This window comes from Panicum hallii, chromosome 7 (genome assembly GCF_002211085.1).
Source record: "Panicum hallii strain FIL2 chromosome 7, PHallii_v3.1, whole genome shotgun sequence".
NCBI lineage: Eukaryota > Viridiplantae > Streptophyta > Magnoliopsida > Poales > Poaceae > Panicum > Panicum hallii.
The window spans coordinates 43,532,604-43,638,993 of record NC_038048.1 but is presented as its reverse complement, the minus strand read 5'-3'; the positions used below and the strand labels follow the sequence as shown (position 1 = coordinate 43,638,993).

Genomic DNA, 106,390 nt, shown 5'->3' with positions numbered 1-106,390 from the left:
GGGCCATGGGGGGAATAGGAGGAGTTGAAAATGAGGATCCTGTGTGCACTTGCTGACAGAACACGATGGTACGTTCGGATCGACAAGCAACAGAACACATGCGTACGCACGTCCTTGTGAAGAAAGCCATTGCTGCTTCGAAACGACAGGTGCAGTGAACTGCCGGCGGAATGTTTGTTCTTTTTTCCTTCATCTTTTTTTCAGGTAAACTGCAGGCAGTTTTCGCCGATGCTGATACGAGCAATCAATCGAGACGATCGGGTGCCCAACTTATCCCTGATTGACAGAAGGTACTGCGGCCGCTAGTACTACTGTATGTTCAGCCTTGGAAGTTCCCAAACAAGCGGCGGCTGACGTTATTATTTGGTTTGCTGAACTCTCAGAGGCTGAAAGCGACCAGAAGCGTCGCGCGCTGCAGTGGTTTGCCAAACTGCACAAACCGACATCAGAGGTCGCCGTCGCCGACATGCTTGAACACATTCCTGCGGTGATTAACATCGAGAAACAAGGCAGGCAAGCTGTACTCGTGATGGTATGTTCCAAAGTAACAGCTGACGCGACAGCTGTCCCTGTACCGAGCGTGAAACTCGTGATGGTATTGCACCCAACTATTGGCCAAAGACAACTCCTTCTCTGGCTACTGGCCGCATCACCTGCGAGTTCTCACGTTGAGCATAGGGCACGTTCACACAGCCTTCGAGGATGCAGCTTCCCGATGGAAGTTCGGAAGAGAACAATTAACAAGAACCAGAGATGAATAATGGCCCAGAAAACCCCAGCAATTTAGGAGGATAAGCCCATGTTCAGCCGCTGGAGACCAACAGTTTGCCCCCATCGTGATGTCCTGGGAAGTTGCAGCCTAACAAAACAGATTTTTGTAGCATTGGGCAACTACAGGCAGATTGCAAAGCATGAATGCAGTCACTCATGAAGTCAGAATAGCTCAACAAGCTTCATTTCGATAAAGAACCTAATTATGCGATGTATATAAGTTGGTACCACATAGAAGAACTCTGCAAATGATGACTACAAATCAAGCCAAGTTCACTGCTGCAGCAGGCCAGCCTTCCACCTAGATTGCTGAAACTTAATTCTGTGGAGAAGGTTTCAGCTGCCATTTTCTGAAGAGCTGGATGTCTTTTTGTCGCGTCACCAATTTCAGAACTTTGAATGGTTAAGCTGCATCAACAATCTCTGCTCTGCATGTACCTCAATTTTCACAGTTCTGCATTCTGCTGCCAAGGTACAACCTGCGCACGGGTTACGTACCCTGATATAGTTCTATTTTGCTTGGCTCTGATGATTCAGAACTTGAGAGCGTAATACAGGCCCGGTGATTCGATGCATGGATCCAAAAGCTCCTGCGCTTGCAGTCACTCCATTTTGTCACTGACAATTTGAGCTACAAACCGCGAGAACCTTGTGGAGCGAGCCCTCGCCATGCGCAATGCATGTCGGCCATGCCTACTACCAGTCACCAGGTCCCGGTCCTTTACTCCTTTTCCTCTGCCTCCACCATGACGAGCCAATGAAGCCATATGGGCCTTGCTTGATGAAAAGGAACTGCCGGTGCGCGCTGGTGCTCCGGTGAGCCTCGGCATGAAGCACAAGAGGCGTGAACACTGAACAACCATGACCCATGGGTGATCCTACCACGCATACTCGATGCAAGCTTGGCGGTGGCTGCGTGGCTGCCAGGAGAACGGGAGGGACGCAGAGGGGAGGACTCGACACAAGGCGGCGCCCCGGTGAGCGACGCTGTGAAGCGGAGGCAGCGCGCATCTCGGAGGCCAACCGGGTGGACGGCATTTCAAATAACGTCAGCTGGGCAGCTGGAGGCCATGGTGATCCGCGGTCGGCTGGCTCAGGAAGAAGCTGAGCGTCGATCACCTAGCCTGCAGATAGCGTCAGCCTCGGTGCGGGCGTGATGTTTGCGCAAATGCCGCACCTGCTCGAGCCCTCCGGCGGCTGCGACGCGGCGGCGCTCCTGCGAGCCAGGGCGTGAAGCGGACAGAGGTGGCCGACGGCGCGCTGCGGCGACCTTGGCATACTGGTTTACTGACCCCAAGGGAGAGTCATCGTTTCATATACCGGCCGGTCGCCCCCGGAGGAGCCGCTCCTCCTAATCAAGCTCAGCCGCCGGAGGCCATGGCGGGCCGCGGGGTGGCAGACATCGCTAGCTGTGGCGAGATACCGTGCTAATGAAACCCACGCGCTGGCCTCCTGGACAGGAGACCATCCGATGCTCACCAGCACACCGGTCCGGCGTGGTAGCTGCCGTGGCTGTCATTGCGGCTGTTCAGGTTCAGCATGACATCCTGAAGCCTGATTTTTCGCGCTGGCTAATTGAACCGATGCCATGTTGAGAGTATTCAGATTCACCTGAAGCTCCGCCAGCCGATGTTGAGAGTATTCAGATTTTCCTGGCTAATCTGGATCCTCAGGAAACTCAGATTAGACTGTTAAGTTGAGAGTATTCAGATTTGGACCGAATTGAACCGATGGGCTGGGTACATTTTCCTGATGTCTGAATTTGTTTGAAGGATATGCACCTTCAAGTTTGGTAGCCTTTGGAATGAAACCATTCAGCTTCGCGCGTCCTAAACAACAAAAGTTACAGCCTAAATCAAATGTAATCAACCACTGAAGAACTTTATGATCATCGTCCTCGATCGCAGCTTGATGGATATCTTGCTGAATCTTCAGAACAAGATGAAATCCCAAACAACCAAAGACCAGTTTCAGCGAAACCAAATGTACACCTCTGCAACGCTGAACCAAAGATTGTAGCAGCCACCTTTCTGCAGAATGGAATCTCAAGGGTCCGCGGTGTACAGTGTAATCCTTGATTATGGCACCACAGCTCGTCAGAAAGCAACTGATGATAGAGCCGTCTCGACTGATGATTGAGTTGTGATTTCAAGGCTCCTGATTCAGGTTGAGAATATAATACTGATTCATGCTCGGTGATTGAGTGATTCCATGGAGGTAAGCACTCTACAAACAACACCAATTTCCTCTTACAATTTGAGCTGCAGTCCGCAAGACTGCAGGAGCCGTACGTCTCAACTGAGCATCGGTGCGCGGCTGCGCGCCATGCATTTCTGCCAACTGCCAAAGCCACCACTCACCTGGTTCCGGTCATCCGTATCCTGCTTCATGATCCATGGGTGCGCTGTCCTTGCTCGACGAATTATAAAGAGCGGCTTTGAGGCCTCCGGAAGGAAGAAGACGGGATACAGGAAGGGACGGTGTGCACGCGGACCGGAGGTGCTCTGGCATGAAGCAGACAAGGCGTGGACGCCGACCACCCCTACTCGATGCAAGCTTGGGCGGCTGCGAGGCTTCCAGGAGGACGGCGAGAGACGCAAGGGAGCTCTCGACACACCGCGGCGCTCCGGTGAGCGGCGGCGTGAAGCGGAGGCCACAATTTGCGCGACCGCAAGGGTGGTCGTTATCTGAAATACCGACCGGGTGGATGGTTTGAAATACCGTCCACCCCTGGGTTCCTCGTGACCGTCCGATTGGACTTCTGCGGCTCAGATGAAGCGGCATCGTCTTCCTCGCCTGGCTCGGCAGCTCGAGGTCGTGGTTGTCCACCGGCCCAGGACACGAAGAGCGTCGATCACCTGGCCTGCGAAGAGCGCGGAAGCCGCGGCGCCAGCGTGCCTGAGCCGTGTTTGCGCAAATACCGCACCGTCTGGACCTTCCAGCGAGGCTTGCCCCGGTGCCGCGCGCGCGCGCGCGCTCTGGATGCGATCCGCGTGCTCTGGATTCGATCCGGCCAGTGGCGGTTGGCAACGCGGCAGCGGCATGCGATCAAGGACGCGCAGCAGAAGGGGAGCGACACCGCCATATTGGGCTGATGAATCGCAGGTACTGGCAGGCGTTTGCTTGCTGGTCGTCGTCAGGGCCGGAACTCTGAGGACGGATGGCGTGAACTGCGGCGCGCTGCAGCAGAAGAGGCAGAGCTGGGCACGGTTTGGTTTCAGTAAATCTAAAGAGCTGCGTAAAAGATTGTCTGGTAAACCGCTAGCCGTCTCCGTCGAGCTTGGGCGGGCGCCGCGGTTGTCTGCCTCTGCCATGCCCGTCTTCTTTGCAGCCGGTCGTTCGCGCTCCAGCTGAGCGGTGAGCGGAGCAGTCAGCAAGCCTCGCAGGCTGCAAGAGCAAGCGACTGGCAGGTCTCCAGGGGGAGGGGATGGACAGCCGGAACGCGGCGGCGCTGCGGCGAAGCAGGGCGTCAAGCGACGGAGGCGTTTCTCCCGATCCCAGAGGGTGGACGGTATTTGAGATACCGACCGGGTGGGCGGTATTTCAAATACCGTCCACCTCTGGGTACTGAGATCCGTCGGATCGGCCTTGTGCGGCCCAGATCAGGTGGGTTGGGGACGTGGTGGCTCTTCGTCGTCAGAGCTCGGGCGCCGGAGACTGGCGATCTGCCGGAGCACCAGCCGCGGCGCGACTTGAAACGCGCTTGTCGAGAGCTGCCGCGACAGTGTCATCCACGGCTCCACACGCCGCCTAGACTGGAGATGAGCAGAAGCTGAACGGCGCAACCTCCGCGCTGCCAAAATTCCAGAATTCTTTCAAAGCCTTGAGGGATTCCCTAGACGCCTGCATCTCCTCTTCCTGTAGACGAAGAGCCACCATCCTGTCCCTCCAGCTGTTCAAGCTCTCGTGCATCGTCCCCAGCTCGCGCTCCAGCATCTGTACCTCCGCGCTCCCTGCGCAGCTTTCCGGACACCTGGACGTCGCCTCTTTCCTTTGCAGCTCGTCGACCATGCCTACCAGACCCGCCGGCCCTGACGCCGCCGCTGCGGCGAGGCCGCGCTCCGCGTTCAGGGCGAGGAGGCGGGGAGGGAAGCGCCTCCTCGATCTCCGTGGAGTTGCTCGGGCCGAGAGTATGGCCGGGGACGACCACGCCGGCGTACCGCCTTGCCTCGTCCTCAGGCCGCGGCTCGCCTTGCAGGCGCTTGGAGGACGAGGGCTGGCCGAACGCCGAGCCAGCCGCCCTCCATCGGGGCTCGAGCTCTCCATCTCCGGCTTACAGCGTCTGCGGACGGGATGTCGACGGCGACGTGTTCCGGTGGCGGCGCAGGAGCACCTGTTGGAAATAATAAGAGTTTCAGTTTTAAATTAATCCGAAAATAAATCATGAACATAACGAAAATTGCGTACAGAAAACGTATAGATCTAAACATGCTCGTAACATAATTTAAGATAAAATATTGCAGCAGCAATATCAACCCTAACCAGATCATACTCTATATGAAAAGCAAAGTTAGGGACAAAAACCGTACGTGTTTTGTGTGACTGGAATAACCAGACAAAGATGACGACGGCGATGATCAGCACCTCCGCGCGCTTGACGACGCCGAGTCGCACCCCACTGACGAGGAGGTAGACGAGCCGTGGCGACGAGGATGCAGAGCCGATGTGGAAGCGTTCGAGCAGTCGCGCAGAGCGCTTCCCAAAAACCTTATTCGCCCTCTCCCGGTGCAGGATCGCTGAGGACGAGGTTCCGGAGACCTGCTCTCCCGATCGCCGGTGCACGCCGACGAATGGGATGAAGTAGCGTACGCGGCGGCGCAACAAGCAGGCTGAGGCGTGTTGTGTGTTGTAGGTTTTCTCTACGTTGTGCTCTCATCTGTGCCGGCACCCACGCGTATTTATATGGGGAACCCGTAGGGTTTTGGCGTCCCAAAACCTAGTCAGTTACGAGTCCCAAGAATCCGCGCGTGAAATCCGTAACAGATTCAAAGTGGCAAAAGGAAGGAAGCCGCCGGACTTTCTACAGCCTTTTACCCGATGCAGGAGAGCCGATTCATAGGAAACAATCGGCTCTTTCGCCCGTGTAGCAGTTCGCCCGAGACCGAAGAACAATCGGCTCTTTACCGGATTGGCAAAAAGAAGCCGCATGCCCGCAAGGGTTGGACCCGGATTTTGGCAGACCATTCACGCGCACGTCGCGTGTGCGCGCCCTTCGCCCGAGCCCGGCGAGGCGAGCGAGCACGCGCGTGTGTTCTTCCTTCTTCCTCTCACCCACACTTGCAAGAGCATGGAGAGCATCCAACTATTTAAGTTAGGTTCCCTCCACCTCCACTAGCAAGGTGGGACTAACTTGTTGCCATGCACCTATGCACTAATGGGCCTTTGAGATTTTACAGGAATTATTTGGATTTACATGGGCTAGGCCCAAATATTCCAACAGCACCTCCTTGGACGACAACGGGCGCACGCCGTCGGTGGTCGGGAGCAGAGCCGTCCGAGTTCAAGGGGGCTTTTGCAAATATTGGATCCGGAAGTTTTCAACAAGATCCCTCAACTGGATCGCTATAGATAATCACGATCCAAATTAGAGGATATTTTATAAATAATCCATCCATCATTTTACATACAACCCCCTAAATCGGATCGCGACTATTAATCGCGATCCAAACTGGGGTTTCTTCTCAAAAATGTTTCAGGGCGGCGCCGGCGCCGGAGAAGACGGTACGAGCTCGCGCCACCGCCGGCGACCTATGCTATTCCCCAACGGCGACCTGTAGACACCAGCGCCTACGCCTAGCCGTCACCCAGGTGGCCATGTAGCGCGCTGAAGCTCCTGATTTTGCGTTTGCAGGAGCTGCCGCGAAGGCGCCATCCACGCGCCGCCAGGACTGGTGGCGAGCAGAAGGCTAAACGGCACAGCCTCCGCGGCTGCCACGGCAGCTGTACGGTACAGGTTCAGGTTCTAGAAGAGCCTGGCATCCGCGAGCTCTGTCTTTCCACGTCGTGGCCGATCCGTGGCATCTTCTGGTTGAGCACGGCGATTTGGTGAACGAGCGCTCTGCGGCGAGCTGAAGAACCCAATTGAGAGCTGTCCTGTTTGCATCGCAGCTTGGTACGGAGCAATGAGCATTCAGAGGCGTCGCTCTCCATTAGTCCGACACTGACTCACTGCCGGCTGAATTGCCGAATCAAACCGTGAGTGTTTCAGTGGTCGCCGTCGCCGACGCCTTGGAATATGCATTCGCCGATGCCCTGCACAAACGGGAAGAAACCTGATCGTTTCGTCTAGTTGTAAGCCGGTATAGGCATCAAGAAACAAGGCAAACCAGATGTAAATTGACAACCCGTTGTGGAAGGCGACGCTGTCGACTAGACGACTCTGGTAGTGCTGTTCCTCCTGTCCGTGACCATCATGGCTCGTCTCCTGGACGCCAGACGAAGATCCTCTGCTCAACCCAAAGCTTGCACAGGCTCGCGAGCGCCATCCAATGCGGCGAGGCATGTGGCCATGAAGGTCCTCTGCCAGGACGACCTGGAGAATGGAAGGCAGAGCCGGGAGCGAGGACTCCGTGCCGGAGCTGGGCTGCTGGGCTCCAATGGACTAAGCCGCGTCGGCGACTTCTCGTGGTCCGACAGCGCGAGCCAGCCACGAGGCACCGGCCACCGGGGCTGGAAAACTCGACGCCCCGAACGCCGTCAGGAAGCCACAAGGATTTGGTGCCGGCCGGAGACATCTACCTCCAGGGCCAGGAGCGGCTGGCGACGATCCAGGGTCGGCGGCCGGCGGCCAGGGCCCAGGAGAGAGGTGTCATCGCGCCAGTGCGCGCATAACTAGTGGTGGATGTACAGGTGGTCGGCCTCGGTGGACAGGTGACCGGAGATCTCCTCGAGGAGGTCGGCCGGGACGAAGCCCAGGCTCTCCGCCATCGTGCGCGGACGGCGACCGAGTTGCATGTGTCGTGCGGGACCTAGAGTTGCGGAGCTGTGGGTTGTGCACGAAGGGCGTGGCCGTGCTGGGCCATGTTTTGCGTAAGGTAGTCGGCGTACATGGACACGTTCAACTAGCTGTTCTACTTGCAAACAAATTCAAACTTCAGAAACACTTTGACATTTCCCACATTGATGTCTTGATCCCAAGCTCGATTGCAAATACCCATACGCAGGATACGCAAAGCATGAAAGCAGTTCATTCTTCGGTTTCAACAAATCATGGCAAATTGCCAAGATAGATGAAATCTGGAAGTATACAGAGACAAGTTGGCTGCAACGCTAGCAGACCTGTACAGGCGTCAATTGTACACGCGTTGCATAAGAGGGCAGGGAAGGAACTGATAAGGAAATGAGAAAGCTTAAGCCTGTACTGTACAATACAATAATATTCGTGATGGATTTAAAATCACAACCAGCAGTGACTATACTGAATCGCGTAATATCTCCACTTGAAAAGATCAGAACAGAACATGCATTTCCACAGAAATAAGGCAGTTTGCAGATGATTTATCACACTGGTCACTTAAGCAACAAGAAAGGTGCACCGATATTCACACCTCAGGACGCGAAAGACATTAAAAATAATTCCGAACCTCCGGATAAAATGTCAGATTTCTTCCATACACATCTAGTTCCAAACATCAAAATTGCATGCATATTTCAACCACGATCCAACTTCCTAATGTAAAATAGGATAGCACGGAAAGTCTCCTTCCAAGGGCACACTACAATATGCTCTTGAACCTAGTTCATCCTTTTGATGAGCTCATTGATGTAGTTCTCACGGTTACCAGCGTCACCACCCTCAACGTAGTGGTTTCTCTTCTTCTTCAGGCCTCCCAGTGGTGCCTTCAACTTGAAGGGCCAAAGGAAGTTGTTGGCCTCCTTGAAGTGTGGGCCAACAGTCATGATCTCATGAACAAGATCCTCAATGCAGATGATGTTGTGCTTGCCCAAGCCCTGATATTACACAAAAATTGTGAGAATCATAGCTAGGTTGTAAGAAAAAATCAAATTACAGAAAACAAGAACCAGAGGCTGAGTGCTCAAGATAGCGTACCTCCTCGATGACTTGGTTGTTTGACAGAGGAATCCTCTGCTTGTTCAGTTTTCCGTAGCCCCGCTTGTAGATCAACTCCCTGACGCTCTTCAAGTTCGGGTACCTAAACAAATCAAGTGTTAACTGGTTAGGTCATCAAAAACTCTTGTCGGGTCACCAAGCTAATCTGCTCAAACTATTCAAGGCCCTGGATGCTTACAGGTTGCTAGCATGCTATGTTATTGTTCGAATGCAAAGCATCTCTATCACCAAACACTACCAACATACATTACAAGCAATTGTTCCAAGTGCCTATCTGGAATCACAATTCTAGCAAAAGAACCTAGTGAAGCAACATACACAAACTTGATGAAGCATGGGATCTGAAATACAATTTAGTATTGTAACATAGACTGCGTCATTGTAAATTCACCCAAGCAACAAATACAACAGTATGACATGTTTTCAACTGTGCACTTTCATAGAAAGAATATAGCAAAATAAGCAGCAAGTGCACCACGTGAATTAACTCAAAGAAACCTTACCCATATGCAACGTAAGGCTCAACCCTGCGCAGCATGTTAATGGTAGCCTTGTTGACCTTCAGGAACACACCATTGAAGATCTACAAAATTAAATGTTCAGTTTTATGAACCAAAAAAGAATCAAAAAGCGGATGCAATTGCAAAATCAGCTTGTTGGCAAACCCACCTGCCTCAAACGCAAAAGCTGCAAGATTTTCCTGGTCTTCGGGTGCATGGCATTGATACTGCAGTTTAACAAAATTACTATCAAACAAGAGCATAAAATTCATAACTAATCCATCATCAATATTGAAATTGTTATCGCATAGACACGAATAGGTGCCTTACCCACGGATGCGGATCACAAACAGCAGCTTTGCCTCAGGACTGACATAGAAACCACCCTTCAACCGGGCCTCACGCTTAAGCTGCACCAGCTCCTTCTCCTGCTCCCAAAACCCACATAAGTAAATATATAACACATTATCTATTTCATTGAGTAGAAAGCATCTTATTTGCATTGGTTGTATTTCTAGAAGAAAGAAGAGAGCTATCCACTTATAAAATCAAATTAGACCACAGCAATTAAATGATAAAACCAACTGTACTTATAGATAGCTTCAGTAGTGGATAATAATATATTCTAAATTGCTTGGGCTTGAGCATGTCTCACAAAATAAGCATGTCACCCTCGCATAGTAAACTAGTTCAACGCATGCATTTCTGACTAGAAATTTGCAAAGCAAGCGATTCCACCTACGTAAGAGTCACATTCGCATGGCTCTCACCCTAGATCAGTTTATACAGACCAAAACCATGATTCAACAATGCAACAGGATAACATGCCGCACGAACGAATGTCCGTTCAGATGTAATGTATAAGATCGAGCGGATCGGCGATCTGACCTGAGCGTCGTACTCCTCGGCGTACTGCTTGGCGCGGGTGAAGATGAGCTTGCGGGTCTCGATGGACTTCTTCTTCTCGGCCAGGGCCTTCTCCTTCTTGTCGGCCGCCCACTGCTCCTCGCGCTTCCGCTTGCGGAGCACCGACTCCGGCACCGCCACCTTCGCCGCCTCGGACGACATCTGCACGGCCACAGACCAACCGAACCGGGACACCTCAGCCAACAGATCGAAACGCGCGGCGAACGGCGAGAAGGGCGCGCGTCGCGGTCACTTACCTTACCTCGACGAGCTGCGCGCGAGAGGGAGGACGCGGGGAGAGTGGAGGTCGGAGGTGGGCGCAGGCGGCGGCGGGCGAGGGGAGCCGGAAGGGCGGATTATGTAGGTGGGGTTTGGTGGCTAGGGTTTGGGGAGGTGTGAATCCGACGGCTGAGGCTCTCGTGGGCCGGGAGAGCTTTGAGGGCCTTAGTTTCAATTAATTCCGAAGCGGCGGGCCGCACAGCTTCGGCTGTTGGACTTGCGCGCCCACTGGTGAACCGGGATAGACCCCCGCTTAGAAAGGCTTGGGCCGTGGTGATTCACATTCTTCTTCCCACAAAGACCCCCCTCAAAACCTATTTGCGTTGGTCTATGATAAGGTCCACGGAGGCCCGTTGTCAAACTGATTTTTCCATTTCTCGCGAAGTCCCGAATACAGTGATCCTCCCTCTGCAGGTGTTGAAGTTGGAATGGCAACTTCCGGGACGAATTGTCAGTCGCAAAACGGGGCATATGACACCAGTTTATTATGCGTTGTGCCCTCAGAGAGGAAGTTTGTTATGTCCTGTATGGCATGGTTGGTGCCAAATCGAGGCCAGCAATGCCATGTTTGGTTCTTGTGAAGTCGCATGTTCTTTACATGCCACGTTCTCTTCATTTTTTTTTACCACTTACTTACATGCTTGTCTTGTGTGAAAATAATTGGGTAACTTGATAGCGGTCGTATTCGTATAGTCCAGTTCTTACTTGCCGTGACTCGTGAGCTACTAGCAATGCATCTTCCGATCCAAACAAGTCGAAGCACCTTAACGATCGCTTCGCCTCGCTCTCGCACAACCTTATCCCTTCATCTCGTCTGTTGCGCCGCTTCCGGCCCCTTCCTCTCCTCCTCCGGCGGTCGCGCCAGCGATGAGAGGGAGGCGGGCCGGGCCCCTTTTTTCTTCGTGTGCATATTTAAGGCCTGTTTGGTATCCTGCCTAAGGCGCCACAACTTGCCTAACCTTAGTCGTCCAAATTGAAGAACTAACCTTAGGCAGAAAAGTTAGGCAAACTGTGGCACCTTAGGCAGGATACCAAACAGACCCTTACTTTAGATACTATGTGTGCCTGTTTGGGCGCCTCCTCCCCCCATCCTCGTTTTCGATTTCTTATCTTCGGCAGCGTCTGGCTGATGGGATGAGAATGAATGAGAGACTCGATCTATTCGCCCTCGCCGTAGACTCCGCCTCCCCTTCCGTAAGAGCAGTAGTTCGGGTGCGTGTAGGTGTGCGTTTCCCTCTTGAGGACTGCAATGTAATTGGCTCCTATGTCGAGTCTTGTTGTAAAACTTCTGGTTTTTATAGAAAAATCCAAACAAGTCACCAAAACTGATGTCTGCACCTCGGTGTCGCATCACGTCACGCACGGGGGACACGACTGGACGTCTGGACGTAGACTGCAGGGACCAGGCAGGGAGCAGGATGGAAGGACAGGGGAGCAATGCACACCGCCCAACATCTCCGTTCAAATCGGTGTCAAAAAGGGAGAGCGAGAGTGCGGTCTCCGTCCGCGGAAGTCCTCCGTCCAGTCTTGAGTGGTGACTAGCCACGCCGCTAGACGACTACTCAGGGTGGCAACGAGGCGGGGCGGGGCGGGGACACAGCTTCCGTCCACGCCCCGACCCCCGAATCCCGTTCCCCGCCTCGGCCCCGACGGATCCCCGATCCCCAGCGGGGCCCCGCGGGGGCGGCTGCCTCGACTCTCGAGGACACCGGCGGGGGTGGCGGGGGCGCGGGCATGGACGGCGAGGGGCCGAGGACGCCGGCGAGGGTGCGGGGACGGACGGCGAGGACGCGCGGAGGCCGGGCAGGCGGCGAGGGCGCGGGGACGGCCGGCGGGCGGCGGCGCAAGGATGGCCTCAAGCCTGCGCGTGTCGCGCGGACCTGGCCGCCGCACGCTCTGGATTGGATTGGGCCAGCTAGCTAGCTTTGTCTTTCCTACTTGAATGGGCTGTTGTTGGGCTGAAAATTTGGACCAAAACTACACATGGCAATGAATTTCGGGTTCCTAACGGAGCCCCGCGGAGAAATTTCAGTCCCCATCCCCGACCCGTTATGTGAGCCCCGTTATCCCCGCGGGGGGAATCTGCCCCGTCCCCGCTTCCGTTTGTAACGGGGCGGATCCCCGCGGCCCACGGGGAATTCTGCCACCCTGAATGGCCACTGGCCATCAGGGCATCAAGGCCCATCACCGACTTCACCAGAGGCATCTCCAATACTCCATCAGCGCCTCCGGTATCAGTATCACCGTTCCCTTCCAAAGCAACACAGGTTCCTCTTGTTAAATGGCAAAGCAGTGCTCCTGCTGTTTCTTAAAAAGCCACACAAGTTCACCAGATGCACTGCCCTAGTCTCCGAGACTCTTGTCAAGGGCTCTGTGTGGCTGGGTCCCTGTTAACTGGCTACTGGACATAACAGCAGGCGCAGTAAATAAAAGGTGCTTGTTTTGGTCAGTTAAATTTTAATCTAGAAAATTCAAAGACGGGACTAAAAATTAATCACAAGCCAACCCTTGGTTAACCGTACCTTAAAAAGATACCATGTCACGAGGTTTATCGCAGGTTTTGTGAGGGTGTAGCGTCCGGACTGGATTTTGGGTGGTACGCTGCTTGATTGACCGGAGATATGCATGTCCTGTGCTCAAATGTGCGGGATGCTGGTGGAGCTCACCTTTCACTGGTACCAATGTTGAAAGAAAAAGGCTTTCACATCGGATTTTTTCATGGATTTCTGGACGGAGGTGACACCGTTCATTGGATGTTTAACACCGGTTAGAGCAACTCCTACGGGAGTCTTAAAATGAGTTGTAAATTAAAATATAGGGCTCAACACTAAAATAACTAATCCAACGGAGACCCTATTTTATAAACAATCATCAAATTCTTTTGGGTCCGGACGTAACTAGACCCAAATCAGGGACTCGAAACCAGCGGTCCCATATGTGTTCGCACGCCCGCGCAACCTCCCGGACTTTTCCTCTCCTCAAGGCGCCGCCTCTCCCGCCTCGCCGCGCCTCCACCGAAGCACGACCGTGGAGATGGATGGAAGGCCACCCTCTCTTTCTCATTTACGCTCGGCAGCTAAACCCAGGCGGAATTCCATGGCGACGGCCCTAGATGCCATTGCAAGGTCGACGGTTGCCTCTGCTCGCCCAGATGCGCGAAGGTTTCCCTTGGTCCCGGGAGCTGCCGCAGATCCCCAAGCTTTGGAAGCAGGAGCTGTTCGACATGGAACGATGGCAGACAACATCGATTTTCGTTCCTCGGTGGCGCCGGCAATGTACCAAGAATCCCTGGCACCGATGGGTGGTTATAGGTATAATTCTTTCTGTTTATGTCAATAAATTCGATTGGTCTGTTGTTGTACACGAACGAATCCAGTGATTATTGGTTCTTATTTGTGATCTGGGATGTCCATTTGTGAATTGCATTAGTTGTTTGCGCCGCTACTAGTGTTACTGCTTGGGCTCCATTGCCGATTTTTTTTGTTCCGAATGTAATCTAATGTCGAGCTGGAGGCTGGCTGCACAAGGGAGGGGCCTGCCCTGACCAAAGCTTTCCGGGTAATTATTGTCAGATCAGCTAATGATCTGGATAACTAATAGCAGGGTAATAGTTGCTGCATATTGATGAAGCTAGGAAAGTTTTCGTGCATGTGCAATTGTCATTGTTCTATTCTGCCGCAGCAATAAGCTAGCAAACGCTCGTGGCTTCCGAAGCAATAAGCTGCATCAATAAGTGTTGCGCTGTGACCCACTATTAGTTGCTAGCACCATCACAACACAATGGCAGTACTGATGGCCTCCGAAGAGTTCAGAAATTCTTTAATTATTATATTTATTTCTAACTTGTTTTTAGTGGTTAAGGCTCCTCGCATTGAGTGAGTTAAAGCTTATTTTTGACCTACTGACACTGACGAGTTTTGTTTCAGTCCCTTGCCTCGGTATGTAAAATATTTCTGAAGAGGGCGAGCAGCAGCTAGATAGTATTTTTTTTAGTAGTTATGTGAATGTGAATGAAGCTTTCTGTACCAATGTGCTCCTATACTTTTGTCAAATTGGATAATTGCGATGCTTGCATTTGAGACCGACCTGTTAGCCTAGTGTTTGTGACTGGTTGACTGTAATTTATGAAACGCCCCGGCCTAAACAACCGGAGCTAAACATGTATTTAAACACCAGAAAACAGTCTCTGGTGAAAATACATTACACAAGTGGTGCCACAGTCATACCTAGCCTTATTTAACACGTTCGATTACAATAATAATATAAACTAGAAATACAATAGTTGCGATGATAAACGCAAGGGTAATCTCTTCATCGGACATGGGGGCTTCTATCACAACGGCACCACTCCAGACTTGGGTATAGGGCACGAACTACTCGCCTTCCTCAGGCACGAAATCAGGATCCTCTGCAACAAGTCATAAACGGGTGAGTACAAAAGTACTCAGCAAGTTCCACCTCACCCTACGGGAGGGGAATGATATGCACGATGCACATTAATCACAATGCATTAGTAATGCATCTTAAGTTAAACAACTCTTCCCGACACAACCCACAGTAGGTAGCTCACTAGTTGTCAGGACCACACCGTAGCCTGTCCATTCCGTGGACACGGACCATTCGAATGGATTCTACCCTCTGCAGAGGTCGTACACTGTACCCACAAGCTCGACTGCCCGAACGGACAACCGACATAGCCGACACCCAGCCGTGGTCACGCCCCAGCCCGGCCGCACAAACCCTCGGGTCCTGACCCCAATGGTCTATACCCGTAAACCATCCCTGCGACCGTCAGGCTAACCAGTGGGATTAGGCTAAGTCCGACCCATAACGGAACCTGTGGTCGTACTAAAGTAAGCTAGGTGAGATGTCAAAACAACTCGGTCCTTATGGTTCACCAGGGCAGCAACCATTCCTCAACATGTCAACTCGAGCCTACCTCCACGGTAGCACTCACCTGCCAGTCTACCACCACGGTAGCGCCGGCTCCAGCATACCCAGCTGCCCTAGCCTCAACCAAAACCCTTCATATCCTAGTCTCAACTCTGGATATGCATAACTACTCATATGCATGTATGAACACGCTCAATCACTCAAGCACTGATATATGTAATCGATCCTAAACCAGGACTACAACTAGACGTCCTCACATGGATGCAACCGCTCACGTAGGGGTCAATGAAACTTGCCTTCGCTTACGTACGCGTCGGCGACGGCGGCTTCCTGCTCGTGGTACGGGTCTTCTGGCTCCGGCCCGCTGTACTGACCTTCGTACTCCTTGGCCGGCTCCTCCTCGGTCACTCCGTGATCTACGGCGGAAACGGCGCAACCGGCAAACAACACAAGCAAGCTATAAAATATGCTCAAATGGAGATGAAAATAGGAGAAATAGATAGTACATGATTTGAGGAGAGGGTCAACTGTTGGAGCTCCGTCTCGTGAGTGAACTGGGCTCGGGAGAAGTGGTTCAGCTAGCAAAGTGAAGCGGCTCAGTGTGTTAGGGCTGATGGTGGAGTTCATCACGGCCTCGCTCCTTTTATAGGCAAGGAGAGCAGCAGCGGCGTCGCACAGGGACGAGCGGCGGCGTGGGCTGCGGCAGCTCGCCGTCAGCTCAAACAGTGGCAGCACTGAAGACGCGAGCGTCGAGGCGGCAAAGCCGGCGAGGACGCTGCAGCAGCGTGGGCAAGGTGGGGACGCGGAGGTGGGCGGCACGGCGCGGTGTCGGCGGCAGTGCGCGGTCCCGTCGTGGGGCCGGTGTGTCGCGCGTGCGCGAGCGAAAGCGAGCGTGGGTGGGGGGCGGCAGGGAGGTGCGTCGGCTTCCTTTTTAAATGAGGTGAGGCGGTTCGCGCGGCGGAGAAATATCTCGGCCGGCGCTGTGTGCGACGACCCTGATTTATGGCGAGGTGGAGCCTACCAACAGATGAATCATAACCTATATACTAAGTACTCAAGCTTAACCAGGAGACTAACACGTACCTTATTGGAGCGACAAAGTCACGAAGGAACGCACAACCTTAAGTGGCTAGTCCAACACTAAGCTTACCACAACTTATCTAACTTGCTCATGGGTGGATGGCAAAAGAAAAGGGGGTGGGGTCCTATTTATAGATCAAGGGGGATGGTGTTGCTAGTGAAGATAAAGAAAGCACCGGAGAAGGAAAACATAGGGGAAAGGGAAATCGAATTCCCCAAGGACTTATGCGCAATTTTAGAAAACTGCAGGGGCTCATCTGTAAGGCAAAATTTCCCATCAATCCAAAACTCAAATGAAGAAATGCCCAAAACGAAAGTTGAAGAGTTTTTCGAACTCTACAACATTGCTTTAGGGCTCAAATTCAAAAACTCAAAACTTATGTTTTTACACATGAATTTTTGGAACAAAAGTCAGATTTGAATTGCTTTTGTCCTAAAGAGTAAAGCTTTATAAAATTCAGGACCTAAATGCAAGCATTTATGACACATCATGATGACGGGATAGACTCGTCATAAATGTTGGATAGACATGTCATTATGACGGGATAGACTCGTCATAAATGTTGGATAGACATGTCATTATGACGGGATAGACTCGTCATAAATGTTGGATAGACATGTCATTATGAATCGTATTTTTACACTTTAGTCCTGAGTAAATTTAAAAGTTACTTTTTGTAAATCAATATTTGCCTAAAAGGACTTGTACTTTTATAAAATTACGCAAACACCCTTACTTTGCATTTCTTTCAGTAGTGATGAAAACTGGGATGTTACAAACCTACCCCACTTAGGTGGAATCTCGTCCCCGAGATTCAGCTTCACCACTAAAGAGACTGGGGAACTCGGCTCGGAGCGCATCTTCTCTCTCCCAAGTTGCTTCTGCTTCAGAATGCCCACTCCACTGGACTCGACAAATTTTGATTGCTGAGTTGCGGGTTCTTCGCGTCACAATATCTAGAATTTTTACTGGTACTTCTTGATATCTGAGATCATCCTGCAGGTCGATTGTTTCTGGGGCCACCTGTTCTTCTGGTACTCGCAGACACTTTCTGAGTTGGGACACGTGGAATACATCGTGTACATCTGACATCTCTGCTGGCAACTGAAGCTTATAGGCTACTGCTCCCACTTTCTTGATAATTGGGAAAGGTCCAATGTAACGTGGGGCCAACTTTCCTTGTACCTGGAATCTGCGTGTGCCGCGGATTGGGGAAACTTTTAGGTACACATAGTCCCCAACTTCAAAGCTGAGAGTACGCCTTCTTTTATCAGCATAACTTTTCTGGCGGGACTGAGCTGCCTTTATATTCTCTCTGATTTCCGCTATCTTTTCTTCTGCTTCCTTAATAAAATCTGGGCCCTCAATAATGCGGTCACCGACTTCAGTCCACATGAGAGGTGTGCGGCACTTCCTCCCGTAGAGGGCTTCAAATGGCGACATCTTTAAACTGGACTGGTAGCTGTTGTTGTAAGAGAACTCCGCATATGGCAAACTGTCTTCCCAATTTTTACCATAAGTAAGAACACAGGCTCTTAGCATGTCTTCAAGGATCTGATTAATTCTTTCGGTCTGGCCATCAGTCTGGGGATGATAGGCTGAACTGAAATCCAACTTTGTACCAAGTGCTTCATGTAACCTGCCCCAGAATCTCGAAGTGAACTGGGTGCCTCTATCTGACACAATCCTCTTAGGTACTCCATGCAACTTCACAATACGCTCAATATATAATTTGGCTAATTTATCCCCTCCATAACTGGTACGTACTGGGATGAAGTGTGCCACCTTAGTAAGTCGATCGACAATTACCCAAACCGAGTCATGGCCGCTCTGGGTTCTTGGTAGACCGGTGATAAAATCCATACTAACTTCATCCCACTTCCATACTGGAATTGGCAACGGTTGGAGTAATCCACTGGGCTTCTGGTGCTCTGCCTTAACCCTTTTGCACACATCACAATGAGCTACGAATCGAGCAATATCCCCCTTCATACCATTCCACCAATACTTCTCCTTAAGGTCCAGGTACATTTTCGTAGTGCCGGGGTGAATGGAATAAGTGGAGTTATGGGCTTCATCCAAGATGGTCCTGCGAAAATGACCTTGCTTAGGCACACATAATCTTTTCTTGAACCACAAGACTCCATCCTTATCTATCCTGAAATCTGGGGCTTTGCCTTCACTGTTGCGATCTTTAATCCATACCAATCTTTCATCCTCCATCTGAGCTTCCTTGATCTGGTCATCCAGGATGGGATGAACACTAAGATTGTGGTTGCAAGAGCGGCTTATAACCCTTAGGTTCAACTTCCTCATTTCTTCACTCAGCTCTGGGGCTTGCGTAACTAGGTGATGGCAATATGCTTTACGACTAAGCGCATCAGCCACCACATTAGCTTTTCCAGGGTGGTAATGAATCTCCAAATCATAGTCTTTGATCAACTCCAACCATCTTCTCTGTCTAAGGTTGAGATCTGACTGGGTGAAAATGTACTTCAGGCTCTTATGATCCGTGTAGATCTTACACTTGTTCCCGATTAGATAATGTCTCCAAATTTTGAGGGAATGCACCACCGCGGCTAACTCCAAGTCATGGGTGGGGTAGTTCTGCTCATGTGTTCTCAACTGTCTTGAGGCATAAGCTACAACTCTTCCTTCTTGCATAAGCACACAGCCCAATCCTTGTCGAGATGCGTCGCAATAAACGACAAAGCTCTTCTGATTATCTGGCAAAATTAGCACCGGGGCAGAAGTTAGTCGCCTCTTCAATTCTTGAAAGCTTCCCTCGCAAGCTTCAGACCAGACAAACTTTGTGTCCTTTCGGAGCAACTCGGTCATAGGCCGGGCTATCTTAGAGAAACCTTCTATAAATCTCCGGTAATAGCCGGCTAATCCCAAGAAACTCCTAATCTCCGAGGCTGAGGTTGGTTGCTTCCATTCTGATACTGCCTTGACCTTTTCTGGGTCTACTTCAACACCTTCAGCTGTTAAGACGTGACCCAGGAAACTGACTCTCTGCATCCAGAATTCACACTTACTAAACTTGGCATACAACTGGTGTTTTCTGAGTTTTCCCAGCACAACTCTAAGATGTTGTCCATGTTCCTCAGCACTCTTAGAGTAGACCAGTATGTCGTCTATGAATACCACGACAAACCGATCTAACTCCTCCATAAACACCTTATTCATGAGGGTCATGAAAAAGGCGGGGGCGTTAGTTAGACCAAAAGGCATCACTGTGAACTCATACTGGCCATAACGGGTCCTGAAGGCTGTCTTAGGGATGTCCTCTGGTCGTACTCTGAGCTGATGATAGCCTGATCTCAGATCTATTTTGGAGAAGAACTTAGCTCCCTTCAGTTGATCAAACAGGTCATCGATCCGAGGCAGGGGGTACTTGTTCTTGATGGTGACTGCATTCAGGTCACGGTAGTCTACACAAAGTCTCATGCTTCCATCTTTCTTCTTCACAAAGAGCACTGGGGCTCCCCATGGAGAAGCAGCAGGTCTAATAAATCCCTTTTGTTGGAGCTCCTCAAGCTGCTTCTTCAACTCGGCAAGCTCTGGGGCTGCTAACCGATAGGCATTCTTTGCTATAGGCTTGGTTCCAGGGACTAAGTCAATAGTGAACTCTACATCTCTTTCTGGAGGCATACCGGGTAGTTCATCCGGAAATACATCTGCAAATTCCTGAACTACTGGCACATCTTCTGGGGATTCTGCTTGAATGTGGTTCACCATGGAGTCTGGTAGGCTAGGCTGGATTAGGCATGTGACTGTTGACCCTTGGTGGTTGGTGACTGTCACTGCTCTCTCAGCACAGGCTATGTTTCCTCGGTGCTTGGTGAGCCAGTCCATACCGAGTATGACATCTATCCCTTTGGAAGCAAGGACTACTAGATTGGCAAGAAATACTACCCCACTTAGATTTATAGGGATATCTAAGACACCTAAGTGGCAAGGTATATGACCTCCAGGCGAACGTGTCATTAACGGCCTCTTAAGGGCTATAGTAGGTATATCATGCTTTTCCACAAAGTGGGAGGATATAAAGGAATGTGATGCTCCAGAATCAAAGAGTACTGAGGCTAGAGCTGATTGGACCAGAAACTCACCGAAAATCACTCCTGGTGCATCCTCTGCTTCTTCCACGTTCACATGGTTCACCTTTGCCTTGCCGAAGGACTGCTGCTGGCTCCTAGCTGGTGCAGTACGGTTGGTTCCCGCCGGCTGCTTTGGTCCTTGAACAGAGTTGGAGAAAATAGAAGGGGCCGGCTGATTGAGATACGGACAGTTGGCCCTGTAGTGTCCGACTTCACGGCAGTTGAAACAGGCCTTCGGATTGGTCACTTGACTTCCGCCAGTCGGTTGGGTGCGGGAGGTGTTCTGGGTCTGCAAAATCGGAGCTGACTGGGCTGGCTTCTGGAAAGAACCGGGGTGCGTTCTAAATGAGGTTGCACCCTGGCTCCTCTGGTCTGAGTGAGCCGGATACTGAGTCTTCTGGAACTTCTCCATCTGCTGGGGTTTCTTGCTTTCAAACCGTCGTTTGCGCTCACTGAGTTCTGACTTCCTATTTCTCTCAGTGGTGATAGCCCTGTTGATCATGGCATTAAAGTCACTGTGGGTGGTGACTTCAACCAAGGTCCTGATTTCAGGGTTAAGTCCACCAAGAAAAGCTTCTTGCTTCTTCTCGTCATCATTGATATCCTCTGGTGCATAACGAGATAACTCCGTGAACTTATGGAGATACTCCGTCACATTCATACCACCTTGACGAAGCTTTCTGAACTCATCCCTCTTGAGCTTCATGACACTGCTGGGGATGTGATGTTCTCTGAAGATCTTGACAAAGTCAGCCCATACCATCTCGTTAGCGTTTTCATTTATTTCCCGATAACTCTGCCACCAAGCAAGGGCTGGTCCCCTTAACTGTTGTACTGCGAGCAAAACTTTGTCTCTGTCATCTGCATGAACCACCTCGAGCTTCATTTCAATCTCTCGCAGCCAATCATCTGCCTCAATAGGGTTATCAGATCCTCCAAACTTAGGTGGCTGCAAGCGGTTGAAATCTGCAATTCTGCTGCCATTGCCATGATGCATTGCAGGTCTATTGTTGCCAGGATTGCCTTGAGCTTGAGCTGTGAGAGTGGTCACAAGAACTTGAAGGAGTTGGTTCTGCTGCTGCAGTATGGCTGCCAGATCAATGGGTGCTGGGGCACGGGGAGGTGGCGGTGGTGGGTGTCCATTTTCTGGTGCTCCTGGGGCTACGTTCAAAGGGGCCTGGTTTCTCGGGTTGACTTCGTCACCGTCTTCCTGAGCATGGAGTCCCTGGACTCGACTCGAACGACGGGACATCTTCGGTAAAGAAGGGATAAGGTACGATTAGGTGGCTCTCCTAATTTATTACTAGGGTAGATTTGCATATATATATATATATATAATAGCACACAACACAAACAAATCATTCAAGCACCAAGCATTCATTCAAACAAGTAGGGGTACATGACATGACGGATTACAATAACGCGGCTCGACTTTTAAGGGTCGGCCAGGACGACTCGACTACTGGACCCTACAACACGGTCTTCGGGGTCACTGTTTCCGGGATCTCGGGGAGAGGCGGGAGGCGTGGGCGGCACTGATTCGCAAATCCTCCTGCGCGGTTGGGACAAAGGGTACAGTGGGATCCCCTCCAGGATTGGTGGCTCCGCGGCGGTCCTGGGATGGCGTTCCTTGCGCTTGGCACGGTCCACTAGGTAAACACCCCTAAGGAGTTGACTGTGGCGATCTGCCTGTTCCCTAAGGTTATCTTCAGCCACAGCGAGGCGGCTTTCAGCTTCAGCCGCTCGGGCTTCTGCCTGAGCTAAGGCCAGCTTAGCCTTATGCCAACGGGACTCCGCTCCCTCAGCACGCTGGATTAAATCTCTCACACGCTGATGCAGTTGGTCGCACAAATCGTCGAGGCTAAGCAAATAGCCAGACATAGCGACAACTGTGGGGTTCTTCTCTGTCCCTGCGGGACTTTCCAGGTTGCGGATCCTCGCTGCCCAAGCAGGACGGCTACGATCCAACGGTGGGAAGTACTTCATGGGCGTGGAACCCAAGTGCCATTCGAACATCTGGCACAGGTACCGTAGTGCCTTGCGAGCTGCAAGTTGAATGGTGTCAGGCATACGGGCTCCAGTGGCGGTGATGCTCCAGGGTTGCATTTCCAAGTATTTATCACTGGCGCCAATATGGACGGTGACCTCACAGCTTTCGGTGCCATGCTCCATGAACTCGCGACCCGCATACTCCGGTCGTTCCGGAATACCCAGTCGCACCGTGGCAGCATAAAGCACCCTGGGAAATCCATCTTCGTTGATGCAGTAGGTGGTGGTCCAGTCATCCGCCATCTAACTTACAAAGGTAGGGTTAGCATAATAAGGATAAAGTTTTAAGGACTAATAGGGTCTCATGGATTGACCATCCTAGGGCTCCTACGGTCATCGTTACTACCGGTTCGTGTCCTACAGCCAAGCATGGCTCTGATACCACTTGAAACGCCCCGGCCTAAACAACCGGAGCTAAACATGTATTTAAACACCAGAAAACAGTCTCTGGTGAAAATACATTACACAAGTGGTGCCACAGTCATACCTAGCCTTATTTAACACGTTCGATTACAATAATAATATAAACTAGAAATACAATAGTTGCGATGATAAACGCAAGGGTAATCTCTTCATCGGACATGGGGGCTTCTATCACAACGGCACCACTCCAGACTTGGGTATAGGGCACGAACTACTCGCCTTCCTCAGGCACGAAATCAGGATCCTCTGCAACAAGTCATAAACGGGTGAGTACAAAAGTACTCAGCAAGTTCCACCTCACCCTACGGGAGGGGAATGATATGCACGATGCACATTAATCACAATGCATTAGTAATGCATCTTAAGTTAAACAACTCTTCCCGACACAACCCACAGTAGGTAGCTCACTAGTTGTCAGGACCACACCGTAGCCTGTCCATTCCGTGGACACGGACCATTCGAATGGATTCTACCCTCTGCAGAGGTCGTACACTGTACCCACAAGCTCGACTGCCCGAACGGACAACCGACATAGCCGACACCCAGCCGTGGTCACGCCCCAGCCCGGCCGCACAAACCCTCGGGTCCTGACCCCAATGGTCTATACCCGTAAACCATCCCTGCGACCGTCAGGCTAACCAGTGGGATTAGGCTAAGTCCGACCCATAACGGAACCTGTGGTCGTACTAAAGTAAGCTAGGTGAGATGTCAAAACAACTCGGTCCTTATGGTTCACCAGGGCAGCAACCATTCCTCAACATGTCAACTCGAGCCTACCTCCACGGTAGCACTCACCTGCCAGTCTACCACCACGGTAGCGCCGGCTCCAGCATACCCAGCTGCCCTAGCCTCAACCAAAACCCTTCATATCCTAGTCTCAACTCTGGATATGCATAACTACTCATATGCATGTATGAACACGCTCAATCACTCAAGCACTGATATATGTAATCGATCCTAAACCAGGACTACAACTAGACGTCCTCACATGGATGCAACCGCTCACGTAGGGGTCAATGAAACTTGCCTTCGCTTACGTACGCGTCGGCGACGGCGGCTTCCTGCTCGTGGTACGGGTCTTCTGGCTCCGGCCCGCTGTACTGACCTTCGTACTCCTTGGCCGGCTCCTCCTCGGTCACTCCGTGATCTACGGCGGAAACGGCGCAACCGGCAAACAACACAAGCAAGCTATAAAATATGCTCAAATGGAGATGAAAATAGGAGAAATAGATAGTACATGATTTGAGGAGAGGGTCAACTGTTGGAGCTCCGTCTCGTGAGTGAACTGGGCTCGGGAGAAGTGGTTCAGCTAGCAAAGTGAAGCGGCTCAGTGTGTTAGGGCTGATGGTGGAGTTCATCACGGCCTCGCTCCTTTTATAGGCAAGGAGAGCAGCAGCGGCGTCGCACAGGGACGAGCGGCGGCGTGGGCTGCGGCAGCTCGCCGTCAGCTCAAACAGTGGCAGCACTGAAGACGCGAGCGTCGAGGCGGCAAAGCCGGCGAGGACGCTGCAGCAGCGTGGGCAAGGTGGGGACGCGGAGGTGGGCGGCACGGCGCGGTGTCGGCGGCAGTGCGCGGTCCCGTCGTGGGGCCGGTGTGTCGCGCGTGCGCGAGCGAAAGCGAGCGTGGGTGGGGGACGGCAGGGAGGTGCGTCGGCTTCCTTTTTAAATGAGGTGAGGCGGTTCGCGCGGCGGAGAAATATCTCGGCCGGCGCTGTGTGCGACGACCCTGATTTATGGCGAGGTGGAGCCTACCAACAGATGAATCATAACCTATATACTAAGTACTCAAGCTTAACCAGGAGACTAACACGTACCTTATTGGAGCGACAAAGTCACGAAGGAACGCACAACCTTAAGTGGCTAGTCCAACACTAAGCTTACCACAACTTATCTAACTTGCTCATGGGTGGATGGCAAAAGAAAAGGGGGTGGGGTCCTATTTATAGATCAAGGGGGATGGTGTTGCTAGTGAAGATAAAGAAAGCACCGGAGAAGGAAAACATAGGGGAAAGGGAAATCGAATTCCCCAAGGACTTATGCGCAATTTTAGAAAACTGCAGGGGCTCATCTGTAAGGCAAAATTTCCCATCAATCCAAAACTCAAATGAAGAAATGCCCAAAACGAAAGTTGAAGAGTTTTTCGAACTCTACAACATTGCTTTAGGGCTCAAATTCAAAAACTCAAAACTTATGTTTTTACACATGAATTTTTGGAACAAAAGTCAGATTTGAATTGCTTTTGTCCTAAAGAGTAAAGCTTTATAAAATTCAGGACCTAAATGCAAGCATTTATGACACATCATGATGACGGGATAGACTCGTCATAAATGTTGGATAGACATGTCATTATGACGGGATAGACTCGTCATAAATGTTGGATAGACATGTCATTATGACGGGATAGACTCGTCATAAATGTTGGATAGACATGTCATTATGAATCGTATTTTTACACTTTAGTCCTGAGTAAATTTAAAAGTTACTTTTTGTAAATCAATATTTGCCTAAAAGGACTTGTACTTTTATAAAATTACGCAAACACCCTTACTTTGCATTTCTTTCAGTAGTGATGAAAACTGGGATGTTACATTTATAACCAGACTCATTTCTGTTATGCAGCACAACAATGTCACCTGGGTTCTACACTAATCTTCTCAACCAAAGCTCTAAAGATGTTTTCCTGTTCCAGGAAATTATGGAAAGTGAACATGAGGTCATAGAGTCACCACCATCGAATGATTCTGGTTCACAGTCAAAACCAAAGGGCCGTTCCAAGAATTTCAGTGAAGCTGAAGATATTTTGTTGGTTTCAGAGTATCTTAATATAAGTAAAGATGCTATTATTGGAAGGGATCAAAAGGATGGCCGATATTGGGAAAGAATTGATAAGTACTTTCATGTGAATAGGACATTCGAATCAGATCGTAATTGGTCATCGTTGAAGCATCGGTGGGGTATAATTCACAAAGATGTGAGTATTTTCCAAGGTTTCCATGAAAACATAGAAAGGAGAAATGAAAGTGGGAAGACAAGTGATGATAAGGTACAGTACACATGTATAACTATTTTTTATTTTAATTGTTCAAGTACTATGAAGTTGCTCAGATGTGCATTTTATCTTTGTGTATGCAGGTGGCTGAAGCAAATGCAGTGTTGCATGAACTCAGAAAAAAAGCTTTTCCTTTTTTCCATGCATGGAACATTCTTAGGCAGGAGCCAGAGTGGGCTGAAGATAAAGCTTCTCATGAACCGAACAATGCATATGTAGATGATCATCCCAATGCTCAAAGACCTGCAGGAAGAAAAGCTGAAAAGGAAAAATTGAAAGAGAAAAGGCGCAGCGATGATGAGCCTGATCCTTTCATTGAAGAGGTTAAAAAATGAGAGAATTAAAAGAAGAAATTGAGAGGGAACGAAGGGAGCGTGACGAAAGGTTCTTTGAGCTTGATAAGAAAAAAATAGAGTTGGAGCAAGACCAGCATGACAAGATGATAATGGAACTTGACATAAATACAATGGATGACCAAGCAAAACAATATTTTCAGTTGATGAAAGAAGAGATTCTAGATCGTCGTTTTGGGAATAGGCAGTCATAGGTGTTTTATTCTTATAATTTAGACTCTCTATTTTCTTCAATACAAATTAGAAATTCATATGATGTAAGAATATATTTTATCTACATTTGGAGCACTTTACAACATATACGATGTCTGTGAATCATATATAGTGTGCTTGAGAGTTGGTTTGTGCTATCTTTTAAAAAGGATATTCGTTTCATGGTTGCAGCTACCTATACTGATTTCTGATCATAAGTTGGTTTGTGAGTCATATATATTTTTATCTTCAGGTCAGTGCATTGCACGGTGTCAGAAGTATTACAGTTCCTCATCTAGCGAGGAAAGCAACGATAAATAGCACATTGCTGTTGAGTAAGACTGCAAAAAAGAACATGCTCTGCTTTCTTGGGAAGCTGTGCATTGACATCAGCTTTCATACGCCTAAGAAGATATGGCATGATCAGGTCACGTAGGACAACAACATATCTGTATGCTGTGGAGACTTGCAATGGTGCTGCATTAGCATACCCGCCAACAGTAATTGGAACTGAAACTCGGTCCCAAATACAGGCAACACCCCAAGTTTTCCAGGGAACACGAAATTGAAAAGAGTAATCTCACATCAGGCACTGAATTTCAAGTAACTTTAAATAACACTAGAACTCATGACAGAATGATAGTAATCAAAAGGTTCAATATAGTAAAATGCTTACAATAAGGATTAAAAGTATTTTGATAAAGTACAAAATTGACAACATTCTAAACTACTGTTTGACCATATTACATTTGGCTTGCCACTCCCATAGATGTTCAACTAGATCCTTCTGCAGCTGAACATGAATATGAGGATCTCGGATGTCTTTATGCTTGTCGACAAACGAAGTAAAATTTGAAGTCCCAGCACGTAAAACCCAATTCTTTATCTCTGCATCGCTCTTATCATAGGGTGCCTCAAGATGACTGTCTCGTTCATCTTCTATTATCATGTTATGCATTATGATACATGCTGTCATTATATTTCTAAGTGTTGCTTTATCCCAAAACCTTGCTGGCCCTCGAACAATGGCAAAGCGAGCCTACAACACTCCAAAGGCACATTCAACATCTTTTCTTTGTAACTCTTGTGCTTTAGCAAAATTTTTATCCTTCAAATTTGCCGGGGCTTTAATTGTTTTCACAAAGGTCGACCAAGTAGGATAGATCCCATTTGCTAGGTAGTAGCCTTTATCATAATTGTGCTCATTAATTTTATAGTTAACTGCTGGAGCTTCTCCTTGAGTTAGTCTATCAAAAAGATGAGATCTATGCAAAACATTGACATCATTGAGTGATCCTGGAAGATCAAAGAAAGCATGCCATATCCATAAATCAGTGGACGCAACTGCCTCTAGTATAATTGTTGGTTCTTTCACGTGACCATAAAACATGCCTTGTAAAGCTGCTGGATAATTTTTCCACTTCCAATGCATACAATCAATACTTCCAAGCATTCCAGAAAATCCACATTGTTCAGCAATATTAAGCAACCTAGCTGTATCATTTTCATTTGGAGGCCTTAAGTATTCTTTTCCAAAAACCTCACAAACAGCCTTGACAAATTTCCGAAGGCACAAAATAGCGGTGCTTTCACCCATCCGCAAGTACTCATCAACGTAATCTGCTGGAATACCATAAACTAGTTGTCTAAAAGCTGGAGTCACTTTCTGCAAACAAGAAAAACCAACCTTACCAACAACATTTTCTTTCTGAACAAAGTACTCATCATGCTTTGCAACAGCTTCAGCTATCCAATAGAAAAGACAGTAGCTCATCCGAAAACGCCTCCTGAAAAATTTCTCAGGATATGTTGGGTCTTCAGCGAAGTAGTCACGGTATAATTTTTTATCATGCTCTTCTCTATCACAATCATAAGTCTTATGTCCAAATACTGAACCTCCTCTCTTTCTTCATTGCTTATTCTTCCTATTCTGGTACTCACCAAGCATAAATACCGTGTGGTCAAGTTCATCATTCAACTCATCGTCTTCAAGGTGCCTCATAGTTCTTTTCATTGCAGACATCCTTGTGCAATCAAATGAGCAGGATATAATAATATATTAATTATCCATCGGTGAAAACAACATTGTCACCGTACTGTTGTGCAAACTAAATATAAATCAAACAAGCTAATTAAGAACAACAGAGTTACAGAATTCTAGATAGCAAGTTAATCAAACTGCAATATAAGAAGTTTAACAATTACTATATATACTTGCTTCATATTATCAACAAGGTACTTCGTATCGAAACCAAAATGGAATGAACAAGCAACTAAGTTCAATGTGAGCCTGAAACAACAGCACGTACTGCCTACCCGCATGGTATTGTTAATTAGCTTGCATAATCAAATTGGTGGCCGTGTTGAGAAGGGCTTACCGCACATGGTCTGACATTCTTGCGGCGGTAATAGTATAGGGACGGAGCGTGCCTGCCTGAAGAACAACGACAATTGGCTACGGGTGCTACGTGCCTGCTTGAAGAATCTGTGGCGACGTGCTGCGGAAGGATCTGTGGCGGCGCCGACCGGCTGGACGGAGGACAGGGATGAGCTGCTGCCGGAGGACCCACGACGTCAATCGATGGCGACGCCGGCCGACTGCACGGAGGATGCGGACGTGGTCCCGGCAGAATCAACGCGACGCCGGTCGGTTGCGCAGAGGACGGCGACGTGCTGCCGGAAGGGCCAACGGTGGTGGCGGCTACCCGGGACAGGTACCTGGTGCCGTATGCATGGATGGCATCGGTGTGGGAACAGAATTTTTGAGCAGACTTGAGCGGGAGAGGAAGGAAAAATAAGCGGGAGTGAAAATGTAGGCGGGAAACAACGCGGGAGGCAACAACAAAACTGAATTAGTTGGAAATGACGGGATTTGAGACCCGAGGGTTGGAGATCAATAAATTTTTTGGGTCCTAAACTAAACAAATCAGACTCTAATACAAATTTTAGGATCCAGATTTAGAACTTCTTGTTGGAGTTGCTCTTACGAATATTAAATATAAACCAATTATAAAACTAATTGTATAAATGATGGCTAATTCATGAGACGAATCCATCAAAACTAATTAGTTTATGATTTGCCCATGTTCTGCTATCGTAAATATATGGTAATGATGAATTAATTAGCTTTATTAGATTTGTCTCGTGAGTCAGTTCCGACTCATACAATTAGTTTAATAGTTAGCTCATATTTAATCTCTTTAATTGGCATCAACATCCGATGCAGGGTGGTTAGATAATTCTAATTACTCACTCTTTTTAATTTTGGTCAATTTACAGATAAATGCCATCAGCGGCAAACTTTTTTCACCGTACACAGACCATAAAATATATTAATTGACTATAAATGTTAGTGTTTCTTTTATAAGTTTGATCAAGTTTAGCTGAAAATAGGCGAGTGAGAGTAGTTTGTGAGGCTACAAAGACCAAATAATAAAAAGCTAGAATATAAGCTCTTTCATCAGTTTTATAATTTGAAACGGACCAAGCAGACTATATAAAATCATTTTATAATGGCTAGAGGTTTTCATCAGTTTTTTGTAATCGCTGCATCGGTACAAGTGCGCGATCCACGAAGTCAAGCCGGTAGCGTCAGGAATCTTGACCGTGGTCGAGACTCAAGGCTTTGGATGTCGGCAGAGGGCAGGGGAGAGAGACCGTGAGCGCTTGCAGGTCCTGGACAGGCGTGCATAGCACGGTGCCACAGTCTGTGGTCCCCCTGTTTCTGTGCTGCCGCGTCTCGGTTCGCGGCGGAGCTCGGCAGCGAGAACCCCGCCGGGAGCCGCCAGGCTTCACCGTCCTTCCTCACGCCGGGGCCACGTGCCTTCTGCTCCCCGTCGCTCGACACGCGTCCCGCTCCACCTCCAACTCCAAGCCAACGGAAACAAAAGGCTGGCCGGTGCTCCCATCTGCACGCCACGTGATCCCTGGTGCCGACCACGCTCACCGAGTCATCGTCACCATCGTTACGGTGACACAGTGGCTGCGGCATGGGTCCGTGCATCCGGTACGGCCGGACGGTTCGCTCCCCCCTTTCAAAAATATCAAAGGACCCCCCGCCGAATCCAAGTACCCAACTTCGGCTTGACGCCACGTAGCCGATCCCTTTCTTCGAACCCGTACTCGACCGGCTAGTCAACCTATCACCCACCCACTCGTGCACATCTTTCCGCACGTCCGTTCCGCGTGCCGTGCCTCTCGCCGCCGTCGCTGTCACCGGGAGCTGGTCGACCTTCTGGCCGTTTCCGTGGCATCGATTTTCGCGCTCTGTCCCACCAGCCGGGACGCCACGACGCCACGCAGGATACGGCGACCGGGCTTCGCCACCGCGATTCTCCCTGGCTGCCACGTGCTCTCTGCTGCCACGCGCGTGCAATTTTGGGTACGTTTGGAAGGCTTCACCGGCTTGGTTTGCCGGGACGAGTTGGAGCCCTTCTAAACGGAGCCTTACGCAAAGCACGTGTCCGGCTAACATCTCGCAACCTGTCATTAGCAAGCTACAGCAAACTAGTACTGATTATGGTACCACTTGTAGACCGGGTGCTTACCGGCGAGACATTCTTCGCGTACCGTGACCGGTCACCATTATTCGGTGGGGAAAGCTACAGCAGATCCAGCTTCTGGTACAGTCTACGCGGAACAATCGATCGGACACGACGACCGCATGAGGCCATGACGGTTGCGCGCGGGCGCGACGCGTGTGTCGGCAACCCGACTCCGTCGCCCACGTCAGAAGCAGAGGGACCCGATCAAAAGCTTCCGAGAGTTCGAGTCGCGTACTAGATCATGCTGGGATTATCAAAATGAAAGAATAAAGTGAGATGGTAGACAGGTCAATCTCCAGTGTCACCTCAGAATAAGTAAATAACTTTGCTACTGATTTTTTTTTCCGCTTTGGTTGATGACAAGCTTTCCCGCCTACGTGAGGAGGAGGAGGAGGAGTAGTAGTACTTCCGGCCCAAGCCCATCTCTACATCTTTTTACAAAGTCGGATTAACCAGGTGCTTTACTTTCAGAAGGAAAAAGTTTAACCTGGTGCTTTTCTGCCTTTTACACGTACCGTCACCCCTTCCGGGCATCCTCTCTGCTGCTCGCTGTAAGTTTGGCCGTGCTTTACCTCTCTCAGTCTGTCTCTTTTTATCTCGTTGAACAGTTGAACTGATGGAAAAAAAGAGCTCTCCGGAGTTCAGACTCTCCTCCGCTCCAGCTTTTCCCACACGCAGTCGGCACTTGGCGCCGGTTCTTTACCCCTGCTGGCACTTGGCAAGGTACAATTGAGGTAACGGACGCCGAAAGCAAAGGGGACACGTGACTTCCGTGACGGACAATGGCGGATCAAATCAGATCAAATGCAAAAGAGGCAGGATCGAGCGAATCCAGACCGTGGCATCCGTTGGACGAAGAATCAAAATCCGGGACACGCAACGCAACTCTACCTGCACTCTAGCTCGTTCCACCGTTCCAGTGGCGAAGCTTTTTGCATCAAAGGAGTGAGCAAGAGAATTGTTGCTACTACTAGCTCGGACGGAAAGGAGTTCTCGAGCTTTTCCCCGGCAAGTACGACGCGTCTCGCCACGGGAAAGAAGCCGCGGAAGAAAAAAAAATGGAAGCTCGGAACGAGTCCTTTCCGCAGCTTCGGTTTCACGTTACCTTCGGTCCAAGATGACCGTGCCCCGGACAATCGCAAAGCGAGCTTCCCGGCGTGTGAAGCGGAAGCCGTTCCACAATGTCAGTTCGCTGCCGGCCCGTGCGACCCCAATGCCTGCCGAATACACGCTGGAAAGGCTCCCGTCTCCGGTAATCCGTCGACGAAAACTCTACAATGCTTCCAAACCGATCGAAAGCTAGCCTCGCTGGATGCAATGATCCCAAAGTCCTCGCAAATGGCGACGCTCTTTAGAAGCACGGAGACAGTGAGGCACCGGCATGTTCTGATCGCCCCTTCCATATGCGCGGATGCGCTGTGCGCCGGCGAGGTACTGGGCCGGCGTGGCGAGCTGGCAAGCTCACGAGGGGCCACATGGACGGCTTTAACTCCGTTCACGAGCGATGCGCCCATGATTAATTCTTGGGCTCGAAGAATTCCATGATTGGTCGGTTGGATCCAGCGGCCGTGCATGGCTTGTGGAAACGGAAGCTGCTGGAATTGATTATTGGATTGACGCCAGAGGTTTATAAAAAAGGAAATCGCAGTGCTCTCTTAGCTGTAGCACGCGACTTCAAGAGGGGATTATATTGCCAACCGGCAATTACCGTACGATATTGCCGTTGCAGCCAGCGCACTGAAAGGGCGCGGCATCGCCTACAAACATTCCGCCAACAAACCCTGGTGCCAGCCCCACCTGCTCGTTCAGAGAGGAAACCCAACCGCATGCTTTTGCGTGGCGTTGGCGAGCAACGTTAGCTGCGGAACGGCAACACGGCCTGTACCCGGAGCAGCGAAAGGAGAGGACACGTCGAAAGCCATCAAAGGCTTGGTGTGCTGCTGGAGCACGGGCCAGGCTCAGGGCAGCAAAAGTTTGGCGAGATGCAATAAGAAACTTCCCAAAATGAGTACACATTGCAACAAAAGCAAACGATTGCTTTGCATGTAAACTTCCAATCCCAAAATTTCATCTTTTCAGCAACGCCTGAATCTCCGCCTCCCAATCCAAGCAAATAAAGCCGCGAACCCGGTTCGAGCCTCGAGACTAGAGGGTGAGAAATGCACTTAGCTCTGCCTCTGCCGCTAATCACACGTTAACACCTGAGCGTCTGTAGAACCTGTCTGCCGAGTCGGCCGCTCGACACGTAAACAACAAAACATACCTGGGGACAGAACAGTAACCAAAATCAGGCACCGGATGAGTCGTGGCGGTCGGCACGGCCACACGCCATTAATACGCGCGGCACCGCAGTTGGCAGCCGCTCCCCCCGCAGCAAACCGCTCGGGCTCTCCAAATTCCGAAACACTATCCTCGCCTGGGGGAAGCTTCTTCCGCTCCCGCAGCGCTCCTCTTCCCATCCGGCAGCCGTCCCTCCCTCCCATATATACCGGCTACGCGGCGCCTCGGGGGTTTAGGGTTTTCGTCGGCGAGCGCGGAGCGGGATGGACTCGTCGTCGTCGTCGGGCGGGGCGAGGGCGCGGCGTCGCAGCAGCGGCGGAGGCGGCGGCGGCAGCAGCAGCTGGGGCAGCTTCAGCGGCGACGGCGATCCGTTCGACATCCCAGCCAAGGGCGCTCCCGTCGAGAGGCTGAAGAAGTGGCGGGTGAGCAGGCTCCTCCTGTTCTCCAGCCCCCTGTCATTTGCTGCTGCGAGTGCGTTCCGGCGATGTGATGTCCGTAGCGGTGTATCCCCACTTGTTCTGGGTTCACCGTGGCTGGGTTGGAAGCAGCGCGTCGCTAGCCTGCGCTTTTGTCTGATTCAGCTGTGGGTTTGGGACTTTTGCCCTTTGGGGTGGGTTTTGTGCTTTTGGAACGTTCGTTCGTTGGTTTCTGCGACGAACTGCTCCGTGCGTTTCAGCGTTCGTGCGTCTTCAGTTTCAGTTTGAGATTTCCGAATTCGAATTATTATATATCCAGCTGCGCCCTTTCTAATTAGATTATTTTTCAAAAAAGTTGGTCAGTTAGATAGCACATGCACAAGTTCAGGGGACCCCAAGTTCAGGGTTCAGACTTCTGGTTTTATCTCCGCATTTTAGAGCGGCGCTTGAATCTGTAGACGGTTAAGTGGCTTCATCCCAGTGATGGCTGTTCCACGAGTTCACTGGCGTTTCTCTTCTAGATGTTTCCCTCGCTGAGGTTTCCTCTAGCATTTCCTGCTCGCTTCAGATTCGGGAGTTTCTAGCTTCAATTCTGCTTTTACGACTTTTATTTTTTTCTTCTTTTTGAGAAGTTCAGATGCATCTCCTCTTGCTCTTTTCACTTTGCATTTGAGTGGGCGTATCTGTTCGATGCTTTTTTTCGTTGTCGCGTCAGTGCGATTTGGCCTGCGACCAGTGGTGACCCAGTTTTTCAGATTTGATTCTGGGCAGATGCTTTTTCCGTGACGAACTCTGCCGATTGGATTTTTTCGCGCTTTCACTTAATACTCAATACTAGTACTTTCGACTTGTTCCGTCCATCTGATGCGGTCGGACTTGCGTTAGTTTTGGGGCACTGTGCTCTTTTCCTGATACCAACGCTTTTTACCATTTCCTAATGCGGATATTGCTTCGAAGTATGGATGTAGAATATTCTAGCTAGTGGCCACGCGGCGAATTATTAGCTGTGTACTGTGTTGACGTGTTAGTGCATTCCTGCCACATGTAATTTTATACGGTTATATGCTGTCATTTGAATTGGATAGAAGTATTCGAGTACTATCTGTTTGACTGTGCTGAATGGTCCCTACTGCCTAGGATCCGTGAGATGCAAAATTGGTGCCTGTTAGGCTGGTGGATTTACTACTTTTGGTCCATGTAAAATGCCCAACTAGATTAGGAATAAGTTACCCTAAAATAATTGTTGCAACTTGCTTGATTCATAGCAATGCCTTGTAAAGGGGAAATATATTTGAATACAATCCACTGAATTTACATTGTTCAGTTATTCTGAAACTATCAAATGCATAAGCCAAAAGGATGTGTAATGTTGTTGCCATCCGCAATTTCTTGAGGATTTTGATTTTCTGATGTGGACTTCCCATAGTGCCTGGGGCCGCATTGCATCTTATTCATGATTTTAATTAATAACTGGAGGAACTTGCTGGACATGTTTAAAATAGGCAGAGGTAGTTGGATTTAATTCTCAAAGAGACCCTACAGGCACTCTGCGCACTGCTGGCTACTTCCGTCAATAGTCCATTTATTTTTCCTTTAAAAACAAAATATTCTGATGTTCATATGGAGAAATTCCGGTCGTGGTTGTGCATGACAAACAACCTCAAGGTATTCAGAATGGCAAAGGCAGTAGTTGTCTCCTTCCTATCTTTAGAGTACCCGATGCCATGCATTATGCATCACTTTTTAATCGCGCAGCATACAGGTGGTATGGCATTGTTTTTTTTTTCTTTGGCATCGTGCTGTACCTTTTTGTCTGGAGGCCATTTATGAACACATATGATTATGGTTCAGTTGTACCTAGATATTTTGGTATCATCAGTAAAATTTCCAAGTGGCAGAACTGTAATACAAACTTTATCTATATGCCACTGCTACACTAGTCCGCACTCCACTGGATATCATGATGTCCATTAAATTATAAAGCTCAGCCTTTGTCCTGCCTAAGATGGTTGGGTATTGTAGTGTAGCTATATGAACTTTCCTTTCTAAAAAGGTACAGACATTATTTTATCTGCATTCTCTAGAGTCACTAGCTGGGTATCCTTCTTTTGATATGTTTGAATTTTGATCTCTAATTCCCTCATTGTGTCTATTCCAGCAAGCAGCCCTTGTGCTGAATGCATCAAGACGCTTTAGGTATACACTTGATTTGAAAAAGGAGCAACAAAAGGAGGAAATCCGAAGAAAAATTCGTGCCCAGGCTCACGTTATAACGGTATCTTGCTAGAAACAACTTTGTATTATTCTGTAAATTTAATTTTGGTATTAGCTTATGCCTACATTGTCATGTTCAGGCTGCTTATCGTTTCAAAGAGGCTGGTCGAGTCCATGTTCCGTCTAAAGAAACTACAGGTATCATTTCAATAGTTACTCTCTCTCTTACAATTTTTTTTAGGGATTACACTTTGTTCGTAATGGTTTTGCATAATATAGATTTCTGCAAGTATTTTTCATCTGCCACTTATCCTGGTCCTTGTGGTTTGATGCGATAACACACTCCAGGAGGGGCATTTATTAGGACATGATAGGAGCATACTTTGCTTCTTTGCAGTATACTATTTGTTGTGTATTAGCGATACTTATTCTGCGCTTAGTCTATTCAATTGAATGATCTCGTGTTGCAATTTTTTTTAATATGTTTTGCTTCAACCCTGACTTCTGCAGTGCCACATGCTGATGCTGCACTTGGCTTCGGAATCAAAGAAGACCAGCTTACAGCACTGACAAGAGATCACAACTACTCTGCTCTGCAACAACATGGAGGGGTGAGCTAATCGTGGTGTCATTATCATCTAACCTGCCTGTGGTCAACTTATAATTTCCTCTACAGATTTCTGGTGTAGCTAATATGCTAAAAACCGATACGGAGAAGGGGATAGGTGGAGATGATGCGGATTTGATGGCAAGGAGAAATGCATTTGGCTCAAACACATATCCCCGTAAGAAAGGAAGAAGCTTTCTGGTATGCTAAGGTTTCCTTTATTTCTCTATGATGTGATAGCTTTCTGTTCTCTGGTTTAGTCACTCCTGCTGTACTGTACCTCTTATTTAGGCTTTCGTATGGGATGCTTGTAAAGATCTGACACTAATCATCCTGATGGTTGCTGCTGCTGTTTCACTTGCCCTGGGCATAACAACAGAGGTGGGCATTGCATCTGTAGTTCTTTGACTCCCTTAACTATACAACTTTCCCAACTGTGATTTGTCTAGCTGAATGAGTTGTTCTGTTCTTTCTCCCATCTATTATTTAAAATCTATCTGGCTTCATCTAGTTTCCGGAGCTTGCAATTTCGATGCAAAGCTATTCTATTTCATCTTATTCCCTTGTATCTGTTCAGCTGCTAACCAGGTAGTAGGCAGCTAGCATTGATTACATTGCTCATCTATGCTCCTTTTTTTACATTGTGATATGATTGTATTAGGGTATAAAAGAAGGCTGGTATGATGGAGCGAGCATTGCCTTTGCTGTTCTCCTAGTTGTATTTGTTACAGGTGTGCCACTACATCTTACTTTTCTATGACTACCTTTTTTGTTCTTTGTCATACAACAAGCTGTGTCTGTTCTATCACATCAAGTAATAGATGACACAGCCCATGGCACTATGAACAGTTTTATCATGCAAAATTAATACTGGTTTTGAAGCAACAAAATTCAACTCCTGTATAGATGCCTGAATAAAACCCCTCTTAGCTCTATAGTGGCAACACTACCTCGTGTGATATGTGTACAGTTGCTCAAAATCTAATGGCTACTATTCTTTTTATTTTTTCAGCTATCAGCGACTACAAGCAATCACTTCAATTCCAAAATTTGAATGAAGAAAAACAGAACATACGCCTGGAGGTCAGGATTAGAGGCACATCTTGTTATCGATTTGTTTGTTGATCCCAAATAACGTTGTGAATAATGTCATTCAGGTTGTTAGAGGTGGAAGGCGAATCATGGTATCAATATATGATTTAGTTGTTGGAGATGTTGTCCCTCTCAAGATTGGTGACCAGGTAGAGAAGGCCATTGAGCAATTAGCTTCATTTTTGAGCCATGTGTCTACTTGCGATTTCTAATGGTACACCACAATTTCTTTGCCAGGTTCCTGCAGATGGGATCCTTATCAACGGGCACTCCCTTTCCATAGATGAATCAAGCATGACGGGAGAAAGTAAAATTGTAAGTTATTCTGATACACAGCCTTGAAAGTAACATACTTTACATCTGAAGCTCACACGGCTACATTGTGGTTATTTGAAGGTACACAAAGACCAGAAGTCACCCTTTCTAATGTCAGGTTGCAAAGTTGCTGATGGCTATGGCACAATGCTGGTGAGTTTCTGTATAGACTGTTCAAGAAAAAGAGTTCCTGTGTAGACATACACCCCCGTCACAAATACCTGCAGACAGTAATCGCATAGATTAATTGATTTAGTAAATAAATATGTAGTAGGAAATGATCGTTGAAGTTATATTGGAAACTGTGTCATGTGGCATGCCCAAAACGTGGATTGCTTTTTGACTGGATGGACTGGCAAATAAAGACTGGTTTGTTCTGAATTCATTTACTGTATTATTGGAAACTGTGTCATGCCCAATACTTCTGAATTCATTTACTATGTGAAATAGAAAACGTGGTATAAGTAGCAATTGCTGAATCTTCTTATCAAGTTAAATAATACACTGTTTTGTTGCGATTGCTCTTTACTATCTGCAAGTAACCTATCATATATATGTGGAACTCAACAACAACAACAACTTAGCCTTTTGTCCCAAGCAAGTTGGGGTAGACTAGAGATGAAACCCACAGAAAACAAGAATAAGAAACACAAAAATGGCACAAGCCATAGGAAGAGTTAGGGGTTAAACAAAAAGTAACAAAGGTCACGGTTCAGGTACGTTAATTGCTAATCTCCAAGCGCTCCTATCCATAGCTAATTCCTTAGCGATATTCCACTCCTTAAGGTCTCTCTTAACCGTCTCGTCCCAAGTTAGTCTAGGTCTACCTCTACCTCTCTTTACATTATCGCTCCGCTTTAAAGCTCCACTACACACCGACGCCTCGGGAGGCCTCCGTTGATATGTGGAACTCAAATCGACAAAAAAATTTGAATGTTACTCCAGTTTAATATTTTACTTGTAAATAGAGCTGAAGGGATGTGTAAATACTTCTCTGTAAACAGGCTAATTCTGTAAGCCAAAAGCTTGAGTGTTGTTACTTTTCAGTGTCAAGTTCACTTTTGTACTGATGTATGACCATAGCCGCTTTAATCATTAGCAGTGATCAGAACAGCGTGGAACATTCAACTGAATCTTACTGTTGTAATGCTCAGGTAACTGCTGTCGGAATCAACACTGAATGGGGACTGTTAATGGCAAGCATATCTGAAGATTCGGGTGAAGAGACGCCTCTTCAGGTTTGTTCTTGTTGTGATGCCAAGTTTTGCATGAGTATATGAGTTGACATGCCTTGGGGATTCCAATTCCTAATCCTAGGCCTTGCTCGTCATTGTTCTGGTGCAGGTTCGTTTGAATGGTGTTGCTACTTTCATTGGAATGGTCGGACTTTCTGTTGCCCTTGCAGTTTTGATTGTACTTTTGGCCAGGTACGATTAGTTTTTGTTTTAGTTTACTATAACTGTCTATTTGGTTTGTGTACATCAATCTGCATCACATTGTTTTCTTTTAGGTACTTTACTGGGCATACTTACAACCCTGACGGTTCCGTGCAATATGTGAAAGGGAAGATGGGTGTCGGCCAGACAATACGTGGAGTAGTTAGAATCTTCACGGTGGCGGTAGGTATTGGGTTCTCCGGTTATGTATGCTGCTTTGGTGTTTACAGTTTTTGTCTCACCATCTTGAGGTGTAACTAGGTCACTATTGTGGTCGTGGCTGTTCCAGAAGGACTACCATTGGCTGTCACTTTGACGTAAGCTTTATTTGCTGTGTAATTTTCTGTCCTCGCCTATATAATCAGCCACTTGACATGCTTAATTTGTGTCAGGCTTGCCTTCTCGATGCGCAAGATGATGAGGGACAAGGCTCTGGTATGTTTCCAACTTTCTATTGCTTGGTTGTGTCTACTTGATCCGACATCATGTCTCTTCGTGTGGAATATAGGTCAGGAGGCTTTCGGCTTGTGAAACGATGGGCTCTGCTACAACAATTTGCAGTGACAAGACTGGCACCTTGACTCTAAATCAGGTGCAATAGTGTTACTATTTTCAAGATGTTGTCCACTTTATACATACAAGTTTCAGATTTTGCTACTTCTTAAATATGTTTGGCCCTGATTTAAATTTTCTTTATTCGTGGTTGATTTTAAGATGACTGTTGTTGAGGCATATTTTGGTGGAAAGAAGATGGGCTCCCCAGATAATGCTCAGATGTTATCTTCTGATGTTACATCACTGATTGTTGAAGGCATCGCGCAGAACACTTCTGGAAGCATATTTGAGCCTGAGGTTAGTCATTATCATTTATGATGAAAGCAAAGCATATATGGTTGCATATGCACCCTAAGTTCTACACTTCTACGCCATGGCGTTATTATTTGAAATTTCAGTTTTTTTAGTAAGGATATGGTATAATTATGACAGTAATCCCTATGTGTCATCAGTGGTCAGATAAAAGGTGCATCTGACTAACTTTTGTTATGAGTTTCTGATGCTCACTGCGCATGCATGCCTGTGTGGATTACTTATGGAAGGGAAAGCTGATGTTCCGTTTTTTTTAGTTGAATTTATTGTTTCTGGCTTGACAACTATTTAAGCATGAACCTGCTTTGTTAGGGGCATGATCACTGACTTATGTTCAATGTCTCAGCAGGGTGGTCAAGAACCAGAGGTGACTGGATCACCTACAGAAAAGGCTATACTGTCTTGGGGGCTAAAGGTGCAAAAAGATTTTCTCAACCTAGATCCTTCCTATATTGTTAATTTCTTGTTATTACTAATCATGGTTGGCACATTTTTACAGCTGGGTATGAAATTCAATGAAACACGGTCGAAGTCCTCTATTCTTCATGTATTCCCTTTCAACTCAGAGAAAAAGCGAGGCGGGGTTGCAGTGCACCTGGTAATTTGAATTATCTGCAACGCTGAAGATGTCATGTGATGCATTTTGCTGACCTGATTTGGTTATGATTTTTGAGTCATTATGTTGTGCTACACTGTTTATTTACCCCACCATAAAAGGTTGGTGGCATCTCTCTCTTCTAGGTGCTTACCCTGTGCAGATGTAAGGGTGCATGTGTGTAGGTTTTCATGCACTTCTAATGGAACATATTCAAAATCCTTATCGTTATAGGAACTTTGCATTTTAGTTTGCTCTGAGTAAATTTATTTATTGAAAGAATAGGTCGGTTGTATCTGGAATTCCTTGTGCCACCTGATTTGGGGGGGCTAGGAATTTCCAACCTCCAGAATTTGGGATGGGCCCTGCGGTTAAGATGGTTATGGCTTGAGAAAACTGAACCTGAAAAAGCATGGGCTTTCCTTCCTGTCCAAGTTCCACCACAGGTTAAAAGTTTCTTTGCAACTGCCATCATTTCAGAAGTTGGAAATGGCAAGAATACATACTTTTGGACTGATAGGTGGCTGGGTGGCCAAAGCCTAAAACAGTCCTTCCCTAATTTGTTTGGTGCAGTTGCTGCCAGAGCAAGGAAGAGGAAGGTGTCTGATGCTCTAGACAATAGAAAATGGGTATCTGATATTGAAGGAGCACTCACAGTAACTGTTCTGACTGAATATATTCATCTGTGGGAGTTACTTTCAACTGTGGTGCTGCAGCAAGATGTAGAAGATTCCCATGTTTGGCAATTCTCCACCTGTGGCCAGTACACCACAAGATCTGCTTACAAAGCTCTATTCATTGGAGCTGTTCAGTTTAAACCCTGGGAGAGAATTTGGAAGAGTTGGGCACCTGGAAAATGTAAGTTTTTTATGTGGACAGTAGCACACAAAAGATGTTAGACAGCAGACCGGATGGCAAGAAAATGGCTACCACATCCTGCTACCTGCCCACTTTGTGACCAGACTCAGGAAACGGTCGATCATCTCCTGGTCTCATGTGTCTTTGCCCGCCAGATGTGGTTCACCATGCTGCAGAAATTTGGCCTGCAAGTGCTGGCTCCAGACCTTGATGATGAAATTTTTGAGGATTGGTGGGCCAATGCAAGTGAAAGGGTGGCTGGTCAGGTCCAAAAGGGATTGAACAACATCATCATTTTGGGAGCACGGAACTTGTGGAATCACCACAATCACTGCGTTTTTTTGACGCTTCGCCAGTATCACCAGCATCATTACGACCACCCTTGAAGATCTGCATCTGTGGTCTATGGCAGGAGCTAGAGGAGTTTCTTACCTCCTCGCCCTGGTGTCTAGTGACAGTTAGTGGTTGGTCCTGGTCTGGTCTTTTCCTTTCCTTGTTTGAGAGAGAGCCGGCTTGTTTGTACCTAGGGGGGTTACAGCCCCTTTATATCTGTAACACCCGGGGGATAAAACCCCCATCCCTTTTCTTCTTAATATAATGATGCGCAGTTCTCCTGCGCGTTCAAGAAAAAAAGAAAAAGAAAAAAAAACCTACTGTTCTGCCAGCTTGAAGAAAAAAATAATTATGGAAACAAGTGATTGATCATGAGCAGATATGTTGTTCCTTAACAAGTGCCTCTTTGGTTAAGCTGGCAGTGTTTGCAGCGAATATTTCAATGTCTAATCAGTTTCCATTTTTCTACTCTGAAGGGTGGCCCTGAGGTACATATACACTGGAAAGGAGCAGCTGAAATTATTTTGGATTCATGCACAAGCTGGCTTGACACTGATGCTTCGAAGCACTCGATGACTCCTGAAAAAGTAATTTATTGCTCAACGTTTTAAAGGGAACTTCATGGTCATTCGTTTCATTTGTGCAGTATGGTCTTATCTTATCAATGTTTCAGGTTGCTGAATTAAAAAAATTCATAGAAGATATGGCCGCTGCTAGCCTCCGTTGTATTGCCTTCGCCTATAGGACATATGAGATGGATGATGTTCCAAACGAAGATCAGAGGGATGAGTGGCAATTGCCTGAAGATAATCTGATTATCCTTGGAATTGTGGGAATAAAGGTACACAACGAATTTTAGAGTGTTGGTCACTGCTGTCATTGTTAGTTTCTGCTGGCAGTGTGCCGCCTTAACAATCATTGTTAATTTAACAGTAATATACAACTGTTTACTGATGCAGGATCCCTGCCGTCCAGGAGTTCGAGATTCTGTCCGTTTATGTCAAGCAGCTGGCATTAAGGTATTTTTTTCGTATGTTGTTGTGAATTAATTTCCAGGCTTCTGCATCTCTTTGTACTAGATGCATGCAGGAGAGATAAGTTGATGTTTTTGTTAGTCTCGATTCCTTTACTTCATCTGGAGATGCTACTCGGAAGTTCTTCCTGGTCTTCGCTATTCAGTTATTTATTTGATTTTTTAGGTCCGCATGGTTACTGGTGATAATCTTCAAACTGCAAGAGCCATAGCCCTGGAGTGTGGAATACTTGATGATCCCAATGTGTCCGAGCCTGTCATCATTGAAGGAAAGACGTTCCGGGCCCTGTCAGACTTAGAAAGGGAGGAAGCTGCTGAAAAACTCTCTGTACGTTTATTCTCCTTGCATTTGCCCTAACATTGCATTGGTATCATCTGTTGTAATGTTTTCTGTGGTAGCTGTTACTAGGACATCCATCCATGTTTCTTTCTTTTCTTTTGCCGAGTGATTTTAGATGAAATTTTGGAACCTGTTTCCATGTTGAAGTAACATTTCCTCTCTATAATCCCCACATCTGAGTTGTATACTGACACCCATATCCATGTCAGTGACACCCATATCCATCTGAGATATTATAGATGCTAGTGTGAACCATTACCAAACGTGAAATATTGTGGCCAGACACAAGTTTTTTGTTGCTAGTATTTTGTGACATTGCTTATGGCCTAGGAGGTTAGGGTCTTATGGACTTGGGAAATAAGATATGTGATGAAATTAACCATGAAAAAGACAAATGTGGCACTGTGAAGCTTGCTCTGATTTAGTAGTATTGCATAGGCTGTCTTGGAATTAACCAAAGTTTGGTAGTCTCAACCTAAGGGCAATCCCCAAATTTACCTCTATACTCCATCGTATGTGCCGTTGGGCCATCTTTGCTTTGTTTTCAAAGTCACTCTTGGTCCATCTTTGAAAAAGAGCTGATCATGTGGATAACATAGCTCACAATTTTGTAGTAATAGTTATTACTGGCACAAGACAAGAGACTGTTAACCCCATATCTTGACATGAAGTGCATAGTAATGACCTAAAAATGTGAACACAAACCATATGCTAATGTAAAGAAGGGTCGGTTTTGTGCTGTTTTGCTTTCTCCCTTCAGTTGTTATATAAATCTTCAAGATGTATACTTTGTACCAATCTTGCTTTATGCAGTTATGCTTTGCATATAATATCTACTTTTACCTTTTTGGTTGAAGAACACCCTCTAATAATGGTTGCAGGTGATGGGGAGGTCTTCACCAAATGATAAACTTTTACTTGTTAAGGCACTGAGGAAAAGAGGTCACGTTGTTGCTGTTACTGGAGATGGCACAAATGATGCCCCAGCACTGCATGAGGTTTGTGGATTACTATTCCCTATGAAATTTCTAACATGTTACTCCCTTTGTCCCAGAATATAGCTACATTTAGACTTTTCAAAGTCAAACCTTTTCAATTTTAACTATAAATAGCATAAAAATTATATTAGTAGATTTATCGTGAAACCAACTATTATAATATGTAACTTTTCCTATTTGAAATAAACTTTTTAGAGATATTGTTGGTCAAAGTTTAAAAAGTTGGACTTTAGAAAACCTAAAACGTAGCTATATTCTGGATGGATGGAGTATGAATCAAGCTTCCTTTCGAGTTTCGAACATGAAGATCAATCAAGTTTCTGATAGGTTATGCAACAAGCATCCTTCCAAAGATGTTCAAGAAGCATCATTCGGTAGTACTTATTGGATTCTGAATTTGCAGGCAGATATTGGTCTATCAATGGGCATTCAGGGAACTGAAGTTGCCAAGGAGAGTTCTGATATTATTATCTTGGATGACAATTTTGCATCAGTCGTGAGGGTACGTTAACCGTCTTATCTTTTCTTCTGTCACTGCAGTTCATGATGTTTGTTTGTGGCTTTAGGTTGTCAGATGGGGTCGATCTGTTTATGCGAACATACAGAAGTTTATACAGTTCCAACTAACGGTCAACGTTGCAGCTTTGATAATCAATGTAGTTGCTGCTGTCAGTTCTGGAAATGTGCCGCTGAATGCTGTTCAGGTTTGAGTCCAGATCCTGTCCGTTATGACTTATGATATACTATCTCCCTTAAAATATGACGTTTTGGACAAGCTAATTCAAAAATGGACTAATTATGTTGTCCTAAGCATCATTTCTTTAAAACGGAGGTAGGATGTCTTTCTACAGCAGGAATTGCAATATGCATTATTTTCATCATATACTTCTGTAAAAATAGAAACTGCAAGATGCTTTATAGATGTGAGTTACTAGCTGTAGTCTTTGTAATGTTGGGTAAAATTCTAATTTTGGCTCCCTTTGCTGACAGTTGCTGTGGGTCAACCTAATCATGGACACTTTGGGTGCCCTTGCATTGGCGACGGAACCACCAACAAACCATCTCATGGAGAGACCCCCAGTACTGAGAAGGTTTGTTCTTGTGCATGTGCTGTATTTGCTCGTCTACCTTATTTGGTTTCTGGAGTGCGGCACCTTCCTTCTAATCTTTTTACTTAAATATGTTCAGTTTACACATTACTTTCTCTGATCTATGTAAGTTCATTTGGACATGGACATTGGTATGGTCTATAACATTGACATTGACATTGACATTTGGACATTGGCATTGCCATATTTATAACATTTACTATTTTAAATAGGAAATTATGAAAGAATTTTTCATGATGAATCTAGTAGCACTAATCTTATGTTGCCATCTATTTGAAATTTTAGTTATTAATGGTTAAGAGTTAGGAAATTATGAAAGTATTTTTCATGATGAATCTAGTAGCACTAATCTTATGTTGCCATCTATTTGAAATTTTAGTAATTAATGGTTAAGAGTTAAAAAAGTTTGCCCTAGGAAAGCTTAAATGGACCTACATTTGTGATAAGAGAAAGTATTTCACAAAAAATAGTAAATATGAGATTGTTGATAACTTTGATTGTTGGAACATATTAATTTTTCGTGTCCTAATATCATGTCAATCACTTCAAATTCTTGTCAGCATTTATCTCTTCATACTGCTATTAAGTGTCAGAAATAGTTTCTCTCCTTTGTTAAATGGTTTCTCATCTCCTTTTCAGGGAGCCACTGATAACAAATATCATGTGGAGAAACTTGATTATCATGGTATGCTACATTTGCCACTATATCCTGTTACTCTTAATATAGATTGTCCTACTGATGGCTTGCTTTTCCTTCAGGCTTTGTTTCAAGTTTCAGTTCTCCTTACTCTCAACTTCAAGGGAATAAGCCTCTTGCAGTTGAAAAATGATGACCCAGCACATGCAGATAAAGTGAAAAATACCTTCATATTCAACACATTTGTTCTCTGCCAGGTGATTGTCTGTTTTTTAGCTTTTATTCAGAAAAGAAGTTTCTGCCTTTTAATCTAACGTGACTCTGGAATTTAATATAACAAATGCAGTAAGGGCTGACATGTCGCAATGTTGTCTTCTTAGGTGTTCAATGAATTCAATTCCCGTAAACCAGATGAGCTGAATATATTCAAGGGCATTTCAGGAAACCACCTCTTTATTGCCATTATAGGGATAACAGTTATACTGCAGGTACAATCTCTAGAATGATGTCCTTTTTTCCCGGTGATATTTAGGTGTACGGACTGTTCTCACATGTTTGCTCCTGTTTGTATTTAGGCACTTATCGTGGAGTTCCTTGGCAAGTTTGCCTCAACAGTCAAGCTAAGCTGGCAGCTGTGGTTGGTGTCGATAGGTCTTGCTTTCTTCAGGTACGGTTCTCTTATGCATGTTGATGAATCAGTGATCTTGGTAGAATTGTGTCATATGTCTTCTGGTTTCATGATTACATTACTACTGGTGCGACCTTTTGTAACATTCTAGATGTTTTTTTCCTCTTCGCTGTACCTGATTATTCTCTGATTGCTCTGCAGTTGGCCGTTGGCTTTCGTGGGAAAGCTCATTCCTGTCCCTAAACGTCCATTTGGAGAATTCTTTGCTTGCTGCTGTAAAGGGGGCAAACCAGGTAAGCATTGAGTTGTATTCCTTTCCTGCTTTGCCTAATTCATGTAGCGCTTAGGAAGCACGTGAATGTACCGAAGGACCTTGCCTCTTCTTGCACATCTCTGACAGTATTTGGTTTATGCAGCTTCTGATGATGCAGCCACTGATGACAAGGAAAGCAAATCTGAGCATAGAGACATCGTATGATTTGATGGATGGCATCGAGGGCCTTTTGCTGTTCCTCACTAGGGTTTAACGTGTTGGGATTTTGTAACCACCACTGATTGCAATTGTATATTGTATATACTCACGGTAGTCGTCAGCTCTTGGAAGTTTGCAGCAGCATCTAACCGCATGTATCTTGATACCTGGGCCCCGGGTGCTTGAAATCAGCAGCCGTGGGAGGATTCGAACAGGAATGGCTGGAAATGCAACTCGGTTCGGCTTGAGACTCATCTTTGCGCTGTTGAGTGTATTTCAGATGCTTATTAGTAAGTGAGCTGCTGACAGCAGCCGTAAGTAATGGGAAATGGCTAATGTAGGTAGTGTTCTTGGTGCTTCCGCAATGTCTAGTCCCGCTGACGCTGGGCGAGGGACTTCCGATGCGGAGAAAATTGGTCGTAGCTAGGGTGTGCTACTGTCACGTGTACTGCCTGCAGGCGCCATGAAAAAATCTTGCCAGGCAAAAATTTTCCGTGCTCGTATCGTACCTCAGCAGCTAGCCGTGTACTCTACGTGCCATTACGTCAAGTGATCGCCTTCTTTGTGCTAAATAGAGGTAGCATATCCTAGTAGTATCACGCCCCTGATCCCTCACCTGTCACCTGTCCGGTGCGTCCCGCACGCATGCGCGTACGGCTGTTCCGCCGAGTTGAGGTGACGCTCCAGAACGGAAGAGCGCCGAACGCATCGCCATGAATTCGCAGGCCCCCCTCCGTTGACGATTCCTCCCTCCCCTCGAAGCGATTGGGAAGCGATGCGCCGCAGTGCAGCAGAGCAGATCGTTAGCGTCAGCAGGTAGGCGGCCACGGAGGACACGGGCCCTGCAGCCGTGCTTGGCTGCCCTTGTTGACGTTTCACCCGCCGTCGCCTCGTCTCGTCTCGTCTCGTCTGTAGAAGATGGAGGAAGATCCACGCCCTCGCACCAGCCGCCGTCGCGCGCCTGCGTCGTCTCCGTCCGCTTCTCATAAATGCACTGTTCATCCTTATCTGGGCAGTGTTCTTCAGTTCCGAGTCCTTTTCTGGACTCGTGCGTTGCTGCTTTCTGTCTGTGTGTGGGTGTCTGCGATTGCTTCGGACTTTCTCTTGCTGGATCAACTGCAGGTCTGGGGAATAGGAGACGTCCGGTGTGAACCGTAGTCGCGAGTCGCGACTTCTTTCGCTTGGCAACGAGGCGCTTCCTGACGCACGCAGGTCAGGTCGTCAGGAGCGGGTGCTTGACTGCTTGGGCGAAGGCGCAGTCACGATCTACGGATCTAGGGAACTATTTTGGGACTCTAGGACCTCGCCGCGAGTACTTTTTTCAGTAAATGACAGCAAAATGTAGAAAATAAGTTACTGACAGCTCTCTGCTCTCCCGGTTGCGCATTTGCGTAGGATTTGGAGTTGATCATGTTCAGCGCATCGGAGAAACAAACTAGTATTTCATTCAGGAAATTTCATCGTAATATTTGATTACCCACTGCCAAACAGGTCCCACCAGACGGTACCACCGGCGACCCGGAACGCTGTGCGGGAGACTGACAACATCACGACGGGAACGCGTGCAACACACCCGGCACGCCAATGCCGCCGGGTTCGGCTGCTGGTGGCTCTGCGGGCACCGGGCCACGCCGTCGCCCCCACCCTTTCACCGGCCGGACCCCAACCGGCCCTCGCCGTGCCATGTAACGCCTCCGTCGATGAGGTAGGGACGGTGTTCCGGCGTCGATCGCCGCCTACTCGCCTCCACCGGGCACCGCCTGCTCCGCTCCAACCCCGCGCGCGCCCGCCGTGGCCCGTGGGCATCAACCCACCTCGTCGCGGCAGAAGCATAATTCCGCGGCGCATTGAATGTGGGGGTTCACACACACCACGATCGCCGCCCCCACCGGCGACGGCTCCGCCGACCGCGACCTGCCGCGGCGCGGGTGAGGGGAAGGGGAGGGGACGACGACGGCGACGCGGTACCGGCGACCGCGCCGTTGGCGCGTCACCTCGCGCGCTTTTTTGCCGTTCACACCTCATCCGCGCGCGCTGCCCCGTCTCGTCCTGCGCAAGCGGGCGTGCTCGCGGTGTTAACCCGGGCCAGCGCGCTCTCCGGAGGGCTCGCAGGTCGCCGTCCCAAAACGCGGGCCGGATCGCGGGGGTCGGTCGTTTTCCGTCCGTCGCTTTCGCCGATCCGGTCCGGATCGGAGGTGGTATCTCGGGCCGAGCCCGGGAGCCGGGAGGTACGTGAACAGCGAGGGGGTTTTGACGTGAGAACACTGCGATCCGGCGTGATCCGCGAGCAATCGTACGACGCGATCACTGTGCGTCTCTGCCCGTGTGTCTCTGTGGAGGCTCGATCGCTCACTGTGCGTCTCTGCCCTTCACCATTCAGCAGTTCAGCACGTGAGAATGGAGAGGGAGCATGCGAACGCGATCCTTGTCCGGTTGAAATTCTCGGCGCATCATATCACACCCACGAGTCTAAAGTTTTTCTTTTCCCCTCACGAATGGTCCGAGCTGGCACGGCGCCGCCTCCGCCACTCCAGGGCGCCAGGCCGGACCCCGACCGATCTGCCTGCCATGCGGGTACGTGCGCCGTACGTGGTTGGCACGCGGCGGACGTACGGTCAAGCACAGCCGTGCAGCCGCAGAAACACGCTGCCAGGGCACGTTGAAAACCCGCGGAGCACCTGGTAGAGGACATTTTTTTTTTCTGCCCCGTTCCTGTCACATGCAAGTTAAGAGGGCTACGACGCCAGTTCAGAGCTCGCGGTTTTGCATCGCGGCCGGGTGCACGCAACGTACGTACCGGATCGGACCAACTTGACCACGAGGCCGGCAGGCGGCAGCCCGCCAGCTTGACCGGCGGCGGCTGACCCTGTCTAGGTCTACCACCAGCTTGCAAACGTAACGGGGGGCTCTGCTGGATGTGTTTGACTTTACAGGCTGTGCTCGTACAGGGCATGTACGGCACGTTTGTACTTGCTTGCCTCTCTTCTAAATCCTGAACTTATCCTCGCGGGGAAAAGAAGACTAGGATAAATTTGTTTTATTTTTTTCCCCTTTCCTTGGTGATGATGGTCTTGGAATCAACTGATTGGGGCAGCAAGTAAACGGAGCAGTTTTAGTTCAACAAGCAGTATAGACGCATATTTAATTTTCATTTCGTTTTGTTTTTTTTTTGCGAGGTCTAGTAGTCGCAAAATTACGCGAGTCCGTAAAGTCAGAACAGGCTTGTGACGTTAGTTCTTTTTTTTGAGGAAACACGTTAGATTTTTTTATTTTTTTTTGCTCGTGTCAACAGATCACCGGAAAGGACAGGTTCATGCTGGGTCTACAATAAGGTAATCAGAATAGACCAATGGCCAATGGCTGTTATCTTTCGCGTGCGGTACTCACTACTCAACGGCAGCAAACAAGCACCTTTTTAAAAAAAGGTCTCAAATGGGGACTCTGTATATCAGACTAGCATCCAGGTACGAGACTTTCCAACTAGGATGACATGTGCACAGTGCAAGCACACACATTGTGACCGGTCAATTATTTCCACGAGCCATCAACACTATTGATGAGTTCACCAGGCCTCTCGCAAAAGTTATCGATGAATGAACATGCTTGAATTCAGTGCAACTTTACTATAGTAGCAACCGGCAGATTGACAATCTGTTTTGTTTTTTCCTTTTTTTTAGAACACAGATTAAAAAGAATTTCTAGCTCTCTCTCTCTCTCTCTCTCTCTCTCTATTTTTGAGGAAAACCAGGATTGATGCAACCAGACGCTGCCGTACATTTTGTTCTTTGGCACAGTTTGAGTGTTTGATTCCTTGAGATTTATTTGCTGGCGTTCACCTAACATAATAACATATACTAGTAATATTACTACTGACAGGCAAATCATTGTTGTATTGTTATGATCTGCCGAAATCATGCAGGTTTGGTCGCGCTAACCAACAGATATACGGATGGTAGTGCCCTTTTTGGATTGAAGTGGTTGGGTCAGAGAAGAGATTAACTAGCCAGGGCAGCAGTTGCCTGTTGCCCCAAAGGTCAACTGTCCTTGGCCCGTACAAAACGTCAGGACATCATGTGCTTGTAACCAACATGGTGTATTGGTGTGCCGGTCGGCCTCGGCCAGCATAAACAAATCGAAAGGTCAACTTCTGTAGCATGGCTTGTCCTCTACACTAAACAACCAACTTGCTTGGCCTGATCCTTCTTTTTTATAGCTCACAATGTTTTCTTAAGTTCCTACGAGCAACTGATATATAGCTAGCTAGCTCTTAGTACTTCGTATTATAGATGCTACGTTTAGACTTGAAAAACACGAGATCAGCAGCTGGCAACAACTAACGATGATGGAAAGGTAAATGATTGGCCAGCATGTAGAGCCAACCGACAATCTAGCAGCGACGTGCTCAGTGCCAAAATTTAAAAGAAGTGGCAGCAGTTTGTTCTGGAGATCGAGACAGCGCAGTATATAATTCAGAGTGTGCTGTAACCACATATCGTTGTCGAAGCCTGCACACCACAATGACATGGACGTTGAGATTTGTTGTTATGCTTTTGTTTAAGGGATGCACCCTTTGTTAGTTTGAGAGCTCTCATTACTAGGTTTGTCTACAACTAAAGATGGTAAAAGGATCTTAAAATTTAACCTAGATAATCTAAGCGCCGGATCTTTTTAGTGTCGGGTTCTAATCTTATACAATTTTGAGATAAAAATATATAAAAGTCAAGTTGGATTGTGAATAGACCACTGGAACCATGATGCGTTACCGTCCCTATCTACAACAACCTGCTCTGAGCAGCATTAGTGGAGTTCCTAGTCCATTTCAAAACAATCACGCAAATTTTAAATAGGACACTACCTTCTTCGATTTTTTTTCCAAAACAAGTGCTTGGGAGAAGCATAGAAGAATCCTATTTTTTTTCCCAAATATATTAGCACCGCTACTCATTTCCAAATTCCATCATGAGAAGAGTTCTGTGCATGTTTGAGTGCATGCATGGATGGATGAATCTTGCAGGCTTCTTTTGCAACTAGATTTAGTCAAATCGAAGGTTTGGCTCGATCGATACAAGCAATGCCATGGCAGTACTGAGACACACACCAAAGTTCAGTTATTCAATTGCTTATGGATTGGAGCAGTTGCGTGAGCAGCCATGTCTGGCTGGCTGCCTTCAGCTGAGTCACTCACAAACAACATGTATCCTTGTGCTACCATGCATGACCTTATCACTTGCACACACACATACTTATCGTCGTTTCTTAATAATCGGCTGGTCCGATCAAAAATTCGTCTCACACATGGGCGGCTGCTGATCGAAGCAGCTAGTGAGGATAGCTCAAAACAAAATGTCGCCGCGTTTGGTCGAGCGCCGGCGCTTATTTTAAATGAATTTTTACTTGTCGTCGTAGCCGCTGCTACTGTGCAGGTTTTTCTATGTCAACTGGCTGCTTTGATAGTGGCAGCCGCTGGTCTTCCCCGCGGTGCGCAGACAAGCTTGCTGCTGGCTACCAGTAGTCGGCTAGCTAGTCCTTGGATCTGTCCTTGCCAACAAGAGGACTCGAACATTGCTTTCTCCCTGAGTACTTTTATTTGATGTGCAGCAGGTTCGATGAACATGGCTGGCCGGACTCCAACTGCCATCTAGTGTGTCTTCTGACTATATAACCTCAGCTCTTCTATACGTACGGATGCGTATGCTATTTTTTTTTCTCTCCAGTTGGATATACTAGAAGATTTGTGGATGTCATGTTTGTCAAGTTGCAGGGTAGCTAGCTTGGACAGAACTGAGATGCTTTGTATTGGCTAGCGTTGCAAAAATAGCAGATGCACTTGCATGACGCTTGTGAACCGACGATCTCGCAATCCAAGTAAAAACCAACCATTCAGGACTCGATTCGTCAGTGGTTAGCCTGAAGAAATGGGAGTAGTTTACTTTGTGCTCCTGACGAGAGCGGGAGAAAAGATGCTGGCTGTGCCGTCAGCTCTGCGCGCGTCTTCACGGTCACCTTCCTGCAACCTGCATGCAGCACACTTGCCACGTTTTAGCCATTACCATTTTGCCACAATCTCTCTCTCTCTATATATATATATATATACGATCAAAGTTCAGACGACGACTGCAATGGTTTCAGATTATTATTTGTACTTTCCGTACGAACATAATTGAACTGCGCGTGCAAATCACACACATATCCTTCGGTCCACTGAAAATGGCATGTGCAACTGTGCAAGTTGACGGCAGCTAGGCTGCAAGTACATACACACACGCATGCGTGTACAGTGCCTGCTGAATTTCTGCACCCCGAGCCATGGGGGCAGATCGCTCGTCGTGTCACGGTCGTGTGTGTTTAGACTGAAGCATCCGTCGTTAATTACCTGCACTGTTGGATAGATAACCCCCAAACGTAACCGGCTAATGCAGCTAGCTCCTAGTGTAGTACAGGTCCTGTAGCTCGCGAGGGCCAATCTCTTAGTAGTTGGAGAGTACTGTCCGGCTGTCCTGGTATACTGTGTAGTGTGTTCCTTCTTGCTTAACGTGACAGGTCTCCACTCTATTCCATGCAGTGCCCTTTTCTTCATCTTCTTTTTCCTTCTTCCTTTTGATACCAGTACAACACGCGTCGGTTGCTTGCTGCCGATTGCTAAAGCCTGCTGCTAGGTAGCTTCTGAAACTAAACACAAGGGCGCTGCCACGTCGCCGCCGTGCCCTATCGCAGCTGCTGCTTTACACGTATGTACACATGTGACTTCAGAAACCTCCAAACGAATCACAAAAAAAGTCTACTTGCGGCTTTATTAGGGGTACGAAAATCCGCGTGCATGAATGCATCCACACCTGTACGTGCCTGGTAAAATTCAGACACTGGCTCCGACATGGGGATCTGGACAAAAACTACTCCATCCATAAGCACATCTCAAAACACGAAAACTGGGCTCAAACCGAGCAAAACTATGTGAATCCGTTCTTGTAAATGGAGACAACGGAGGAAGTGCAAAACGTCTTCAACTTGGCCAAGAACTTCCGTTGCGCGTCACAACGGTGTCGCCGACAGTTGCCGGGGGATCACTGTCGACGAATCTCGTTTGTGTGGTCGGAGAGGCATTCGTCTTGATTCCTTTGAAATTTAGCGAAAAACGATGAGCTAGATGTTTCGCCAGGGCTCCGAAATCCAACTTCTCTCAAATGGAAATTAAACACGTAGGTTTATCTTAGCGCCAATGCATTAACAAGTCCCCTAGTTATTACCGTGTGGTTTTCACAAAGGAAAAAGTCTATTTTACTCCCTTCAACAATTCATTTTGTCCACTTAATACTTTGAGAAAAATTTAGGCTTAATTTACTCCCCCAACAATTTCAGTTAGTATAATCTATCCTCTAATGCTATTTTTATTTTTTTCTCCGCTTAGAACATGAAGCCCTATGTTAAAAAAAAATATTAAGAATTTTTCATGGTTATTTTCATAAGTTGGAAATATTTTACACAAAATTTATCACAAAAATACAATTCTGCATAAAAAAATATTCATAAAAAAATCATAATGTATTTTTCTAGCATAGGGCATCATATTATAAGTTATATTGCAAAATTTCAAGTTCAAATTCCACTTGTATGCAGAGAAATAAAAGAGAGAAATCTCAGTAGGGGATAGATTGGACCAATTGGAATAGTTTGGGAAAGTAAATTGAGCCTAAATTTTATTTAGGGGTTAAGTGGACAAAGTGAATTGTCGGGGGGAGTAAAATGGACTTTTTTCGTTCAAAAACCATGTCCACCTCATTTATCTCTTTGATTTGGCTCCGGTCTTTTTCATCATTTCTAATCTTTTGTGTTGTCGTGCACATATAAGTGCCCGAATTAGAAACGCTCCTCCTGCTAAAATACTATTAATTTCTTTTCAAAAATATTTCTTGACACATAGTACATGAAATATAACCCTATTATCTTAGAAGAGGCTTTTTGCCATCCTTGAAAATTACCAAGATGTACTAAAACTGGTAAATGGAAGCGGTTGTACACCTGTCCACCAGGGATGAAACCCCAAGTTTTCAAACCACCTCATCCACCTCTTTGATTTGTGCTCAAGCCTTCTTCCCATGCATAGTTTCTAATCCATTGTGTTTCCATGAAAACACTACTTATTTTTTAAAAGAAAAATTGTTTCTTGATAGGCACGTGAAACCTATCCATATTACTCTAGAAGAGCCATTTTGTCAAGCTTCAAAAACATGTCAAGATGTACTAAATTATTTGTTTAGTTAGCGGAGCTGGTTGTCCCGTGTCCAAGGTTCAAACCCTAGGTTTGACGTCATGTGCATGATTGTTTCGCATTTTTTTAAAAAGATACAAGATTGCTTAGTAAAATGACACCAAATTTTAATATATCTAAGTAAAAATAAATATTACTTCTATAATTATAGACTGTCGTACCTGTCTTGGTACGGGATAGTAAAATACCTCATCTCAAAATGTTGTGAGTTGTGCATTGTTCACAAGTCGGCAAAAAATGGCAAACCGCCGTGAAACTACTATAGCAATTTAGAATCTTATCTCTTGCTTCCACTTTCCCTTAATGAGGTGCGGCGAGAACGGGTTTCATGTGTATTCCCTTCATCCTGAAATATAAGCTATTGAAGGGTTCAAATTTTGTACCATGGAATCCTAGGTTGTTTTGGAATTTAATTATTTCTAGTCTGCCATAAAATCAGTAAAATAACAACCAAATAAGGTATTAAATAGAGGTACATGCGTTATTTTCTTATCTCCTTAATCTGTCATGAAATACTATGATGCCATATATTATAGGACGGAGCTAAGTACTCACTAGCATTTCTAATCCAATGAGCCGCCACATGCCCAAATTGTTAACTTTTTTTCCGTCCTTTCTGGCGAAAAAATTATTATCTACTTTACTTATTTGTAAATAATCGTTGAGAAAGTGCCACGTGATATTTGAAGATGTCGCCAAGTCATGCGCATTCTTTATTACCAAATGTGCAGAAAACAAATACTTAAAAAATGGTATCCGAAACTACATGCACCTCCGCCCTATACGCTCCTCCAAACCATGCTGTGCTGGTCAGTAGCGTTGAATTTCACACATCTCAACGAACGGCTGAATAGATATATGCATGCAGCCGCAACCATGCTGTGCTGGTCAGCCGTCTGCTCTTCCTCCCTTCCACACTTTCCCTGGCATCCCACGCGTTTGACCTGCCCAAATTAACCCGACCGCCGCCCGGATGGGGGCGAGTGATACGCAGAAGAGTTAGAGAGAGAGAGGTGGGCCCGGACGGGGGGTACGTACGGAAGTACCGTGGTACTGGTGGCGGCCGGGCTCGGGAGCGCGTAGGCTTCTGTTAGTGGTGATGATGCTTATAAAATCTTCCAGCTAGCTGGAGGAGTACCTGCACACTGTATCGTGTGGAAAGGCCAAAGAAAGCGTCGCTGGGTCAGCTCTCTCGCTCGATCTCTCTCCCTTCCAGCGGTTGCCCCACCTCGCCGCCTCTCCGCTCCTCTCCTCTCTTGGCCCCCGGCCCGCTATATATCAGGGCTCTCACTGTGTTCCAGGGTCAGTTTCTTCCTCCTCGCCTTCGCCTAGCCCGCCGCCTGTCTTCAGCTACCTCCAGCAGCAGCTGCTGCCAACAAGTTCCTGAGAAGAACACTTCGGAGTGTTCAGAGGTTTCTTACTCACCTGGATCTGCTGCTAGTGGATTAGATCGTGCAGCTAGCTTCCGTGCGCTCTTGCTTTAATTAAGCTCTTTCTCTTCTTGGTTTTGTTGTGTTTCTCCGGCCGGTAATTGCTTTCTTCCTCGCGCTCCTGCTGTTTGGTTTCTCTTCTCATCAGTTCCTCTTGCTGCTCCTGCGCTGGGAGAGAATATCATCAGCGAGAGGGCTGGGTCTGGGTTGCTACTAGCCGTCGAATTGAAGCCTTCTAGGACATGGTGCTTTTCCTCTTGTTGCGAATTTGTCGCCGGCGCATGCAGCTACCTTGCACGCCTTGCTAGCTGCTAAGATTATTGCGACTTCCTCGCTCCTTGGTTTCTTTCCTTTTGTCTTGCTCCGTTGACACTTTCGCACGATGCGTTGCTCTGAATATTTGGCTCGATAACAAGGGCATGTGGAACGCCTTCTTTTTAATTTGTGCATACTAGCTTTCTGCTGGTGTGCTAGTTTAACTCGTTAGGGTTTTTTTTTATGGGTGATGGTGTCCTTGTTTAGTTAGATAGCCGTTCCCTGCTCTTGGTTTCAACGCTCTCTTTGGTGACGATGTAGCTTAGGGCGACTATTATTTAAGCCTGGCTTCCGTGTTCTTCTTGTTAATAGCCAGCTCATCTCGACAATATATAGCTTGATATTTTCTGGGACTAAGAACTTTGATATTGATAGATAGCGTTTTTCGCATCTGTTCATCTTAAGTTGCATATGCCTAGACCCTAGAGCGCAAGAAACACTACAGTTAAAAGAAGGGGGAGAAAAATCCTTTTCTGGCGAGAGCTAGCTTTCCACACAGTCCTCTCGTTTGTCCCACTTGTGCCTCTGCTATAGCTCCTCCCCCACCAAACCATCCCCCTTCATAGCCATAGCATTCCTGATTGTAACATCCAATCAATACCGGCGCCCACCACACCCTGGTGTGTGTTTTCTTGTTAGAATGGGTGTCACAGGTGTCCCAATCTCATTTAGTTGCATACATCTTAGTCGCACGTACATCCATGCCGTCAATTACACCTGTTTAATTATTTGTCTCTTCTTTTCTCTCCGATCGACCTTTATTTACTGATGGTGCCATTTTCTTGCTCTCTTCCATTTGATATCTATCAGAAGCTAGCGGAGAGCTAGTAGCTCATCTAGCTAGCAGCCAGCCAAGGAACATGAGGGACATGGGAGAGAAGAGGAGACATGGGGGAGGGCATCATGTCCATGGTGTTGGGTTCGGAGCCGGAGGAGTTGGACATGCCGAGCACGACGAGAAGCGCAGGGAGCCGAAGAAGCTGGACATGAGCGGCATGTCCATGGACACCATCCCGCATCTCAGCATGCCTCTTGGCAACATCACTACCTTGGATCTCTCCAACAACAACCTACAGGTAGGGACTCTTTTAAATATATGTGGTGATTGCAAATTCAGAATAAAACCATTATCCTTGCTCCTTGTGCGTTACTAGCTAGCTTATATATGCATGTGTTCCTTGTCATTTCAGTCTTGTTGTTTTCCTCATCTAGAACAACCATGCATCCTGGTTCCTCATTCGTTCGTCTGGGATAGATAACTACCAAGAACTTATCTTGAGATGGCGTTGCGTGTTAGTATTATATCGCAGCGATAGGTTAACGGCAAACCTATGAGATAAGCATGAGTTGTTATTAATACATGAAGGATATATAGATCGCTTAGCTGGTCATCATCTCACAATATCTTGTAATTGCTTTGTCGCTTGGCTTGGCCTTTTGCATGTCATCAGGGGCAGAAATATCATATATGCGTGTGGTGACTCGATCTCTAGGTGCTAACTGCTAAAAATAAAACCCTGTCTTAGAGGGAGGAGGTAGAGAACGTACTTGCAGAAAGTTGCAGAGCATAGCTAGCTGAAGAATAAGAACATCTTTCAGTTTATTTTTAGACTTGATGCGAGCAAAAAGGGCACAAGCCAATCTTTACCTGGAGTACAAAATGGTACTTGCAGTGCCCTGGGGGGGAACAAAAAAAGTATGCAAGGGCAACTTGCTACTTCCAAGTATATGCCTCTGGAATTCAAGTTGACTTTTAACATTTTAAAAGGAAGAACTTTGGGGCCATTAAAAGGGCAACGAAAAAACTAATTGTACCCGATGCCATACGGATCATGCCACTGCATATGTCAATTTCTTGACGGCACGTACATGCCGACTACTAGTGTTTATTCGCTTCTTCAGAAGAGAACAAGTGCAGGCTTCGATCATCAGAAGAAAATATACTATGTTCAGCAATTGCAGTAGTTACTATTAGGTTGACAAAATATGCCAAACAGTCAGCAAACAAAGAAATAGTAGTACTAGTTTGAAGTCCTAAGTTCGTAATGACATCTAGCTAGTTACGTACGTCTCCTTATATGTTAAAAAAAAAACTGCAGAGCATTCCAGAGTCCATAATCGCGAGGCTTCTGAACGTGGTGGTGCTGGACGTGCGCTCCAACCAGCTCACGTCGCTGCCCAACTCCATCGGCTGCCTCTCCAAGCTCAAGGTCCTCAACGTCTCCGGCAACCTCCTCCGCGACCTGCCCGCCACCATCGAGGAATGCCGGTAATAATAATCTATCATCATCTACATGATCGCTAGCTAGCTAGCTGCATCGCCACGCTTGAGAGGTCGAGCTGTGACTCATCACTGCTAGCTCGTTGCCTGCTACGTGACAACGCAGTGCGCTGGAGGAGCTGAACGCCAACTTCAACCAGCTGACGAAGCTGCCGGACACGCTGGGTTTCGAGCTCCACGGCCTCCGCCGCCTCTCCGTCAACTCCAACAAGCTCGCCTACCTGCCGTCGTCCACCTCCCACATGACGGCGCTGCGGTCGCTGGACGCGCGGCTCAACTGCCTCCGCGCGCTGCCCGACGGGCTCGAGAACCTCGGCAGCCTCGAGACCCTGAACGTGAGCCAGAACTTCCAGTACCTGCGCGAGCTCCCCTACGGCATCGGCCTCCTCGTCTCGCTCCGGGAGCTGGACGTCAGCTACAACTCCATCGCCGCGCTCCCGGACTCCATGGGCTGCCTCACCAAGCTCGCCCGGTTCAGCGCTGCGGGCAACCCGCTGGTGTGCCCGCCCATGGACGTCGTCGAGCAGAGCCTCGACGCCATGCGCGCCTACCTCAGCGCGCGGATGAATGGCACCGACAAGGACAGGAGGAGGAAGAAGAGCTGGGTGCCCAAGCTGGTGAAGTACAGCACCTTCTCGGCGAGGATGATGACGCCCGGCCGCGCGACCAAGGTGCACGGCAACGCCGAGCAGGGCCTGCTCATGTCGGACTACCGGACGCTCGACGGCGGCATCGCGTCGCCGGGGTTCCTCAGCATGCTGTCGCCGCGGCGGCTCTTCTCGCCGCGGAGGAACTCGCCCAAGCATCATTAGTATAGTAGGCTATATACCTGTGTGCAGCGTGCTCCTCTCCGTATAGCCTGCCTGCTTGCTAGCTTGCTGCTTAATTCGTGTGTGCAGATAGAAAATGCTCCTCGTATTGTAGCGTGACTAAGCTGATGCTGTTGCTACTGCAGATGTAGTATATGTTTTGAAGAGATACATACATGCATATAAAGTGTGTACAGTAGTAGTGGAAGTAGGGCATTGATGTACATAAGAATTAAGGGTGTCCATTTCTCTTTTTCTTGTTTCTCGGTTACTTGGGCACAATGCTTATGAAAGAAGTATTTTGGAGCAGTTGTTGCATTTACATGCTGAATGACCTCAGTGTTCAAGTTTTTATTGGTACTCTCCACTCGGCTTCTCAGGCAAATTTGAAAATCTATGACAATTGACAACAGAGCAGTGAATCAAAATTTACAGAGTATCATCAATTGCAGGTGAAACTGGTTACCCCAATCAGCTCCTCCCACTGTAGAACTCAAAGTTCATTTGATCTTTTGGCACTGCAGAAATCAGTAAACGGAGTAGCATAGCTTATGATTAGCAGGTGTCTCCACTCGCCTGGTCAAGCAAATTTGAATGTCTACGACAACAGCGTACTGGACCGAAATTTACAGAGTGTCACTAGTTGTAGGTGCCCTCATGCAGTTCATCCCACTGTGGAACTCCAAAGACAGTATAGGCACTGCAGACAGATTAAAGGAGCAGCATTGCTTATACTGTCTGACCAACCACTTTCAGTTCTTGATGCCGACTAATTGGTGCATATCTCTGGGTTCCAAACCTACTCATCTTCTTAAATGCGCGAATTTACTCCACTAGCTGAAACATATTAGCATGCAAGATTTAATCCATGTAAATTACAAAATCGCCTGAAATAATACAAGTCAGAAACGTCATCTCTCTGCGAATACTTCATCTTTTTACCCAGCTTAATGAATTGCTGGAACAAGTACCCTCAGTACATTGGCAACTTCCAAAGTTTTGATGATTCTCTATGGTGGCAGTATCAGATGGAGCAAAAACAAAAAATGCTGAGCTCATTTGCATAGCTTGAGCTTCTTGAAGAATGAAGAAACCTGCGACTTTGGGCAGGGGGCTGTGGCTATGCATGTTGGGATGTTCTCAGGCTGCTCTATCCACAGCTTATGCCGAACACCAGCTGCTTCCAACTTCTCAGCCAAGTTCCTCAGCTGTGTCTCTCCTTTCACCTCCAATGTTACCTACACAAGACCGATACTCGAAATCAATTTATGATTTTTTTTTAGAAAGAAGGGGGCTTCAAATAAACCCAGCGATTAACACAAACGAGCATATACAATGGCCTCCAGGACGGACAGGACTTTGTAACAAAATCACTGAAGCAGAATGGAACTAATGTAGCAGCAAATGATGGCCATGATGCGGAATATATTTTCGTGTGCCAATCAATCAGGCAGACCCAATGCAGAAATTCAAGGCCAACGCTCGACGCAAGCGTGGTGTGAGGCAAACCGTCGAACATGCCTTGTGCATGCTGTCGAGGTTGCCGGGCGCGCAGTAAGCGGCGGTGTCCGGGTGGTCGCGGTGCGCCCACACGGTGGCGACGGCGGCGTGGCAGCCCTGCGCCACCACGCTCCCCAGTGGCCAGGCGTCCGCCAGGTCGCGCCGCAGCACGACGTACTGGACCAGCACGTCCACCGCCTCCCTCCCGCCTTCTTCGCCGGTGGCGGCGGGGTTTGCAGCCGCAGAATCCGGCGCGGCGGCTGCGGAGCTCATGTTGGCTCTCGGCGGGGTTCCGCGGAGGGAGAGCCTGGTCAGCGCCGGGAGGAGGGAGGCGGCGCTCGGGAGTGTGGCGGCTATCGGGGATGGCAAGCGAAGGGGAAGGAGGGTCCGCATACCTGTCAATTTAGATTTGATTTTACTCCAATGTTACCCCACGCCGTATTTCACTTCACAATGGGCCAACGTCAGATTTAAGATCGAATAGAGGGGGCCACAGGCCCGGTAACGAGCTGGACCGGGCAGGATGACTTTACTTGATCTAAAGTTAGCCCACGGAGATTTCACTACAAAACGGGCCAGCATCAGATTTCAGCACGAAAAGGTACCGCAGGCCTAACCCAGGGTGTATTATTGCAGGCCTGCTCCGGGGCTCTGGCTGGGCTCTCAGAGCGGCCGAGATTTTTCTGTTTTGTGTTTGATGGCGCGTCGTATGACTGTTTCGGATTCGTCCCCGCCGCCGAGATATTTGTTGGCGCGTCCAGCAGGGTTTGGTTTCGGCTTCTTGGGCTCGTGGGCTTTCCCAGCCCAGTAAAGCTGAATCGCTGTTGCCCTTTGTCAACCTCCATCAAATGTTCACGCATTTGATTCCGAGAACTGGAATGTTCACGCCTATAGCCTCAAAAGTAGCTAATCCACCGTCAAGAGTTTGTGAGCTCATTGACCATACTTCTATGTCATGGAAATCTGAAGAAGTGAGGAAATATTTCTTGGAAATAGACAGTGAAGCTATCCTCCAAATTCCACTTAGTATGAGGAAGCAAGAAGACTGTTGGGCTTGGCATCATGAAAAAAATGATCTATTTACTGTTCGCTCAGCTTATAGGATGTTAATTGAAGCTAAGAGGAGGAGGGAGGATTATTTTGAAGGTCGTGGCAGCCGTTCCGATGCTGGAAGGATTTATAAAGAGTGGAAACAACTGTGGAAACTGAAGCTTCCATCAAAAATCAAGGTGTTTTTCTGGCGCTTAGCACTTGACTCAATTCCTACAGCAAGTGTGCTGAAAAGGAAGAATCTGGCAGCAACACCAGAATGCAAAATATGTGGGGCAGAAGATGATACATGGGATCACTCCTTGCTGCGCTGTACTATGTCTCGGTGCGTTTGGGCTTTGCTAGACGAAGACCTCTCTGAGTTATTAGTTTCTTTACGTATTGTTGATCCTAAGCAATGGCTCTTCTTCATGTGTAGCAATGTTCCACAAGCAGAAAGTACTCACATCTTGGTTACATGTTGGGCCATTTGGAATGCTAGAAGAAAATTTATTCATGAGAGGATTATGCAAAGCCCCTTCTCAATTATGACCATGGCCAAGCGCTTAATAGAAGAATTGGAGTTTGTGAACAGAGCCCAATTCAAGGAAATCAGCAAGTGTCAGCCAAGAATAGGATCTCAATGTTGGAAAGCTCCTGAGAGTGGTTTCTCCAAGTTAAAAACAGATGCTGCTGTTAGTAAATCAGGTTCACATGGAGCTGTGGTAGCAGTTTGTAGAGATAATTAGGGGGCGTTTATTGCATGCAGTGCTTTCGTTGTACAGAATATCTCCGATCCAGAAACTCTTGAAGCAATGGCTTGTTTGGAGGCGCTAGCTCTTGCAGAGGACTGCAGAATAAATAAAGTGCTGGTGTCATCAGATTGTCTCAATGTTATCAATAATATTAATGTAATGCCCCGTTGTGTTTATACGATGGTTCTTCAGGATATTCATCAGAGATCAAAATCTTTTGACTGTGTGCGCTTCGCACATGAAGGTAGGGAATTAAATAGAGAGGCTCATTTCCTTGCTAAATATGCTTGTACTCTAGGGGTTGGCCGACATATTTGGCTTACCTCTCCTCCTATTTTTATTGATGTAAACACTCGAAATTGAGTAATGAAATCCCTACCTTCCTCTCAAAAAAAAAAACCTCCATCACCCCAAAAATTAATGAAATTATTCCAAGAAAAATAATGAAATCCTTCTGACCAGGCAGCTAACAGCGGATTCAGTATCTCTTCGCCGCGCGATCTCCATCTCGTTAGCCGCCTCATCCATGGACGCTCTGGATATCTGATCAGAAAACCAACGTCCCAAAGCGATCCCTTTGGCATCCACCGCCCAGTCGTCGATTCAACAGCCAGCTAGCAGCTGGGCATCACGACTGATGGGCTGCTTGACCCAAAGCCGAACCACCAAGCAGACACGGGGGATCCGAATCCCCGAGAAGAACATGGCCAGCGGACCGCGCAAGTTGCCGCGGGGTGGGGTCAGCACGACACCATCTGCGAGCTGTCGCCCTCCATAAGAAATCTGGACGACCCCCGCTCCCAACCATGCCCATACATAAAAACGACCTCCGTTCGGTCCACTTACTTGTCCGCGCCAAATTCCGGTGTGGAAATCAACGAGCAGGTCTCTTGCGGATGCGACTTCTTTTTTCAAGTTTCTTGGCAGATACCGCCAGGCGCCAAAGGCAGTGGTGATTAGTCAAATCGTGTGGCACTAGGCAATTAGCGCGAGGGTTAAACTAGCATAGGAGGGCTAATCAAGCCTCACCGTCACGGTGGGGATGGGGGGGCATACCCGATAATGAGACGAGGCGACCACCCAAAAAAGAAGTCCAAATGTTCCTTTTCTACTTGCGCCCACCTTTCAACAATTCCATCTCCACTAGCAAGGCAGCCCCCCCTTTTTTTTTGACACGAAGGCTGCCTTGTTTTGGTGCGCCCATTACATTAGCGCATAAACACAGCACCGATGCGACCGAGGACCAGAGCATCAGTGCATCACATGCCGGCTCATCCAGCTTCCGGCCACTGGCTGCTGCTGCTGCTGCAGTTCACAGTGCCTCGCTGCACTGTCGCTGCAGCCTGCATGACCAGAGGCAGGCCAGAACAGTCGCGAGCAAACAATAGGAATCGTTGCACCAGGGCTAGCACAGTAGTAATCGATCGATCGACGTGGCATCGTTCAGACCTAACTTCTATCGGCGCGCTATTATATTGCAATGTGATACGCTGTCAAGCCCCCACTGCATTTCTTAAAGATGGGCACTCGCAGTCCTGCGGGTAGCTTTAGGTCACACCAAGCCCATGATGGGACGGAGTGCGAGTCCACTTGGACAGCTCAGCCCGCCCGGGCAGGCAGAGGAGAGGAAAATTTCCCGTCCCATTGGACATCGGTTGAGCCGATCGATCAGCGCGGCTTGGCGTCGGGTCATCGGGGGATTTGTCGGGACTAAACAAATCGGGGGGTTTCAGTTTCAGTTTCAGTTTCAGCAGTGGGTAGATGCAGAGAATGTTGGGGGCGTCAAGCTCCCGGTGGTCTTCCACCCTCCACCGCCCATGGCTAGAAATAAAAGTAACAGCAATGGTTTTACTTTTACAGCCTGCTAGATGCAGGCAAAGTTCTCAGCACTTGTGAGGTTGTGATACTACAATACTCTGGCTTCATTGACCCGTGTGTTGCCACTTGATATGCAGGTCTATGGCCACCGTTAAAGAAAGGTTTTAAAAAAGGTTTGGATTAGGAAAAGTAGATTAGTGTGCAGAGCACCAGCAGAGCATATAGTGATATATTATGCTAGTACTAGAAGGCTGCCCAAGACGACTTGCGATCTTATTGGCAGTGCATCGATGCTAGCGGAGCACTCGTAATAACAAGATTAAACAACGGTGGAAACGGGACGACGGACCGTGACAATTACGCGCGCTGTGTAAAAACAACGCGTCCACGGATCATTCGCTCATACCGCAACCTGAGTTGGCATAAAACGCTCCTACTTGGCTAGATTTTTACGCAAAGAAGAACAAGGAAAAAGAAGAGAAAGTGCTGCTAGCTCCATCAGCAACAATACTTCTTGCCTGACAACCATGATCTTCCTGTCGCCACGAACAGCATGCTCCAAGGATACTGTAATTCCAAAGATGGACGCTGGTAGTCCGTTGGAGTTACCACAAACTAGCAGGTTGACTAGTTTTTTCCGTGGTGAGTTGGCGTTGCTTGAGTTCACAGCCAGCTTGAGAATACGGATCAAGGAAAAGGCGGGGGCAGATTAGACATGCGTGGCTGGTAAGCAAGACTTTGTGCGAACGCATTATCCCGCGCGGCCTCGCTAGGTCAACGGATACGGGCGCGAGGCCACCCCCTCTCCGGAAACAACAAAAGAGGCAGCCGGGGCGAGCAGCCCGAGGCGTTGAAAACTGGCTACGCCCTTTCTCTCCTCCCCCCGCTCCTAGTGCGGCGCGGGACCCACCTCGCCCTCACTTTGAGACAAAAAAATAATCTATCCCCAAGGCCAAAGGCACAGCGGAGGTGGAAAGAGGAGGGAGAGAGAACACCCCCGCACCGATGAGAGAGAGAACGCACGCCGCGGTCAACTACGGGGGTGCAGGCAGCCCGGCCCGGAAAAGCGACCCCTCACCCGTCAGCTTTGACCGGGCGCCCATCCCTCCGGGAGGGCCCCACATCGGGATGGTGGGACCACGCCGCGCAGCGGGGGGAGGAGGATAGAAAAGTAAAGGCACCCACGAACCGGTGCGGCCCACCCGCCCCGCCCCACCAGGCACCAGGCTTGACCTCTGCACAGCGGCAGGAAGGACAAAGCCCCGCCATTATTGCGCTTGTTTAAGCGGCTGCGTATGACTTCTTGGCGCTTCCCCCTCGGTTTTTTATTCCTGTTTTTATTTCATTTCAGGTCCGCAGGCAGCGGCGTGATGAGCTAGCTGTACCAACACCGGGCAACCGCACCACTGCCGAGTATTTAATCGGGTCAATGGTGAGCCCCCCGTCGTTGTTAACTGTTTCACTGCGGCGACCCGGACGAATGGTCGAAATGGATGATGAGATGAAAATATGAAATAGGGTTGCTGGATGCTGACTGCCGAATCGGCAATGGCTTCGATGTCTCCGATCCTCATGTCGCAATCTCTCATCAGTCAATTCTGAACTGCGATAATTTTGCAGTCGCCGCTACGGCTGAATCAGATCTGCGGGTCCGAAGGCCGCAATTTGCGTCTGGTTTTCGCTAGGACATTGTTCAGATGGCGGATTCGGAGGTGCGAGGAGTTCTGCTGGGAATCGAAGGTGTCCTCTCCCTCTTCTCTACAATCTTGTTTCTTTTTTACAGGGACATCAGATTGAGAAGCGACTCAAAAAAGAAGGGGGGAAGAAGGAAGCTACTGATCCTAGTTAAGAGACTCAGACATGGCCGTTGCCGGCGGAGACGCTGGCTACAGGGGCGGCCACCGGCGACGCCGTCGCCAGGGGGCTCGGCCCGGCGGCTCCCGGCGTGTGGCGGTGCTCGCCCTCGTACGTCACCACCAGCATCGCGGGGTCGTCGGTGGCGCGCTCCACGTGCTTCCTCGCCGGGCATCCGCGGACGGTGCTGCACTTGTAGTAGCCCCTGAGAACGACATGACCGGAGAACACTCAGATCCTTGCTCCTGATTCATGAACGGAGATGCTGAAACGAATCTTAGCGGGGAAGAGAAATTTACCGTGGGTAAGGGGAGCCCTTGATGGGTTTCTGGCCGTACTTCCTCCAGGAGTACTCATCCGGCGGGATGTCGGCGATCTTGGAGCTGATCGCCGGCACTCGGATGGTCCTCTTCACACGGTTTTTCCTGCGAAAATAACCAGCGACCCAGTCCACCGTTAGAAAACCGCTCCCGGCCGAGAAAAATGCTAAAAGGAGAAGTGATATTTTTGTTTAAGTGTTGAGGATACGGGCGTTACCTTCTCTTGGAGCAGTGGCAGCGGCTGCCGTTAGCGGTGGCCTCCGAGTGAGCGCCGGCGCAGGGCTTCCGCTTGTGCCCGGACAGCGGCGGCTTCCCGGCGGACATCAGGCTCCGGCCCTTGGAGACGCTCCCCTCGCCGGCGGTCACCGAGGAGAAGAACGACGTCGAGGTCACGGACGTCGCGCCCGACATGGTCAGGTTCGGTTTCGTGAAGTCCAGCGTCAGGCTCTGCGGCTGCGGGGCCGGCACCGGCTGCGCCACGCTGACGGGCGCCACGTGCGGCAGCGGCGCCGGGGGAGGAGCAGGAGCAGCGACCACTGGTGCGGCGGCCGGGGCCGACGACTCGACGGGCCCGCGGCGGAAGCGGGCGTGGCCGGTGCGGTCCAGGATGGAGATCACCTTGCGGAACTTGGAGACGGCCTGGTCGGCGATCTCGCCGAACGGCTGCTGCTGCTGCTGCTGCTGCTGTTGAAGCTGCTGGGCGGCCTTGTGCGGTGCCGCGGCCTGGGAGGACAGGGATGAGACCAGGAGCTCCAGGCTGCGGAGGCCGGCCGCCGCAGCCTCCTGGATGGCGAGCTGGTCGTTGGCGCGGCGAGGGGCGTAGCAGCCCATGAGGTCCACGGCCATGGTAGCCGGTGCTTCGCCGGTGACTGCACGCGCAGATCTTGGCTTGGGGCTATCTGGGAGATTGGGGTTGGGAGTTGGAGGACGGGAAGGAGGCAGTGGCCGGCTTTATAGGTGGAAACGGGGAGAGCAGGGGAAGATACCATGCGAATGCGAGTCAATGGGTGCTGCCTTTTTCCGGGAAAGCCCATTGGATTCCTCCAAAATTCGAGACGTGGTCACCTTCTCTTCCTCACTTTGAGTCACTGATTTGGTTTCTTGAGGACTGTCGTGTTGTCTATCTACTGTTAGATCTCAATACAGAGTGTGTGATCTTTTTAAAAACAACAAAGGTGCCTTCACGGCATGAAGATGCTACTTCCAATTTGAGAGGATACAATAAACATTGCAAATCATGAGCTATAAGTTCCATCTTAATTCAATATATGGTTAAACAAGTATTTAGTCATCAATGTACTCCATTATCTTAAGTAGCTGGCAGCATGAAAAGCAAAAATATGCTGAAACGGCTTTTTCAACGCATAACAAGCAATAGATTTTCTGGCGCCACGTTACATGACTGAACTATGATTTACCGATAATTATAGCAACCACTAACGCCATTAAAGTCTAAAATAAGGCAACATTTACGGTTTCTGCAATCAACTAACTAATAGAGATCATTACGGTCTGTGCAAGCCAGTTATCCCTATCTTCATTCAAAATAAACAAATAAAATTGCAGTAGAGAATATTTTGGCAGTTTAAATGTATATAACAAAATAATGTCCTGTTGTGTGGTGCCTACGCACTTGTGGGTACCCACACTTGTAACCTCTCTCAAGTTTGTTGATCATTTGTTCATTACCGGAGGATTGTCCAATAAATAAGAGAAAGACGGGGTGTTGTGTGTAAAATGCTCGAATATGGGTGTGAATGATGATGACATCTTGGCCATGAGATAGTGGACTTTGAAGATAAGGAGAAATCAGTTTTCTAAGCCTTTATTCCCAACATCGTAGAGTGGGAAAGAAAAGAAATACTACACTAGACCTATGTGTCTTGGCTTCGAAGTCAACTGTAGAGAGGGACGAGTTTGGGGAAATAATGACGTGTCCATTTATTTAACCAACAAATAAGTAAAATAATGGGCATGATAAAAAGGAGCACTATTTCTCGCTTTAGCAGTATCCCTTGGAGATATTGTCCCCTTAATTTTCTAATGATTTGGGGTAGAGGTATTTGCACGCCTACTTTGAGAACTTTCGTGCTCTCCTGCTTTTTTAATACTCTTTTAGCCTGTTGACGAACTGTTGCAAGAGCTGGCGTATCTGGCGTGATCAGGGGTTGAACCATTTTCGACACAATTATGCGCTAGATTAATCGCTCGCATCATTGTGACAAGTGGTCAAACAAAATATTTTCCTTTCATTTCTGCAAATTGCAAGACGCTCTGCGGCTTGGTCTATACACTAGATTATGAGTAGGTTTGTCTTCTAAACCTAGGCAATGCGTTTACACGTATCACCAGTTAACAAATGCAAGTAGGAGCAGAACCTCACCATTCTGCGACTCCGGGCGATTTTGCGATTGTTTTTATCACGAATAAAAGTTCACCTCGGGCAGAGTTTTTCTCAACAAAGTTGACAAGTTGCAATATAAAAATGCTGGGGTAGCTGGTGGACCGATCTTGAAACTTGAAAGTACAAACCTGTTGCAGTAAGAAAAGGAGGCCATGCGAGGCACCAATCCCTTAAATAGTTAAACTATCTTGCCATGCTGCAAATAGGCAGAGTGGTTGTAGTGGCCTCTGAACTGCCTGCGATGATGGTTTCAGACTTTTAGCTCAAGACTTCGATCACCAAACAAGTAAAAAGAATGCGTCATCAGAGAATGCGTTACGCCAACTTGAACTGAGTAAAAGTAAAACTGCCCCAGAATGGGAGGAGTAGCGCGATTCAAATCCAGTCCATGATTTTGAGCTTCTTTTCTCAAATCCAGTCAACATTTTTATCTGAATTCCATATTATTTGACATGCACTTTCTTTTACTCCGAGCAAACTTCGACGCAGATCTTGATTCTGGTATACCCCCGCGCCATCATTTCAAAACAAACACAGGGCCTGTTTAGGTCATTTTGCATTTTTGCAAAATTTTACTGTAGCAAAGGAATCTTACCAAGTTGGAGTACTAAATGAAGTCTATTTGCAAAACTTTTTGCATGGATGGGTTGTAAATCACGAGATGAATCTAATGATGCTAATTAATCCATGATTAAGCAATAATTAACGGATGGTTACTGTAGCATCACTGTTGCAAAACATGGATTAAGTAGGCTCATTAGATTCGTCTCGTGATTTACAACCCATCCATGCAAAAAGTTTTGCAAATAGACTTCATTTAGTACTCCAACTTGGTAAGATTCCTTTGCTACAGTAAAATTTTGCAAAAATGCAAAATGACCTAAACAGGCCCCGTGTTTGTTTTGAAATGATGGCGCGGGGGTATACCAGAATCAAGATCTGCGTCGAAGTTTGCTCGGAGTAAAAGAAAGTGCATGTCAAATAATATGGAATTCAGATAAAAATGTTGACTGGATTTGAGAAAAGAAGCTCAAAATCATGGACTGGATTTGAATCGCGCTACTCCTCCCATTCTGGGGCAGTTTTACTTTTTGCATGAACTGGCGATCAAATTTCGAGGACGTCAAGTTCACTTTCCCTCGCCAAAAGCATTCCTGTTTCTAGAAAGAAGAGACTGCGGAATGGGCGAGACCGTGAGAGTTGAGTCGGAGAGAGAGAAGCGAGGAGAGGTGAGGTACCCGGCGTTGCGAGAAAGTCATCGGTGCGAGCGGTGAGGTAAGAAAAGGCAGCGGCAGCAGACGTGGTGCCGCCGGCAGGTGTACCCGGCGCGTGCGTCTCCCTGACGCATGGGGCCCGGACAAAGACGAACCGCCTGATCGGAGGCTGAGGTGAGCTGATCCGTCCGATGCGACGTTTGCCCGTTGGGCGTGGGCCCGCGACGGGTCATCGGGCGTCCGCCGCTTTGCTCGGCTGGAGAAGTAAACGCGGCGTTGGGGCCGAGACGTGCCCGGTTTGCTTTTCGCTTTGACTTTCTGCGCAACGGGTCGTGGACCCTGAAAGAAAATTTTCGGCGCGAGATAAATTTGAGAGGCAGACGAATATTTGCAAAACGAAAATACTACGAGGATATTGTACTCGGACAAATCGATCTTGTGTTCTGGCGGGGTCCACGTCACATTTAACATTCACACGGGAGAACAGACGAGTCTTCGATACCACAGAATTAGAGCTCTGTACATAGCTGTCTTCAAAGAAAAGACGTAAAAGAGGGGGCATTGCGTCCATGCATATCCGAAAGATAAATCTGAAGAAAAAAAAATATGAATGGATATTTGCAAAAATAGAAAATGCCAGACAATTTGATATTCTGCTAAATCAGTACGGTGTTCTAAATGGAGCCCACGTCGTAATCAAAACTGCCATGTGTAAACATATTCTAGCTTTTAAGTGCCACAGAATTAGTGTTCTTATTGCCAAGCCAAAAAAAAAAGAATCAGAGGTCTTAATGGTGCAACTAGCTGTGTTTACATAAAAAAAAGACGTAAACCGCATGGCAACCAAGAATTTCGAGGGTCAACTCTGCCGCGCTCGGCTCCGACGCGTCTCCTCCACCCGTTTTATTGGAAAAACGCCGCGACTACGAACAGAAAATCGAGTACAAGACTTGTGAGCGAGCACTACTAAAACGCAAGATATGATCGCGGAAAAGTTGACTTCATCCACCGCCAATAAACAAGTACCGGAAGAATCATCGACCACTCACTAGCTAAAACTAAAACAAATCCGCCGGCAGGTCAAACCTAATCGTGCCTCCATCCCCCGCAGGATCCCGCTGTCCTCCAACCGATCCGAAGCTTCGTTCCAGGCTTCCAGCCCAAGCAGGCAGGTTCCTTCCGCCGCCGTCGGCAGGCAGAGTTTCGCCCGAACCCGCCGGAGAGAATAATTGATCGGCGGTGTCCGGTGGAGCGCCGCGCGGCGGCGGCGGCGGCTGGCACGTTCCGGCGGCGCCCGGGCCACGAGCCGCGCGGGAGCGCGCATGAAAAGCGAGGGCGACGGCAAGTGCGCGTGGGTTCGGTTGGCGACTCGGCATCGGGTTCCCGTTGACTTCGAGCGAGCTCCCCACTTGCTGCTGGCTGCTGTTCCTGCCAGCGGCAGCGGGTGTCCGTGCCTTTCGTCGTTCGGTCCCCCGGCTCTCCGTGCGCGATGCGAGATCGCCCATTCGCCCGTAGCCCCGTACGCGTTGGCCGTGTCCGCGTGCGCACCGCGCGTGTGCTCTCTTTCTTGCTCCCCGTTTACTCCCGGCAAGACAGGGACGGATGGTTTCGTTGCGTGCTCTTACCTTTTTCATGCGTGGCTGGCACACCCGTGACGAATCCCAAATCGGAAGAGTACGTTTCGTCCAGGAGGAGGTGTCGGTCAATTTTGTAATAAACACTGAATGTATGTAAATAAATGGGTTCAAAAAAGAATACATGTAAGAAAAAAGTAGTGCAAGGCTCGTCTACTTTTTTTGTACAAAAAAAATACGGTTGAGGTCTGGAAAAAAGGATTTGCTGCTGATGAGGTCTTTGGCACTAAAAGGTTGCAGATCATCTAGAAAAAGAAGTTGCGGATTTGGGTGCAAGGTTTGGTTGACCTGTTCGGTTCAGTGGAGTTGTTGTTGCGTGCATCTCCCGCTCTTGGACGCTCTCCAAGTACTCTCGACAATTCGGTGAGCAAAGGCGGACTGGACCTAACACGTGCCCGTGACGGAGCCACGCGCGGCCGGCGCGACGCTGCACGGAGTTGACAAACGAACCTGTCTGAGACCACAGACACTGACACGTCCAGTGAGAAACAAGAAAAAAAAATCTAGTCGTCAACCACGTACGTTGTTGGGACACGATCAGGTGCGTGAACTGAACGGGTAAGAGCGGCCGAGGTCACACGGTTCGGTGAACCCGGGCACCCAGCCGATGCGTCAGCAAACTTTCGTGGTACATGGCGCCGTCGCGCGCTGACTGGCGCGGCATGCAACGAGGTGGTCTCTGTGGCCACGGATCGTCGTGTTGTATGCCACCGTGCCGTCGCGGTCACGACGAGCTCGTCGTTTGCTTTGCCTCGAAGACACCGGGTATCAGGCTGCAGGGCTAACAGCCAGCGTGCGTGGCATGGCCGAGGCTGAGAGCTTGGGATGGGTTCGGCGGCTTGGGTTCGTCAGTTCTGGGGCACACTGCTGCTGTGCTGCGGCGCTGCGTGACAGCGTGAGCGCGTCGCACTCTGAAGTCTGAACTATGAATCCGTCGACGAGGGGTGCGCATCCAGGAGCCGTCGCGGCCATTCAGTGGCACCGATGGCGGCTGGATCAGTTGGGGGCAACGGAAACTCAAACTGAACTCTTCTGCTCCAGTTTGACGCCACACAGGATAGCGCATTTTCGCGGCAGTTATAGCTGCAGCGAACGATGGAATTGCATAGGGAAAAAAATTCTTTTATCAGGTGAAACGCCGTTGGATGACTGTGACCTTCTCTGCAGTAAGCGGGCTTTAGCAGTGAGCTCCCTGCCGCTCGGCACTATGGTGTGCTGTGGGCCTGTGGTATCATTCTCTTTGGGCTGACAATTGATGGGTCCGTGCCCATTAGACGTCTTGTTGGGCGCGCCTTCTCTCTGCGCACGCAGTGGGGCCTAGCAAACAAAAGCACAAATGCAGCCCAATAATTAAACGAAGGCTTAGGGCCTCAAGCAAGTTGACCGGCGGACCCAGTTGTTAACAAAATGCAGGATCAATATTTTGGAGGGGAAAAGCTGGAGGAAAAGAGGAAAACAACCGATATTTTGGACAGGACGCAGAGGTGGCGTACTTGAACCGTGGTCAGGAATCTGAAGCGTAGACAGCTTATTTTCCTAGGCTACTTGGACTGCACCCAATGATCTAAATGGCCGGGTGTTTTTGACTTCATCTGGTAACAGGAGCGTGCCCCGTGACCTGTATGGATCAGCTAGAGAGTAGAGACGGGCCCATCCTGATCGCAACCTACGCCGAACTGGGGAAGCAGCCAAAGTATCCATCTGCATGAGATACACAGGGTATTCAGACTTCAGAGAGATGTTCTGAGATGAGACGCGACCTGTATGCATGGAAATGCACTGCGTCGCAATCGGGGCATTGGCTGCCCCACCAGGCACCAGCCTCCAGCCATGCATACACCATTGATTCAACGAGGTAGTAGGACATACAGGCGTTGAGCTAGCCCTGCGCTCATGCATGTTCCTGTTGGCCAAAATGAGCTAGCTCTTCGCAAAATAATTACTAATTTGAAATGAAGAGAAAGGCAATACACACACTGATGACGCACACAAAATCCGCAGAGAAATTCAGGATAACATGTGATGATTCCTTACGCGCAACTGCAACCATGCATCCCCCCTTACGTTGGATTCTCTCATGACGTGCGTGATTCGACATGAATCGATGGGCATCACAAAGACAGTCCGATTTAGAGCAATATAAAGCAGAGCCAGCAGAGGCAGACTCCTGGTCGCCGACGGCGGCGGCAGCTGGTGACGCTCGCCCTCGACAACTCCTCCGGCTCCGGGTTCCGGTCCATGGACCAGTACCTGTCCGGGGAGTTCAGTATGCAGAGCTCGCGCCAGGCGAGTCGCCGGCCATTGGAAACCCAGAAATCTGAAACCTTTAACCTACCATCTCGACCACCACCCTTTAATCGACGGCTGCTTCCCCACCTTCCACTTCTCACCGGCGATCGCTCCACCTCCTCCTCCTCCCCCTCCCTCTTTCCCTTTCCCCTCCCCTACCTTGGCAGCACGGCGGGCGGTGGCGGCGGGCCGTAGCTGGACCTTGTGTGACAGGTCGCATCACACAAGCGCGCGACGCCTAGCATTAGCAAAGCGGTTCCGTACAGGTTCGGCAGGGCAAACGCGGCAGGGTTGGGCTCTAGACAGGCTCCCAGAGGGAGCGTCGCGGACGCCCCCGCTCTAGTTTTGCTTGAATTAATCCGTGGGCCGTCAGTGTTCTGGGCCTAACTAATCCCTCTCTTCCTTCCCTCCTGCGCGAACCTTCGGCCCATAAAGCATCGAGTAATCCATAACTTGTGAACCTGACCTTCTCTGAAAGCCTCAAAACGCAATTTCTGAAGTCTGAACCTTCAATTTTTTTCCTCCTAGACAGCCTCACTGCGTCGGTCTGGTCTCTCGATATCGGCGCGTGAGTGGCTTCTTACTTCACAGTTCACACACATGTGTTGATGGCAATCTTGAGATGGTTATTACTTCGATATTACAGCCAAATGATTGTGACGACGTGCAGGAGTGTTTCAGTACCTTCAGTTAGCATATTTCGCAGCACGAGCAGAGCACATGCGTGATCCTTTTCTTCCCCTGTTATTAGTTTAAAAAAAACAGCTGGAAATTCGTGAAGACGCACATGAGAAGCCTCCTCGCGCAACATGGCCATTGGTCAAGCTCGCCGCGCCAAAAAAAATGTCAAAAGAGTAATTTTCCCTATGAGAAGTCAAATACTAGATTCTGCCGAAGTGGCTGGTTTCGAGCATCTGAACCAAATCTCGCCGAATTTAATAATCTTACTAGATTCAAATCTGAATCATCATTTTGTCCATCCGTGCATGAATCGGTGTGGATTGAATTAATGGGTTAGATCTCCGAAATCTCACCATCAGTAGCATCTCTTGGTTTTTCTTTCTTCAAAAAAAGGTCTTTAATCGCAACGCTCTGATGGCACCCCAGCTGGTCGGTGGGCGGCGTGCCGGTGCGCGTGTTCAGGAACCACGAGCCCGTCGGCGCGCCGTACCTGGGCGGGCAGGCCATGCGGGCGCACGGGAGCATGTGGAACGGCGAGAGCTGGGCGACGCAGGGCGGCCGCGTCAAGACCAACTGGTCCGCCGCGTCGTACGGCGGATACGCGGCCACCGCGTGCGTCGTGCCGGCGCCGGACGCCTCGTCGTCACCGGGCGACGCCGAGGGCGCGTGGATGGACCGGCAGCCGGGACCCGAGGGCGTCGCGTGGGCGCGGGAGAACTACATGATCTACGACTACTGCGACGATCGCTGGCGGTTCCCGCAGGGCCCGCCGGCCGAGTGCAACCTCGACCACCTCGGCTAATGGCCACACAGGCACGTTCGGGGCTTCGTGCCACTCTGATGCAGTAGTAGTGGCATAGCTGCTAGATATTCGCATCGAAAAATGTTGGAGTTCTGTTGAAACTCCTGTTGTAAACGTGCAATTCATCATGAGGAAGCTTTGCTCAAGAAAATAAAAATCATACAGAATCTAGCTGAGACGAATCCAACGCTAAAGTTTGGTTTCTCGGAACAATAATGTGGAACCATTTATATCATGGTTTTACATGACGAATCAATAATGCTAGAACAAAGCAACAGCTCTGTCAGAGAAATGTTGATACATCTGATGACCCGAGAAGAAGTGAAGCAGCCGGATCGAGGGAGACCATATCACCAATCTAATAAAGAATCAAAATTGTACCTGTCCTGTGTGTCTTCAGATGTACAGAAACAATCAGCGGATCGATCGAGCCCAACAACAATCGTCGATCCCCTCATCAATATTGGCCATCAAGCAATGCGTGAGAACTCAGTCAGAGCCCTGCTCGTTGCAGGTAGCACTCCTTGGGGAACTCTGACTCGTTGAACCTCTTGTGGTCGGTGCAGTAGTCGTAGATCCGGTAGTTGGCGTTGACCCACTGCAGGTCGGTGAGCGTCTGCTGGTCGAGGTCGAAGCGCGGCGAGTCCTTGGGCTCGGCGCCGCACCACGAGACGCCGGGCGACGGCCGGCACCAGGTGGTGTTGTAGTTGCGGTAGTAGGCGACGAAGGGCGCGTTGGACCAGTCGGTCTTGATGGCGCCGCCCTGCGTCGCCCACTCGTCGGCGTCCCACAGGCTGCCGTACACGCGCTGCTGCTGCCACGTTGGGTACGGCACCCCCTGGTCCTCATAGTTCTTGAACGCCCGGATCGCCTTCCCGTCAACCCTGATCCTGTATGATCATCGATCGAGGAGTTCGCGATCAGCAGCTGAGATCGAAGAGATGGACCGATCGACGACGTGGATGGATGCTAGCAATGGTGGTTGGTACTCACAAAATGTACTTGGGGTTCCACTCGATGGTGTAGGTGTGGTAGTCGGCGGTGGGGTCGAACCAGAGGTAGAACTGCTGCTCCCGGCCGCCGACGCCGTTGGCGAAGACGTTGGTGTGGAGCGTGATGGGCTGGCCGGAGACGTTGCCGAGGAACTCCAGGTCGATCTCGTCGTGGTACGACCAGGGGCCTTCGGAGATCGTCTGCAGGGCAGACGCGCGCGCGCGCATCGAAAGATTCCACGTGTCAAAAAGTCAACTCTCACGATGCACACTGGCATGCATGCTCATGCATTTCCATTGAAAAAACGGGATGAAGAAGCAAAGTGTACTGGTGACTGGCATGCCAAGGTAGCCGCCTGAGAAAAAAAAAGCTGCGATCTAGATCGATGCAGACTAGCTAGATGATCGGGATCTTACGTAGATGGTGGCGACGACGCCGGCGGAGTTGCCCTCGACGAGCTTGATGTCCATGCTGATAGTGCCGTATAAATACGTGTTCTTGGAGCGGAAGCACGAGCCCTGCTGCTCGTCCAGGGAGAGCGCCAGGGACTCCGTGTCCGGGCCGTCCATGAAGAAGTAGGTGTGGCTGGCGCCCCAGATGAGCTCGATGTCCTCGTCCAGGGTCGCCGCGCACGGGCGCATGCTGCCTACTAGCAGCAGCAGCAGCACGCCGGCGACGAGCAGTAATAAGCTGCAGTGCCTTGTGGGGCTACAAGGCAAAGCCATGGCTAGCTAGGTTACGAGCTGCGAAACTAGCTGGTGGAGTGGCTACTGGCTAGCTTCTGGGCCTCTAGCTAGCTAGCTAGCTCCCACTGTGGAGAGGTCAGAGGCCTGTTTATTTATAGGGAGTCAATGGATGGATGGAGATCCATCGGAGACGAAGGTGGCGAGGAAATGAGGGCCGGTGGTTGTGCCTAGAGGAATTTGCGGGGGAGCTAGGGCGGCAAGGCTAGTGAGGATCGAATGTCAGGCTGGCTGGCCGAGCGGAAGGAAAACCTAGTTCGGGAATCCAACACAGTTTTTTTTTCTTTTTTCTTTTGGAGCGGAATCCAGCACAGGAACTGAACCGCTGATGTACAATGCCGATCGTCGTCACGCGCCGCGCACATGCATTCATGAGCGTGCGCGTACTCGGTGCAGAGGGCGGAAAACGGTGACCTCTAACTCTCAACGGAGAATTGGAGATCGATCAAGCCCATAGGCCGGGCGGGCTGGCTAGATCCCGATCGTTTAACTCGTACTAGATCTTATTGCGCTGACCTGCAAGCGTGTAGCCGCGTACACACCTCAACTCTCGGTCAGATTTGTCTCTCGTCAATATATGAGATTTAGGTGAAGCCATATGGTTTAGACTTCAGACTCGATCACTCCATGCTAAGCTGTCTCCGAGCTAGTGTGCTCTTTGTAGCAGTTGGTTGCGAGTTGGTTGACTTTGGTGAGGTGCTCAGGCAGATCTGCCCGGCTTGCGAAGGCTAAGCGGTGCTCATCATCGTACGCAGCGCCTAATCAATTTCGCGCTGGGCTTCATAAATATATACAAGTAGATTACCACCCTTGACGAACACGGTTACCGTGGGAAATAGCCATTTCTGAATCAGGAATGCATTTCAGCAGGAGTAGAAAACGCCTTCGAGTTTTTAGAGAAGCACGCACTAGGATTGGTCAAGGCCGTCCCACGCGGTCTCTGAAGGCACCCCCATCACGCGATGCGAAGCGGCATGGCCAATCACCGCCGGTCACGAATGCGTCGGCAGATATTTACCGTCTCGGGAGGGCGGCTTGATCGATCTCTTGGATTTCTTACACGGCCGGGAGCCACGACCCGCGTGCGTCGGGGCTCGCATGTGCCGCAACCAACTCGTGCTCGGCATCTGCAGGGTGCCGGCGCCGCCGCGATCGAGCGACTACGAGTACTGGCATGGAGGCAAAGGAAGCCGCAGCCCGCAGCGGCAGGAAAAAAATGTTCCGGGTAACATGGGGGCAGGGAGCCAGGGATCCACGTGATAGAAACTTTAGGATCTACTAATCGTGTATTAGCCCGGTGATTATCCAATAAAGTAACATTGATTACAATTCTGGGTAGAAACAGAGAGGGAGAGAGGGAAACAATGCCGTACCCCCCGTGGACGATGCGGCTTCGAGGTTGTTGGCCATGACGTCGAGGAGGAAGCCGTACGGAGTCGTGGACGAGGGTGAGCGGGCGGCGATGTAGTCGATCGGTGCCGGCGGTGAGGATGCAGAGGCGGCGGCGTGGGTGCAGAGGCGGCGGCGGCGATGGAGCTTCCCGTCGCTTCAGCGCCCACCCTTCGCGATCGGATTAGTTAGGGTTTTTGGTGAGTTCGTGGGCACACGGCGAACTTTGTCATCCGTGCCCCCCGGCCCCCACCTCTCTTTTATTGTGGCGCTGCGCGACGGGGGCCCACCCGCCATTGGGTTGGCGGTGCGCCCCCGATCGGGGCGCGTAACCAAATCCGGATCGGTCGTTGGACCGATCCGGGTTGAAATCAAACTAACATTCTCCCCTTTGATTTCAACTCACTTACTTACTTCTTACGTTCGATTTCATTCAGATCAAATATATTGAGCATGCCTTGTCGCAACAGTTATTACTATTGGATTAACAGCCACAACATACTTTTCCGTTTGAAACAGAACCGTACTTTTGGGCCCTTACTTATCCAGGAATCATAGGCTTTCCCGTAAACCCATGCCGGCTAAGTGTTCTCTGAACACATTGGGCGGTAAGCCTTTTGTGAGCGGATCCGCTAACATTTTCTTTGTGCTCAAATACTCAAGGCTGATTATATGATCCTGGATTTGCTCTTTAACAACATAAAACTTTATGTCAATGTGTTTGGCAGCTCCACTCGACTTGTTGTTGTGAGCGTAAAATACTGCAGTCTCATTGTCGCAGTACATCTTTAGTGGTTTTTCTATGCTGTCAACCACTCTTAATCCGGGTATAAATTTCTTTAGCCATTTAACCTGCCCCGATGCCTCATAACAAGCTATGAATTCTGCATACATCGTAGACGATGCAGTTACTGTCTGTTTGGAGCTTTTCCACGATATAGCTCCACCTGCGAGAGTAAACACATAACCTGACGTGGATTTTCTATCATCCTTATCTCCCGCAAAGTCTGAGTCTGAATAACCCTCTATCACTAGAGATTCAGATCTCCTATACGTTAGCATGAGGTCTTTCGTTCCTTGCACATAACGCAAGGCTTTCTTAACCATTTTCCAGTGCTCTATCCCTGGATTGCTTTGGAATCTGCCAAGTATCCCGGTGACAAAAGCTAAGTCAGGGCGTGTACATACTTGAGCATACTGTAGGCTTCCGACAGCTGAAGCATATGGTACCGCTTTCATCTGATCGGTCTCGTACTGATTTCTGGGACACTGAAATTTCCCATAACTATCGCCCTTGACTATAGGAGCAGGTGTTGGCTTACTCGCATGCATACCGTACTTCTTCAGTACCTTTTCTAGGTATGCTTTCTGCGATAATCCTAAAACCCCCTTGTTTCTGTCTCGGTGAATCTCAATTCCTAAAACGAATGAGGCTTCACCTAAATCTTTCATATCAAACTTCGAGGACAAGAATTTCTTTGTCTCTAATAGCAGATCAATATCGCTGCTAGCAAGCAGGATATCATCCACATATAAGATAAGGAAAACAAATTTTCCATTCTTAAACTTCGCATAAATGCAGTTGTCCTCCTCATTTTCTTTGAAACCAAATTTTCTTACGGTTTCATCGAATTTTAAATACCACTGTCTGGAGGCTTGCTTTAACCCATAAATGGATTTCTTTAGACGACATCCCATCCTTTCTTTTCCTTCCACGACAAAACCTTTCGGCTCTGCCATGTAAACGTTCTCATAAAGATCCCCATTGAGGAACGCCGTCTTTACATCCATCTGATGTAATTCTAAATTATAATGTGCCACTAACGCCATTATAATTCTGAAGGAATCCTTGCATGAAACAGGAGAAAATGTTTCATTATAATTTATCCCTTCTCTTTGCGTGAAACCTTTCGCCACAAGTCGCGCTTTATATCTTTCTATCTTCCCTTTGGAGTCACATTTAGTCTTGTAGACCCATTTGCAGCCCACTGTTTTGGCTCCTTTAGGAATTTCTTCTAAATCCCAAACATCGTTGGTACTCATCGATTTCATTTCGTCTTTCATGGCTTCCAACCACTCAGACGAATGAACGCTTCTCATGGCTTCTTCAAACGAAGTGGGGTCACCCTCCATCTGAATTTCCTCGCTATTATAGATTTGATAATCACTCGAAATAGCGGGCTTTCTTATTCTTTGAGATCTTCTCGGTGCCTCAGCTATCGGCACTTCCTCCTCTTGGGGCTGCTGTTGCTCCCCCTGATGCGCGGCTATCGGCTCTATCGGATCCTGAAGGACAGGTTCCTCGTTCTGACTTGTCGCCGCAGCTGGGGAACTAATAGCAGGTGCTGGCACCGTAGGTGACGCAGCAACTGGTGAAAAACTAGCAACAGGTGCTGACACCGTAGGTGAAGCAGCAACAGGCAACACGAAAAAGGGATCTTGGATCATCGGAGTAGGTACGAAGACCCGCTTCTCTTCAAGATCAATCTTCCGAGCTACCGTGCTCCCCCTCATCATCTGATCCTCCAAAAAGACAGCGTGTCTCGTTTCTACGAACTTTGTATATCCGTTGGGATAGTAGAAACAATAACCCTTCGACTTTTCCGGATAGCCAATGAAATGGCAACTTACTGTCTTAGGGTCTAACTTTCCGATATTTGGATTAAATACTTTTGCCTCAGCTGGACAGCCCCACACATGTAAATAGTTTAGTGTGGGTTTTCTCCCTGTCCATAACTCGTACGGTGTTTTGGGCACCGACTTACTTGGTACGCGATTAAGAATATGAATGGCGGTTTTTAACGCCTCCATCCACAAATTAATCGGTAACGTGGAGTAGCTTAGCATACTTCTCACCATATCCATTAAGGTACGGTTACGTCTTTCAGCGACTCCATTTTGTTGAGGCTCGCCCGGTGTAGAGTACTGGGCTACTATTCCATTTTCCTGTAGAAACCTTGCAAAAGGTCCAGGAACTTGGCCATACGGGGTGTGACGACCGTAGTACTCACCTCCACGATCAGATCTTACTATTTTTATTTTAAGATTTTGCTGATTCTCTACTTCAGCCTTAAAAATCTTAAATTTATCTAACGCTTCCGATCTTTCTTTAATTGGATAAATATATCCATAACGCGAATAGTCATCCGTAAACGTTATGAACGAATCATAACCGTCCACGGACTTTATGGGAAATGGACCACAGATATCTGTGTGCACTATCTCCAAAACCCCTGAACTGCGTTTAGCTGCTTTCTTTATTTTCTTAACGTACTTTCCTTTAACGCAATCGATGCAATATTCTTCATTTGAAAAATCTAACGGATGGAGAATATTTTCTTTAATTAATCTCTCAATTCTCCCCCTCGAAATATGGCCTAAACGACAGTGCCATAATTTCGCTGAATTTTCGTTGTCGCATCGTTTGCGCTTATGACTTGCGTCGTTAGACGTGCGTTCAATACTCGTGGTATTGCTAACAGAATTTACAGTCTCATGCATGGGCAACATATAAAGTTTGTCTTGTCGGATGGCAAGACCAACACACTGACTTTCAAATAAAATCTCACATTGTTCTTTGCCAAAATGGCACTTATAACCATCATCTGCCAAACATGATACTGAAATTAAATTTCTAGACAAAGAGGGTACATAAAGAACATTATGTAACTGGAGTTTAAAGCCGTTCTCTAATTCTAACGTGAGTTGACAAACTGCTTCAACGTCGGCTCTAACTCCATTGGCGACTTTCAGCCATCTATCCCCTCTTTGTAGCATCGTCTTTGTACTTATACCCTGCAAAGAATTAGCAACATGAACAGTTGCACCTGAGTCAATCCACCAAGTAGATTTAGAATAACTTACGTACAGGGTCTCATCGATAAATGTGATAACATCCTCACCTTTCTTAATTAAATGCCTTAGAAAATCCGGGCAATCTTTCTTGTAGTGTCCCGTCTTGTGGCACCACATGCATTGATCCTTTTCAATGTGTGGTTGATCTTTCTTCGCACCCTTGCCCTGGTGAGTCGAAGAAGAAGAAGAAGAAGTGAAACCTCGTTTGAACTGAGGTTTCCCTTGTGGCCTCGTGTTTTTGTCTGAAGAGTTGTTTCTTTTGTTGTGCCTAACATAGTTGAGCGTGTCACCATGCGAGGCTTTGAGCCTTTCCTCTTCTTGCACACACATCGCAATGAGCTTCTCTAAGTCCCATGTGTCTGGGCTGATGTTGTAGTTAACAACAAACGTCTCAAACTCTTTCGGCAGAGAAGCCAGAACCAAATGGACAACAAAAGCATGAGGAAGCTCCATGTCCATAGGTTTTAGCTTACATGCCATATTGCTCATTTTCAATATGTGCTCTCTCACACCACCGCCAGTGTACTTATCATTGACTAACCTCTGAATCAGAGTTTGTGCATACGCTTTTGAGGAGCCAACGAATTGACTCTCAACTTTCTTTAAGTACTCGACTGCGGTGGCGCATTCTGGGATTGCTCCCCTGATACTATCTATGATGGAGCTCTTGATCACCATCAAACACTTTCTGTTGGAAGAGATCCATTTTGCTTTCTCAAGATCAAATTTCATTTGAACACTTGCATGTTCTCTCTGACGAGCCTGCCAAGCGGCAGACGTCTCTTCCGGATCACTCACCAGTTCCGCAGGACAAACGGGAAACGGTGAGGTGATGGCGAAATCGATATCTGACAGTGCGAGTGCCACTTCTAGCTTCTGGGCCCATACCCCATAGTTGGAACCATCCAACGGCGGTATGGCATTAATGAATGTCATGGCATTAGATCCTGAAATTTAAATCAAGAAGGGTGAGAACTGCTTTTATGAAATGATAATTGCATATCTCAATTTAACGTTGGGTAATATTAAGACATACAATTAACTAGCTGCATTAATTCTAAAACGCCGTTGGGCAGAATTAGAGCAAATGCATGGAAAACTTACTTAAAAGATTATAATACTGCTATTATCAACGTTGGTCAGAAAATAACAATATTATAACTATAGAAAACTGAAAAATGACTTGAAAATTATAATATTGCTATTATCAACGTTGGTCAGAGAATATCAATATTATAACTGAAGAAAAAACTGAAAACTGACTCCTTTAATTATAATATCTCGTTGGGTCTAAAATAATTAAGGATATAACTTAATTAAATTGGCAGCGGAAAAATTAATAATTCTAACTTTCAGAAACATCCTTACTTCTTTCTCTCTATAGAAATATCACGTTGGTGAAGTTGAAATAGAGATTAAATCATGCATTAAGTGATTAAAAGTGTTTCTGAGAAAAATATCAAAACTCACTGTGCAGCCGCCTAAAACAGATCAAAACGAGCCCAAAACGGCCCAAATGGGCCCGGCCCAACGCGGCCAACGCGCACGCGCGGCGCCCACCCGCGCACCAGGCCGCAACCTGGGCCTGGGCCGGGAAAGTGGCGTCCCGCCTGGGCTTAAAGAGGCCCGCGCGCCCGCGATCGTCTTGCGGCCGTCGGATCTCATCCGACGGTCACGCGGGGGTTTCGGTGGATCAAAACCCACCCCCCGGCGCGCGCGTTGCCCTAACCCTAGGGCATTTCTTTCCTGCTCCCCGCAGCCGCTCCTCCCTCCTCCTCTTTCCTTCGCGCGACGGCGGCCGAGGGCGACGGCGCCGCCACGGGCCTCCTCGCCGGCGAGCGCGCTCGCCTGGACGTGAGCGCGCCGCCGTCGAGTGGGCTCGAGGTGGTGATCTGGCCCGCGCGCGAGGCGCGGTGGGAATCCCTGAGCGTCGGCACGCTCGGGATGGCTCGGCCCACCGACGGTGGAGGCGCACCGGAGCTCCTGGGGCCCTGCGGCGCTGGCCCGTTGAAAGGATCGATGGACCAAGAGGGGGGGTGAATTGGGCCTTTTTCAATTTCTAAAACAAGATAAAACAACCTTAACCTATGCAAAACTAGAAAGGCACCAATTCACCAACCGGATAGCTAAACAACCTACACAAGCTAGATGAGATAAAAAGAGATAAAGCCTAGCAAGGTAGAGCTAACTAGTGATCCCTAAATCAAGCACATGAAAGAATTGCATGAAAGATAATGCTTGAAATAAGTAAAGAGGACAAGGGACAACCGGATTTTTCCCGTGGTATCGATGTGTTGGCACACACCCCTAATCCACGTTGTGACACTCACAAAGAGTATTGTCACCTCCCAAGTCACCAAGACGAGGGCGCTCACTAAGAGTCTCCGTTCACCATCCCGGTGTGGTGGAGATCAAGCCACGTACAAATCTTTTCTCCGGGCTTCCACAATCCTTGGCAAGCTCCGCGAGAATCACCTCGATCACCAAGATCGCCTAGGTGATGCCAATCACCAAGAGTAACAAGCTAAGGCCTTCACTTGAGCAAGAACCAATCACAAAGAATGGATGCACACAAGCTTCTCTCTACTCAAGTCCTTAATCTTGCTTCTTGAATGATTGAATGAACAAGTGTATGAAATGTTGAAGCTCAAGGTGGCTCTTGACTATAGTATGAGTGTTTGGATGTTGCCTGGTGTCAAGAGTAGTAGAATGACCCATTGGAGGGGTATATATAGGCAGCTCACACGAATAGAGCCGTTGGAGAAAAAGCTGCCAGAAAAACTGCGTAGCGCCGGTTAATCCGACGTCCCTCCAATAGTCATCGTCGGTTTAACCGGTGAATGTAAAACTCCCCTTTTGAAAAACTAGCCGTTACTGTTTGGGAAGATTAACCGTCGTTGCATCGGTTTAACCGGTGAGTGTAATCATCCATTGATCAACAGAAATACCAAGTCACTGGACAACTGCACCGACGTCAAATTTCAAATAGCGTCGGTTTAACCGGTGAGTCTATTTGTCCAATGATCAACTGAAAACCGAGTCTCTGGACAACTGCACCGACGTCCAATTTCAAATAACGTCGGTTTAACCGGTGTATTGACTTGTCCAAACCAGCTGACCTCGTTTAACCGACGTATAGAAAACTTGAGGCGTCGGTTGATCCGGTGATAAGGATTTTTCTGGTTTTGTCTTTTCTGACTTGAGTCTTGAATGAAATCCAAATATTTTTGAGATATAAGTTGAGAACCACTTATTTGAGCTTCTAGAAACCTGAGTGACCATTGTGTGCATCCATTTTCAAATGACCATGTCCATGCTCAAGTTACTAAGCCTAAACCCCTCTTAATAGTGCGATCACTACAAAACTATAAAACCTATACTAACCTAAGTGTCCTTCTCAACCTTATGACACTTAGGACTAGAAAGATCCTTAGTCTTGACATGTTATAGAGTTGAATGCCGAGATCGCCTTTTTGAATAATGAAAGTTAGGGGCCTCTTTTGACATATAACCAAATGAGCAATAATGATTTATAAAGCTGCACAAACTCATTAGTCACAATAATGGTTGTCATTAATCACCGAAACATACCTTAAGGGCCTAGATGCTTACAATCTCCCCCTTTTTGGTGATTGATGACAACATAAACATAGATATCGAGAGAGCGAGAAAGATAAGGCACGAATAGACACAAGCAAACTCGAAAAGAAAGGAACCAAACGAAATCCATAGATATGTCTCAAAAGCTCAGCATGCTCAAATGACAAATGTACATATCCATGAACTAACATCAAATATAATACAATAAGAAACATCAAAAGTCAGATCGAGCTCTCTCTAAAGCTACCCTCCCCCTGACTCCCTCTCCCCCTTTGGCATCAAAGCACAAAAAGGCTACTGATCTGGGTGCCGCGGAACGGCGAGGAAGCGATCCGGATCATCGTCGTCGTCGTCGTCGTCAGACGGTGGATCCTCAGTGACTGCTGGTAGCTGCTGATCTGAAGGACCGGCTGGTGCTGAGCTGATGGGAGGTGTGGCAGTCGTCGAGGCTGTCGTCGAGGCCTTGGTGCTGGCACTGCCTGGGAGAGGGTCCGTGGAAGTGGTAGCCGGCTCAGCAGAAGATGTGTCAACATCTGAAGTGGTGAGTGCTGAAGCTGCCGGCTGTGAAGACTGCTGAAGTAAGGACACCTCTCCGCCTCCCCCTGAAGGTAATGACTGTGGTACTGCGGGGAGGCCAACTGACTGCACCGCTGTGGGTGACCCCTGGAAAAGTGAGGTCGCAGGCAGAGGAGAGAAGAGAGGACGACTCGCAGACCCGAGAAGTGCTGACAGTGAGAACATAATCTCCGGAGTCGTAGAAGAAGCTGGAGCAGTGGAGGCCGGAGCAGGTGTAACTGCAAGTGCTGGTGTGTAAGTATCTAGGCCCTTAAGGTATGTTTCGGTGATTAATGACAACCATTAATGTGACTAATGAGTTTGTGCAGCTTTATAGATCATCATTGCTCATTTGGTTATATATCAAAAGAGGCCCCTAATTTTCATTATTCAAAAAGGCGATCTCGGCATTCAACTCTATAACATGTCAAGACTAAGGATCTTTCTAGTCCTAAGTGTCATAAGGTTGAGAAGGACACTTAGGTTAGTATAGGTTTTGTAGTTTTGTAGTGATCGCACTATTAAGAGGGGTTTAGGCTTAGTAACTTGAGCATGGACATGGTCATTTGAAAATGGATGCACACAATGGTCACTCAGGTTTCTAGAAGCTCAAATAAGTGGTTCTCAACTTATATCTCAAGAATATTTGGAATTCGTTCAAGACTCAAGTCAGAACAGGCAAAATCAGAAAAATCCTATTCACCGGTTTAACCGACGCTTGAAGTTTTATATACATCGGTTAAACAAGGTCAGCAGAGTTTGACATGTCTATTCACCGGTTCAACCGATGATATTTAAAAAGGGACATCGGTGCAGTTGTCCAGAGACTCGGTTTTCAGTTGATCAGTGGACAAATTGACTCACCGGTTAAACCGACGCTATTTGAAATTTGACGTCGGTGCAATTGTCCAGTGACTTGGTATTTCTGTTGATCAAAGGATGATTACACTCACCGGTTAAACCGATGCAACGACGGTTAATCTGCCCAAGCTGTAACGGCTAGTTTTCTGAAGTGGCAGTTTACATTCACCGGTTAAACCGACGATGGCTATTGGAGGGACGTCGGATTAACCGGCGCTACGCAGTTTTCTGGCAGCTTTTTCTCCAACGGCTCTATTCGTGTGAGCTGCCCATATATACCCCTCCAATGGGTCATTTTACTACTCTTGACACCAGGCAACATCCAAACACACATACTATAGTCAAGAGCCACCTTGAGCTTCAACATTTCATACACTTGTTCATTCAATCATTCAAGAAGCAAGATTAAGGACTTGAGTAGAGAGAAGCTTGTGTGCATCCATTCTTGGTGATTGGGTTCTTGCTCAAGTGAAGGCCTTAGCTTGTTACTCTTGGTGATTGGCATCACCTAGGCGATCTTGGTGATCGAGGTGATTCTCGCGGAGCTTGCCAAGGATTGTGGAAGCCCGGAGAAAAGATTTGTACGTGGCTTGATCTCCACCACACCGGGATGGTGAACGGAGACTCTTAGTGAGCGCCCTCGTCTTGGTGACTTGGGAGGTGACAATACTCTTTGTGAGTGTCACAACGTGGACTAGGGGTGTGTGCCAACACATCGATACCACGGGAAAAAATCCGGTTGTCCCTTGTCCACTTTACTTATTTCAAGCATTATCTTTCATGCAATTCCTTCGTGTGCTTGATTTAGGGATCACTAGTTAGCTCTACCTTGCTAGGCTTTATCTCTTTTCATCTTGACTAGCTTGTGTAGGTTGTTTAGTTATCCGGTTGGTGAATTGGTGCCTTTCTAGTTTTTGCATAGGTTAAGGTTGTTTAATCTTGTTTTAGAAATTTGAAAAGGCCCAATTCACCCCCCCTCTTGGTCCATCGATCCTTTCAATTGGTATCAGAGCCTCGTTGCTCATTTGGATCATTAGGCTTCACCGCCTAGAGCTATGGCCAAGATGGGTGGTTCGCCGCCTCACTTCGAGGGCAAGAACTTTGCCTATTGGAAAGTTCGCATGGCCGCATACCTTGATGCGATTGCCCCCGAAGTGTGGTTGGCAACTAAAGTCGGATTCACCGGAGAACCCACCCCCGACCAATTAAAATGGAATGCTAGAGCTAGAAATGCAATTTTCGAAGCTATTAGTGAGGAGGTCTTTGCTAGAGTTAATGGCATGGACCTAGCAAGTGATATTTGGAAGGAGCTCATTGAAATACATGAAGGTTCCACCAAAGTTCGTGAACAAAAATATCACTTGTTTAGAGCTAAGTATGATTCCTTCAAAATGCTAGCTCATGAAAATTGCAATGACATGTATTCTCGCTTGAATGTCATTGTCAAGGACATTAATGCACTTGAAATATCCAAAATTGACAGTGCATCCATCAACCGCAAGATCCTCATGCTACTCCCGAAGCCCAAGTATAACATTATCAATGCTATGCTTCAAAAGGAGGATCTCGCCGCAATGGAAGTTGGAGAACTTGTGGGGGAAATCCGCGCTCATGAGATGAGCATTCTTGGTATGACCGAAGAGCCAACTTCAAGCAAGTCAATTGCTCTAAAGACCAAGACAAACAAATCCCGCAAGCTCAAGATGGTCAAACAAGACTCAAGCTCAAGCAATGAAGAAGATGATCACCATGAGAGCTCATCCGATGTTGAAGATGATGGAGAACTTGCTCTCATGATGAGAAAGTTCACACGCTTGAATGAGAAGATCAACAAGAAAGGCTTCAATTTTGACTCCAAGAAGGGAATGTTCCGGCCAATGGATGTCAAAAACAAGATTTGCTACAATTGTGGCGAAAAAGGACACATCCGTCCAAATTGCCCCAAGCCGGACAAAAGAAGCAAGGACAACAAGAGCAAGCATCGCCATGATTCAAGCGATGATGAAGAAGAGGAGAGTAAGAACAAAAACAAGAGATTTGGGAAGAAGAAGACCCATGACAAGAAGACCAAGCTCTTCCCAAAGAAGAAAGGGCACACCAAGAAAAGTTTCTTGGTGGAGAAACAAGAATGGGTGACCGATGTCTCATCAAGCGAAGACTCAAGTGATGAAGAAGACATTGTCACCATCGCCCTCACCAATGAAGAACCTTCTCTACCTCCGCCTCCTATGTGCCTCATGGCAAAAGGTAACACCAAGGTATGTGAGGTAGATAGTGAAGATGATAGTGATGGAGAGCTTGACCCTAATGAATTTACTAACCTCATCAATGAGTATACATCCGTCATCAAGAGGGAAAAGGGCAAAGTTAAAGTTCTTGAGAGCACTCATGCTAAGTTAGAGCTTGCCCACTCCGACTTACTTAGTAAGTACAATGACTTGCTCAAAAAGCACAATGAGTCACTTGTACTTGCTAAGCAAGTTGAAGAGAGCCACAAAAAGCTTAAACAAGAGCATAGGGAGTTGGCTCACAAGTATCAAGAACTCGAATTTGCTTATGAAGTAATTGACCCAAATCTTGAGAAAGTTGTTCTTGAAAAGGTCAATGCTTCTACTTCATGTGATGACCTACTCATTGATGCATATGCCACTAATGTTGTGCCCAAGCTTGCCTCTCCTAGGGAAAAGGAATTGATGGATCAAGTGGCAAGCCTCAAGAGTAGTGTGGAGAAACTCTCAAGGGGAGAATACATCCACAAGGAGATTCTCTTCAACAATGCCCGTGACTATGGTAAGAGAGGTCTTGGTTCATTTCCGGAGCCAAACATGGCTACAACTCCCTCTCCGGAGATCAAGACAAGCTTCATCAAGGAAGTTGGTTCATATTGCCAACATTGCCAAGTCACCGGGCACCACACTAGGGAGTGCACCTTACCATCACGTCCTCTTCCTAAATTACCCAAGAATTATTCATCAATGTTTCAAGATAATCATTTTCTCTTGAGTAAAGTGAAGGGCAAGGTGAAGGCCAAGTTTATTGGCAAAATTGCTAAGGAGTCAAAGAAGAAGCTCCCCAAGCAACTTTGGGTCCCAAAAGCTCTTGTCACACATGTGCAAGGCCCAAAGCTTGTTTGGGTTCCGAAAACTCAAAAATAAATTCTCATGTGTGTAGGTGAACTACAAAGCCGGTGGAAAACATTGGGTACTTGATAGCGGTTGCTCTCAACACATGACCGGCAATGATAGCATGTTCACCTCACTTGAAGACCCCGGCGATCATGAACATGTCACCTATGGTGATAACTCTAAGGGGAAAGTCTTAGGTTTGGGTAGAATTGCAATTTCAAAAGATTTATCCATTTCAAATGTTTTGTTTGTAGAAGCACTTAGTTTTAACCTCATCTCTATTGCACAATTGTGTGATCTTGGACTAACGTGTACCTTTGACAAGAATGGTGTTGTAGTGACTCATGAAAAAGACAAGTCATTGGTATTCACGGGGTTTAGGCATGGCAATATCTATTTGGTGGATTTCTCTTCAAAGCAAACAAGCACCATGACTTGCCTCTTCACCAAGTCGTCTCTTGGGTGGCTTTGGCATAGAAGAATTGCTCATATTGGCATGAGCAACCTCAAGAAAGCCCACAAGAGAGGGATGATCACCGGCATAAAGGACGTCACTTTTGACAAGAACAAGCTATGCAAAGCGTGTCAAGCCGGAAAGCAAGTTGCAACTCATCATCCTATCAAGACGATGTTGTCTACCTCCAAGCCGCTCGAGCTACTACACATGGATCTCTTTGGTCCAACTTCATACAAGAGCATTGGTGGTAACCTCTATTGCCTAGTAATTGTTGATGATTTTTCACGCTACACTTGGGTCATGTTTCTAGGCGATAAGGGTGAAACTCCGGAAATCTTCAAGACATTTGCAAGAAAAGCTCAAAGGGAATACAATTCCCCAATCGTGAAGATTCGGAGTGACAACGGCACCGAGTTCAAAAATATGAAGATTGAAGAATGGTGCGATGAAGAAGGAGTCAAACATGAGTTTTCCGCCACCTACACGCCTCAACAAAATGGTGTGGTGGAAAGAAAGAACAAGACACTCATCACCCTAGCAAGAGCAATGTTGGATGATTATGGCACGTCCGAGAAGTTTTGGGCGGAAGCAATCAACACGGCGTGTCATGCATCCAACCGTGTGTATCCTCACCGACTCCTCAAGAAAACTCCATATGAGCTCATCACCGGGAGGAAACCAAATATATCATACTTTCGAGTCTTTGGTTGCAAATGCTTCATATATAAGAAGAAAAGGCTCGGTAAGTTTGAAAGTAGATGTGATGAAGGTTTCTTTCTTGGTTATGCATCAAACTCCAAAGCATATAGAGTATTCAATCAAACCTCCGGGTTAGTTGAAGAAACATGTGATGTGGAGTTTGATGAATCTAATGGCTCCCAAGAGGAGGTTGTTGGCTATGAGAATGTAGGGGATGAAGAGATTGAAGAAGCCTTAAAGAAGATGTCCATTGGGGATATCAAGCCGGAAGAGGTGCATGAAGACAATGATCAAGGGGGAGGACCTTCCTCATCTACACCAAGCACCTCCACGGCACCCCTAGTGGATGAAGATCAAGATAAAGTTGATCCACCACCTCAAGAAAATGTGTCAACGCCAACACCCCAAGTCCAAGAACAAGAAGAGGAAAGTGTTCCACCACAAGCACAAGTCACTCATGATCCACCCCAACAAGCATCCACGCAAATACCGCTAGTGAAGCATGGTCGCATCTCCAAGGATCATCCAATTGGTCAAATCATTGGTAGTCCTACCAAAGGAGTAAGAACTCGTTCTAAGCATGCTTCATTTTGCGAACATCACTCGTTTGTTTCTTGTATTGAACCCACTAGCATAGAGGAAGCCCTTGAGGACTCGGATTGGGTGATGGCCATGCAAGAAGAGTTGAACAATTTCACCCGCAATGAAGTATGGGTCCTCGAAGCTCCTCCAAAAGACAAGAATATCATCGGCACCAAGTGGGTCTTTCGAAACAAGCAAGATGAACATGGGGTGGTGGTACGCAACAAAGCAAGACTTGTGGCAAAAGGGTTTTCTCAAGTCGAAGGTTTGGATTTTGGTGAAACTTTTGCTCCGGTCGCAAGACTTGAAGCTATCCGCATTCTTCTTGCTTACTCTTCACATCATAATATTAAGTTATATCAAATGGATGTGAAAAGTGCGTTCTTAAATGGCTTTATTAACGAACTTGTTTATGTTGAGCAACCTCCCGGGTTTGAAGATCCGAGGAATCCTAATCATGTTTATAGGTTGCACAAGGCACTCTATGGGCTCAAACAAGCTCCAAGGGCTTGGTATGAGAGGCTTCGTGACTTCCTAATCATGCAAGGCTTCAAGATCGGGAGGGTGGACACCACCTTGTTCACAAAAGACGTCAACGGGGATCTTTTCATTTGTCAAATTTATGTTGACGATATTATCTTTGGCTCAACTAATGATTTACTAAGCCATGAGTTTGCTACCATGATGTCTAGGGAATTTGAGATGTCCATGATTGGCGAATTGACCTTCTTCCTTGGTTTTCAAGTCAAACAAATGAAGGAAGGGACATTCATTTATCAAGAAAAATATACTAAAGATATCTTGAAGAAGTTCAAGATGGATGAATGTAAGCCAATCAAGACACCCATGGCAACCAATGGGCATCTCGACTTGGATGTGGACGGTAAACCTGTTGATCAATCCCTCTATCGTTCAATGATAGGGTCTTTGCTTTATCTTACCGCATCTAGGCCCGATATAATGTTTAGTGTGTGCTTGTGTGCCCGTTTTCAAGCTAATCCTAAGGAATCACATCTTTCTGCTGTGAATAGGATCCTTCGGTATCTCAAGCACACTCCTAGCATAGGCTTGTGGTACCCCAAAGGCGCTAGTTTAGATCTCTTGGGATACTCGGATTCGGATTTTGCCGGAAGCCGTGTCGATCGCAAGAGTACCTCCGGGGGTTGCCACTTGCTTGGGCGTTCTCTAGTTTCTTGGTCAAGTAAGAAGCAGAATTCCGTGGCTTTGTCCACCGCGGAAGCGGAATATATAGCTGCCGGTGCGTGTTGTGCCCAAATTCTATATATGAAGCAAACCCTTTTGGACTTTGGTGTGAAACTAGGAAGAATTCCACTCCTTTGTGACAATGAAAGTGCCGTAAAAATTGCCAAGAATCCGGTTCAACACTCTCGCACAAAGCACATTGATATTCGCCATCACTTCTTGCGTGATCACGAAGCCAAGGGGGACATTTCCCTTCAAGGTGTGAGATCCGAGGAGCAATTGGCGGATATTTTCACAAAACCTTTAGACGAGAGTACCTTTGTTAGGCTAAGAAATGAGCTTAATGTATTAGATGCGGCAAACGTCATGTAAGTTGCCATGTCATATAGAAAAATGCATACATATAGGACACTTGTCTAACCATGGTAAGATAGTGGTGAGCAAGGGTTTAGCTAGAGGTGGTGGTCCACTTGTTTTCCTCTAGGCTTGTAGAAAGGCTCATCATGATGAAGCTTTCCGTGGGATCAAACTTGACAAGTAGATCTTAAATTCTCGCTATGCATTTCTTGTCATATAGTTGTGCATCTCATGTCTACCTTTCTTTCGCATGTGTTTGTAATTTGCATTATCATTGCATGCGTAAAGGTCACAAAGGAGATCACTTGATGAAAATAAGACTTGTTTTACGTGCAAGATCTTAATTCATGAGAAGTGAAAAGAATAAAGTGTTAGGTGCGTTATTGCCTAGTGAGCAATGTCATTGTGAGTTTGAAGCTTTCCTCCTTCAATATTCCTATGACATGGCTCATACATTTTAAATTGACACTTTGTCTCTCTTGCGACTTATCCTTAATTTTGAAAAGGAAAACTATTTAAAGTTATTAAGCTATCCTATTTTGAGGGGTAAAGTCGCCTATGCAAGTCCATTAACTTGAGTTTAGTTGAATCTTATAAGTTCATTGGACTTAGCATAGAAAAGTGAGCTGAGAGAGGGTTTTTGGGTTCACCGGTTAAACCGACGTTCAATGGATCTATACCCATCGGTTTAACCGGCGTTACTAAGTGTCAGCCACAGCTCAGTCACTTCAGGCGTTCAACCGGCGTATACAAAGTTTGCAGCATCGGATCAACCGATGAATAGAACACCGATCTGACCTGAAAATCAACTGGTATTTGCTTCGTTCAACCGACGAGTTCACTTTTCAGATCATCGGTTCAACCGGCGTACAGATGCAGATTTGGCAGAGTTTCTGGTAAACTACACCGACGCAAATCAACCGGCGTTCAAAACCTAAGCGTCGGATCAACCGGCGATAAGAATTTCTGCGGGGTCCACATGTCATATTTCTCTCCTGACCGGCCACGACGCTTCACGCACTCTCTTTTTCCCGCTCGACCTCTCGCCTTCGCCCTAGCTCCCGCCGCCAGCCGCCGCCACTCGCCGTCCGTACGCCGCCGCATTCCCGCGCCCGCACCCGCGCGCTCTCGCTCTCGCCGCCACCGTCTTCCGCGCCGCCGCCGCTTGCGCCCGCGCCGTCTGTGCACCTTCCGCTCCGCCGCCCGCCGCACTCCCGCGCTGCCGCCGCCGCTGTCCACCGCGCGCCCAGCCGCCGCCGCCGCTGTCCGCCCGTGCGTTACTGCGCCGCCGCCACAGCCACAGCACCGCTCACAACCGCCCGTTCCCGTGCTCGCCGTCTCACCCGCGTGCATTGCTTCCCCTTCACCGCTCGTGCGCATCACATTTCCCTCGCCATCGCCATTTCCACTGTTCTGCACCACCCGCGTGTCACCACGCCGCTCGCACACCACCGCGCCGCCGCATTCCTGTTTCTGTCAGTTGTCGAAATGGGTCGTGACAAAAGGAAAGGAAAGGAGATCGTAGTTGAGGAGCCCGCGCGCAAGCGGACTCGCGCAGCGAGAGAGGCCGAGAGGGCCGAGATGGTGGCTAAGGCCGCCGAGGAGCAGGCGTCGGGACGTGCTCGTCCGTTCGCGATCAGAGATCCGACAGCCAGGGGGAGAGGCAGAGGCAGAGGCAGAGGGATGGGCAGAGTACGAGGTGCCAGGGCCACCAGAGCCGTGACAGCAGCAGCAGCAGAGTCTGGGTCAGATCAGTCAGTCTCAGCGGCAGAGTCCGATTCAGATACAGAGACAGCACAGTCCGAGCAGTCACAGGGGCAGGACACTCAGTCACCAGCTCTACGACGTTCTGGCCGCACCCGGCAGACGTCCCCCGGAGAGCAGTCTTCACCAGCGACCGAGCGTCGCACTGGACCGAGGACGCGAGGAGGTCACCAGCCACAGGAGCCTCGCAGGTCCACAGCAGCAGCAGCAGCAGCTAGACGAGCCGAGGCCCTAGCGGCCGAGCGCGCAGTGTTCCGCATGGACACTGTCGTGCGTCTGGAGCCAGGTGTACTGCTCCAGAACTTGACCAAGGCCAATGCGGCGAAGGTCAAGAGGCTCAGGTGGAGTGTTCAGGAGGAGGAGTGGTTTCCCGTGACACGAGACAGCCGGGTCGATCGTAGATTCTGGACGCTCCTTCAGGCCAGTTTCTACGAGACCTACCAGAGGCGGGGCCACAGGATATTTCCGCACAGAGTATTGGACTGGGTTTCACTGAGGACAGCAGCAGGAGGAGCAGATGTCCGCGAGCACTTTGAGCACTTCAGAGGTCTGCCCAGGTTACTCTCTATTGAGAGGAACAGATACATTGAGGACTGGGTCAGAGTTTTCTACGCCACTGCTTGGATAGCCCCAGAGCGCAGAGCTGTACACTTCATGTTTGGGGGGCAGGTATTTGGATTGTCCAGAGCGACACTTGCTGGGATACTTGGAGTTGACCTTGTTGACGTCTCTCTGCACGAGATGGTATATGGAGATGCAGATCCTCCGCGCAGAGCCATGATTGGCGGAATAGCACCTTCTCACGAGGCTATCTCACAGTGCTTCCGCCAGCCCTTCCCGGCTTCTTACGCCCGTGTCCCCAGCTTGCTGACCCCTGAGGCCTACGCAGTTCACATGGCACTCCGGAGGACTTTGCTCCCGAGGAGTGGCTACCCAGAGGGGTTCACAGGTCTGCAGCAGCTGCTTCTACTGCACATCCTCACTCACGAGCCATTCGACATTGTTGATTTTATTCTGGCAGAGATTGAGGATGTCATCACTGATGGGATGGGGGTCGTGCGTCAGTTTCCTTATGCTCACTGGATCAGTTTCATTTGCTCCATGATAGTACCAGCTGAGTCACCCGTCAGTGCAGTCTACCGGCAGGACGAGGTCCCCTGGTTTCCTGTCTACAGACCGACAGCACCTTCGGACCGGAGGAGAGGCAGGCAGGCAGATCGTGCTGCCATGGCACGTTTGTCACCGGAGGTACAGGCCCGAGTGGCCCAGGAGGACGAGGCATTACTTGCTGCAGAGGCACAGCTTCCCGGAGGAGATGATGAGATTCACTGGTCAGACCTAGAGTCAGACTCCTCCGAGGATGAGGAGTACTTCCCTGCACCTGCTCCAGCGAGTCACGATCACGAGGCAGGGGGGTCCGGAGAGCCAGCACCAGTGTCAGCTGCAGCTACCACAGTTTCCGAGTCACAGGTGTCTCAGCCGTCTGAGCTCACCGCACTTTTGCAGCAGCTGGTCACTCAGCAGAGAGAGGACCGCCGGGCACAGGAGGAGGCCAGGAGAGCCCATGAGGCACAGCTTGCACAGATCCAGAGGGAGGCCGCCCGAGAGCGAGCTGCTACTGAGGAGCGTTTCGTCGGTCTTATCGACAGAGTCTCTCAGAGGACGGACGCTCAGTTTCAGCAGATGCAGCAGGGCATGATGGCGATGTTCGGGATGATCTCACAGTTGTACTCTCACACCGGACTCGCCCCTCAGCAGCCAGCACAGTCAGGCCTTCAGGACGCCGGAGCACCACCACTTGCAGTTACACCTGCTCCGGCCTCCACTGCTCCAGCCTCTTCTGCGACCCCGGAGATCATGTTCTCACTGTCTGCACTTCTCGGGTCTGCGAGTCGTCCTCTCTTCTCTCCTCTGCCTGCGACCTCGCTCTTCCAGGAGTCACCTTCCGCAGTGCAGTCAGTTGGCCTCCCCGCAGTACCACAGCCACTACCTTCAGGGGGAGGCGGAGAGGTGTCCTTAGTCCAGCAGTCTTCACAGCCGGCAGCTTCAGCACTCACCACTTCAGATGTTGACACATCTTCTGCTGAGCCGGCTACCACTTCCACGGACCCTCTCCCAGGCAGTGCTAGCACCAGGGCTTCGACGACAGCCTCGACGACTGCCACACCTCCCGTCAGCTCAGCACCAGCCGGTCCTTCAGATCAGCAGCTACCAGCAGTCACTGAGGATCCTCCGTCTGACGACGACGACGATGATGATGACCCGGATCGCTTCCTCGCCGTCCCGCGGCACCCGGATCAGTAGACATCCTTCTTTTTGTGCTTTGATGCCAAAGGGGGAGAGGGAGTGAGAGTCAGGGGGAGGGTAGCACTAGAGAGAGCTCGATCTGACTTTTGATGTTTCTTATTGTATTATATTTGGTGTTAGTTCATGGATATGTACATTTGTCTTTTGAGACATGCTGAGCTTTTGAGACATATCTATGGATTTCATTTGAGCTCTTTTCGAGCTTGCTTGTGTTTATTCGCGCTTTATCTTTCTCGCTCTCTCATTATCTATACTTATGTTGTCATCAATCACCAAAAAGGGGGAGATTGTAAGTATCTAGGCCCTTAAGGTATGTTTCGGTGATTAATGACAACCATTAATGTGACTAATGAGTTTGTGCAGCTTTATAGATCATCATTGCTCATTTGGTTATATATCAAAAGAGGCCCCTAATTTTCATTATTCAAAAAGGCGATCTCGGCATTCAACTCTATAACATGTCAAGACTAAGGATCTTTCTAGTCCTAAGTGTCATAAGGTTGAGAAGGACACTTAGGTTAGTATAGGTTTTGTAGTTTTGTAGTGATCGCACTATTAAGAGGGGTTTAGGCTTAGTAACTTGAGCATGGACATGGTCATTTGAAAATGGATGCACACAATGGTCACTCAGGTTTCTAGAAGCTCAAATAAGTGGTTCTCAACTTATATCTCAAGAATATTTGGAATTCGTTCAAGACTCAAGTCAGAACAGGCAAAATCAGAAAAATCCTATTCACCGGTTTAACCGACGCTTGAAGTTTTATATACATCGGTTAAACAAGGTCAGCAGAGTTTGACAAGTCTATTCACCGGTTCAACCGATGATATTTAAAAAGGGACATCGGTGCAGTTGTCCAGAGACTCGGTTTTCAGTTGATCAGTGGACAAATTGACTCACCGGTTAAACCGACGCTATTTGAAATTTGACGTCGGTGCAATTGTCCAGTGACTTGGTATTTCTGTTGATCAAAGGATGATTACACTCACCGGTTAAACCGATGCAACGACGGTTAATCTGCCCAAGCTGTAACGGCTAGTTTTCTGAAGTGGCAGTTTACATTCACCGGTTAAACCGACGATGGCTATTGGAGGGACGTCGGATTAACCGGCGCTACGCAGTTTTCTGGCAGCTTTTTCTCCAACGGCTCTATTCGTGTGAGCTGCCCATATATACCCCTCCAATGGGTCATTTTACTACTCTTGACACCAGGCAACATCCAAACACACATACTATAGTCAAGAGCCACCTTGAGCTTCAACATTTCATACACTTGTTCATTCAATCATTCAAGAAGCAAGATTAAGGACTTGAGTAGAGAGAAGCTTGTGTGCATCCATTCTTGGTGATTGGGTTCTTGCTCAAGTGAAGGCCTTAGCTTGTTACTCTTGGTGATTGGCATCACCTAGGCGATCTTGGTGATCGAGGTGATTCTCGCGGAGCTTGCCAAGGATTGTGGAAGCCCGGAGAAAAGATTTGTACGTGGCTTGATCTCCACCACACCGGGATGGTGAACGGAGACTCTTAGTGAGCGCCCTCGTCTTGGTGACTTGGGAGGTGACAATACTCTTTGTGAGTGTCACAACGTGGACTAGGGGTGTGTGCCAACACATCGATACCACGGGAAAAAATCCGGTTGTCCCTTGTCCACTTTACTTATTTCAAGCATTATCTTTCATGCAATTCCTTCATGTGCTTGATTTAGGGATCACTAGTTAGCTCTACCTTGCTAGGCTTTATCTCTTTTCATCTTGACTAGCTTGTGTAGGTTGTTTAGTTATCCGGTTGGTGAATTGGTGCCTTTCTAGTTTTTGCATAGGTTAAGGTTGTTTAATCTTGTTTTAGAAATTTGAAAAGGCCCAATTCACCCCCCCTCTTGGTCCATCGATCCTTTCAGTATAATACATTGGATTCCTAGGATTTATGCAACTAAGGTTTCATTTCAACTCCTAGACGTAATGCAAGATATATAATATATAAGTAAAATGGTAATAAATTAAAATACTGGGGTATGCATTGGGGATTGCCTTCTTGAGTGGGGCTGGGGGTAGGAGTGTCAGAAACTTCCGAACTTGGGTTCGGGGCTTCAGTTAGAGTCTCGGTGACGTTTATTGGATCCTCAGAAATCCTTTGGTCTTGTTCCAGGACTAGCTCGTAGTCTCCGTCGTCGAGCGTCGTCGATTCTACATGGTATGCAATGATTTAAGTGAGATGGTGTTTGAGTTAAAGATTTTATTTCATGATAAAGTTGCAATCCAACAATTTAATCAATATAAACTCATGAAGCAAGAGGGGTTTGAATGTAAACTCATTATGGTTATTTTAATCCTATTTTATTGAATTAAGTTATCAAATTGGATTTTTAATTTGAAAACTATAAAGGTTCTAACCTTGTGTCTTTATAGTTAAGCTTATCTTCAATAAATAAATTTATTGTGAATTTCTCCTAATTTTTTGAAAATAGAAACTAACACATTTGAATTTAAACTCAAACTTCAAGTTTAAATTCAAATCCTGAGTAAATAAAACTATAAATTCTTGGGAAATTTAATTATGAGCTAATTATCAGCAATTTAGGTTATGGTAGAAAGATCTAAACAATTAAACTACAGGATCATGCTTAAATAAATTCAAACTACTTTTAAATTTAATTTGCACAAGTTCAAAAGAACTTAAATTACAAAACAGTAATAAGCTTGAAATTTTTATACAAGCTTACTCATGGCCTAAAGAAGCTACATACCAAAAATCACAATGAAATAAGCTAGTATGCAAAAGTTATGCATAAGACATCCTTTTACTTGAAGTTTAAAATAAACCAAAAGGCTTTTAGTTTCAAACCAAACTTTATTAACAAAAGTTGTAGATTTATATTTCTAGATTCCAACAGAACAGGTTTGGTAATTTTTAGATTTTTCTAGATATTCCTATGAATTTTACAAGCTAGCTGCTTTGCACACATGAAATAACAAAAGAGTTCACAGGGAGGCCCTCGGGTTCTTGCACCTAGGCCCTTAGAACAGCAATCTAAATTACATATGGGTCCTTTCTGGGGGAAGACGACGGCCGTGACGTTCGGCCGGCGTGTTCTCGCCGGCAGCGAGGGTTTGGCCGGGGATGATCTGGTCCTACATGACCTACATGATCTACTGTGCTCACGGGTGGGTGATGTGCACCAGGATTAGTGATGGAGCACGGCCGGCGATGATGGATGGCGGCGGCCGTGGCGGCGCATCATCGTTCCCGGCGAGGGGCCAGCGAACGTGGGCAGGAAGGGCGTGCAGGAGAACCGTGGAAGTGCGGGGATGCTTTTCCCCTACCTAATTTGGTCGGAGACCGAGCAGAAGGTGGTAATCGACGGTGGGGCGGGTCGGGTTCTCACCGGCGATGATGGCGGCGCGGCGTTCCGCAGGCTAGGGTACCGGAGGGTGGCGGGGAAGTAGTCGAAGAGTTTCTGCCGGCTGGTGTGGTGCTTCTGGTGACCTTGGTCGGGGTGGAGAGGCCTTATACCGGCGGTTCGACGGGAGGCCGAGCGGCAGCGGAGCTTGGAGCTCACTAGCGCTGCGGGGAATGGCGCTAGGATGCGAGAAAACAAAATTGGAGGGGCTGAGGAGCACCAGCGGGTCACGGCGGAGCTCTGGTTGCACTGGATCGGGGTTTGGGGGTGGTGTGGGCGGCTGTCGACGATGGCCACGGACGGCGGCGGAGGTCGGGTGAAGGGAGGTGATCGGAGCAGGAGAAATTGAGTGAAATGCGTGTGTGCAAACGCAAGGGCAAGTGTGCTAGGAGTTCCAGGATGTGCTCGGGATCTCGAAGGAGATGTCGTCGCGCGGAAACAGGAGCTGGCACGCCGGCGGCGCGCGTGGCGGCACGGCGAAGCTCGGGCAGACAGCGGGCGGCGTGGCGAGGCGAGGAGAAGCCAGCGCGAGGCCGGGGAGCGGCGGGGTAGGTGCTGGGGCGGCACGTGGCCTGCCTCAGGGCGGCTCTGGAGCGGGGAGGTGCACGGCACATGGCCGGCAGAGCGGCGGCGGCAGTCGAGCAGAGGAGCAGAGGAGGGAGAGGAGCTGAAGGAGGAAGATGAGGACTATTATGTGATTCTCCAAAAGTATAGGGACCTCTTGGTAATGTCTTGATAACTTTCAAACTAGAGCTCAAATGAGAATGGGCCCAAAAGCAAAAGTGTAGGGTTTTACAAAATCTATAACTTTTCTTTAAGGTTTATTTATAACTTTTCTTTAAGGTTTATTTATAGAAGAGCAACAGATTTGAAATTACTATGAAACTTAGCAAAGTTTCTAAACTTTATATAAATCCTATTTAAAAATTACACTACATTTACATCCTATGTGTAGTTTCACCTACATTTGCGATTTAAACACAAGTTCTTGACTTTTACAAGACAACCCTCATACATTTAAATTCTACCTCCCATTCTCACCCTTTTAACACTAAAGGACCTTTATTAATTTATAATTATTTAAACAACCCTTTTTCCTTAGCATTTAAATTTTTAAACATACTTTTACCATATTTTGCACACAACTTCGTACTAAAATCTAGGGTGTGACAATGCTAAGTACCTGAGTGTCTCGTACAGTGGCCGTGCTGCTCCAAACATATGATACGAGGGAGTAAGTGAGTAACAAGAAGTCTGAAAAAGGCTCACTGAACCAACTGACTGAAACTGGAGCATTGCAATTTAGGATGCTATACTTCTAACTAATCATTGTAGAGTGAGACAAGAAAACTAAACAACACAAGTAGGGACAGTGGCCACAAAGCACATACCACATCATACGGAGAAACTGTTGAATTGTGATCCAAATCCCGTTTGAGGTGGCCAGGTTGGGAGTGTAGCGGAGGCCCGTCGCCGGAGGCTTAGGCCGGAACGGAGCGACCAACCGGCCTGTTGGGCCCGTCCGGGGACGCCTGGAGGGGTGCGGGGGGCGGAGCCCCCTGTGGTACGGTATATGATATAAATACCGTGATTAGGGTTTTGGACAGATTATTATCTTGTAAGCCACCGCCATCAGTGCGACGTTCCAGTAAAACACTCCAGAAATAGTGAAGTCGTGATTGGCTGGTGCCCGTGGTTTTTCCCTTCGCCTTGAAGGATTTTCCACGTAAAATTTGCGTGTTGTGTTCTGCGCCTGTTGTTTTCGTAACAGAAACAAGTTTGAAAGAGGCTCACCTAATCAACTGACTGAAACTGAAGTTATACTCGAGTGGGCCTGTGGCAAATACTGAAACTGGAATGCGCCTCTTGTCTATAGCTGGCCAAATGGGCCGTGTCTAATGGACCGCACGGAAAAGACACTAAAAAGACGGCATGAACACGGCCTGACATGGTCCATTTACTGCTCATGCCAGCCTGGCACGGCTGTCATGTCGTGCGTAGGCCGAAAGCCCGGCACGTAGTGCCGGCACATGCACGGCTAATGGGCTAGCACGACCCAGCCCACAACCTTTTATATATATATATATATATATACATATATATATATATATATATATATATATACTATTTAGCTCGCTATGAGCTGAATAGTATTCAACACGTACGATGGAGCCTCCACCGAAGCTCCGGTGAGCACTCTGGCTGCAAAATTACTTCTTTTGTATTGTGCATCTTTAAACTTTTAATGCTCTTTTGATTTGTTGGTGCCACGAGATATTCTGGGCGTGCTCGACGCGATTGGATTTACGTTGCATGCATGGGTCATCATTTGGTGCGTTAAAACAGATTGGATTGATGTTGCATGTGAAGCTCCGACGAGCGCTCGTGGTTGTAAAAATGTAACGGATTGGTGCCGTGACCGTAAAAATCAAATAAGGTAGTATGAGGTTGATTGAAGCATAAGAAGTAGTAATTGTTTGATGTACACAACCGTAACAATCAAAATTAAAGGTCTTAAAAACTAAATTTTTGTTTATAGATAGACCATATAACTACTATACTCACATTGAATTGTACATAAAGTGTAAATATATGCTAATAATATATATTGCATCTCACAAATCGCTGTTTGTACAACAGAAAAGTAAGCATTTGAAGAGTTGATTGGCAGACAAATATTTAAATGAACTTATTTGTTTTATAAGTTAATGCCTTCCTCTATTCCTCCACTTCACCGGCAATGCCAACTTCAGGTTTGCTATCTTGAAGCCCAAATATCCATTTTGTGAGAGCACAACAAATTGATTAGTTCAGCTAGTCATCATATCAGCTTCAGTAGTGCATAGCTTATAAGAACAAGAAAAAAGTGGCTAATGACTTGTAGAATTAATTCCACCATAGTATGACTTCACATGGACTGCTAAAATGATAGTGTTGTTGTGTGGCAGCATGACCTCATGGTCTTGTGATTCACAAGTTATGAACTACTACAAAGCATAAAAAAATACTACTCTATGTTATAAGAAATACTACTCAAATTATAAAAATACTTATCTAAATTATGGAAAATACAACTTCAGTAAGAAAAAAAATACTACTCTAATTTGTGAAATAAATACTACTCAAAAGTGTGAAAATACTACTTGAATATAAACAGAATACTACTCTGAACTAAAAAAAAAATACTACTCTACCATGCATCTACCTTGCAACGTGGAAACACAATGATGCTGTGAAAATTACTACTGCACTGTTGCTAGTATTACTCCTATTCTGGATAGCGTCCCATTTGATATACTCAAATGAGGGATGCCGATGCGCCGGCCGGCGACGCAGCTGGGCACGTTGAGGGAGACCGTCCTGGTGACGGGGCTGTGGAGGGAGTTTCGGCGGCGGCCAACGGGCATTTGTCGCGGATCTGCCATCTAGGGGTTGGACGAGGCTGCCGATTGGGCGACGGCAACTTGGGTGACCGCCGTGGTGAGTGGGTCCGCCTCCGATGCGCCGGTGGAACTGGCCGGCAGCGTATGCAAACGCGGTGAGGGCGACAGATCTGCCGAGGCACTGAGCGATGGTGGTTGGGGGCAATGGCGAGATGAATGACGGGTGGAGGGAGCGGTGGACTCCGTAGTTTCCTTCCGAGGTGAGGAAAATCAATGG

The 106,390-nt window shown here is 48.0% G+C and overlaps 8 protein-coding genes and 1 pseudogene across 11 annotated transcripts; 4 read left to right on the top strand and 5 right to left on the bottom strand.

Moving 5' to 3' along the window:
• Positions 1-8,236: 8,236 nt before the first annotated feature.
• On the bottom strand, positions 8,237-10,646 carry LOC112901651 (60S ribosomal protein L7-3-like). Of its 2 annotated transcripts, none has more exons than XM_025970609.1 (7): positions 10,506-10,646; positions 10,231-10,410; positions 9,673-9,770; positions 9,512-9,569; positions 9,346-9,425; positions 8,822-8,924; positions 8,237-8,721 (listed from the first exon to the last, which is right to left on the bottom strand). In XM_025970609.1, the coding sequence occupies exons 2-7, from the start codon at positions 10,408-10,410 to the stop codon at positions 8,506-8,508; spliced, it is 735 nt and encodes a 244-aa protein (XP_025826394.1). In that variant the 5' UTR covers positions 10,506-10,646; the 3' UTR covers positions 8,237-8,505. The 2 variants fall into 2 exon arrangements, with proteins under 2 accessions (XP_025826394.1, XP_025826395.1); XM_025970610.1 differs by having other exon boundaries at positions 10,511-10,619.
• Positions 10,647-25,702: 15,056 nt separating this feature from the next.
• On the top strand, positions 25,703-26,460 carry LOC112900845 (glutathione S-transferase T3-like). The gene is made up of 2 exons (XM_025969637.1): positions 25,703-26,119; positions 26,209-26,460. The coding sequence occupies exons 1-2, from the start codon at positions 25,703-25,705 to the stop codon at positions 26,458-26,460; spliced, it is 669 nt and encodes a 222-aa protein (XP_025825422.1).
• A 937-nt stretch (positions 26,461-27,397) lies between these two features.
• Positions 27,398-28,444, bottom strand: LOC112900844 (annotated as a pseudogene).
• A 5,083-nt stretch (positions 28,445-33,527) lies between these two features.
• On the top strand, positions 33,528-47,698 carry LOC112899406 (calcium-transporting ATPase 5, plasma membrane-type). 2 transcript variants are annotated; one of them, XM_025967861.1, is made up of 34 exons: positions 33,528-33,916; positions 36,069-36,185; positions 36,265-36,322; positions 36,635-36,735; positions 36,801-36,932; positions 37,023-37,112; positions 37,393-37,462; positions 37,744-37,814; positions 37,889-37,972; positions 38,061-38,138; positions 38,220-38,291; positions 39,293-39,376; positions 39,483-39,565; positions 39,649-39,757; positions 39,836-39,891; positions 39,967-40,009; positions 40,083-40,166; positions 40,289-40,426; positions 40,788-40,856; positions 40,941-41,039; positions 42,704-42,814; positions 42,901-43,068; positions 43,187-43,246; positions 43,427-43,588; positions 44,482-44,598; positions 45,002-45,100; positions 45,165-45,302; positions 45,589-45,689; positions 46,347-46,392; positions 46,467-46,601; positions 46,725-46,832; positions 46,920-47,011; positions 47,174-47,265; positions 47,389-47,698. In XM_025967861.1, exons 1-34 carry the CDS (start codon positions 33,758-33,760, stop codon positions 47,448-47,450), a joined length of 3,288 nt encoding a protein of 1,095 aa, XP_025823646.1. In that variant the 5' UTR covers positions 33,528-33,757; the 3' UTR covers positions 47,451-47,698. The 2 variants fall into 2 exon arrangements, with proteins under 2 accessions (XP_025823646.1, XP_025823647.1); XM_025967862.1 differs by having other exon boundaries at positions 33,758-33,916; positions 40,791-40,856.
• A 9,187-nt stretch (positions 47,699-56,885) lies between these two features.
• Positions 56,886-60,876, top strand: LOC112900109 (plant intracellular Ras-group-related LRR protein 1-like). Of its 2 annotated transcripts, none has more exons than XM_025968851.1 (4): positions 56,886-57,012; positions 58,266-58,531; positions 59,555-59,724; positions 59,843-60,876. In XM_025968851.1, the coding sequence occupies exons 2-4, from the start codon at positions 58,316-58,318 to the stop codon at positions 60,546-60,548; spliced, it is 1,092 nt and encodes a 363-aa protein (XP_025824636.1). In that variant the 5' UTR covers positions 56,886-57,012; positions 58,266-58,315; the 3' UTR covers positions 60,549-60,876. The 2 variants fall into 2 exon arrangements, with proteins under 2 accessions (XP_025824636.1, XP_025824635.1); XM_025968850.1 differs by having other exon boundaries at positions 56,899-57,122.
• A 503-nt stretch (positions 60,877-61,379) lies between these two features.
• LOC112900942 (putative peptidyl-tRNA hydrolase PTRHD1) lies at positions 61,380-62,519 on the bottom strand. The gene is made up of 2 exons (XM_025969714.1): positions 62,067-62,519; positions 61,380-61,783 (listed from the first exon to the last, which is right to left on the bottom strand). The coding sequence occupies exons 1-2, from the start codon at positions 62,436-62,438 to the stop codon at positions 61,601-61,603; spliced, it is 555 nt and encodes a 184-aa protein (XP_025825499.1). The 5' UTR covers positions 62,439-62,519; the 3' UTR covers positions 61,380-61,600.
• Positions 62,520-67,220: 4,701 nt separating this feature from the next.
• Positions 67,221-68,760, bottom strand: LOC112901564 (WRKY transcription factor WRKY51-like). The gene is made up of 3 exons (XM_025970500.1): positions 68,039-68,760; positions 67,801-67,926; positions 67,221-67,706 (listed from the first exon to the last, which is right to left on the bottom strand). The coding sequence occupies exons 1-3, from the start codon at positions 68,665-68,667 to the stop codon at positions 67,502-67,504; spliced, it is 960 nt and encodes a 319-aa protein (XP_025826285.1). The 5' UTR covers positions 68,668-68,760; the 3' UTR covers positions 67,221-67,501.
• A 7,588-nt stretch (positions 68,761-76,348) lies between these two features.
• LOC112900843 (probable xyloglucan endotransglucosylase/hydrolase protein 23) lies at positions 76,349-76,845 on the top strand. The gene is made up of 2 exons (XM_025969636.1): positions 76,349-76,356; positions 76,470-76,845. Exons 1-2 carry the CDS (start codon positions 76,349-76,351, stop codon positions 76,843-76,845), a joined length of 384 nt encoding a protein of 127 aa, XP_025825421.1.
• Positions 76,846-77,058: 213 nt separating this feature from the next.
• LOC112900432 (xyloglucan endotransglucosylase/hydrolase protein 24-like) lies at positions 77,059-78,635 on the bottom strand. Its single transcript, XM_025969294.1, has 3 exons — positions 78,255-78,635; positions 77,839-78,038; positions 77,059-77,735 (listed from the first exon to the last, which is right to left on the bottom strand). Exons 1-3 carry the CDS (start codon positions 78,561-78,563, stop codon positions 77,339-77,341), a joined length of 906 nt encoding a protein of 301 aa, XP_025825079.1. The 5' UTR covers positions 78,564-78,635; the 3' UTR covers positions 77,059-77,338.
• Positions 78,636-106,390: the final 27,755 nt, after the last annotated feature.

Coding starts and splice junctions, on each gene's coding strand:
- LOC112900432 (XM_025969294.1), bottom strand. CDS start 78,563: ATGGCTTTGCCTTGTAGCCCCACAAGGCACTGCAGCTTATTACTGCTC. Junction 78,039..78,254: donor GCGTCGTCGCCACCATCTAC/GTAAGATCCCGA, acceptor TCTGCCCTGCAG/ACGATCTCCGAAGGCCCCTG. Junction 77,736..77,838: donor TGGAACCCCAAGTACATTTT/GTGAGTACCAAC, acceptor ATGATCATACAG/GATCAGGGTTGACGGGAAGG.
- LOC112900942 (XM_025969714.1), bottom strand. CDS start 62,438: ATGCGGACCCTCCTTCCCCTTCGCTTGCCATCCCCGATAGCCGCCACA. Junction 61,784..62,066: donor ACCTCGACAGCATGCACAAG/GCATGTTCGACG, acceptor GGTCTTGTGTAG/GTAACATTGGAGGTGAAAGG.
- LOC112899406 (XM_025967861.1), top strand. CDS start 33,758: ATGGACTCGTCGTCGTCGTCGGGCGGGGCGAGGGCGCGGCGTCGCAGC. Junction 39,758..39,835: donor TTAGAATCTTCACGGTGGCG/GTAGGTATTGGG, acceptor AGGTGTAACTAG/GTCACTATTGTGGTCGTGGC. Junction 43,069..43,186: donor TTGGAATTGTGGGAATAAAG/GTACACAACGAA, acceptor TTACTGATGCAG/GATCCCTGCCGTCCAGGAGT.
- LOC112901564 (XM_025970500.1), bottom strand. CDS start 68,667: ATGGCCGTGGACCTCATGGGCTGCTACGCCCCTCGCCGCGCCAACGAC. Junction 67,927..68,038: donor TGCCACTGCTCCAAGAGAAG/GTAACGCCCGTA, acceptor TTATTTTCGCAG/GAAAAACCGTGTGAAGAGGA. Junction 67,707..67,800: donor AAGGGCTCCCCTTACCCACG/GTAAATTTCTCT, acceptor TGTCGTTCTCAG/GGGCTACTACAAGTGCAGCA.
- LOC112900845 (XM_025969637.1), top strand. CDS start 25,703: ATGTCACCTGGGTTCTACACTAATCTTCTCAACCAAAGCTCTAAAGAT. Junction 26,120..26,208: donor GGAAGACAAGTGATGATAAG/GTACAGTACACA, acceptor TTGTGTATGCAG/GTGGCTGAAGCAAATGCAGT.
- LOC112900109 (XM_025968851.1), top strand. CDS start 58,316: ATGAGGGACATGGGAGAGAAGAGGAGACATGGGGGAGGGCATCATGTC. Junction 58,532..59,554: donor TCTCCAACAACAACCTACAG/GTAGGGACTCTT, acceptor AAAAAACTGCAG/AGCATTCCAGAGTCCATAAT. Junction 59,725..59,842: donor GCCACCATCGAGGAATGCCG/GTAATAATAATC, acceptor GTGACAACGCAG/TGCGCTGGAGGAGCTGAACG.
- LOC112901651 (XM_025970609.1), bottom strand. CDS start 10,410: ATGTCGTCCGAGGCGGCGAAGGTGGCGGTGCCGGAGTCGGTGCTCCGC. Junction 9,426..9,511: donor AGCTTTTGCGTTTGAGGCAG/GTGGGTTTGCCA, acceptor TTAATTTTGTAG/ATCTTCAATGGTGTGTTCCT. Junction 8,722..8,821: donor ACAACCAAGTCATCGAGGAG/GTACGCTATCTT, acceptor GTGTAATATCAG/GGCTTGGGCAAGCACAACAT.